This window comes from Lepidochelys kempii, chromosome 5 (genome assembly GCF_965140265.1).
Source record: "Lepidochelys kempii isolate rLepKem1 chromosome 5, rLepKem1.hap2, whole genome shotgun sequence".
NCBI lineage: Eukaryota > Metazoa > Chordata > Testudines > Cheloniidae > Lepidochelys > Lepidochelys kempii.
In genome coordinates this window covers 36,058,558-36,202,736 of record NC_133260.1, presented here as the reverse complement: position 1 = coordinate 36,202,736, position 144,179 = coordinate 36,058,558, and the positions used below count along the sequence as shown (strand labels likewise).

At 43.5% G+C, this 144,179-nt stretch overlaps 1 protein-coding gene across 1 annotated transcript; it reads left to right on the top strand.

The window, feature by feature from the left end:
* The first annotated feature begins 33,516 nt into the window (after positions 1-33,516).
* Positions 33,517-110,802, top strand: LOC140911927 (uncharacterized). The gene is made up of 6 exons (XM_073346087.1): positions 33,517-34,141; positions 62,655-62,853; positions 76,482-76,633; positions 79,074-79,191; positions 88,184-89,044; positions 110,575-110,802. Exons 4-6 carry the CDS (start codon positions 79,126-79,128, stop codon positions 110,800-110,802), a joined length of 1,155 nt encoding a protein of 384 aa, XP_073202188.1. The 5' UTR covers positions 33,517-34,141; positions 62,655-62,853; positions 76,482-76,633; positions 79,074-79,125.
* The last annotated feature ends 33,377 nt before the right edge of the window (positions 110,803-144,179 follow it).

Genomic DNA, 144,179 nt, shown 5'->3' with positions numbered 1-144,179 from the left:
TAAAGGGTTAAGAAGCTAAGATAACCTCGCTGGCACCTGACCAAAATGACCAATGAGGAAACAAGATACTTTCAAAGCTGGGGGTGGGTGGGAGGAACAAAGGGTCTGTCTGTCTGTGTGATGCTTTTGCCGGGACCAGGTCAGGCATGCTCTTCAGAACTTCTGTTAAATTAGTAAGTAATCTAGCTAGAAATGCATTAGATTTTCTTTTGTTTAATGGCTGGTAAAATAGCTGTGCTGAATGGAATTTATATTCCTGTTTTTGTGTCTTTTTGTAACTTAAGGTTTTGCCTAGAGGGATTCTCTATGTTTTGAATCTGATTAGCCTCTAAGGTAGTTACCATCCTGATTTTACAGAGGTGATTCTTGTACTTTTTCTTTAATTAAAATTCTTCTTTTAAGATCCTGATTGTTTTTTCATTGTTCTGAAGATCCAAGGGTTTGGGTCTGTGTTCACCTATGCAAATTGGTGAGGATTTTTATCAAGCCTTCTCCAGAAAAGGGGGTTTAGGGCTTGGAGGGATATTATGGGGGAAGACGTCTCCAAGTGGGCTCTTTCCCTGTTCTTTGTTTAACACGCTTGGTGGTGGCAGCATAGGGTTCAAAGACAAGGCAAAGTTTGTACCTTGATGAAGTTTTTAACCTAAGTTGGTAAGAATAAACTTAGGGGGTCTTTCATGCAGGTCCCCACATCTGTACCCTAAAGTTCAGAGTGGGGAAGGAACCTTGACAATATCATTGCCACCTCACTGAAAAAATTAATAGGGTGGTACCAGTGTAACTGAGAGACGCTTTTGGCTTATTAGATGTGTGAAGGAAATAGTTGTGTCCCCCTTTCAAACACCTAGGATGTGTCTGTACGTCTATATGTGTCTCTTTACCTACACTTCATTTTCACATTATTTCTAGAAACATAAAAGAACAAAATTTCCTTTGGACAACAATGTAATAAATGAAGCCACTGTAACATTGATGGAAATTATTCAAAAAGTTTCCATTTACAGCTACTATTTCAAGTTTTGGGTGGTTGTATGGGCTTTCTCTGCTCATGAAGACTACATAAAAACCAACTGGCACAGTAAGATATCTTTAAGATAGAAATACAAATTGTATTATACAGCTAAATAACGAATGCATACAGAACAAGAATGTTAAGTCATGTATTTAACTTGAATCAGTACAAAATAAATCTGTTAAAAAGGAAGTAATGAGACACCATTTTTGTGCTTATGACAAAATCTATGGAAATTAAGTAACTGAAATATTTTTTAATTTATTAAATTAAAAAGAAAATTAATTTGGCCACATTTCTAAGAAAAATTCCTATAGGGTGAATTAGATGATTAATTTCAGGGTTTGGGTGGGTTTGTTTGGTTTTTGGTTTTTTTTTAAAGGTAAACTGGGAAGCCCCTAGAGATACATATCCAGCATTGGAGCTAAGAGGACAACCTTACCAGGTAATTAGACTTCAGTTTGTATAGGAAAAGGAGCTGATTCTGTGGACTTTTCTTAGGCCATACGCAGACAAATCACCATGCAAGGACTTTTGGTCTGGCCCTTAAGCACCTATTTCTACAGCCATTGCTGTTAATAATTGGAAGTTTCTCATTAAGTCCCCATTTTTGCAAAACACTTAAGCATGTGCTTAAAACTGAGGGAGTTGGGAGAGGCTTTGCTGAAAAGGGATGGGATTACTCATGTTTAAAAGTAAATAGCTATGCTGAGTCAGCGCCTAACTGTGATAGACATAGGAGCAGGCTCTATGTGAGCAACAATATATTAAAATAATTTGCATTGCTGAAGGCATCAGTGGTTGCACCAAAGGCTCAGTCCAAAGTGCATTGATGGGAATGGAAAGACTCCCGTTGATGGCAGTGGAGTTTGGCTCAGGCTCTAAATGCCTGGTATCCAGCTTCTGAGTGATCCTTTTACAAGTAACCCACAACTTTACATTTTTACCTTACATTCTGTCATTCTTTACATTCTTCCTAATCTCAGACTTCCAAAGGGAAAGTCATCATGAGCCAGAATGAAAACAATTACTGTCATTAATTCCTGCTGGTCATGATGCATGTTTCATTAGGATTATTGGAGGGACTATTTCAAGACATGCTATTAGGCCTCATAATATCATAGGATTAGGAAAACTGGTAGGCGGGGTTCATAATGAACCAAGGACAGAACAATAGGGTAGGGACAAGAGCATGGTCATTTACACTTTCTTTCCTTTCCCTAGCAAATGGACCTGAACCATGAATCTGGATCCACTGCTTCAAAGTTTGTGGATGTCTGGATCCAAGTTTTTGGATCAGTCCATTATAGTGAGAAGGATCTAGAGCCAATCTTCACCGGCATTCAGATTGGGGATTTTGGTTCATGCTCCTCTCTAGCATGGATCTGTGATCACAAGACTTTTAGGAAATAATATGCCATTCTCCAGCAACTGCAAAACATACCTGGACATACTGTGGCTAATTGCGGAAATGACCACATGACGCTAGTTATGCAAGAGATGTACAGAATAAAATGGGTCAGATAATACCCAGATTCCTTCACACACATTGAGGTTTACCAGCTCATGATGTGTTGGGAATGCAAAATGAGCTGGAAAGAGATAACTGTTATTATTCAGATGAAGTACTATAATTTAGTGATGTTCACGGAGGAGTGGGTGGTTACTTAACTGGGTTTTTAGTAGGGTTTAGTGCTTTAGTGTTGGATTACTGCTGTGTGGGGCATGTCCAAATGAAGGATTATGGATCACACTTATGGTGGTCTGGATCTTATCAAGGGCGCAGATGCTACCCACGGTATCTGAACACAGCTGGAGCCTCTTAATTTGCAAGGTGGTGATCTGGCCAGTGGCAGTACGGGACCTGAAAGTGCAGATTCTGTGCTGTTACAACTGATGCAGCCCTGTTTGGCTTATGCCCCTTGGATATCAGGCTCCTGAGCGCTGAATGTGTGTAACAAAGTCACATTCTTTTCTTTATGCTTTAAAAAAGATTTCCACTTGCCTCTAGAATGAAAAGTTTCCTGACCAGCAGTATTTTATTTTTGTTTTTTGTTGGTACTGTGCATGCTGACTTGGGGAAGTGGTTATGAGTGATGTGGTTATTGTTACATCCTTCTGCATTGCATAAGTACAGCTATGTCCTTTTCTTTCCAGGGTGGGTGTGGTGCTTTATTAATTTAAATGGGAAGGAGGTCGGGAGCATGGGAAGGCTCAAGGAACTACCAGCTTGACTGGCCCACAGTTTTTCACAGGGCCCTGTGAAAAGTAAATTGGATTGTGCCTCAGGGAGACTTTGATAATCAATATAGTATATCTGGGTGTAGGAGGATGCTGTGGCTGTATGGGTCAGCGGCCCGTAGGAAGATGTGGGTGAATTTTAGGAACTAAGGGAGGGAGATCAGGTTTTTGAGGCATTCACAGGGATTTAATTAAGTAGAGCAACTGGAAGGGCAGTGCTTGACTTCTGCCTGGATGCAGGTCTTAGGTACTGTCTTTCAAGCCAGAGAATCACTGTGGGCCATTGGATTGGGCAAGTCAGGTGACTCAGCACCATCCTTAAATAAATAAATAAATAAAAATCAGTCCTGAACCTGTATTCGTGTATTTACCCAATCACAAGCAAGTATGCAGGCAACCAGATTATCACTTAGCTACTGAACTATGTTTGCAAGAACCCCATGAGCCTAGGGTCAGGATTCACATCATCTCCCCAGCTGCAGGAAGACCCTGTTCACGACAGCAGTCCAGCTAGAGGGAGCATCTAGTGTCAAGGAGAAGAAACCCAGGATTAGCAAAAATGTTCCAGCTCTCACCAGACAGAAGAAAAACACATTAAGGGCATACCCGTCACACACACTAACTGGCAATGCTGTGTTTCCTATCCCACCCAATCCATCAGACACAATATTTAAAATCCCACATGAAGAATAGCCAGCGAGAGAGACTTATGCATTACAACGTGCAATTAAGAGGGAGGTGGGATTGAATTCAGAAAGCATGCAATTAATTGTGGGGGTGAGCAGAAACAAAAATCAGATAAGGTTGCTATATGACAACAGTGAATTTACCTGTCACATCATTTACAACACTCAAGCATTGAAAAGAAAATAGTGAAGGGCATTGTAAATTTTACACTGACCACATGATAACCAAAGCACATTATTTTGATCATGAACATACTGGGTGTGTATAAAGAAATGCATAGTTCATCACAGTCATACCTTAACGCCAATCCTTGAACTGTTTGTGGGGGGTGGGCAAGTTATGTATTGTTTTCTGTTCTCTTGATTTTTGGTATCTAAATATTTTCTTTTAAGAGGCATTGTAAAATGAGAACCATCAATTAGTCTATTTACTGACAGTAGAATTTTTTTGCTAAAGGCCTTAGAATTGCGGTTTCTTGAGAACAATATGTAGTGCAATAGGAAAAGAGTGATATAATTTTGTGTTTTTTTGTTAAAGAATGGTGACTTTTAAGTCTGTAATTGAGTGTCCAGGAAGATTGAAGTGCTTTCCGACTGGTTTTTGAATGTTACAATTCTTGATGTCTGATTTGTGTCCATTTATTCTTTTGCGTAGAGACTGTCCGGTTTGGCCAATGTACATGGCAGAGGGGCAATGTTGGCACATGGGCACATGATGGCATATATCACATTGGTAGATGTGCAGGTGAACGAGCCCTTTATGGTGTGGCTGATGTGCTTGGGTCCTATGATGGTGTCCCTTGAATAGACATGCGGACAGAGTTGGCAACAGGGTTTGTTGCAGGGGTTGGTTCTCGGGTTAGTGTTTCTGCTGTGTGGTGTGTAGTTGCTAGTCTCCCTGGACACTCAATAACAGACTTAAAAATGGCAACTCTTCAACAAAAAAACTTCAAAAACAGACTTCAACAAGAAACTGCAGAACTGGAATTAATTTGCAAACTTGATACCATCAAATTAGGCCTGAATAAAGACTGGGAGTGGCTGGGTCACTACAAAAAATAATTTTCCCTTTGTTGATACTCACCCCTCCTTGTCAACAGTTGGGAATGGGCTACATCCACCCTGATTGAATTGGCCTTCTTAGCACTGACCCCCTACTTCGTAAGGCAACTCCCATCTTTTCATGTGCTGTATATTTATATCTGCTTACTGTATTTTCCACTCCATGCATCTGATGAAGTGGCTTATATCCCACGAAAGCTTGTGCCCAAATAAATTTGTTAGTCTCTAAGGTGCCACAAGGACTCCTCGTTGTTTTTACTGACACAGACTAACACAGCTACCCTTCTGAAACCTGTCACAAAAACCACAGGATCCTCTGCAGCCACACACTTGGCACATGTCTAGACCTGGACCTACATGCTAGAAGGCAGAAACCCTTCAAAGATTTATGTGGCAGTGTAATAGTAGCACTCAGTAAGGTGATCATTGAGAAGGGAATAGTAATCTGATGTGCATTCACATGAAGAGTCTGCTTTTTTGCCCATAGAAGGGCTCATCCCCAATATCATAGTTGACCCATATAAAGTACAATTGCAAACAGTAACAAAATCTGAATGGAAGAAAACTGTCTCCTGAACACCCCACAGCACTTCCCTTTGCATCTTATAACGCAAATATTTTGTAATCTTAGTCGTTTACTTTTTAAAAATCTTAATATGATCCTAAAGATAAAATCAACATATAAAGAAAAAAAGAAAGAAAGCCCAAGTCTGCCTGTGGCAGGAGAGAAGGTTAGTGTTCAGTCATTGAAAAGTCAATTCCCCCCTTCCCCCGCCTTAAAACCTTGTACAAATTAGACATTTACATGATAGATGAGCGTGACCCTTTCTTAGGGAAAGTACTCTGTTGGAACTCGGAGCTAGGATAAGTTCCATGTAATGTGGCAGTTGCCAAGGTAACTACTTGTTCTTAATTGAATAGTAGAGAAAATATTTGTGTAACTTATTGGCACATAAATTAAGATTGCCCTTGAGCAGCTTTGAACTCTCACAACCTTCTTTTTAACCAAATTGTCCCAGTTTCCTACATTTTCTATTAATGCCCAGACATCACTGGAATGTTACTGGCTGCCAGTGCCCCCTCCCTGACTCTGCCCGCTGATAGGGTGCTGCATGCTCACCTCCTGTATGTCACACAGAAATTCCTGGGTTATGATGATGGTTGGTTGTACTGCAATTACAACACAGACAGGAGAGTAGGACTCCTGGCTGTCGTAAAAAACATTGTTATGAATAAGACTCCAAGTTTTTTTAAAAAATCACAACTTTTGTGACTATGGACCAGATGCTCAGCCAGCATAGATTGGCATAGCTCTTTTGAAGTCAATGGAGCTGTGCTGATTCACATCAGCTGAGGGTTTGGCCTTTTATGCTTTTTCCCCTAAAACTGTTCCTATCTATTAACAGTGGTATTGATTTTCTGAAATACACATACACAGCTCAGTACAGTAGGGTGGACTGTAGTGCCCCACCAGCCCTGTGCAAAGGATTGGCTTTAAAAGACTGCAGGGAAGTATTCTACTCCACCCAAAAATACGTGTACACACGGTCTCATGCTAGTGTGCTGGGCAAACCACTCCACTGCCACCAGTAATCATGCTGGCTACGGACCTTGTGTAATCCCTTCTTATGGGATTTAGACCTGTGGGGTCCCACTGCTCCTATAACTGTCCACACCCACAACCACCATGCTGCTGGAGGCACCTTGGAACAGAGTTTCCTGGTACACAGAAGGTATCCCCCTTACTCCATCCTCCATACACTGAACCTGTATCGGTTCAGCTGCTTTTGGGGAAGGAGATGAGCAACATCTGACCCGCTAGCAAGAGCTTTCAATATTCAACTTTCTGGTCACTAAATAACAGGAATGTCATTGGCTGGTGTCATTGATTATGCTGTACCAGAAACAGATCCCCTATTATTTCCTTATCTTTTCTAAATCCGGGATGCTCATCAAATCGCATTTTAGTGTATTTGTAACATGTCAGCATTTTTAATGTGACATTAATTTTGAGCTCCTTGTTTTGAGTCACCTTTGTAAAGCATTTTCCAATTCAGGGGAAATAAGTCAGGTTGGTTAATCTGGGGTTTGAGAAGAAATAATTAGAATTGGAAAGGATGGAAACAAAATTGTTCATTCTTTTCAATAACTTCTTTGTAAGTGTGTTGTCCAGCTGGGCCATGATCCTGCAGTTTACAAGGCCTGGCAGACTGCTGCACCCACACAGAGACCAATGAAGTCCCGTTCTGCACAGACATGGCAGTCCACTTTTGTTTGCAGATGGCCAGATTGTGGTCTTGGATTGTAAGGCATTCAGGGCAAGTCCCAGTCTATAATATACCTTTAAATAATATCTGTGTCATTGTTTACATGTAATGCCTTGACACAAGGGACGTAATTAGCTGATTTTCCTAGTGAAATGTCATTTTTAAGGTTCAAACACATAACAGCTCTCTTTACCAAGTTAATTCTCCATTCACAGAGGACGTGGTGAAACTGGTGTGTGGTGTCTTTTAAGTCAGTGATGAATGAGAACAGAAACTATATACTCAGATGACTGAGGACCAAAGTCTGGATAACTGGTTTGTCAGATGAAACTTTCTGAAGAAAAATGTTACGAGATGCTATGAGACCAAGGCAAGTAGCCCAAACAGCAGCATATAGGTGACCCTGTCAGTTAAGCTGAACTTGTATTAATAATAGTCCTTAACAAGCTGTCAATCTCTAAGTAGAGCCTTTTGTGCTTTTTCCCTGACGCTTTTGTGTTCGCTTACTGGATGGCTACAAATCAGCCCTAGCTAAGCTGCGGTCAGTCCTGGGGCAGTTTAGGAAAAATGTAGCTTCTTTTCCCTTGTTTGTCTTGTGCTTTTGCTTTTTTCCCCTTTCTTTGCCTTTCACTGGCACACAAATCATAAAAATTGCAGGCTGGGGGTCAAGCTGCATAAAACAAGCAGACACCCGTTTCCTCTTTGTTTTGGTGCAGAGCACAGATGGGAGTGAGGAGGCTGCTGTCTCACTGAGAGAATTGCCATTGCAGTAGAAAATCCAAAAGCAGCCCAGTGACATTAGGACGATTATTGGCAGTGGATGTTTTTCCTTTGATGAAATTGGGGTGAGTTTCTTATCCATTTTTTTGAATATCAAAACCACTGAGTATTTCCGAGCTCCATGTTCCACTGCTCCCACCCCGAGCCTCGAGGTCAAAAACACACCAAGGTACAGAAAAGAATGCAGTGATGCTGCAGGTTTGAAAAGGCTACAGTTTAGTCTCATGGTCTCCTGCACCTCAGAACCAGCAGCACTGTGGGGAGGAAAACAGTGTAGCCTGATCTCCACTCATGTGCTCTCCCAGCGGTGGTCACCAAGTTAATCCAGGCGCTGAGCTGCCACAGGGTTGCGTACTGCTGCTGTATGCTGGTGAGCAGCACAGAGGATGGCCAAGTCAATGAAGTTGCTCAGAGCGGCCCTTTACTAAGCTGTGTTCACATGTCTGTCTTTAAGACAGTTTCTTGAGGGAACATAACATGCAAAGCACTGTATCCCCTGACCTTTTCCCTCAGGCCTAGCCACACACCCTGTTGCTGTACATTGCACTTCTATGCATAGAGCCTTTGTCTACAAAGGGGTTGTTTGCATCAGGAGAGCTACACTGAGCAAGCTGCACCAGTGCAAATCCCTAGTGGAGACTGGTTCAGCCTGTCATGGTTTGAAACAGAGAGAAACCACAACAGAGCTAATCACAGTTTATGCTGGTGCAGTGTGTCTACACTCAAGCTTTGGATTGATGAAACTGCATCAATACCCTGGTTTCACCAGTACAAAACCCCTAGGATGGAGAGAGCCTAAATACTTTGGCAGCTCCCTGGAGAAGGGGAGAGAGAGAGAGAGAAAATGGGGCCCCTTCAACCTTCCAGGAACACGGAAGCCTCTCATTTCCAAATTAGGATGATCAATTTTTCGGCTGGGAATTTAGATGAGTTTTTTGGTGAGTCATTTGCTTTGTTGTTTTATCCCTCGTTGTAAAGCTCTGTGAGAGACTGCGTGAAGGAAACGATATCCCTTTTTAAAATTGTATTTGCACCCCCTGTAAACTACTTCATGCCATACCCATGACTTTTTTTTCTATTATGTTATATTAGTACAGGTGGGGCAAATACATTACCACCCATGTCAACACTGGCGTTTAGATGAAAGCCTGAAGATGACCCAGGGCTGGTTTTGGGAACATTGTCTAGTAGTAGTTTTAGCACTGGACTAGGAGTCTGGATTCTTTTTCCATCTATGCCACTAGCTTGGGCAAGCCACTTTACTTCCCTATGTCTACATTTTAATTGCTTCTGACATGGAGATGATGATAATATGTTCTTACTCTTGAGTGTTGAGGAATCATTAATGGTGGTAAAATGATTTGACAGCCTCAGATAAAAGGCACGCTGGAAGTGAAAAGTACTGTATTATTGATGTAGCTATTTACTCATTTGAAAAACAAAACTCTAGATGACAAGATTTTGCAAAGCAAAAATGATTCCCAATTTTTAGATGTATTCAACTCCAAACCAATTACAGAAACCACCTATCCTCCACAATCTTAAGGATTTGGATAAAGCATAAAGGCCTAAAGCACCCTTTTAGGGTTTTGGAGTTTGTTTGTTTTTTGGAGGGGAGGGAATTGAGGGTGGTTGTGTGTTTTTTTGTGGTGGTTTTTTTCAAAACCAAAATCAACCCCTTTTGGCCTAGTATTTATTTGTATATTTATTTCTAATAATATGATTTTTGTAAAGAAAATTAACTTGGAAAGGTAATCAAGTTACTCTTTTCCCAGTAGCAACAGTGTCCAACAACAAAAAGGCCTGATCCCAAATCTTCGCATTGACTTCAATGGGCTTTGGATCCATCCTTTAAAAGGTCTAATTTAATATGCTCTTATCTTAGCAAAATTTGGCCCAAGAGTTGAAAAGAGGCAAAATATGTGTGCAAAAGTGCATACATAGCTGCATGGATAATGTGTGTAGAGCAAAGGCCTCTTCTATTTGAAATCTTGAGGCCTGGTCCATTGATCCTTTTGAAGTCAGTGGGAAATATGGTCTTTGATTTCAATGGGAGCAGAATATGGATCTTTGTGGCAACTTCTGCATGTGAGTAACAAAACACTATCACTAATTTTTAAATGCCACTAAAACCTATTCATTTTTGATATGATGACAAACCAGTATCTGGTAAAATGTTATGTTTTTTCTGTGTAAGTTTGCAATAGAGATGGAATTGTCTTCATTCTGGCATTAAAATAGGTTTTGCAGAGTTCCAATCTTTATGGCTCATTTTTCTTGTATTGCTATATGTCTGACATATTGGAGAGCTGGTGCTTGTTTTCATTATACTAGAGTAATAATTCATATTTTCAATATATATTGGAACTAGTAACATGGACCTTTACAAGCCATGATGGTGGAAGGCTTCTTAATATAGACCAGAACACAGGCAGTTAGTGTGCAAGTTTCCCCCTGCAGTCCAGCACAGCACTGCAGGCTTTATCTGTATCATCTCTATTACACTAGATCTGAGCCTCTCTTGAAACTGAGGCTTCCAGTTATGATGAACTGGGACATATCAAGCAGTAATTTTTGTAAAGTGGACCAATCTCAGGTAGGAACTAGGTTGAGACCAACAATCCCATTTCATTTATGATCTATACTACATCTGAATCCAGATGTTCAAGGTAAAAAGCCATTGTATTATTATTAACCAACACCATTATCTAATCAAATGAGAGCAATGGTTTGGTTTGGTTTTATCCTTTATTGGTGCATCCAGCAGAGATCAACTTCAATGGAGCAGAAAAATCCCAAGTAAGCTGAATTTAAGTCCTTTGCCAATGTCTGCCAGTCATGATACCATATATAATAAGATGGACGCTCTGGCTTGCTATCTGTGTTCTGCTTTGTTTCCTTATCTGTGTGGCCCATTAATTTGTGGTCTTTCAGGAGTAAATGTGAGCACAATTTGGCCTTTTATATCAGGTTGTCAAATGATTCTGTTCTTTACATCTTATTAACTCGCTCATGTCAATTTCACAGCCTCTACTTTTCTTGCTGAGAGAAATTCAGTTGGAAAATATTTGGAATGCAGAAAAGCAAGCACATCACAGATTGAATATTTGCGTGAAGGGAATATGTGATCATAAATAATCCACAGTTGGTATGTTTCATTGGGTAAACCACAATCCAGAATGAAAGCAGGGATTAGTGCTGTGCAATGAATAGATCTCCTGCTCCCTCTCTCAAAACAAAGTCAGCATCTATTGTGTGACTTATTTTGCTGACTTTAATAAGTAGAATGGGTTATATAAGGGATAAAGCAGAATTAAAAAACGTTTGCATAGGGGTTTATTACTGAATTCATAAGAATGTCCATACTGTGTCAGACCAATGGTCCATCTAGCCCAGTGTCCTGTCTCTGACAATGGCCAGTGTCAGAGGCTTCAGAGGGAATGTACAGAACAAGCCAGTTTTGAGTGATCCATCCCCTGTTGTCCAGTCCCAGCTTCTGGCGGTTAGAGGTTTAGAGACACCGGGAGGATAGGGTTACGTCCCTGACCATCTTGGCTGATGGCCATATGTGGGCCTATTCTCCATGAACTTACCAAATTCTTTTTTTAATCCAGTTATACTTTTCATTGGCAAATAATGCTTCTACTGTAATTTACAAAGAAAAAACTGATTTTTCTTTTTAAAAAATTAGTTAATGAAAATGGGTGATTTATTCATTGTTCTTGGGGACATTTGGGGAGTGATCACAAAATGACAATCAATCTTTCAGTAGCAGGTCTGTGCGGCTTGGCAGTGTTTTAAAGAAGGCTAAATGAAGATAGTTTGAAAGTGGAAGCTGTATCCGTACTGCAGCTAATATGAGGCTTAGCGAGCTGGAAGGGGAAATCTGCCAAGTCTGCAAGGTTGGTTGCTGGAGCTGTTTGAAGAAAGCATTTCTAATGGACCTCTTCGTTTATTAAAAAATCAAAGTAATCTTTTAACATATTACAATCAGTGCAGCGAAAGGCAGCCTTTGAGGGCACCATCAAAAGCGGATTGTTTGATAATGGATATGCACAGGTGGCCTCCAGCACAGAAAGGCATCTTAGAGATATTAAAGGTAAGGTGGGGGTTATTGGGTTGGGTTTGTTTTTTTTCGGTCTTTTTGTACATTCCTCAGGCAGTAATACTATTATATGTATCACAGTGCAGCAGCCTCCTACAGCAAGAGGCTGGCATAGGCTCTTTATCCAAAACACCTAACTGCATCCATCACAGTTCCGCAGACAGCCTGCCTTGATCTGTTTCAGGACACATGACAGTGTGCAGATTATTACACTTGCAGCCAGCAGCCCACCTGCAATACTGAACGAGTGGGTTTCACATGTGGTTTTAAAACCCAGTCTTGAAAAGCTAATGAAGAAGAGAAGGAACAGTTATGCCAACATAAGCTGTAGATTAGACATAGCCAAGGAGCTTGGGTTTGCAGGCTGTGGTATTAGAGGCAGAAAGTGAGAGAAGCAGTGGTGAGCGTGTCCCTGAATGGAAGCAGAGAGATGAAATTTCTTGGGCACAGAACTCACTGGAGAGGCAGGCGTGGGGGATTTTTTAAGCAAGGAAACTGCCTGATGCTGTTTATTCCTACTATATTCAGGGGAAGGACTTTATGTACATTCTTTGTAAATGAACAGGATTGCACCAATGGATATACCTGACTTTCATCTTCAATTTCTCCTCCTAATGAAAACAACCCTGAAAGGCCCCAAATACTGGCTAACCCCAGGGAGAGTTGTACTGTCAATGCATCTCAACCCCCACCGGGCCTCACACCCACAACTTTCAGGAATAGGAGTAGGAATCTGAGAATTAATTAGAGCTGGTTGAAAATTTTCTGTTGAAACTCTTTTTGATGAAAAATTGCATTTTTGACAAAATGAAATTTTTCACAAAAAGTGCAGGCTACATCTTCCATGATACACCACGGTTGGAGAAGCCCATAATGAACTACCTGCTGGCTCCAAGAGGGGAGACTAGGGTGCATCATGAAAATGTAGTCTGACCAGGGAGCACAGTGTATAGGTGAGAATGAGATCATAAGGCATCTAAACAACAACTCCCAGGACGTACTGTTGCAGGAATTTCTAAAGCAGAATATTTTGGGTTTTGGGATTCAATTTTCTGCCCCCACCCACTTACAGCACATGCTTGCTTTTTATTTTTTTATTTTTCTTTTTAACCAGCTCTAGAATTAATACTAACAATATCCGCTTTAATTGCAACTGGCACTTCCTATTAATTGAACAGGGTTGAAAGATGCCCCTTTCTACTCCTGTAATCCCCTCCAGGCTTTAAAATACAGGGAATGAAATGGCCCGTAGCAATTAGAGAGGAAATAGCTCAGTTAGGCCAACTAGCTTTTCCCTCTGCCAGTGCAGGACTATTATTATTAATGAGCACCCAGGATTCTGCTAGGCATTTGCATTGTCCCCTACAAGATAGTATGACATTAACCTTTGGAAAAGTGAATTGTGCTTTCCTGAGTGCTAACATCACAATACAAAGAGAAGAAAAGACAAAAGAGTTAGGCTAATTGTACTTCATCAAGCATCAGTGAATTTGATGAGAATATTATCAGCTGGCACAGTAAATAGACTCTCTCCCAGGGTTGTATGCAGTGTTTGTTGTAGCTGTGTCAGTCCCAGGATATTACCTCACCCACCTTGTGTCTGTAATATTTTGTATTGGACCAACTTCTATTGGTGAGGGAGACAAGCTTTTGAGATTACACCAACGCTACCAACCAATAAAAGATACTACCTCACCCACCTTGTCTCTCTCTCCCAGGAGGCAGTAGTTATGAAAAGAATCTATTTCTATTTCTTGGGCTCTCATTTTGTACCTCTTTGGGTATTTACTGGACATCTCAGCAGCCTCTGACTTTCACGCCATATTCAAGCACAAATATGCAGTACAATGTTCATGACACTTTATTTTCTCTTTTCACAAATATTTGAGCACTCAATTCATGGATAAAACAATAGTATGTGTCTTGGGTAACTAATCAACACTGCAAACTTCAGTTTATATTTGAAGTCTGCACTGTTGTTTCATTAAATAAATCATCCAACCAAGTTAAAGAAATAAAACTACATGATACATATAACTAATTGACAGCGCAAACTGGCTTTATGTTTGCAAACGATCTTCAAGCCAAGCATTGTTTCCTGAAGCAAAGTGTGATTTTTTTTTCTTTTGATCCACAAATGTATTTGAATATATTGTGTTTTGATGATAGTAGACAATTTTAAAGAAGAGGAAAAGCCAGAATCTGTAGAATAAATTATTTACTGTGATTTATTCACTCAGTTTTAATAGCAAGTGGTGGATATTTGTACTGTGCACGCATGTAGCTTCAATACTTCATTAAGTAGCAGAGCATAAAAACATTCGGGAGCATAAACTATTCTGTTCTGTATTAGTACTTTTATAGGGCTTTATAGTTTCAAAGAACTGTATAAACATAAATTGAATTAATCCTAACAAAATCTTTATGTTGTAGGTAAGTCAACATTATTATCCCTATTTAACAGATGAAGGAAGTGAGACATAGAGAGATTATGACCCCAATTCAACAAAGCACTCAAGTGTGCTTAATTTTAAGCACATGAGTAATCCCATTTCTAGCCAGCAAAGTATCAAAGCATACTTAACTTTTAGCATGTGCTTAAATTCCTACGGTTTAAGGGCCTCAGTAACATGCCACAGAGGAAGTGAGTTTCAGAACCGAGATTGAAACGGGAAATTCTTGACTTCCAACTCCAGGCTCAGTCTACTAGACTATGCTGCTTTGATTCTAATTTACAAAAGTAATATTAGCTATAACTGTTTACCATGATGAGCATGAAGTATGCTTTATTTAGCTGGGGCTATACTGAGGGGTGATAACCAATAGGTGACTGTAAGGTTAGTTAATAAAAAGCAACCTTCAATAACCTTGAGAAATACCTTGGGTCTTAGAAAACTCCACTGTAGGTGGCATTCTTCTCTTTGACTCAGTAATGAATCAATGACTTAACACAGTGCTAGAGGGCTCTGTGTTGCTAGAGAAGATGGCCCTGACCTCACAGTTCATTAAAGATCCCATGGTACTTTTTGCAGAATAGGGGTGGTTAGTCCTGGTATCCTAGCCAAATTCCAACTTACTACAAGGCGATTACATTAAATGTCCTCGTAGTTTCAACTGGGTAAAGTATTCTTTACCTCCTGTCCTGAAGTGTTCCTGTGTACTGTCAACAGCTGCTGCACTCTTTCCTGGAGGTGACTAGATTTCAGTGGTGTGTGAAGTGATCCCGTTAGAGAGAGTTAGTAAAGTGGGTGAAGCACTTTGGGATTCTTCTGGATGAATGGCAAATAAATAACAAAAGTGAAGTTATTAACTGGCTCATTCAGACTCCCAGCTCCGCTCAGTATCTCTATGACCTCACCTCGGCTTGGGAGACAAAGTGTTTACTTACTAGTTGGCAGAAACTAAAAAAAAACAAATGATTTTTTCTGACAATGACAGCAGTCTGGGTAGGGTGGTCAGCTCAGGAGGTGACTTCAGTTTGAATTAGTGGAGGGAACGCCGTCCAGAGACCAGGCCCAGCAAACAAGATCTCAGGGCAAGTTGATCCAAAAGAAGGTAGTCATTATTCCCTCTGAGCCTTGCAAGAGGAGCAGTGCACATACATTTGATACCAAGCCCATAGTAAATCTCCATAAACAGGAATAGTCAGTGTGATGCACTCTATATGATTTTATAAAAATATGCTAATGAGTGTGAATATACTGTAACTGGAATATGCTTCATGCAGAAGGTCTCTTGTAAGGTATCATTACAAAGTTTATAATCTACTGAGTGTGGTCATCCTATTTGTATAAATGTATCACTCTTGTATCTGAAACTAGAAATATGAAATATAACTCTGAGGGCCTATTGTAATTATGCAAAGTGTGGGCCATTAATGGTGGTTAGGAATCTTGATGACTCCCATCAGCCAGGACAACTGACTGTGGATGGCTCTGTTTGCAGGCTGTGAGGAATGAAGGCTTGGAATCTCACAGGACATGTGATCATGTCACCTGGTAGTGAAATCCATCTTAAACCTGGTGCTTTTCCATTTGTGTGGGGGGACCCAGAGAGACAACGGTTTCCCACGTTGTGCCAAAGCCATATAAGGGGGTGGAACAGAACAAAGAGGGCAGCCATCATGAGAAATCCCCTACTTACCACCTGAGCTGGAACCAGGGGAAAGGATTGTGCCCAGACTAGAAAGGTGTCTGGTCTGTGAAAGAAACTTATTGAAACATCTCTGAGGGAGAGATTTTATCTGTATTCAGTTATTACTGTACTAGACTTAGACTTGCGTGTTTTATTTTATTTTGCTTGGTAATTCACTTTGTTCTGTCCGTTACTACTTGGAACCACTTAAATCCTATTTTCTCTATTTAATAAAATCACTTCTTACTTTTTAATTAACCCAGAGGATGTATTAATACCGGGGGGGGGGGCAAACAGGTGTGCATACCTCTCTCTCAGTGTTATAGAAGGCAAACAATTTATGAGTTTACCCTGTATAAGCTTTATACAGGGTAAAATGGATTTATTCAGGGTTTGGACCCCATTGGGAGTTGGGCATCTGAGTGTCAAAGACAGGAACACTTCTGTAAGCTGCTTTCAGTTAAGCCTACAGCTGTTAGGGGACGTGGTTCAGACCCAGGTCTGGTTTGCAGCAGGCTAGCGGGTCTGGCTCAAACCAGGCAGGGCACTGAAGTTCTAAGCTGCCAGGGCAGGAAAGCAGGGGCAGAAGTAGTCTTGGCATATCAGGTGGCAGCTCCCAGGGGGGGGTTCTGTGATTCAACCTGTCACAGTCAGATAAACAAAAGGTATGTTTTTCCTTTAGGGGAAAAAATACCACACACAGTCTTTCAAGAGGCTTATTCAACATGATACAGTGATACAGTACTGTGCAACAGAGAACTGATCTCCCACTGATTATCCTAATTTACTGCTACAGCTGCAATATTGGGCCCTTCTGGAATTTCATATGACATGATGATAAACTATCAGACCTAGGAGATGGATCGAACAAAGTGCATACATGGCCCGAGCAGATAACTGGCTTGACCGCACCCTCTTAGTCATAGTGGGATATGATACTCATTATGTGTGAGTTTTTTAAATGCTATTCCATGAGGGAACAAGCAATAATCTCCTTATCAACCAGCCACTCTAAAGTAGGTAATTGCAGCAGTTTATTTGGTCCTAGGTACCAAACGGGAGACACTTGCTGGGAGGCATGTTGGAAGCACATGTTTAAATATGACAAACATGTCTAGATTCAACATAGTACTTCCTCCTGCTAAGCAGAGGCTGGTACTTCCAAACTGCTTGCCTGCCACTGCTGCTGTTCTGACAAAATATGGAAGACAGGGAGGACCCATTGGTCTTCTTACCCACCTATAAAGTCAGCCAGCTTCCCAAGTCCCACACTCATGATATTCAGGTTTTGAAGTCTAAGGTCCAGTTTATTTCTCAGAAAAGGGGGAGGATGTATCACAGCATAGATGTTGCCAGTGAAGCCAGAGAAGAGAGGCCTAAATCAGGAAAATAAATGGTAGAAATCTGGGATTCTGGCAAAATACACTATTTTTTTCTGTTGTATAGATATTGTTTTACACCATGTCCACTGAATTTGAGTAATAGCCTAGTCTGGTGTATTTGTGGGCTGTAAAGCTTTCGTCTGTTTTCAGTTGTTCAGTTTAGTGCGCAGGTGCTGGGTGGTGTTGGTGGCCTGTGATTTACAGACGGTCAGAGTGGATGATCTGGTGGTGCCTTCTGCCCTTAAACTCTATGATTTTATCATTTCAGTTATTACTGCATTTTGGTGACTGCTTTTCTCGCTGGTCAGCAACTAACCCCAGTTTAAAAATAGATTATTTCTGAGAAACAAGGGGAACAGGATGGGTTTTCTGCTTTACTTTTGTAACTGGCAGCAGCTATTTCCGTTGATCACAGTGCTTGTTGTCATTCCAGTCTCCTTACTATCTGTCTCCTGGTGCCGTAGAATCACAGACCAAGGCAAGATGCTGTGTTCACATCTGTTAGGTGCATAAATCTTAGCTTTCTTTTTATCAAATATATATTGTTCTCAAAGTGCTGATTATTTGAATCAACACTGGCTCAGACCTGCCTTTTTTTAAGGAGGTTGATTAAAGTCTGAATCATCAAAAAAAATTGATAGTGCTCCACTGTTGCCATATAAGTGTGATTATCGATATATGAACACTTAAACGGGTGTATCAGAGTGATCTGAATATACTTTTCCATTAAAAAAAACCCTGCTCTTCATATTGTATAACCCCTTGGTCAACTCTCTTACACTAGGAACTGGAGAACTATTCCTTTCTACTAATTTTTGGCTATCACATATATGGCGCCCAAGGGTTTGGGTTCGATGTAAGCTCTTTGGGGCAAGGATTATCCTTTTGTTCTTTGTTTGAGTAGCATATAGCACAGTGGGGTCCTTGTTAGGGGGCTTATTCCTTCACCCACTTACTTCCCTGGTCCTTCTCACATGAACAGAGAGCAACAATACCCGAAGTCCAAAGGTGCAAAAATTCTATGTTTATTGGGGTGAACTTCCAGCAAGCATGATTCCAGTTTCCTTCCTTAGTGTCCCCCTTCCCAGCTCTGACACCACAGAGCCTTACACCTGTGTCCCTGTTCCCATTCCTGCCCTTAGCCAAACATGATTCCAATTTCCCCACTCCCATTCCCTGTTCCCATTTCCCACCCAGCCACCCACCCACTCACTTACTCACTTCCTGATTGACTGCAGACTATATAGTAAAACTTGAGTTCTGCTTAGCTATACCTTAACCAATCATTTTCCTGAAATTTAACTAACCAATCCTAACATATTGTAACATGATTATGTAACCAATTATATCCCACCACCTTAATTAGTTTACACCCAGCAAAAATAATTATACAGCAGACAGGAACAATCACAGAACCAGACAGAGATTATGCAGACAAACAATAGCAAAATGGGAACTATAATGACAAAACAATACAGAAGTGAGGATTTCACATCCCAGCTATTGATAAGTGAGTTCTTGCCAGACAGGATGCTATCAAACTAAGTTTCCTTTTACATCTTCTAGGCACTTCCCTTTCTCTGGAGGTGATAGGCATTATCAGGACAGGAGTGTATTCCTAACAGCCCAATAGCACCTTCTTTCAATGTGACTAGTTTGGAATGTGAGGACGTGACCGGTCGCTTCCTAGCTTATGGCTGCCTCTGCTGCTTAGCCAAAGGCCTTAGCCTAAGAACAGGGCCTCAGACTGTCACAGTAAGAGAAGGACCTTACACCAGCAGACAGTGATTTTGATTCTTTCTTTTATACCTCTATAACTAGCCAAGTGATAAGAATATACCTAAATGCTTAGAGTATAGGCCTTTACAGACAGGCCTGAATATCTATATCCTAACAGTCCTGGTCTGTGACTGCGACTCATAGGCACTATGATAACACAAATAATAAGTCATATAAAGAGGATAGGTTGATTACTTCTAATATTTCTGTATACAAAGCAGTTGTTAGCAAGCCTATGCTGAGCCTACTCTTCTAAGTAAATGTTCTGCAGTTTAATTTTCCTCCAGTTTAGTTGCATGCCACCTTCTTACCAGTTAAGGAATTGCAACTTCTTCCATGTGAATGTAGCCCTTTTAGGGCATGTCTACACTGCAACATAAGCCCAAGGTTAGTGGGACAGGAGTCAGCTGACCTGTATTAGGGAACCCTGGACTTCAGCCTTTACATTGTATTTTAACCCAAGCTTAAACTGTGCTTGAACCGAGGGCTCAAGGTGTCCACTGCAGTGTGCAGACTCAAGTCAAAGTTCAGAGTAACAGCCGTGTTAGTCTGTATTCGCAAAAAGAAAAGGAGTACTTGTGGCACCTTAGAGACTAACCAATTTATTTGAGCATAAGCTTTCGTGAGCTACAGCTCACTTCATCGGATGCATACAGTATGCATCCGATGAAGTGAGCTGTAGCTCACGAAAGCTTATGCTCAAATACATTGGTTAGTCTCTAAGGTGCCACAAGTACTCAAGTCAAAGTAACCATATCCCAGAGTCTCTGCCGCCCCCTCTCCAGCACCACCCCAAAATGTGGCTGCTCAAGCCCTTGGACTGTGGTGCACTGTGAGAAAACTTTACTACCTGCCCTGCACTTTACCAGGAAGCACCTTGCTTTGCAAAAGACTTGATTGGTTTGCTCTCCAGTGCAAACCCAGGAGGCTCTCTGATAGTGTGCTTGCAGGTCGGTGATGGAAGAGAATGGGTTAACACTGACCTGCGCTGCTACCATTTGCAAAGTAGGGGTGGCTTCAGTTTTCAGTAGAGTCGACTGCAGATTGTTGGCCCATGGAATTGATAGAGAGGACTAAGGAAATTGTCCCATGGAATTGTGGGATACTCCCAGCTGACTCCCGAGACCTGACTCAAGCAGGGCTGCACCTACACTTCAAAGCAATAGGGCTCAGACCCTGGGTCCCAGCTTAAATTGAGTTTGGACCCTCCCGCTCTGCAGGGTCCTGGAGCCCTGGGGCTGAGTCTTGGATTCACGCAATTGCAGTGTAAACACAACGGGGGGCTGGACTTGAGCCCAGGCTCAAGCATGGGTTTATGTTTTAGTGTAGACATACCCTTAGAAACAAAAATGGACAAAACCCCTGGGCCATGTTAAACCTTGGTTTACCCACAGTGAAACCCCATTCTCTCCAGTTAAATTGTGCAGTGTGTCAGGGAAGAATTTGGTTCCTTTTCCTCTGCCATACTAATGCATGGGGCATGTAAGTAATTATGTTATGAATCCATATGATGATTAGAGGCAGTAGCAATTAAATGAGTATCTATCTTGTATACAACTTTGTACTACTGATGACTAGCCAACTTTAATCACCAACCCTTTAGAAAAAGCTGAAATACTTGTCCTGATTAATGACTTTCCTTTTAAACACAAGAGATTTTATGTTATACAAAACAATAGTAAATGTTTTTTTTTCAATTTTAGGCAAATTAGGCATAACATTTTATCAGGGAGATTTTGCCTTTCTTGGAATATTCCTTTGTGTAGTCGGGCTCAGATTCTGCCCTCAGATACATACACATGCAGAACTCGCAATAAAGTCAATGGGAGTTCCTTGAATGTCTCTAAGCGTAGATTGTAGTCCTGCACATTTGAAACCATTGTCTAACCAGATAGTATTTTAGTATTTTGCTATCCAGAGTTTGTTGTATGCCGGACAGTCTGAGAGTTTATGCCCTAAAGCTGACATATGGTATCTAAATATTGGTTCTAATCTAATACTGAATGTCCTCCAGGTTCCAACATTCTTCCTTTTTTTAAAAAAAATCCATCACTCTGTTGAGAAATTTAAAATACACCACTCATCCATGTATTTGTACCACATCAAAGAGCTGTAATGTGAACTTGATTTGCTTGTCCTTCCCTAAATAGCGTCTTGGATTTTTGCCTGAGATTAAGTGCTTTAGATGATGTTAGACAAACTGCATTGTGTGTTTCTATTATTTTGTTCTGAACAGAAGAAGGAGTAATTGTGATTGCATCCAACCATTAGTGGGCATATATTTAGCCACAAGCTAAAACCATCCATTTTTTAGCATCATTGTATAAGATCCTCATTCTTTCAGGGAAAGGCATATTGTCCATTGAAGGGTCACTGTTTGTTACATAACTCTTCAGCATTTACTTAGAAGCTGGAGATTTGTAAATGAATGCTTAAAACATTTTGACTGCTGAAAATCCTGGATTTCTTCTAGATGGAGTGCAATGTTATTCTATGGCCAAATTCTCTCCTCTTATAAATAGGATGGAGCAACTCTTGCACATTATATATATATGCAGCCTCAAGACACTAAACTAAACCTGGCATTTTGATTACTTCTGCCAGTACAAAATATTTTAATGTTTAATTCCCAATAGTTTAACTTTTTTCTTCCGGCGATTTATTTGCCCACAATAGCAAGCCACAAAGCAATGATCAATTCTTAAAGCGGATTAAAGATTTTGTAATAGTTTAGTAATCTCCAATACATACTTGAGATCTTCTCTCTCTCTGTATTTATACTGCACTCATCACAATTGAATCTGAACACTTTCACCATAGTACCTGAGCATAATTTATGGATGCAGCAAACATTTGCACCTAGATAACCTGGGAAACATTAACTAGAGTGATTTTAAAATATATATTTATTTTCATGCTCCCTTTAAGCAGTATAGTAAACTCTTTGGGGGCAGGAATCGTCTCTTTGTAATGTGTTTGTATAGGGCTTAGCACAATGGAGCCCCGGCCTGTTTCATTCTTTGACAGTGTTACTAGCTAGTGCACGGGGGAGGGGGTGAGGAAAAGCAATAGATGCGATATATCTAGATTTCTAGTAAAGGTTTTGACTCTGTCATATGACATCATAGCAAACTGGATGAAATTACTATAAAGTGGGTACACAGTTTGTTGAAAAAAACATACTCAAAGAGTAGTTATCAATGGTTCGCTGTCAAACTGTGAGAAAATAAATATTGGTGGTCCCACAGGGGTCTGTCACCAGTCAATATTTTCATTAATGACTTGGGGAATGGAGTGAGGAGTACTCCTATAAAATTTGCAGATGACCCCAAGCTGGGAGGAGTGTGAGAGCTCTCAGGTCTCAAACCTGGAACGGGGGATCCCTAGGCAGTGCTTAGATGATGGCCACCACACAGCAGCTCACCTGAATGACTGGAGAAGCGAGCCAGCAAAGCTCTAGCTCACAAAGGGCCCTACCCACAAAGCTCGTGACTGGGGGAGACAGCCAGCTCCACTGATTGGCTTGCTGGGAAGCTCTACTTAAACCAGAAAGAGGCACAGGAAGTTGTCTGAGAAACTAGAGGAATCCTTGGCTGGCTGCTATTATGGACCCTGTTTTCTTGCTCTATCTCCCAGCCTGATCCTGGTTCCTGCCTCCCAGCCTGTTCTTGTCCTTATCCGAGACCCCCATCTGTTCCCGATTACTGCCTTCCTGCCTCACGCCAGGTCCCTGCTCCTGTGCCCTGCCCTGATGCTGACTCCAGCTTGGACCCTTGGTTTGACTCCTGACTTTCTCTCTGGCTCTGACCTTCAGCGTGGAACCTGACTCTGATTCTGGCTCTAGCTCCATTTCCAGGCCCATGACTCTAATCATTAGGCCTGACCATCCACACTCAAGTCCCTACGGCTTATTTGGATGCTATTAACTTCTCTAAGTGGATCCAGCCAAGGATGGAACCGGTGGAGTTCCCTGAAGGGGTAACTGTATTGCATAAGCAGGCAGTCTGCCTCCAGGCAGACCACTAAGCACTGCAGGCACAGAACGCACAGCTGGCCACTGAGAATTAGGCATTGCAGAAGCAAGTTCATTAACTCCACACAGAAAACACTGTGCTCTGGGCCCATCCAGATGTGCAGTCACCTGAGCTGGGACCTGCTATCCCTCTGCTCAAGAGCTTCAATGGGACCTGCCCCAAATTCCAAGGCTTAATCATAGAATATCAGGGTTGGAAGGTACCTCAGGAAGTCATCTAGTCCAACCCCCTGCTTGAAGCAGGATCAATCCCCAATTTTTGCCCCAGATCCCTAAATGGCCCCCTCAAGGATTGAACTCACAACCCTGGGTTTAGCAGGCCAATGCTCAAACCACTGAGCTATCCCTCCCCCCAATGAGTCAGTGCTGCCTCTTGTTCTTACTTTGACTGCAGATGTAGTCAGCCTGCTGACTGGGGAGGCATTGGACTGGGCCTCTCCCTTGCTGGAAGCCAACAGTCCAGTTCTGTCCAATTGGGATGTCTTCCAGAAGGCGATATCAACCATCAGGGCCGTCCTTAGGATTTATGGGGCCCTACGCAGTATTATTCAACTGGTGCCCAACTGACCCCAGTGTGTCGAGGGAGCACAGTCACCACCCCCACCTGTGGACCACCAGAAGCCTCCCCCCCCGCACCAATTGCTGATGTCCCTGGAGCCGAGTGGCGATTCTTGCCCCCAGGGGAGGGGAGAGGCCAGCCAGAGAAGTTGGGGGAACTTTGCCTGACTCACCTTCGGAGCTGGCCGTGTCATAGGGGTCCATGGGGTGCCCCGCCCAGCTTGCTGTAGTCTACCTCTGCTTACCCCTTCCAGGCTGTGTCGTAGTCCCCCTGCTGCTTGTCCACCACCGCGGCTGGCACTATGGTGAAGTGCAGCATCTCAGGGGTGGGGGACCCATGGGGCTGTGGCAGCTCCTCCAGCCCCATGCAGCTCCTCCCGGATTGGATGGATTGCTACCAGGCTGCCACCAGGCAGGAAACGCGCTTCCCAGCCCAACCAGCTGTGCGCATTCGAGTCCATGAAGTCACTTGGAGCGGAGGTGCTCGGGCTGGCTGCCGAAGAAGTGACTCACTTCCTCAGCATGCAGCCAGCCAGCCCAAGCACCTGCATCCCACCTAGTCCCATTGGGGGCAGGGATGGCCACTTCACCGGAGGTGGGGGCTTCACTCAGCCCTGGGGGAATGGGACTCCAGGCATTGTTGGGGGCTGGGTTCCACTTTGCGGGGGTGGGGGAGGGGAGAAGAAAAACATGTTATGCCAGCAGCAAAAGGATACCGCTGGAGCCAGCACTACCTGGCCCACCTCACCTCACAGCGGCGGTGAGAGAGTCACACAGGTTAGTTCCCGTATCCCTTCCCAGAGACCCCAGTGGTACCCACCCTCAGAATGCGCCACGCCGGCGCATTCGGCTTTACGACCCAAGCCCGCTCTTACCTGCTTGCTGTCCCATCCCGGCGGTGGTGCCCCAAATTTAGTGGTGCCCTAAGCAGCCGTGTATGCTGCATATGCTGAAGGATGGCCCTGTCAACCATCTTTGACAACCACAATCATTCCCACTCCACTGAGGCCACCCTGCAGAAACTCCAGCAAGGGTTATCAATAACCGCGTCCTAAGTTGCTCACTTCTGCTGTCTCGTACTGGACACGGAATGGAATGAGTCAGCCCAGTTATGTCTGTTTCAGTGGGACTTACGGGACGAGATTAAGGATGAATTGGCCCAAGTTGAGACCCCAGCAGCTCTGGATGTCTTCACAGATCTTGTGTTTGTATTGACAATCATCTATGCAAGCAATGGGAAGAAAGTTCTCCAAGCAGTTTGCCCCCTCACGCCACAAAAACACCAGGTTCCTCCGGTCTCCTGAAGCATAGCAGGCTTTCGAGCAATTAAAACTTATTTACCACCAGTCCCATAGTGGTCCACCCTGACACCTTGTATGCTTTCATCATCAAAGCAGATGCTTCCAACTTGGCAGTTGGAGTGGTGTTATCCCAAAGGCACAATCCTCAACAACTGCTATGATCAGACTCAGCCCATGGAACGCATAAGGTAAGGGACCCCATGATGTCCGAGATGGCGTAACCTCTGTAAAAGGGTATGTGTGTGTGTGTTACGGGCCTTCAAGGACACAGACCTTCAAGTATGTCAGCTGAACTTCAGCTGTAAAGGCACTTTGGGGCCTTTATCCTTACTATCTCCCATCTGCTTAAACTTTGTCAGGGGAAGTTCAAGCCGCAAGACTCAGATCTCCAGGTCTACTTTGGATTAGCCCTGCAATTTCTCATGGAGGAATTTGAACAAACTCTGAACATGGACTGCCTATTGGACTATAAACTATTGAACTGATTCTGGAAGGACTTTTACAAATCAGCAGCCACACTATCTCTGCTATGAAACTGACCTAAGAACTTTATTCATATCAGTATGTATAATCTTTCAACCACTAACTTTCTTTTCCTTTTAAAAAAATCTTAGATTTAGTTAATAAGAATTGGCTGTAAGCATGTATTTGGGTAAGATCTGAAATATTCATTGACCTGGTGGATAATGTGTCCCATCTTGTGAGATTGGTAGAACTTTATATATGGTGAATAAGGTTTTAAATAACCCTCACTATATAGACTTGGCTGTCTGGGTGGGAGTCAAAGGCTGGATTGCTTAAAGGAAACTATATTTTAGCTTCTTGGTAACCAGTAAGGAGCTGTTTAGTTACTGGCTTGGTAAATCTATTTATAAAATAAACCACCAGTTTTGGGGATCATCTGCCCTATTCTTTGCAGTTTGCCCTGATTGACCAGTCTTAGTATAGCCCCTCCAGTGACTATGGTCATATACACCAGCTTATTATCGTAAATAGAGTTACCCAGAAACTTTAATTTAAACACACTGAATTAGGTAAAACATGTTTGTTTACAAAGAGAGAGATTTTAATTGAGTATAAGTAATGAGGCATAAAAGTCAGAAATGGCTAAAAAAATAAAGATAAAACTCTTACTGGTATCTATGTAAGAAACTATCTTAGTTGCAAAGCAAACTTTCTCACCATATGCTTCTGCAGATTACTGACCAAACTTTCAGGTTAGGAGCCCTCCCCCAGAGTCCAATGGCTGTTTCCTTTTGTCTTCTCAGGTGTGAAGAATTAAGTGGGAAGGGGGGGTAGTGGGGTGCCTTGCAGTGTTGGTCCCTTCCTTTTATAGTTTCAGTCTCCCTCTTAAAAAACATTTCCAGCTGAGACCAGGAGACACACAAACCTGCTGGGGTTTTTTTTTACCTGTTTGAATTTCTTTTGTTTTCCCTTCCTGCATGACAACTCTGTTTACTGCTTAAATGCAAATTAGGGCAAGCACACATTCCTCTGTTTAGGACAGACCTGTTTGTCAACTTCTGCTTGGGCAGGGCTGTGGGGTTTGGAACATGTGTTAATAACATCTGTGATAAAGTTCCTCCTCTGCCTTGGTGGGTTCTGCGCTTATTGACAAATTTGCTTGCCTCAGAGATTCATGGCCGCCCACAGTTTGGCCACTTTTGGTAGTGGCTCAAACCTGCTGTTCACTCAGCTAACCTCATCACTGGCCAGCATGGGGAAAGGGAGGAGAACAATCCCCACAGTCTCTGCTGACCCACCTTGTGGGTCGGAGGATAGGCCAGGGACCTTCCCTTCTGGTGGGACCCACAGTCCAGGTCACCTCCTCTTGTCTCAAATAGGGAGTTGAGGGGGGATGGGGGGAACCCAGGCCCGCCCTCTGCTCCGGGTTCCAGCCCAGGGCCCTGTAGATTACAACTGTCTACAGTTTCTCTTGTAACAGCTGCATGACAGCTACAACTCCCTGGGCTACTTCCCCCTGGCCTCCTCCCAACACCTTCTTTACCCTCACCACAGGATCTTCCTCCTGATCACACTTGTACTCCTCAGTCCTCCAACAGCACACCTTCTCACTCCTTGCACACGCACCCCTAATTAATGGGAGGTCCTTTTTAAGCCAGGTGTCCTGATTAGTCTGCCTGCCATAATTAATTCTAGTATGTGCTTAATTGGCTCCAGTGTCTTAATTAGCTTGCCTGTCTTAATTGGTTTTGGCAGATTCTTGATTGCTCTAGTGCAGCCCCTCCTCTGGTCACTCAGGGAACAGAAAACTGTTCATCCAGGGGCCAGTATATTTGCCTTCGACCAGACTCCTGTACCCCACTGATCTGGGTCTGTCACACATCATACAGGGGAATCATATAACTTCACATAGAATGTTCCTATATGTATTTTATCAGGACTATACTGACCAGCCAATTGAGTTTTCAAATAATACCTTACAAGGCGTACAAAGATTAATACAGTAGTGTGTAGGGTGTGAATACGGGGTGTATTCTGTCACAACGTTATCACCATCTTCATCACCTTAATAAATACTTTCTTTCACTACATTATTTAACATTTTTATCAATGACCTGGAAGAAAATATAAAATCACTGATAAAATTTGCAGATGTCTCAAAGATTGGGGGAGTGGCAAATACTGAAGAGGACAGGTCACTGAAACAGAGTGATCTGGATTCCCTGTTAAACTGGGCACAAGCAAACAGTATGTGTTTTAATACAGCCAAATGCAAAGTTATGCACTTAGGAATAAAGAAAGTAGGCCTTACTTACAGCATAGGTGACTCTATTCTGGAAGCAGAGACTCTGAAAAAAGATTTGGGGGTCATGGTGGATAATCAGCTGTACATGAGCTCCCAGAACAATCATATGGTCAAAAGAGCTGCAATCTTTAGATGCTTAAACAGGAGAATATTGAGAAAGAGAGGTTATGTTACCTCTGTATTTGACACTGGTGTGACCACTGCTGGAAACTGTGTCCAGTTTGGGTGTCTGCACTTCAAGAAGGATGTTGATAAATTGGAGCGGCTTCAGAGAAGAGTCACAAGAATGATTAAAGGACTGGAAAGCATTCCTTTCTAGTGATAAACTCAAGGAGCTCCATCTCTTTTGTTTAACAAAGAGAAGGTTAAGAGGTGACTTGATTACAATATACAGAAATTTGATAATGGGCTAGGAGACAAAGATATTACAAGATCCCATGTCTGGAAGTTGAAGCTAGACAAATTCAGAGTAGAAATAAGGTACAATTTTTTTAACAGTGAAGTTATTAACTACTGGAACAAATTCCCAAGGGCTGTGGTGGATTCTCCAATGTGGCAATTTTTAAAATCGAAATTGAATGCTTTTTCCAAAAGATATGCGCTAGTTCAAACAGGGAAGTCCTATGGCCTGTGCTATGCAGGAGGTCAGACTAAGTGATCACAGTGAACACTTCTGGCATTGTTATCTATGAGTGTATGAACTTTCTTAAGAATGGAATCATTATTGTATAGATATGATAGGTTCCTAAATTTGAGGAACATCAAAACAAAACATCCAAACAAATTCCAAGTTATTCCTCCTCTGGGCTTCCTACTTATCCTGTCCTTTCTGTGTCTCTCTTTTAGAGAAGGAAAGTGGTCACAGCCTTCCAAAAGTGGGCATGGTCAGCCTCAGAGCTTTCATACTCCTTGCTGCCCTCTAGACTAGCAACGTAAAAAGAGGTGAGTAAGGGGTTCACAATGTAAAGCTGGCCAAGGGGGCAATACAGTGTTCATTTTTCGCCTGTGTAAATCAGCACTAAGCTGTTAGTGTTTCCCTATGGGATCAGTTTTCTGTGAGGATCATTTTACATTTGCAGAGTTGGCCAGTGTCAGTTGCACTGACAATTGCATTTATTTTGAGGTTTGCTTGCTTTTGGATATGTGCTGGGTGGGATTTGGGGTTGAGTTAGTGAACACTGGCATATTGTGCCCGTGACTAATCCTTCCCATAACAGGAAACACCATGCGCCTGCTGCAAATATAGTTTCTGTTCCTCAGCTTTTGCTTGTGACAACTGATAGCAAACAACCACTTGCGGGCTGCACAATACAAGTGCAAGTCTATCTGTTACATTTCAGACTCAAGTCAAGATGCCCCGATCTCCTGACTTGTTCTGCCCTTGAGACACTGTAATATGTCACATGAGAAAAAAGAGCAACATCAGGGACTCGTACTATATTCAGAAGTGACATGAGTTCACCAGGTGGTAGTGGGAGCTGATTTGTATTGGCAATGCCTTCTAACACACAATGAGTACAGTAATATTCTGTAGGTGTGCCCAGTACTGATCACAGTACAGACATAATACTTTACTTTCCCTAATTTTCCCTCTACACCTGTTCTCACTTTATGCTTCTCGTATCTGCTGCCTTGTGCTATTGCTGTATGTACAGCATAAGAGCAATCGCTTGCACCAGAGCTGACTGCTGTGCTCGTGTGTAATCTGCTGCCTGTTTGGTCTCCAGGAGCTATAAAGGTAGATGCTCTTACTGCATTTAGGCAAACATTGCCTTTCTCATATTTTGACTTTCAATACACACTAAAACCACACCCATTAAGTGAAGGGCATGTGTTTAAGTCACCTACAGGTGATGACATGCTTGGGTGATTTTACATTGTGCTGCTATAGCACAGATTTTGTTACATCTTTGCATCTGAGGCACTTTATTTATACTAGCGGGGATTATCGCTTCTTTTTTTAAAAGAAAAGTTCTTCTAAAAAGAAAAGAACTTCTCACTGCAAATCAATTTCTAGGGAGCTGCACTGCTGTTAGTGAGAGGAGAGCTTGTTTGCATACACTAATGGCAGTCATCCCTTAGATGCTAACATGCTAACTAGTTTTTCAATGCACATAAAGCACATCTCTTTCACGAACTGTATTGATAAATAACTCATTGGGTCCGGTGTTTTCTTCTGTTTTCTCTAACATTTTCTTCACCATGTTTTTCAAAGCTCATTTGGCTCAGCCTGTGAAATTCCTGTTTTACACCATCTCTCTTAGTGAGCTCTTTCCTGTTTGTTTTCTCTTGTTTCTTATTTTTGACCTTCTTTACATAATTTTCCATTGCTTTTATTTTTGTGTTCCTCTTAGGACTTTCTGTACCTCTTTCTCCACACAGATACCTTATGTCCCTTTTCCCCACATGTGCTCCCTCAGCCTCCCTTTTCATAGACAGGGACTCCACCCCCACCTTCCAGACAGGCCCCACCATGGCTTCTGCCACCTTGTTCTCTCTCCGCCCCTCCCCTTCGCAGCTGCTTACACGGTGATGTGCTTGTGGAGATAGACACTAGCTCTGCAGAGAGAAGTACTGTGTAAAACAAGCCAGGGAAAGAGCACGAAAACTTAACTGATGCAACTGGGGCTTAGCTGTCTCTTTAAGCTTCAGGCAGGTAGATAAACACCAATTGCTAGATTGTCCTGCAGCAGCTAAGAAGAGACTCCAAAGCTAGAAATCTAGGAAATCCAGGCCAACAGTATTAAATAAAAGTTTTCTGAGAGGAACAGGAGTCCAACTGCATGAAACCTGCAGCCACACTGAGGGCAACAGCAACAGGATGGTAAAAAGACAAGGGAATGTGTCCCTCTCATTCTCCTTGTGGTGGTGCCAATGGAGAATTTCAGGATTGTTGAGCAGTCTGCGATGCAAATCTCTAGTTTTACACAATTTGGGGTTGTGTAAATGTTTTCTAGCCAGATGTAATTAGCTCTAATTTAGAGATGGGTCCAATCCAGCCATCAGTTTTCATGTAGGATTCCTCATTGGAATCAATAGGAAGTTGTGCAGAAATCATGATGCAGAAGATGGCCCATAGTTTTCTGGAGCTGAGTGAGGTCGGAGTACAAAATGCTTCCATTGGCAAAATCTTACGGAAAGTATTTTATTTGTGTGATATTTTACATAGCAACACTACAGATTTTTAAACCCGGTCTGATGTAATTAGCTCTAATTTAGAGATGGGTCCAATCCAAAACAAGGATCTGGAAACCTCTGAACTGAGGGAAGTTTGGATCCTGATGTGAACTTTGTGGTTTGGGGCCCTGTCTAACTAAGACCAAGAAGGAGGCTGTCTAGCTTGGCTTCTAGCTGCTATGCAATCTCCTTTGATTTGAAGAGAACACTGCTTTCCTTTCCCTTGCTATAGCATTATAAAGCAAAACACAAGAACCTTATTCCCCACTGACTGCTCGCCTTTTGCTTCAGTGAAATCTGAAAAATTCCTCATATTTCTTTACATGTGTTGATGCTGCAAAGTTCACAAAATCCAAACTCTAGTAATTTATGTTAAATTTTCATGAAGTTAATTAAATGATGTGAAAATTCTTGTTCTGGCTAAAATTTACAAAATTCACAAAAGACCTGCTGGGTCCATATTTGTTAGACAGCAAAACCCCAGAGGCTTCATTCAAGTTGTCTTACTCATACAACTTTCCAGATGGTTTTAGGATTTCAAAATAGCAGCTATATACTGTAAATGAAGAAGGGGAAAATTACAGTTGAATCTATGTGCAATATTTTCAGAGAAATGCATACACAAGGTCGGTCACTCAGTCCTGGTGAGGGAGAAATATCGGAAGCCTGTACAGGAAATGTTTGTGTGAAATATTATTCAACTTCTTCTTTGCTTCAACTCTTGTATATTTCTGCACATCATGGGCTCAGTCATGCAATGTGCCGAACGCCTTCAGATCCTGCTGACTGAGTTGAGCCCCCTTCAATGGGAGTTGAGAGTATAGCTGAGGTGTGCACGCATATTATGGGGTAACCAAGGCTCTATCAAGGAAAGTCAAGGGCATACTCCCATATAATCCTCAGAGGAAAAAAAAAAAAAGACTAGCCACATAGCCAGTGTTCTGTGGCCACATCCAATAGTTCAACAAGTTTCCCTCAGCAAAAGCAGAATAGTGGCATAAAAGTGAACTGCCTCATTACTACTGGTGAACTTTAAAAGGTTTGGAATCTCATTTCTATGCTTTTTAAGCCCAAGGAGTTTCACATAAGCTCTGGAAGTCTGGTGAGAGCAGCTTTCTTATGAGATTTCTAGTCCTTTGTGATTTGAGCTGTGTGAGCTACCAGCACCTTTGCACAGATGGTGTGGGAAGTCTGCTTGCTGTTCCCACAGAAAGGGCAGTAATTGTTGCACGCAGAGGCCATCCTTACACTTCAGGAGGCCTCGAAAATGCTGAATCTAGGAGGTTCCTCATGCAGGTCATTCAGCTTTTTTACAGCTGGTCTTGTAATAATAAATTGGTCCTGGCCAAGTTCACCTCTGCATGGCCAGGGATGGATTAGTTTAACAATACATGACATTTGTGTTGCAGTTTTCATCCAAAGTTCTCAAAAGAAAGGTAAGGATCATCATCCACATTTTACAGATGGGAAGATGGATGTACAGGCAGGTGAGGTGCTCTAGCCACGGCCACACACGGTAGGTCAGTAGTACAGCCAGGACCAAAATCCCATTTCTCCAGACTTCCAGTCCAGTGCCCAGTATGCTGGACCACAGTGGCCTCTTAATAGTAAATTGGGCCTGGAGCCATCACAAGTTCAGTGTCTCCCCCACTCCCCTCCCAAAATCGTGTTGAAATTTCCCATTATACTGATATGGGAGGATGAATTTGCAGTACAATGTATATCTGGTGTTACATACAAAAAAACTACATTAAAAGAACGTTAAAGTTGCAAAGTCAATCCCTCAAAAGTTAGGAAATGTCAGAATTAATTGTGCAACCTTAATTTGGCCCCTCATGTGTATGCCTTATGATACAGTCTTTAAATACACGCTCACGCTCTATTTTTTCCATAGTGCCTCATTCAGTGCACAGGATGGATGCTGCTCACTAAATGAGCAACTATTCAATATTGTATTTTCTCTTCATTGTTCAGCATGTGGCTGTGACCCAAGAAGCCCCTAATGCCAACTGATTCTGGTGTGTGTAATATATATTCTGGTTCTCCAAAGAATGTCATGTGAGGTCTTAAATGAAAGCCAGGCTCACACTGGTCATTAATATCACTGAGAAATATATGTACAGATACTATATAAAGAGTTGTGTGTGTGTATGTATATGTATATATATATATATACACACACACACACATACACATAAATAATGTTTTAAAGTCTGTATCAAGACAGAGTTGGCAACTGTTTTTTTGTCAGACAAAAGATGTTTCTTCATCTGTCTCTCTGAGGTGTAAATTAAGCATTGTACATTAACACAGAGTATTCCCATTTATATTTGAAGTCAACACAGAGATGTGAAATCAACAGAGAAGTAGCAAACAGGAAAAATAAGCCCTGAATGGTTATCCTAACTCTGATGTTACCCCAAAATCTCTATTATAGAATAATAAGGTGACATAAATAACAGGTTCAACTCCTACCAGCATCTATCAACTGGGAGAGTTAGAAATCTGTGTGCCTCCTACCTGTGTTGCATTGAAATAAAGGATAGAGAGAATATAACCTTAAACAGAAAGATTTATTAAGGGAATGTTACAACTGGGGGAAGATTCACTAAAGGGATCCCTTACATATACCCAAGAATAGATTCCAGTAAGGGGCATAAACTGTCCCTGGGTTAAATTATGAAGTGCTTGAAAAACAATTACTGTCTCTCTTCTACTGCAGATGGAGGTCACCGGCAACTGATAATCCATCTCAGAATCTCAGGAACATCGGAGGATCTGGCTCTCTACCGCCGAAGCAGGAGATCAACAGATCTGGACTTCACTGGATCCTTTGGTGGAACACAGGAATCAGGTAAGTATCAAAGTCCTTGGCAGGTGTTAGTAGCCAAAGTCTTGATCCAATGTTAGTAGCCGAAGTCTTGATCCAATGACCGTGCAAAGAAGCTGAACGTGGCTGCCTTATATGCTCTCTATGGTGTGAATTTCTGAGGCACACTCTGGCAGACACTTCCCCCAACCAGTTCCAACCAGCTCTCAGTCGCTCAAGTTCTGGCGGGAAACAGAGTTTTGGCAGGAAAATGTCATGAAAGGGTACCAAGATGGAGTTCAAACCCTTGCTACCACATGCGCCATTTTGAATTGCAGCAACATTAATTATAATACATAACAAAGATATAACCATACACGAATAACAGCTTACACTGACTACAGACAATGAACTTTGGGGATATGAGTAGTCAGCAAAGAACACGCCCTTTTATCCTACATCTAGAAAGTAAACAGACAGTACGTTTACTTTCATGAAAACGGGATTACAACCAGCCTTGGTTGAAACACTGCAGAGGGCACTGATGGATGAGAGAAACTTCTTTAGACAGGAGGTTAGCCTGTTAAGTTTAGTCTCCAAAAACCATGTGATGATTTTGTTTTATATGGAACCTTTTGTTTCCATTATCCTTATCATTTGAATCTTGAATCTTTGGTAATAAATGTATGCTTCTCTTCTCTATAAATATATCTAAGTGCTATGATCTGGTGCTGATCCTGAGTTGAACTATACGTGGATAATGGGCTGCAATCCATTGCCACGTTCACTACACACCTTCTCAACTTCTTCAACAAATGAGTCATGGCTCCTATAAGTCTCTTTTATTACCCAGCTCTGACTCAGTCCCTGAGCACTGTACATCCTGGGCACAGAATAAGGGAGGGGTGCTATGGAAGAATAGGATGTGATCATGTAATTAAATACTGTATCTTAATACATATACACAAGGTGGCTGAATTAAGGATGCACAGGCAATCTTAATTCTGGCATTTCCTAACTTTTGAGAGCCAGACTTTGCAACCTGAATAATTTTAATGTAGTTTTTTGGGGTGTAAAATATATGTGTAGGTTGAAATTTTCCAAACAATCTAACGGATTTAGATACATATCTTCAATTGAAACTAATGAGTGAAATCCTGGCCCCACTGAAGTCAATAACTAAACTCCTACTGATTTTGTGAGTGCCAGGATTTACGCAATGTCCCTGAACTGCTTTGAAAAACTCAGTCAGATTACATGGCTTTTTCCCTAGAGATCACTAGTAAGCCAGGATGAAAGTTGGGATCACTTAAAATCATGGAATCATAGAATCATAGAATATCAAGGTTGGAAGGGACCTCAGGAGGTCATCTAGTCCAACCCCCTGCTCAAAGCAGGATCAATCCCCAACTAAATCATCCCAGCCAGCGCTTTGTCAAGCCTGACCTTAAAAACCTCTAAGGAAGGAGATTCCACCACCTCCCTAGGTAACGCATTCCAGTGTTTCACCACCCTCCTAGTGAAAAGGTTTTTCCTAATATCCAACCTAAACTACCCCCACTGCAACTTTAGACCATTATTCCTTGTTCTGTCATCTGGTACCACTGAGAACAGTCTAGATCCATCCTCTTTGGAACCCCCTTTCAGGTAGTTGAAAGCAGCTATCAAATCCCCCCTCATTCTTCTCTTCTGCAGACTAAATAATCCCAGTTCCCTCAGCCTCTCCTCATAAATTGTGTGCTCCAGCCCCGAAATCATTTTTGTTGCCCTCTGCTGGACTCTTTCCAATTTTTCCACATCCTTCTTGTAGTGTGGGGCCCAAAACTGGACACAGTACTCCAGATGTGGCCTCACCAATGCTGAATAGAGGAGAATGATCACGTCCCTCGATCTGCTGGCAATGCTCCTACTTATACAGCCCAAAATATCGTTAGCCTTCTTGGCAACAAGGGCACACTGTTGACTCATATCCAGCTTCTCATCCACTGTAACCCCTAGGTCCTTTTCTGCAGAACTGCTGCCTAGCCACTCAGTCCCTAGTCTGTAGCACTGCATGGGATTCATCCATCCTAAGTGCAGGACTCTGCACTTGTCCTTGTTGAACCTCATCAGATTTCTTTTGGCCCAATCCTCCAATTTGTCTAGGTCCCTCTGTATCCTATCCCTACCCTCCAGTGTATCTACCACTCCTCCCAGTTTAGCGTCATCTGCAAACTTGCTGAGGGTGCAATCCACGCCATCCTCCAGATCATTAATGAAGATATTAAACAAAACTGGCCCCAGGACCGACCCTTGGGGCACTCCGCTTGATACTAGCTACCAACTAGACATGGAGCCATTGATCACTTTGCTGGGTGTTGACTAAAGTGGTCTTGCCTGTCCATATTTATTTTTGGTTTTGTTTTAAATATTTTATGTTTTTCTTATCATTGTGATTATTTTATTTCAATAGCACATATACGCTTCAACTGAGATCAGGGCCCCATTATGCCAGACACTGAACAAACACTTAGAGGGAGATGGTCTCTGTCTAGAATTTTTACAATCTAAATAGACACGATAGACAAAGGGTGAAAGAAAGGAAATATTATTACCCCTCTTGACAGGTGAGGAAACTGAGGCACGGAGAGATTAAGTGACTTGCCTACAGTCAGACAGGAAGTTTGTCATACAACCAAGAATTGCACGCAGTTCTCATCCATACCCATCTAGTCCTTTAACTGCAAGATTATCCTTTTATTGCTTTCGTTCTCTTCAGACATGGTACATTTTGGGATGGGTTGTTTTTTGTTTTTTTTTTGTTTCCAGAAATACAATTAGAAGCTCAGACTGATTTAATATTGACTTATAAAATCACATTGGAAATATGGTCCTATAAAAAAAATTCTCATGCACTATGTGTTTTACCTTTTTACATCAAATGTGCAGCGCCATTACACATGATGTGAAATGCTCAGCTGTAACCCTGATGCTCTGTAGAAAGCCAGCCAACCCTGAGACAGTGTTCTTATTAGCTTGATTGCTTAGAAGCTTAGGTAGAGATGACTCAACGTTTTCCCACCACCACCAACTAGTTGAACTTGACAGCACTAAAACAATTATGTTAGAAATAGCCATTAGCAAAGAAGTACCAGTTTAGTTTGAAAAAGTCAATTGTAAGAAGTCAAGCTTATAAAATAGCTTTTACCCCATATACCAGAAAAAATGCCAGCTAATATTTTCCCTTTATTATAAAAAAAAAAAAAAGGTCAACATTAACAGCTGTAATATACACTTCTAGGCCAGGATGTACATATTCTGATTTGTGTTTCTTACACGATGGCTGTAGCATAGGAGCCGTGGATTCTACTGACATTAAGGCACTAAGACCAGAGACCAGCCAATCGTATCTCAAATATAGTACAGCTTTATTTATAAAGGGGATTGAACTATCTTCAATAGGTTCAGGTTTTAATAAACTGCCTCCTTAGTTTCCTTTGCTCCCTGCGGGCCAAACCCCTGATTATTTATTTATTTATTTATTTATTTGTTTTAAAATCTCATGATTTTTAAGATACTCTAATGGCATATTTTGGAAACTGACTCATGATTTTTGAATGCTTAATAATGCTGCCATTTGACGCATATAAGTGAGAAACAAAAAATAGAAAACTAATTTTGCTTCTTCCCCCAATCAACACCTTGAGAAGCGACAATACTGAATTTGTGCCACCATGAGGTGATTCAAAAGGCTATACATTAGCAGCATGCTTGAGCCCACTTTCTTGATTCCAAGATGGCATTTGCTAACAGATACTCTGACCCATATCCTGTGAGTGGGACCTTGACATAAAGATTAACCTCTTACCAACAGTCCTATGAATCACACCCTTATTATAGGAGGAAACCAATTCTGTGATGTGCACCTTGCACTGGGTTTCTCCTCTCTTTCCCATGCAGTTTCATACTACAGCTTTCAGGAAATGATTAGGGTACTCTTCTAAGTTAACCCTTTAGTGAGGCTTACCTTTAGCTCTTTCACTGTTAGTGGCAGATTGCTATGTCACCATGTTTAGAACTGTCTTTGTTTCTCTACAAGGGCTAGATCCTCAGCTGGTATAAATTGTCATAGCTCTGTTGACTTCATTGGAGCTATAACATTAACAGCAGCTGAGGATCTGCCCTTAAGGACGTAGATTTAAATGAATATCGACATATGAATATCCTACAAAACATTCATACTTTTAATAGAACACTCGTGTGTATATATAATGTGTAGGTATCTATATGTGTATAATGCATTGTTTAAAAGTGCAATGTATGATGTGTAAATATGGGAATTAGGATTCGGATTTTGTGTGTGCTGTTTGTATATTGCTGTGCTTCTGAGATTTATAGCACAAAAGTTTAGGCAACCAAGAGTCTGTAATTTACAGATATAAACTAAATATTTCATAAGATTGGTGCATTAGCTAATTTTTATGACATGTCATTTCAGTAAGGACATTGCTTTATTTCATGGAAGGTTTTCCCATAGATAATAGTTGTTAGCTGGCTGAGTTGGAATCTGACAGGATTAAGGAAATCTAAACTGAAAGCTGGTTTTGTGCAAGGAAGCATAATGTGACTGTTGTTACAAGAGGCAATGTGGGATGTTTGTGCATAAATGCATGACAGGAGGGTTTGCTTGTAGCTGTATCCATAAGTGCAGCTTAGCAGAGCTCAGAGCTCATGTCTCACAGGGCAAGCATCATGTGATTTCTTTGTAATGTCCTGTTTGGCTAAATATGGTTATGCTTTTACTTTCCATAGTTTTCAGGTACTGATTGTTTTTAAGTCTGGATAGAATGAGAAGGGCCAATACTGCAGATCAACTCCTCAAAAAGAAATCAATGTAGATCATTATATATGAGTGAGTGACATCTAAAGAAATACAAATGCACGGTGCCCTGCAGTTAGCAGTGGCTGACCTAGATAGAGCGATGTGTCCTATCAAAACCACAGCGGCTCTGATATTCAAAATTTGACTCTAAAACCTGTTGGTTTTACTGAGCTGAGCTCTGCAATTTTTTCTAACTGAACAGGTGCATTAAAAAACAACAGTTTCAACTGAAATACTGTGAGGCCAGCTCTTCATTCTGAGACACTAGTGCAGCTCCTGCTGAAGTCAACAGATGCACTGTGTGACTCCTGGAGGGTAGAATGTATCCATTAATAACCATAACGTGTGCTCTTAGAGGTTTTGCAATAAGGGGAAATTCATCATAGAAACCAAATTTAAATTAGTTTCATGTTAGAAAAGGCTTCACCATCTGTACTAGTGTAAAAATATGGGCTGATTCTCCACTCACCCTGGTTTTACACTAACAACTCCACTGATATCAATTATTTCATATATGCCAGCATATGTTAGCACAGAGTCGGGCTCAGTATTTCACAGAATCATAGAACTGGAAGGGACCTCGAGAGGTCATCTAATGCAGTCCCCTGCACTCAAGGCAGGACTAAGTATTATCTAGACCATCCCTGACAGGTGTTTGTCCAACCTGCTCTTAAAAATCTCCAATGGTGGAGATTCCACCACCTCCCTTGGCAATATATTCCAGTGCTTAACCACTCTGACAGTTAGGAAGTTTTTCCTAATGTCCAACCTAAACCGCCCTTGCTGCAATTTAAGCCCATTGCTTCTTGTCCTATCCTCAGAGGTTAAGAAGAACAATTTTTCTCCCTCCTCCTTGTAACAACCTTTTATGTACTTGAAAACTGTTATCATGTCCCCTCTCAGTCTTCTCTTCTCCAGACTAAACAAACCCAATTTTTTTCAATCTTCCCTCATAGGTCATGTTTTCTAGACCTTTAGTCATTTTTGTTGCTCTTCTCTGGACTTTCTTCAATTTGTCCACATCTTTCCTGAAATGTGGCGCCCAGAACTGGACACAATATTCCAGCTGAGGCCTAATCAGTGCAGAGTAGAGCGGAAGAATTACTTCTCGTATCTTGCTTACAATACTCCTGCTAATACATCCCAGAATGATGTTTGCCTTTTTTGCAATAGCCTTACACTGTTGATTCATATTTAGCTTGTGATCCACTATGATCCCCAGATCCCTTTCTGCAGTACTCCTTCCTAGGCAGTCATTTTCCATTTTGTATGTGTGCAACTGATTGTTCCTTCCTAAGTAGAATACTTTGCATTTGTCCTTATTGAATTCCATCCTGTTTACTTCAGACCATTTCTCCAGGTTGTCCAGATCATTTTGAATATTAATCCTATCTTTCAAAGCACTTGCAACCCCTCCCAGCTTGGTATCGTCTGCAAATGTTATAAATGTACTCTCTATGCCATTATCTAAATCATTGATGAAGATAATGAACAGAACCGGACCCAGAACTGATCCCTGCGGGACCCCACTCGTTATGCCCTTCCAGCATGACTGTGAACCACTGATAACTACTCTCTGGGAACAATTTTCCAACCAGTTATGCACCCACCTTATAGTAGCTCCATCTAGGTTGTATTTCCCTAGTTTGTTTATGAGAAGGTTATGCAAGACCGTATCAAAAGCCTTACTAAAGTCAAGGTATACCACATCTACCACTTCTCCCTTATCCACAAGTCTTGTTACCCTGTCAAAGAAATCTATCAGGTTGGTCTGACACAGTTTTTCTTGACAAATCCATGCTGACGATTATTTATCACCTTATTATCTTCTAGGTGTTTGCAAATTGATTGCTTAATTATTTGCTTCATTATCTTTCCGGGTACAGAAGTTAAGCTGACTGATCTGTAATTCCCCGGGTTGTCCTTATTTCTCTTTTTATAGATGGGCCCTATATTTGCCCTTTTCCAGTCTTCTGGAATGTCTCCCATCTTCCATGACTTTTCAAAGATAATTGCTAATGGCTCAGATATCTCCTCAGTCAGCTCCTTGAGTATTCTAGGATGCACTTCATCAGGCGCTGGTGATTTAAAGACATCTAACTTGTATAAGTAATTTTTGACTTATTCTTTCCCTATTTTAGACTCCTGATCCTACCTCATTTTCACTGGCATTCACTATTTTAGATGTCCCATTGTCACCAACCTTCTTGGTGAAAACCGAAACAAAGAAGTCATTACGCACCTCTGCCATTTCCACATTTTCTGTTATTGTCTTTCCCCCCTCATTGAGTAACTGGCCTACTCTGTCCTTGGTCTTCCTCTTGCTTCTAGTGTATTTGTAGAATGTTTTCTTGTTGTGCCTTGGCTTTTCTAATTTTGTCCTTACATACTTGTGTTGTTTGTTTATATTCATCCTTTGTAGTTTGACCGAGTTTCCAGTTTTTGTAGGACTCTTTTTTTGAATTTTAGATCATTGAAGATCTCCTGGTTAAGCCAGGATGGTCTCTTGCCATACATCCTATCTTTCCTATGCAGTGGGATAGTTTGCTCTTGTGCCCTTAATAATGTCTCTTTGAAAAACTGCCAACTGTCTTCAGTTGTTTTTCCCCTTAGAAATCCTTCCCAGGGGATTTTACCTACAACTCCCTGAGTTTGCTAAAGTCTGCCTTCTTGAAATCTATTGTCTTTATTGTGCTGTTCTCCCTCCTACCATTCCTTAGAATTGTGAACTCTACCATTTCATGATCACTTTCACCCAAGTTGCCTTCCACTTTCAAATTCTCAACCAGTTCTTCCCTATTTGTCAAAATCAAATCTAGAACAGCCTCCCCTCTAGTAGCTTTCTCCACCTTCTGAAATAAAAAATTGTCTCCAGTACATTCCAAGAACTGGTTGGATAATCTGTGCCCTACTGTGTTATTTTCCCAACAGATGTCTGGGTAGTTGAAGTCCCCCATCACCACCAAGTCCTGTGCTTTGGATGATTTTGTTAGTTGTTTAAAAAAACCTCATCTACTTATTCTTCCTGGTTTGGTAGTCTTTAATAGACCCCTACCATGACATTATCCTTGTTTTTTACCCCTTTTATCCTTACCCAGAGACTTTCAACAAGTCTGTCTCTTATTTCTATCTCAACCTCAGTCCAAGTGTATACATTTTTAATATATAAGGCAACATCTCCTCCCTTTTTTCCCTGCCTGTCCTTCCTGAGCAAGCTGTACCCTTCTATACCAATATTCCAGTCATGCGTATTATCCCCCCAAGTCTCTGTGAAGCCAACTAGGTCATAGTTGTGTTTATTTACTAGCATTTCGAGTTCTTCCTGCTTATTCCCCATACTTCTCACATTAGTATACAGACATCTAAGACACTGATTTGATTTCCCCCCTCCCAGTTCTGTCTTGTCTCTCCCTTATTTCTGCTATAACAGTCAATGCCCCCCCCCCAAATTCCAACCCTTCTCCCAGGTCTCCATGTTTTTGACTTACCTGTGGGCTTTGGTCACCTACCCCCATTGAACCTAGTTTAAAGCCCTCCTCACTAGGTTAACCTGTCTGAAGACAAATATGCTTTTCCCCTTCCTCTGTAGCTGGACCCCATCTCTGTCTAGCAGTCCTTCTTCCTGGAACATCATCCTGTGGTCAAGGAAGCCGAAGCCCTCCTGGCGACACCATCCTTGCACCCAGCTCCATTCCATTCGTACTTGGACAGGAGTGATGATCCCCGTTATGACTGTAGATTGCAGTGGAACTAAAGAAGAATAGACTGAAAAAGTACTCAGAGTTGACAGATGAGTATATAGTATGCATACCACATAATATTTCAGTAGAAACACTTACACTTGCTTCTCAAAAGCAATCTGCAAAGCTGCCACTAAATCCATCCCACATGGCTACCAAAAGACTTGCCTGCTCAGATGAGGAATGTACAGAACTTCTGAAGCAGCATGAAGAATCTGATGACTCATAGGGACCTACCTATGTGTGCCATGGTAGTACCTATGTGTGCCAAGCAGATGATAACTGCAGTGTGTGGGCTGACGTATCAATGCAATAGCACCCCCTATGTCTAGGCAGACTATTGCACCAGAGTTCACTAGGTCAGGTGCGGCAGGCAGTCAGTCAGTTTCTCTTTCCTGAGTCCCTCTGGGTATGTAGGTTTTCTCTGCATACATGGTCAGCTTGTCCTGATGCCCAGGAGGTCTGGTCAGAGAGTTAGTATAATATAAGGTCCTGATCCCATTCTCATTGAAGACAATAGCAAAATTTCTGTTGACTTCTGCATCTTTAGAATTAGGCCCTGAAGGTAGAAAGTACACGGAACCCTTCTTAAAGCAAAGGGTATTACTGAAGAAGACCTGCAGGACTGGACAGCTTCACAATAAAACTATTCTGGGATTTTAATACTCTGCCTTTGACCCATGAAAACATATTTACAGTGAAAATTCTGTAAATATTGTTGGCTCCCTAGTAGAGTTCAGAAACTCTCTAGACTCCTAGCAAATAGAAACAGATGTCAATCTTGTATAGATCGACAGATTTAAGATAATAAGGGAGCATGATAATCATCCAGTCTGATCTCTTGCATAATACAGGATATGGAACTCCACCTAGTGATTCCTGCATCAAGCTTAATAACTTGTGGTTGAGCTAGACAATCTCTTTTAGACAGAAATCCAGTCTAGATTTAAAGACTGCAAGTGATGGGATTGTCTCTTATTGTGTGTTTGTACAGTGTCTAGAACAATGGGACCCAATCTCAGTTGAAGTCTCTAAGCACTATTGTAATGCAAGTAATAAAAATAATCCTGTCTCAGACAATAACCAGGTTCCCAAACATGATTTTGTGTGTGTTCCCTGCAGCCATACCCCCATGTGCTGTGATTTCCCAGAGTAAGTAGCATCAAGTAAGCATTTTGGCTCTGAGATCTCCTACTTTCATCTTGTTGCGGGAAGTTCCCTTATTGGTTTAGTAGGTGCCAGGCTTTCCTCCGAGTCTTTACAGAACCTGTTACCCCAATATGGTGCAAATGGGAAGCAAGCTACAACAAGTGCCAGTTTTCAGATGAGAGGTAAAACTGTGAGGCCCTGATTTTATGTGGGCAATAAAAATCCCATAGCATTTCTGAAAAAGAAAAGAAAAGGTGTTTTGAGCAAATTCCTGTTGCCTATCTAAATCCTCCCTGCTGTCTCAGCCAGATAAGTTTCGTTCACTTCTTGTCCTAAACTGTTGTGAAGTGTTGCTGTTAAAGAGTTGCTACAATTCATTCTAGAAGTGGCTGCATTTCCATGATGGATGAAGCGACCCAGAGATATATGTTGTATATCAGCTTAAGTCTGAAATACTTTAGAATCATAGTTCCTGTATAAATGTAAGCTTTTGTTATCGGTGGGGCTGGTAGCACTGCCTATTATTAAAGTTACCCAACACTTCCCATTTTAAGAGCCTGTTTTCACTTACTTATAACTCAAACATTTGGGCTGAAATTTTCCAAGTCAGGTGTCTGCCTCAGGATGAATTTTTTTGAAGATTTTGGGAAAACAGTCTTCTGTTTCTGAGAATGAGAATAGGAAAAAATACATTGTTTTGCCCATGTTAAAAAAAAAATCTGGAATCTCTGAAAAGCTCTAGTTCTCCCATGCTTTGGACTAAGAACTCAAAATTTGGCAGGGAGGTGTCCTCTGTGTCAGGGGTGTGTCTTTTACCATCCCCATGAAGATCAACCCAAGTCAGAAGCCTTTGAAAAATCACAATTGATGCATGCTCAAGAGGACATAGCAATGGAGAAAGGAACAACAGAGGGCAGGAGAATGGATAGGAAGAGGAAAGATAGTGCCAATACTACTTACAGGAAAAGTCATGTAGGTGATACTGGGAGTAAAATGACTGTACCTAATCAGGCGAGGAGTCTGGGTAAAGCCAGGCAGAAACAACTAAGATGTCTGTGCACCAGTGCAAGGTGCCTGGGTAACAAAAGGGAGGAACTAGAACTACTGGTGTGGGAAGTGAAAGCAGATATAACGTAGGCCTGGCTTGACATAAGGAACTTGCCTCATTTCTTAGTGGGCATAATTGGGAAGGTGAATGAAAGGTTGAGTTGTAAATAGGGGCCTGACAAACAGTATGTTGCAGTCAGGATATCTGTGCTAGCTAAGATAAGCAGCAACACCCTAATACTAGGGACTATGGACAAGATAAACCTGGAATGTAAAGATCAAGTTCCACGTGAACAGTACACGGACAGAGCATTCTGTATAGGGATTGGTTCCAGCAAAGTAACCAAGCCAATCCAAAAATATGTGATTTAACATATAGCAGTGGTTCTCAACCAGGCATCTGGGGCTCCCTGGGGGGGCCGCAAGCAGGTTTCAGGAGGTCCACCAAGCAGGGCTAGTGTTAGTCTTGCTGGGGCCCAAGGAAGAAAGCCGAAACTGCACTGTGCAGGGTTGAAGGCTAGGGCTCTGAGCCCTGCCACCTAGGGCTGAAGCCGAAGCCTGAGCAACTTAGCTTCACAGTGACCCCTGTGGTGTGGGGCCCCAGGCAATTGCCCTGCTTGCTAGCCCCTAAAACCGGGCCTGGCTTTTATATGCAGAAAAAGAGTTGTTGTTCCAAAAGTGGGCTATGGACTTTTTATAGCATGTTGCGGAGGGGAGGCGGGGGGCTCAGAAAGAAAAAGGTTGAAAACCCCTGATATATAGCAAATGCAATGTAATGTGTACATGTATATGAAGGAAGAGGTTGTCCATGTAACTTTGGATATGTGGTACACCTTATACCCACCCCTTACACTTGAGTTTGATCAACTCAGCGTAGCTTTTCTGTATGCCAAATAAAGGAATCTGAGTGAGGAAATCCAGAGTCGAACTGCGTGTTTTGGATCCCCGAGAACTGGATGAAGTGTTCTTCTAGAACTGGACTAGTTGTTCTGGATAAGCTGAGTGGAAAAGGTCTTGGAGGAAATCCCAACGTATAGGGATAACAGAAACAGGGTGGAATAGTAGTCATAACTGGAATAGTTATTGAAAGGTATGTGCTGTTCAGAAAAGACAGAAAGAAAGGTAAAGATGGTGGATAGTGTATATTAGTGATGAGGTAGAGTGTAAAAATTAGAAGTGATGGAATGGATAAAACCGTTTGGGTCAAAATCCTTTGGGGAAGAAAGGTAAGTGCTCCACTGAGGTAGTGCTTGGGGTCTGCTACAGACCCCACAGATCCAATTTGGATATGGATAGAGACCTCTTTAATATTTTTAATTAAATAAATAGGACTGGGAATTGTGTGATTATGGGAGACTTTAATTTCCCAGATATAGACTGGAGGACAAGATAATGGTAGGGTCCAAATATTCCTGGATGTGATAGCTGAACAGTCACCAAACCAACAAGAGGTGATGCCAGTTTAGATTTAGCATTGGTAAGTAGTGGGGATCTCAGAGAAGAACTGGTTGCAGAGGACAAACTTGGTTCGAGTGATCATGAGTTGAGTCAGTTTAAACTAAATGGAGAGAGAAACAAAAATAGGTCTACAAGTAAGTGTGATGGGATGTATAAACCCCATACCAGTGATGGAGGGGTTAAAGAGCTGCTGTGGGCAAGGCTGGCCCCTCCCCTCTGTCAAGAGTGGACTAAGGGCTTAAAAACAGGAAGTTGGGCAGCTCTGTGAGAGAAAATGGCAGCTCTAAAGCTCCCAAGGGAGACCCCTGGAAGCTTTCAGGAAGCCATTTACCAGCCCCCTCTCCCCTTTGTCTCCCCCCGCCTAAAAGGAGACAGTGGCTCTGGCAAACTGGATGGGCAGGACAGGTTCAGCAAGCTCCAAGGCATGCCATTAGGCAGTTGGTACCACTACTCTCTACCCCTTTCAGGGTTAGGGAGTTTGAGACCATACCAAAGGGACTAGGGGAGTAGGAACCAAGAGCCCCATCCCCTTCAAACACAAGAGAATTATTTAACTAAGTTTGTATCATAGGGACCCCTACTTAGACTGGTGAGGGTGTCTTAAGGACTTTTCTGTGTCTGTACAGTGGGAGTCATCCATCAGCAGCCCGAGAACTGTGACACTACGGTCCTTGATTTCAAAAGAGCAAACTTTGAAAATTAAGGGAATTAATTAGGGAAGGGGACTGGACTGAAGAACTCAAGGATTTGAATGTGGAGCAGGCTTGGAATTACGTTGTCAAAGTTGCAGAAACTATCTGAAGCCTACATCACAAGTGAGGAGGAAAAAAATTGTAGGGAAGGGTTGGTCTGCAGTTTGATGTTTGTTTAAAAGAAATCAGACAGCTTTCCTTGCTGATCCATCCCTTCTTCCACTCCTTGCAGGCTATCTCTTGGAGATCAGAAATTACAGGGAAATGTGAGAACCGTGAACAGCCAAGCAGAGCTTGACCTTGCAAAGGAAATGAAAACTAATAGTAACAAATTCTTTAGCCATATAAAAAGAAAAAAACAAGGAAAGAAGAAGTGGGACTGCTAAGCCCTGAGGATGGGGTGAAGTGTAAAGATAATCTAGTTATGGCCCAACACCTAAGTGAATACTTTGCCTCAGTTTTTAATAAGGGTAACAAGAAGCTTGGGGGAAGTAGCAGGGTATCTAGGATATGGAAGTAGAAATGACCTTATCCATGGTGGAAGCCAAACTCAAACAGCTTAATGGGACCAAACTGGGGGGTCCAGATAATCTCCATATAAGAATATTAAAGGAACTTTTACAAGCCCAATAGCAACGATTTTTAATGAATCCAAAAACTCAGCGCTCATACCCTATTACCAGAAAATTGTAAATATAGTATCTATATTTAAGAAAAGGGGGAAAAACTGATCCAGGAAACTAGTGGTTCATTAGTTTGACCTCAGTTATATGCAAGGTCTTAGAACAAATTTTGAAAGAGAGAATAATTAAAGACATGGAGGTAAATGGTAACTGAGAAAAAATACAATGTGTTTGTACAATAGGTATGTAACCCTTCTGCCCATCAGAGTTGGCTGCAACAAGGGCCGGGTTCAGTATCTAGGGGTTCTATTCATATAACACAATGCAAAACTGGCTCGAGCCCCCACCCAGTGACCTGGGACAAATATATGCCACCCCCGCTAGGCGCCTTCCCCTCTCGCAAGCACCGAGTCTGAGTGTAGCAAAAGCCTTTTAATAACAGAGAGAAACAATGTGGCATTATGTTGGGGAAACACCACCAACAGGATTCATAACACAACCCATGAGCAAAAACCCACCCCAAGCAAATTGGGGCGTGTCCTTTCCCTTTGGTTCTTGAGTCCAGCAACCCAAAGTCCCAAAAGTCCAACAACCCAAAAGTCTCTGTCCCTGGTCAGTGCAGTGCCAGAGTTCGAAAGTTTATCTGCAGTTTTACCTCCCAACCTGGGTGAAGATGGGGGGGGTTCAGGGGTTAAGCCGATTGCCCCACCTCTCCATGGGGCTCAGCTCCGCTCCGCCAACCATCCCACGAATTGCTCCGCTCTGCCAGCTGCCCTAATGAGCTGCTCTGCTCTGCTAGCCATCCCCACAAACTGCTCCGCAATATATCTTCAGGCCCCCCACTGCTTAACACAACACTCAGTGATTTCAGCTCTTAATAAGTTTAGCTCTTTTGTGATTTCAGCTTGTAGTAGGGGAGCCTCAGCACTGGTGCACCATTGGCCCAAAGTGAATTCAGCTCAACAGCCTGTAACTAGACTCCTAATAGAATCAAGATTAGCTCTGATATTCCACAGTGAAGAGAGGAGGCAGTGTAATTAGCATGTAAGGCCTGGGCCCACGCCCCAAATACTGCTACCTATTCCCAGCCTCTCTCAATTCACTGAGTTTTGGAACCCATGTCCCTTGCCTAGCGAGTGCTACTTCGTTGATGGCGAGTCCCTCCATCATAACAAAAGGCCAAGTACAGTTCCACTGTCCTTGATTCACAAAATCAGGATAATAAATTATTCCTCCTGCCCCAATAACAGGGAAACTGGGGTCTCACAGCAGCCAAAGTGACCATTTGGGCAGCTATGGGCTCATGCTAGGTGGGATGGGTGTGCCTATGCAAATAAGATCAGCCCCAGAAGTTCTTTTCCACAACTTGCCACACCTCACCACCAGATGTCAGGGTGGAGCTCATCCTGACTCTGCTTACAGGTAGATTGTTCTAACTTGATTTCTTTCGTCCACTCTGTATCCCTAATCCTTACATGGGATGCCCTACTCTTGTAAATTCTAAAGTTGCCTGGGGACCCGTACCCTTTGTAATCCTAACTATAGACCAAGGAAGCCCTACTCACTGTATTTCTAACCCTAGCCTGGGCAGCACTACACTATGTAACACTAACCTTAACCCTACTCTAAAGGTTGCCTGGGAAACCCTAACTTCTGTAACCAGAACCCTAGGCCAGGGAGCCCAACCCTCTGTATCCCTAGCCCTAGCATGGGAAACCCTACTATCCGTTTCCCTATCTGTAGCCCAGGGAGTCTTATACTCTGTATTCCCAACCCCAGACCAATGCCAATGTTGGCACAAGAACAAATAATACAAACTAGCCACCAAGTTTAGGCTTGAAATGAGAGAAAAGTTTCTAACCAACAGAGGAGTGAAGTTCTGGAACAGCCTTCCCAGGGGAGTAGTGGGAGCACAAAACTTAACTTGTTTTAAGATGCATCGTGATAAATTTATGGAGGAGATGGTATGATGAGATTGCCTACACTGGCATATGCCCCATCAACAAATATCTCCAATGACCGGAGAAGGGCCATTGGAGGGCTCTGAGTTACTTCACATAATTCTTTTCCAGGTGTCTGGCTGCTGGGTCTTGCCCATTGCCGTATTTGGGGTCAGGAAAGAATTTCCCCCAAGTCAGATTGGCAGAGATCCTGTGGATTTTTCGCCTTCTTTTGCAGCATGGGGCATGGTCTGGTCACTTGCTGGTCTGAATTAGAGTAAATGGTGGATTCTTTGTAACTTGAAAGCTTTAAATCAAGACAAAGGAAATGCAGGAGATCTAATTGAGCTGGAGGTTAGGCATACAGTGTGTAGGGCTATAGATTATGGACCTACTGCAGGAGTGGGTGGGTGAAGTTCTGTGACCTGCAGTGTACAAGAGGTCAGACTAGATGGTCCTGATGGTCCCTTCTGGCCTTAAACTCTATACGTCTATGCTCAGTAGAGACTTCTTAGATTTGAGCATATAATTTCCTCACATTCCTTCTCCACTGGACACGTTGAAGCAAATGTCCTTGAATTTTAGTTAAGGCTGCATAACAAGATACTTTCTTGTTTGTTTTTTAATTCTGGTAGATTATACTAGTGGATTTATCAGATTAATTATAAAAATGTGCATTAATTATAAAAATGAAGGTTATTTCCGTTTAGAAAAACAGAAGAAAGACAGCTTTGTCCCAACCTTTCTTACCATAGAAGACTCTTTTACACTTCAGGAACATGCAACAGACTGAGCAAACCGCCAAAAATACATGAGTCTTATGCACTGAATTAATATCTAATATAACTGAACTGTAATGAAAATGGCTCATATTCAGAGAGCAAAGATACTATATTGGACAAAAGACTAATGGAAATTATCCCTATCTTGTGCTCAGCCAAGTCAGTAGATTCAAGTGCATCATTGTGACAGGAGTGGTTGATTTGAAAGACTTCATTATTGAGCAGTTAATGCTCTACAGCAGGAGATACTGGAACAATGAAAGTGTATTAGCTTCCAAAGACTATATCTTACAAGGTTTCCGTAAATGACTTCTGTTCCCAAATTGTCCTTTCAGAAGCTAAAAAAAATAAATAGATTCAAAACCAGATCATAACCTGGATTCTGAAAAAGGAGTCCATTTTAGATTAAAACAAGCACCTTCCCTATTATTATTATTCTGTGTTTTTAATTTATACATTTACCTGGTTGGTCACACATGTAAGCCAAACCAAACATTACATCATGCTCTTTTTGATACAAGGGTGTGTGTGTGTGAGAGAGAGAGGGATGGATGGATGGATGATAACCCATATAGTTATATTAGCAACTAACTTTTTCCCCAAGGATCCTAAATCGCATGCAGGAGAAGTGCAGTCACATTTGGAGTAGAATACAGCAACTGTTTAACAGCACAAGAATAGGAAGTGAAGACTATCTTATCCAACTAAAAGTACAATTGGCATTTTCAAGTAAGCATAACAGTTTACCCAACTGAGAATTAGGCACATGCACTAGGGTAAACATTCCTAATTGTTTAGTGGCCTCAAGTAACAAGGATTTTACCTCCTGACTTATCAGTATTTGTTTATTTCTTGTCCAAATTGATCCCTAAGTGTTCCCTCCCCATACTGTATATTGCACATGCAGTTCTCCCAAGCTATTGGCTAGATCCTGAGCCTCATGAAGGCTTAAAGCCACTTTTTAACTAGTGAGAGGATCATTCACTTGCAGTGGGTCCTCCACCACTACCCCATCATACATGCAGAAGGGGGCTTGGCCAGAATGCTGTTTCATTCACCTAGTCCCAAGCTGTAGTAATGGCCCCTGGAGGATGTTGGCATCAGATGGAGCAACCATCAATCTGGTCTATCTCACACCACCACCAGATTCCCACTTTCTTCTACTTCTGAGCTTGGGTCAAGTACAGTTAAACCAATCCAGAGTATCTGCACTATTTTCCCTATAAAGACCAAAAGAAACCATGGTAAAAGGATACCATTATACACAGGCCATCTGATCTTCATGTGGGTTGTGGTTGTTAAATTCATGTTGAAAATACAACATAAATTTGGGGAGGGTGGGTGTCGAATTAAAAATCTTTATTTTTACAACTAAAACGGGGGTTATGTATTTTATGACACATCTCATTGTGTATAGAAGCTGATCATATCTTTAAGGAGCTAAACAAATTACAACAGGAACAAAACAGCGATTTAGAGGGTGAGGTGACTAATCGTAAAAATGGAACTTTATCCCGAAAGCTCCTACATGCCAACCAGTCTCGCCATGCACAATGCCCACAGAGCAAGGACCATCCCAGGGCTTCAGGGGATGAGCAGGAGTTTCCTTGCAATTGCTCGTCTCAGCTGCTGGGACAGCTGTGGTACCAGAATTGAAAGGAGGCAGGTCAGTCTCTCCTGCACTCTCAGTGCCTCCCAGCATTGTGCCTAGGAAGCATAGAAGAGAAAGAGGAAGCAGCTTTACTGGAATGCAGAGGGGGCAAGGGCCAGGTTAAGGTCACAGGAGACAGGAGACAGGGTCCCCAGGCTAGGGTTAAGGCTACAAAGATTAGATCTCCCAGGGATAGGAACGCACAGGGTCGAGCTGCTGGGGCTAGGGTTCGGTTTCTAGAGGGTAGGGCTCCCCAGACTAGGTTGAGGGATACAGAGGGATAGGGCTTCCTGGCCTAGGGTTAGGGTTACAGAGGGTTACAGAGGATCAGACTCTTCTAGTTTGGGTTACAGAGAGTAGGGCTCTCCAAGTTATTCTTAGGGTTACAGAGGGTGAAGCTCCCCAGGCTACAGTTATGGTTAGAAAAGATGGGGCCCACCGGGTTAGTGATAGGATAGTAGAAGTTAAGGCTCTCAAAGTTAGGGTTCTAGAGGACAGGGCTCCCTGGATAATGTTTGGGTTACAGAGGGTAGCGCTTGCTCATATAGGGTTAGGGTTACAGAAGGTAGGGCTCTCCAGTTTAGGGTTAGGGTTACAGCGGGTAAGGCTCCCTGGCCTAGAGTTAAGGATACAGAGGGTAAGCCTCTCCAGATTAGAGTTATGTTTAAAAAGAGTTGGGGTCTCCGAGCTATGGCTGGGGAGACAGAATGTCGGGGTTCCTGGTCTAGGATTAGTGTTACAGAGAGGGTAGGGCTGCCCAGCCCAGGGTTAGGGTTACAGAAAGCAGGGCTCCCCAGTGGAATGTTAGGGTTACAGAGGGTAGGGATCCTGGTTAAAGAGGATATGGTTCCCTGGAGTATAGTTAAGGTTACGAAGGATAGGGCTCACCCAAGTAGGATTAAGGTTACAGAGGGTAGGACTAGCCAGGCTATGGTTAGGGTTACAGAGTGTAGGCTCCCTGTGCAGGGCTATCTGGCCTTGGGTTAGAAATACAGAGGATAGGGCTCCCCAGCCTATTATACAGAGGGTGGGGCTCCCTGGGCTAGGGTTCGGGTTACAGAGGGTAGGGTAACCTGGGCTATGATTATGGATACAAAGAGTAGGGCTGCCTGGGCTAGGGTTAGAGTTACGGCACATAGGGCTCCCTGGGCTAGGGTTAAAGTTACACAGGATAAGGCCTCCCAGCCTAAGGATAGTGTTACAGTGGTAGGCTAGCTGGGCTTGTGTTAGGGATACCGAGGCTAGGACTCCCCGACCTAGAGTTAGGGTTAAACAAGGGTCGAGCACTCCAGTTTAGAGTTAGGTTTACAGAGAGTTGGGCTCAGCATGCTTGGGTTAGGATTACGGAGGATAGGCCTCCCTGGGCTAGGGTTAGAATTACAATGGTAGGACTGTCTAAGATAGTGTTAGGGTTACAGAGTGTAGTGATCCCAGGCCTAGGTTTAGAGTTAGTTAAAGCCCCAGAGGGTAGGGCTCCCTGGACTATAGTTAGTTATACAGGGGGTAGGGCTCCCCAGGCTGGGGTTAGGGTTATACAGACTGCGGCTCCCCGGGTTATGGATACAGAGAGTACGATTCCCTGGGCTAGGGTTAGGGTTAGAGAAGGTAGGGCTCTCTCTTCTACGGTTAGTTATACAGGGGGTAGGGCTCGTGGGCTACAGGTATAATTAAAGAGGGTAGGGCTGCCTGGGCTAGGGTTAGAGTTAAAAGAAGTAGAGTTCTGTGTGTTAGGGTTAAGATTACAGAGGCAGGGCGCCCCACATTAAGGTTAGGGTTCCAGTGACTAGGGCTCCCAGGGCTAGGGTTAGGGTTACAGAGGATAAGTTCTTGAGCTACGGTAGGGTTAGAAAGGGTAGGGCTTGCCCAGCTACGGTTAGACAGAGCTAAGGGGAGGGGGAATTGAGATCTGAAGAGGTGCCCAGGATGGGTTGGTAGAGATTGGGACTAGATGTGGAGAGCCCAGGACTGCCAAAGTGTGAAATCTGGTATGTCTTAACTTTTGAGTGCTTGAATTTGCAACTCTATCATTCTGTTAATTTTGTTTCTCATTATTGTTAAGGTTTAGTTTTGTTCACGACACTTGTATGTATTAATTGCCTCACTTATTCCAAGAAGTTCTTTAATTATTATTATTAAATCGAGGGAAGCAGTGCAAGGTAATCACCCAGTCATATTAAAGAAGGGGAGCTTGCAAGATATCAGCAGTTAAGTGGAAACTTTGTCTAAAGAGATACCTGAACTTACCTAACCAAATCTAACCCATATCTAAACCAAACACTGTATTTTTAATTGCACGATGATGCAAAGAGCAGCTGTACCGTAGCTATGTGCCAAATGTGTTTGTAAGGCACCAGGGTAAGGTTGTATGAATTACAGCACTTCCTTACACTTCCTTGGCACTTCCGTAGTGTTCCTTTCATTACTCCACCCACAGCCTCCCGAATTCTGACAACGACCCGGTCAGGAGGGAGGATTGCGATGATTACAGGCTGCCCGGTGAAATTAATGAATCAGAAAGAGAATTTGCTTTGCACAGTGAGAAACAGTGCTCGTTTCCGAAAGCCTGTGGAGAAGCTATTTACAATTGTGTCTTCTCAGTAAGCGTTAGTTGTATGGATCTGAAATTTGGTAAGGGTGGATCCAAGTTCCGTGTCACCTTCTCTGGCAATTTGTATTACAAAAGGCTTCTATAATTCAGTGAAAAGCAGAGAATGGATAGTGATGGGCACTAAAACACTATTATATAGGAATGGGCACAACGACAAAATGTTCTCCGTGCCAAATTGCAGAAAGACTGTCTGGGACAGCAGGATAGGAGTTCATTTTTAGCCATTCAATGCTGCTCTAACGTTCACAGATAATCTACACCATCTATTCTTTTTTCCAGCGCCCTCTTCACACTAAACTCTCTTACCTGGAGGGGTTGGAGAGAAGGATCACCTTAGATGTGATTAAATGCATGTATTCGTGGTCTTTTAGCTCTATCACTTACAAGGACAGAGAAGATAACCACGTTGTCATATTGTCAGTTGTATGTACATATGTCATATTGTATGTACAATGATGCAAGGCTAGAAACTACCAGATCCCCAGCAGGCATAAATTGATGTTGCTCCAATAAAGCCAATGGAGCTTCACCAATTTACAGCAGTTGAGTGTCTACCCCTAATTTATTTTTCTCTAGATCTCTCCAAACAATGAAGTTAAATCAAATATAAAACAGTTATGAGGATATTTGTGTTATCAGTCAAAATGGACAACATTTTTTTTTTGCAATCTTTTTAAACTGTAGCGTTATTGTGACATTTTAGTTTACCGCCAAGTTTGGAGTTATTCACAATATCAGCTAAGAAATTGAATCTATTTTTAAATGGTTTTGTTTCAAACTCTGTGCTGTTTTTAAATCAATGAGAGGATCTAGTCTATTTCTAGACATTTCTCTCATTAGTTTCTCAGCAACAACATCTAACTGTATTAATACAGCTGTCAGAAGGAGACTGCTCTGTAAAATGTAGCCTTTGTCAAGAGGGAAGAAAAGAAAATTTTATTAGTGTGCTGACCAGGACATTCCCACAAGTCGTGTGCTTCTCTGGTTTATATCATTGCTCAGATCTGAGTCCTGTTGCTATTAATATGTATTTCTTTTTGTTTAGTAGTTTTTAATTTCTCTAATATAACAATCTGAAATAATTATGGAAACATATGAAACTAGAAGAGCATACTAAAGATCTTATTAAATTGTGTTCCTTCATTATCCAAAACAGATGTAGTATTGCGGGGGTCGGAGGAGCACTGATTAAGAATCCAAAGCTCCTTTCATCCATCTGCACAAATTGGCACGTTGTATGAAGAACTTTTTTGTTAGTTATACATGGAGATGGGCTCAAAATAAAACTCCAAATCCAAACATCCTCTAATTTTGGAAAGGTTAAAATCTGGATCCAGTTACAAATTTTGCAGCTAAAGCCTATAACTGTTATCCCTGTTTTAATGTTTGCTTGCTCTGTTTTTATACTAGTCAGTCTGCAGCTAACCATGTCTCTGGTGTTCATCTAATCTGCATATAGCATTTACTACATGAGAAACAGGATACATATGCTTATATGTCCTAGAAGACATCATTGTTAGCCAGTTGAACATTGGGCCAACCTCATCAGGGGAAGATTGCTCCTTTGCACAAAGTGGGAAACAAAACTCACTCACTGTTCAGTGAGAATAGTAGAGATGTTCTGGGATGGACATACCCATAGGATACAGCTAACCATTGCCCTACAATCATCTGTCATGATAAGGGGGTTCACTGGATGGAAGGTGGGCTCAGATTCATTTGGCTAAGCTAGTGGTAAGCATACTTGGATACTCTGGATGCTTATCTGAATTGACTGTATTAATAATATACTTCACATTTTATGGCAATAACTTTAAAAAGTGGGGGTGCAAAGTTAGATTCTTATGTTAATATTTAGGCCCCTTGTGCTGCCCCCGCGCACCTCACCGAGTGTCCCCGGCAGCTCCGCGCTGCGCTCCCTCACCAGTTACTGCCGCAGCTGGCTACAAGGGACCAGTTACTGCCGCAGCTGGCTACAAGGGAGCGGCACCAGGGGCAGGCTGAGGCAGCTGCTGCACCTGTGGAGGGAGGAGGGGAGGAGGCACATGGCAGCCCTCCCTGGCAGGCAACTCCGTGGGGGAGCTTATCCTGGCTGGACCTCGGGGGGGGGTGCTTCGGTGAGGTCATGCCAGGGGGGCTGGGGAGAGTCCTCCTCTCTCATCCCCTGCCCCAGCCCTGGGGAAGCCTGCCTGCTGCACCCCAAACTGCTCATCCCTGCACCCAACCCACCCCCCCGAGCCAGCATCCAAACCCCCTCCCACACCCAACACCCCAACCCCCCCTCCCCACCCCTCCTGCATCCCAATCTCCGTCCCAGTCCAGAGCCTGCACCCAGCACCCAAACTCCCTCCCAGAGCCCGCACCCCTCCTGCACCCAAACTCTTTCCCAGACCCTGCACCCCAAACCTCCTCCTGCACACAAACTCCGTCCCAGAGCCCACATTCCTCCTGCACCCAAACTTCCTCCCAGAGCCTGCACCCCAAACCTCCTCCCACACCCGCACACCCTCCCGGAGCCTTAGGCAGGTGTGTGTGGGGGGGGGGCAGGACTTGGACCCATTCTGGGCACCACCAAAAATTATACAAACCTGCCGCCCCTCATCTTCACATTACCCTTTTGCAAATAAGAGTAAATATTAAATTTTCCCATTATACAAGGCCTGGTGAACACATAATTTTTGTACCAATATAATTGTGACAGTTAGGGGTATGGTTTTTTTTACCAACACAGTTATATTGGTACAACCCCAAGTGTGATCCCCCTAAAATGGTATAAAGTTGTCTTAAACTGCTATAGCTTGTTCCTCTTCCCCTACAGAAATAAGGTATGCTGAGGCTAGTCTACGCTACGGAGCATATGTCAGCATAGCTATGGCAGCATAGCACCCTAGTGTAGACACAGTGTACACTGAGAAAAGGAGTCTTTCTGTCTGTGTAGGAACACCACCTCCTCAAACAATGTAGACACACAACTACTAAACAGTGGCATGTAACCTATCACATAAATCAGCCTCGGTACCAGATGACTGCGTGATAGCTAATGTAATACCAATTTTAAAAAGGGTTCCAGAGACATCCTGGCAACTGCAGTCTGTTAAGCCTAACTTCAGTACCAGGCAAATTGGTTCCAAATATAGTGAAGAACAAAATTATCAGACACATAGATAAGCACAATATGTTGGGGAAGAGTCAACAAAACTTTTGGAAAAGAAAAATCATGCCTCACCAATCTATTAGAATTTTTTGAAGGAATCAACAAGCATTCACTCAGGGTGAGCCAATCAATTTAGTGTATTTGGACTTTCAGGAACCCTTTGACAAGGCCCCTCAGCAAAGGCTCTTATCCCAGGGTGACTTACTTTGTTTAAAAGGGAAGGGCCTCTCGTGGATTAGTAACTGGTTAAAAGATAGGAAACAAAGAAAAGGAATAAATGGTCAGTTTTAACAATGGAGACAGGTAAATAGTGGGGTCCCCCAAGGATCTGTACTTGGACGTGTGTTGTTCAACATACTCATAAATTATCTGGAAATGGGAGTGAACCAAGTGGTGGCAAAATTAGCAGATGATAAAAAATTACTCAAGATAGTTAAGTGCAAAGTAGATTTTGAGGAGTTACAAAGGTATCTCACAAAACTGAGTGACTCGGCAACAAAATAGCAGATGAAATTCAATGCTGATAAGTGGAAAGCAATGCACATTGGAAAAACATAATCCCAACTAAATTTACAAAATGATGGGGATCTAAATTAGCTGTTACCGTTCAAGAAAAAGATTATGGAGTCATCGTGGACAGTTCTCTGAAATTATCCGCTCAGTGTGCAGCAACAGTAGTCAAAAAATCTAACAGAATTTTAGGAACCATTAGGAAAGGGATAGATAATAAAACAGAAAATATCATAATGCCACTGTATAAATCCATGGTATGTCCACACCTTGAATACTGTGCGCAGGTCTGGTTGCCCCTTCTAAAAAAAAAATAAAATTATAATATTAGAATTGGAAAACAGAGCAGAGAAGAGCAACAAACATGTTTAGAGATATGGAGAGGTTAAAAAGACTGGGACTATTCTGCTTAATAAAGAGACGCCTAAGGGGGGATATGATAGAGGTCTATAAAATCATGACTGGTGTGGAGAAAGTGAATAGGAAGTGTTATTTATTTCTTCACATAACACAAGAACTAGCGGTCACTCAATGAAATTAATAGTCAGCAAGTTTAAAACAAATGAAAGGAAGTACTTCTTCACACAGTGCACAGTTAACCTGTATAATTCATTGCCGTGGGATGCTGTGAAGGCCAAAAATATAATTGGGTTCAAAAAAGAATTAGAAAAGTTCACGGAAGATAGGTCCATCAATGGCTATTAGCGAAGGCGGTCAGGGACACAACCCCATGCTCTGGGTGTCCCTGAAGCTCCAACTGCCAGAAGCTGGGAATGGGCAATGGGATGGATCACTTGGTGATTACCTGTTCTGTTCATTTCCTCTGAAGCACCTGGCATTGGCCGCTGTCGGAAGACAGGATATTGGGCTAGATGGACCATTGATCTGACCCAGTTGGCCGTTCTTATGTTCTTATGATGTTAGCTATGTTGACAGAAGCACTCTTCCATCGGCATGGGAGTTGCATCTACACTGGGGTGGGGTGAGGGGAGGGGTTGTTGTCATAGCTGTGTCGGTCAGGGTTGTAGTTTTTCACACCCCTGACCAAAGGAGCTATGCTGATATAACTTTTAAGTGTACACCAGGAATTTTTATACTTTTATAACTGTGTCCACACTAGGGAGGTATACAACTTTTTTGTGAAGAAGACCTAAGACTAAGTTGCAAAGAGGTTAAGCCACTTGGTCAAAGCCACACAGCAAGGCCAGGGCAGAGAGGGTTTAGAACTCAAATTCATGGTTCCTATCCCAGAGCTTAGGCTGTAAGGGTGAGATTTTCAGTAGTACTCAATGTTGGCTTAACTGCTCTCATTGAATTTAATGAACATTTTACCATGGACTTCAGTGGGAACAGAGTTAGGGCAATGCTGAGCATTTTTGAAAATTTCACTGTAAATCTATAAAGGTGAGAAGGGTGTGATTTAGTTCATACAAAATGTCACAAAATTATTGCACAGTGATTTTTTGTTGTGTGTATTGTTTCATCAATAAATACTAGCAAAACACTTCCTACATTTTGGTTATAAATTTCTGTGTAAGTAGGGGAGTTACTAAGATTATATTTTTATTTGTGGTATTATAAGTAAATAAGGCTGTACAAAAACACAGACAGAAACAAAGTTCCAATGCTTATTATTCTCAAGACAATAGCCCAGATTCTCCATCAAGTTTGGTCCTTTAAAGATAGTAAATAGCCATGCTCTGATTCTGTCTTGGTTTAAGGCACTAGCGTGACTCTCAGTGCTATCAACTGTGTTCATCGATATTTTAATTACTTGGGCATCTTTAGTTATAGTGCAGTGGCTTCTGCGTGTGGGGGTATTGTCACTATGTATTCAGCAACAGGAGCTAAGGAGATTTGTGGTTGTGATTACAATGACAACAACTGAATATGGCACTCAAGATGGATGAAACTGAGGCTCAATTTGATTTAGAATGACTCAATTTGATTTAGAACAGCGGTTCTCAAACTGTGGGTCGGGGAACCCCAAAGTGCATTGTGACCATATTTTAATGGGGTCACCAGGGCTGGCTTAGACTTGCTGGGGCCTGGCGCCGAAGCCCGAGGTCTTCAACCCTGGGCAGCAGGGCTCAGGTTACACCCTGCCAGCCTGGGACTGAGGCCCTTGGCCTTCTGCTTTGGCCCCCTCACCCAGGGTGGTGGGGCTCAGATGGGTTTGGGCTGTGGTCCACCCTCCTGGGTTATGTAGTAATTTTTGTTGTCAGAAGGGGGTCGCAGTGCAATGAAGTTTGAGAACCCCTGATTTAGAAAGTACACCAGTCCTTATGTGACAGACCAATAAGGAGAAGAGTAGTTAATGTTTTATGGAAGGGTTTTTTCATTAATGTTTGATTCACGTTATTTCTTTTTTGATGTGTGTGTGTTTACAAACATTAAGCACAGACTTTTCCTTTTTTCTTACTCTTTTGTAAAAAATATTAGGAAATGAAATGCAAAAATCTATGCAAATGCACTATTAAGGCCACACAGTTAAAAATAGTGTGAAGAATTGTGAACATCAGGGTTCACATGGCAAGGTCTCTAGTGACCTCTTCCTAACCAAATGTCCCAGGTGTCTACTCCATCCCCCTCTTCCTTCACCTCTTTGCCATTTTTGCCACTGTCAATCATACTCTACAAAATCTCATCCTGTCTTGTCTTTCGGAAAGCTGTCCTCTTCAGGTTCCTTCCCTCTCCATCTGTTCCTACAGCATCTACTCTCTGTGAGGAACCCATAGGGCTAGTCCTTGGTCCCCTCATCTTCTACTTCTACACCCTTTCTTTGAATGATTTTATCCACTCCTGGCTGCAACTGCTATCTAAGCTAACGATTCACAAACCTGCCTTTCTGCTTGTGATTTGTCTCTCTCCATCCACCACTGTATTTCATTTAACTGCTCTCGCTGACATCTCCTGTTGCATACCTCCCTGGTCACTTCCATTTAATATGCCCAAAATGGAGTTCCTTCTCTTTACTCCCAAACCATAGTCTCGTACCACATTTTTTCCTCCCGTTGACAGTGCTACCATCCTCCTGATCACTTAGGCCCAAGGCCTTTACTGAATAATCGAGCCCTTCAGGATTACATGAGAGAGACTCTTACACCTTGACTAGAAAAATTCAAAAAATAAAGGCGAATATGTTTGTAGAGCAGACCTTTCTCATGAACAGAGAGTTAGGTTTTCCCAAGGTTACCTCAAGGCTACCATTATGTTTGTAGCCCATAAAACTGATTAAAAATTCATTGTCCATTTTGATCCTCATTATTATAAGTGCAAAACAAAACAAACCCAACTGACCATGATTCCCCCACCCCCTACCCCCCTCCGCACCACACATTATTCATAAGTGAGACTGCCTAAGGGGAAGTATTAGTCACTGTCTGTTACAGATTCCTTTCCTATCTGACTAGTACTTCCGAACTCTGCTGCTGCTCCTAGAATGTTACCTTTCTTTTATTTTCATTTAAACAATTGTCAGTTCTAATGATTGTACTTGTAGACAAGGATTTAATTAACCTAATCAGCCTGCCACAGAGCTGACAGGTAGGCTTTTTTGTCACAGTTCATTCATAACATGTAATCTGCCATGAATAGGAGCTCTCAGCTGCTCTGGCAGCTACGTCTCTCCTCAGGCCACTGAATCAGGGTGACCTTGCAATTCAAAATGAAGAGTGATGATGCGAGAGTGAGTGTCAAAAAGTCAGTCTTCTCTGACCTAGTTTTCAGATACAACATGATGGATGAATGCCAAAGAAGAAGCAGCTTGTTTTTTCAAATATTCTTGGTTAACAGGGTCACTGCAGAGAGTAGCACTATTTTAGTACCTTTTAAGAGCTGGTTTTGTTAGTGCAAAATAATGTGCAGTGCCTTGCATCTAAATGCTTTCTAGCGTATCCACTCTGGGATTGGGAGAAAGCAGTGCAAAGTCTTCCCCAGAGCCATGGTTGTTGCCCACTCTCAGGAGCAAGTTTTCTACCATTTACCTGGTAGCCCCAGTTTCCATGCAATCATTATGATATCAATGAGGAAGAGAGGCCCTAAAGAAAACTGTGACCCTGAACTTTTGTCCCTTGCACTCCTCAGGCTTCTCAGCACTTGGGGTTGCTGCATTGTAGATTGGGAAGTGCTGAGCAATTCCTGGTAACTAACTGGCTCAGTCTGAACTCCATAGAATATAGACTAAAAACAATTTAGCTGATTATCAACTACGTGTTCTGATGAATCCTTATGAATAATACAACAGATCTAAAATTACCTATAAACCAAAATAATAAATGCAGATGCTATAAAAGAGTTCTTTTAATGCTTACTATTTTTGTATTTATTGGTTTTATTTGTAGAGCCCTGCGTGGATACAAAAATGTGGATCCACATCTGATCTGCATCCACTAGGATCAACCCACAATCCGACCCGCGATCTGCTAGCCATCTTTTACCAGTATCTGCACCCGCAGCAGCAAGCTGTCTCATAAGGGCTAGCGACAGTGTGTGTGTGTGTCTTGAAGGGAAGAGGCAGAGCGCAAGGGCAGGGACATGGGGGTAAGGGGCCGTGTGGGGACGGGGATGGGGGCTGGGGAGAAGGAGTGTCGCATTGCGTGCTGCTCCCGGGGGCTCACGAGCAATGGCACACGGCAGCAGCAGTGCGTGTTGCATCACAGTGGGGCGGAGGGATGGGGTGCCAGGGTCCCCCCTGCTCTAAGCCCCATGGCCAGGGGGCAGGCCTATTGCCCAGGAGCTGGAGGGCTGGGCCCAGGACTAGGAGCATGGCCAGTGCTGCTGGGCCAGGCCATGGTGGAGACACTGGCGCTGCCCAAAAGGCCCAAGCTGCTGGACAGGAAGCAGCGCTGCAAGTGGCTGCAGGACCGCCCCAACTCTGACCTGCCGCCCAGCCCCAACTACTGGCTGCTGCTGCCGGCCTCAACCATGCTGCGTCTCCCGGGCTGCCTGAGCTGGACGCCATTGACCAGGCAACACCACCAGTGAGTAGAGTTCTGCGCAGTTGTATTCGCATCCAATCCACAAAAATGGTCCGTGGATATCTGCAGATATAAAGCAGATATCCGCAGATTTGCAGGACTCTATTTATTTGAGGTTATCTCTGCAGTAATTTTTTTTAAAAGAATATCAATGAAGTGAGCATGTTCAGTTGGCAGATTTTCCCCAGCACTTGCTCGTCTTTAACAAAAGTTGAATTTATTCCTGAAATGGTTATAAGCAACAAAATCCTTTGTCATCTAATTGATACTTTTCTCTAAAGATCAGTTGAAATGCTACAGATCTGTGTTACTGAGTTATATGTAAGAACTAGATTAGTATATATGCGCGGTGTTGTAATAGACTGGTCGTGTGTGCCCCACTTTGTTCTAATGGTTGCAATGTCAGATATTCACAGTGTATGTTAACATGCCACCCTCTAGTGGCTGCAATCCCCAGAGGATATAACCTACTAATGCTGCAGCTATTGGAGATGCTTCTTTACCTCATGTGAGAAGGGGCATGCTTTTTACAGCTGAAGGCCCTAGATTCTGTTCCTGCAGAAGACCTTTTTGTCCAAACAACCACAGAGTCTATGTGGTCTAGGAAGTGATGCTGGGGGCTCACCCTCCAAGCTGTCTGCCTCTTCTTTTTTCAAGCATCAATTTTTATAGTTTGTTTAAATTTTGTAACCTTTGCAAACTGCAGTTCAGGTTACGGTATGGTAGGTTTTGTATGCTGTTAGTGAAAAGCACCAGAGACGAAGAACGAGGGTCAGCCTGGCTGTGTACTATAACTCTTTAAATCTGGAACTCTCCCTCTTCATCCCTGAGCAAACATGCCAAGTTGAGGCTATCAAAAGAGCTCAAAGTTCATATTCGTATAAAATTTGCATAAATGCAGATAAAAATTCCATACATTTATGAACAGCCTTCAGAAAATGAAGCCTTTTTAACTCTCACAAACCTTCAGTAGGTGGTGCTCTCAGTGAACAGACAGCAAGCTCATTCCCAACCACAGTGATCTCAAGGGCAGCACCTCTCTTCTCCCAGGGGGCTGGAGACCTTTTTTCCTCAGAAGTGCCCCACCCCACCTCTCTTCTCCCCATAGTGTTCTAACCTTCTTGCTCTATCTCCCTCACTAAGTCTCCCTATTCCCTCTTTACCAAGGTCATTCCTCCCCAGTTTTCCCTCAGTTTCTCTCGCCCATACAGGATTTTGCCCCTCCAGGTCTTGCTCCACTGCTTAAGGTTTTTCCCTCAGCCGTTCTTCTCATCCCTATCCCTCTCCCTATCCCTCCTCCCCAAGATCTTAACTCTGCAAGGGATGGAGAAGACTTGGCAGGAGTGCTGGAACTAGGGGTATTGGGGGTGTTGCAGCACCCCCTGGCTTGAAATGGTTTCCATCGTATACAAGGTTTATAGTTTTGTTCAATGGCTCTTGGCACCCCCACTATGAAAACTATTCCAACACCACTGAGACCTGGTGCTGCTGGTGGACTAGCAGGAATTCCCTCTCCTCCTTTCCTAGCTGATCCCTCAACATGCTCACTTCCCTCAGCAATTCTCTGCCTCAGCACACTACTTTCCCACTGAGAAGTCAACAGGGCAGAGAAAAACAGCATCTCTCAACTGGTGGCTTCCAGCCTGCAAGCAGAGAAGGCAGCTGCTGCCAGGGATGGGTCAAAGGCAGGTTTACAACAAACGCCCTATGATGGCCAGCCAAGAAAAACCCCAGGCTCAGCAGAGAGGTGAAGGAGCTGGAGAATGGGACAGAAAGCAGAGTCTACCGCCAAAGAATGGAAGTTAGGCAGGTCTGTTCCTGGACCACAGAGAGGAGAGTGTGAGTGGGACTGGGAGTGCGAGGAAGCAGGGCATGCAGTTACTGGAAATAGGGAATGATCTGTATCCTGCCACCCCTTCACTGTCCCATTGCAGGATTTACTCAGTCTGCTATTACACCCTTGCTGTCTGTCCCCAGAGCTCTGGGGGTGGATTGTCAGTCATCTACTTTTAAGTGTTGGGCTTTCCTATACCAGTTTCATGATAAAAATGAATGAAAGCAGATTGAGACAGAGGGCCAGGTCAGAAGATTATTATCCTTTCTTATTTTAAGGACTGTACCTCAGCATTTCAACTGTTTATGTCTTTTCCACTCTACTCATGTAGAACTTTCAAACTTAAACAGCTCAAAGGTGGAGGGAAATCCTGGATTTTATACCCGCCTGTGTGTTATCACTTAAGTGTTTCCAACTGCGTGGAGCACCAGGTCAAAGGAAAACACATTCTTGAAAACTGTCTGCTGAAGTTAAGCACCTGGGTCACATACAAAAAAGTACAAATGATTGACAATAACAGCATTTAAGGGTCAAAGAGAAAACATGCTGAATAGAGATAGCAATGCTTAACACAACTGGGGAAGTTCCCAGGGTACATACAAGACATTGATCTTCAGAATAATGAATCAGAAATCTTAATGTGGCTCCTCAGGAAAGGAAAAATACCCCGTGGGCTAAACCAGATTTAATATAAAGTCATAGCTACGAGAATAGCTTGCAAAGTTTTATAGGGGAACCAATAAAATGTGAAATACAGGAAGCCATCATGCTAGGATACACCTATGGTTCTTTAAATGGTGCCTCGTTTATCTTGTGACTGAAAACACAACAAAGAAGACATCCGTCAGTGATGCTACCATTTATGATGATGATCTCTGAAGTCAGTACTTCAGTAAAGTTAGGCAGGTCCAGGAACAGACCTGCCTAACTTCTATTCTTTGGCTGTAGACTCCGCTTTCTGTCCCATTCTCCAGCTCCTTCACCTCTCTGCTGAGCCTGGGGTTTTTCTTGGCTGGCCATCAGAGGGGGTTTGTTGTAAACCTATCTTTGACCCAACCCTGGCAACAGCTGCCTTCCCTACTTGCAGGCTGGAAGCCACCAGTTGAGAGATGCTGTTTTTTTCTGCCCTGTTGACTTCTAAGTGGGAAAGTCGTGTTTCCAAAATCTGTACTGCTGGAGAAAAAATTATTTACACATCTCCTCCTATTTACAAGAGGAGGTGGAAAGTTGACCAAAAGGAAACCAGCCATCACCTTCTGGATTCACCTAAACGCTCAGTGTGAGTACCTCTTCTTCCAAAGGCCGGCCATTGAATTGCAGAGGAACTTGAGAGGTGATTTTTGAATCCATTCACATGTTCGCTATAATGTCAATCACAGTGATGTTAAAAGAAAAGGAGTACTTGTGGCACCTTAGAGACTAACAAAATAAATTTCCTTTTCTTTTTGCGGATACAGACTAACACGGCTGCTACTCTGAAACGAGTGATGTTAAAAAGTGACTTTCACATGGGCACCACTGAGTTGGCATTATGTGGCAACAGAAGACATGGCAGAAGAGAAACCAAAATATCAGAGCTATTAAACTTGGATTTTTACAGCAGCTATAAGTAAATTCAATTAAGACCTCAGCTTTTTTAGCAACCTTATTCTAAGGAAATATAGCACAGCTCCATTTGGGAACAAAGCTTATAAGATATATTCTCATTTTTAAAAAAATCTAAGTTCTTGCTTAGAAAAGACTTGCTAGGTAACCAGACATCTGCAAAGGATGTCTGCCATGAGGAGTAATCCATTAACAAAGCCAGAACACTACTCTACATATTTTGTGTAGGTTTCTCCCCCTGTTTTTAACTTGTCTCAAAAGGCAAAGATTTACTATCTGGAACAGTGGCTGATGGTCATTCATCCAACAAAAATTCATCTCTGGTACAGGTTTAAGGCAACTGCCAACACATGCCTTAACTCACTGAACCTGGAAAGGCCTACACCTCCCACACCACTGGCTTTCAAATTGGAAATTCCTCGGCACAAAAGGCTCAGCCCACGGGACTTCTCCAGACAAACAATCAGCCTGCAGTGCTTCACTGGGCATAAGAGCCTTGGCAAGGAGCCATTCACTATCATTAAAAGTGTTTATAAAAAAATGTTCATTTTTGGCCAGCTTTTTCCCAAGGCCTGCCCTCCACCCCCACATCTTCAATGGAATGTGTTAATAATTTGCTTTGTGGAGATGAAAGGCTCTTTGATAGGAGCAGCATAAACACATCTCACTCTGCTCAAAGGTCTTTGTCCCACAATAGAGGCACAGTTTCTGTACAGTGGCTTGAATGGAAAGAACAGACACATTTCTGAATCACTCTTCACTTTCTACTACCCTTTTTCTCTCTCTCCTTCTCTCTTCCTGATAGTCACAAACCCTAGTGAGGAATACAAACAAGCAAATGGATCCAGACACATATCCTTTGCAGCAGTAAGCAGAGTGCTTTAATAAAAAAATCTTATCTACAAAAGTTTCCACAAGTCAAGGTGACAAAGGTCAGAAGTCACATGGAAGCATGCCCCTCTACCACAATGGAAAGACTGAGTGGTAAATGGACCAGTATTTATTCTGGAACAAACAATAGAAATGGGCTGTTGCTGTTGCTAGAACTTTTTTTCAGCAGCAGAATACTATGACATACAGTACAGTACATCACTAATGCTTTGGGTGAGCATAACTGTCTATTGTAACAGGAGAAACTGCACATTATAACTGCCTTTAAAATACAATAACAGCAAGTGCTGGGTAACTACTGACTCTTAGTGCAAGTCTTTTGTTGACCATTCTGATTTGCTCTATACCTTTCTTTTATATCTGCAATGTTTCTTTAAATTGCCACCCCAATAGTGTTTTACATTATGCTATCCTCGGTCATCATCTAGATTTCATTCAAGATAAAGACCTACCCATGACACTGCCAGTTGTCTCTTCTTTGGGCTAAATGTGACGAAATAAGTTATGCAAAAGCAACTGGTTTCTTGTGACATTAGCACTTTAGCTTTGTCCTCATCTTCAAAATGTGCTTCGGCTGGGTTTGCTCACTTTCCTTGTTGTCTGATTCCTTGTATCTGCATGTGATGAAAATGCTACATCTTCCCACACTATGCTGTCCAGTCTTTAGAACTTTATCCATATTCTGGAAAGTGTTCATGTTCTTGCTGAGCATTTTAGTGCACGGTTGTCAAAAATAAACCATTTTTCCCAGCCACTATAGCCCTGTCTAGACTATAGCCAGGTGAACTCTAGAAAAGCTTTGCCAGTATAGCTATAGCAGCAAACCCTCTTAGTGTGAGTTTATACCTGCAAAAAAGTATTTTTTTGCCAGTATAAGTGCATCTACACTAGATGTTTCTAGTGTAGATCTGGCCTAGGAAAATGAAGTGTGTTTAGCAAACATGATGCCTAATGTGTTAATTAACACTTATCACTTAGGGAAACTTTTTCAGAAATGCCTAAGGGTATGTCTACTCTGTGATAAAAGACCTGAGGCACAGCCATGGCGGGCTTGAGTCAGCTGACTCAGGCTTGTGAGGCTCAGGCTGCAGGGATATAAAATTGCACTGTAGACATTTGGGCTTGGGCTGGAGCGTGGGTCTTAGACCTTCTCCCATCATAGCTACACCCCAAACCCAATTGTCTACACTGCAATTTTGCAAGTACATAAAATTTTGTTACAAGGAGGAGGTGAAATATTGTTCTTGTTAACCTCTGAGGTAGGACAAGAAGCAATGGGCTTAAATTGCAGCAAGGGAGGTTAGGTTGGACATTAGGAAAAAAAATCCTGTCAGGGTTGTTAAGCACTGGAATAAATTGCCTAGGGAGGTTGTGGAATCTCCATCATTGGAGGTTTTTAAGAGCAGGTTAGACAAACACCTGTCAGAGATGATCTAGTTATTACATAGTCCTGCCTTGAGTGCAGGGGACTGGAGTAGATGACCTCTCAAGGACCCTTCCAGTCCCATACTTCTATGATTCTATGGCCCCCACAGCCTGGGCCCCTAGACCACAAGTCAACTGACCTGGGCCAGCCACAGGGTTTTTTTATTGTAGTGTAGACATACCTTAAGTGACATAGGAGTCTAAAGTGACCTAAAGCATCACTGAGCTTTGCAGCAGCTAACTTTTAGGTGCCCTGCCCACCAGTGGAATTCACAGCCCTGAGTTAGGTGCCCAGGCTCCTTTTACAATGTGTGGGGAGAGTTAGGCACCTAAGAATGGGATCCAAAAAAGCCAGCATGCTGAGCAGGGAGCTGCCTAAGTTAGCCAGTAGGAAATGCCCAGGAGAGGGATGCGGGAGTTGGGCATCTAAGCCATTTCTTGCAGGGCTCTCTCAGTCACTCCTGTTGAAGCTATTCCACTGTGCGTGAATAATTAAATATCTATTGGGCCAGAAAGAGAGTGCGAATGACTCTCTAGCCCAGTGGTTAGGTCACTCAGCTGGGAGGTGGGAGACAGAGGTGCCAGTTCCCCGGCTCCAATGCATATTTAAGTATTTTATACATAGTGGAATAGCTTTGACAGCAGAGACTGAGAGACACCTGCTCCAGATAACCCTATAGCTTAGTGGTAGGGCCCTTCCTGTGAGTGGGGACACCCAAGTTCAACTCCCTTCTCGACATCAGGCAGAGGAGGTAGTTGAACCTGGGTTTCCTGAGGGAGTGCTCTAACCACTGGGTTAAAAGTTATCAAATGTGGCCTCATTGCCTGCTCCAGCTGTTCTGTGTGGATTCTGCAGTGCTCAGAGCATGCCTACCGGTTTGGGCCCTGCAGGCGCAATAGGTGGGAAATAGCTTGTTTGAGAATTCCACCAGTGTTTAGCTAGAAGCATGGGGGTCAGGACTAAGCAACTGTGCACATGCTCAGTAACAGATTTTTAGCTGCCTACACGATTTTATCAGTGGGAATTTAGGCACCTAGGGATTTTATGCACCTGCAGGGTTAGGCAGCAGCTGAGCAGGGGTTCTGTGAATGCCAGTGGTGCCTAAATGTTGGACTTAAGTGCCTAAAGCAGCAGCCTAAGTCCATTTGTGAATCTAGCCCTTAGGAGCATAAGTCCCATTGACTTTCACTAACACGTAGGCTTCTAAGTGCCTAAGGCCTGGTGTACACTACAGGGTTAGATCAACCTAAGATGCCTTGTGCCGACCTAGCTGTGAAAATGTTTTCACTTAAATTTGGCTCCCACTCAAAAACCAGTCTGAGAACTGGTCACTCGATTACAGACCTAAAAGTTGCAATTCTTCAACAAAAAAACTTCAAAAACAGACTCCAACGAGAGACTGCTGAATTGGAATTAATTTGCAAACTGGATACAATTAACTTAGGCTTGAATAGAGACTGGGAGTGGATGGATCATTACACAAAGTAAAACTATTTACCCATGTTTATTCCCCTCCCTCCCTGCCACTGTTCCTCAGATGTTCTTGTCAACTGCTGGAAATGGCCCACCTTGATTATCACTACAAAAGATTCCCGCCCCCTCCCCCCCACTCTCCTGCTGGTAATAGCTCACCTTATCTGATCACTCTCATTACAGTGTGTATGGTAACACCCGTTGTTTCATGTTCTCTATGTATATAAATCTCCCCACTGTATTTTCCACTGAATGCAACCAATGAAGTGAGCTGTAGCTCACGAAAGCTTATGCTCAAATAAATTTGTTTGTCGCTAAGGTGCCACAAGTCCTCCTTTTCTTTTTGCGAATACAGACTAACACAGCTGCTACTCTGAAACTGATATAAGTCCCTCTTTGTGTCAATTAGTAACACCACCTCCCCAAGCGGTGTAGAGTCACAGTCAATGTAATTAGGTTGACAGTGTCAGTGTAGACACTGCATTGCTTACGTCAACTGTTACTGGCCTTCAGGAGCCAGCCCACAATTCCCCATACTGACAATACAATCAGTACAAGTGCTCCTGTTGAGGACATGCACCACCAACACAAGAAGCCAAGCGTCCACATACACAAGCGATTTAATGACTGCAGTGGCTGCATACTGACGTAAGTTAGGGTGACGTAAGTTTGTAGTGTAGACATGGCCCAAATCGCTTTTCGCAAATGGAGACTTATGTTCCTAAGGCATTTTTGAAAATATTATCCCTAGCACAGACAAAAACAGTGGTATTCAAAATCTTGTCAGCTGATTGTGGTCAACTTAGGGAGTATCCTGTGTTCCAAGTGGTGTTTAAAAATTTGTTACTTAATATGTTAGAGAGATCTTGTCTCTCTATTTTTCTGGGACCGACATGGCTACACCTACACTGCATACTTATTTAACACCTGTCAGATAACATGTTTACTAGTCTAGACAAGGCCCTGATCTTTTCTTCTTTCATATGTGCATGTTCAGCCTGAGCTCACATTCCTTCCTCAGGTATTCCTTTCTATTATCATTGCTTCAGGTCTTAGAGTTTCAGCAAAAACTGCAGAAGCTCTTCCCATTTAATATTTATTTGTTAAATATTAATATCAAGCTTAGCGCTTCAACTGTGGTCTGTTTGACTCCCCTCCTGGTCTTAGCACCACTGCACCTTGTTACCCCAAAATCTTTGTTGTAGAATAATGAGGTGACGTATAATAACAGGTTCAATGCCCACCAGCATCTATCAACTGGGAGAGTTAGAAATCTGTGTGCCTCCCACCCGTGTTGCATTGAAATAAAGGATAGAGAGAATATAACCTTACACAGAAAGTTATAACGGGGGAGGCGGTGTGTGTGAAGGATCCACTAAGGGGATCACTTACAAATACCCAAGAATAGATTCCAGCAAGGGGCATAGAGTCCAGACCCTTAAACTGTCCCTTGGTTAAACTGTTAAGTGCCTAAAAAGCAATTACTGTCTACTGGTGTCCTGCTGAAGTTGCTTTCAATCCTGATGTTGCAAGGTTTTGGTGGGATGGACAGCATTCACAACATCCGTTGGTACGTTCCATTCAGCGTCCATGCTCAATAAGGCAGCCTGTTTTGCCAGTTTATCCACAGCACTATTCAAGGTGGATATCTCTGACTGCTTTTTCCTATGGGTTTTGACCTTGAATAGGAAAGTTTTTCCTTGTCTTTCTTTTGCCAGCTTCCAAGTGTACAGTAAATACGAAGCATGAGCTATTGGCATTGATCCACCGAACACATGTTCCTCTCCAACCAAACTGCCATCTAATCGATGAATGCCCCCAGGACCTAGTCCGAATCTGTACACACCATGATATTCTTCTGTGGATCTGCTGATCTTAAAGCAGCTATCACTGCTGCGATTTCAGCTGCTTGCACTGAGTGATGACAGATGGTGTCTTGCACTGCCTTCCCTGAAAAAGGCTGCATACTGCAAAACCAGTGAAAGGGGATCCATTATGGTGATAACTGGATCCATCCACCACCCAGATTTCCCAAGAGTGTTCTTTAGCATCCTCATCTTTAACTTCAAGGAAAAAGGGAGTCTTAAATGCTGGTGCATGCATTTCAGGTAATAGGCATTTATGAGCTTCTCCCGCAGTCATCAAAGCATAAGGTACAGCAGCCAAGTGTGGAACCTTTTGCAGTTCTATATCCATATTTAAAAGGGTTAAAGTCCACATTACCAGCCTTGGATTGCTGACCTTCCCTGAATTCGCTTTTCCTGACTAGATGCACTGTACAGGAGTGTGTGCTGTTTTTAGTATTATATGAGACATACCTATAATATAAGCCCAGTGTTGTAAGGCCCATACCGATGTTAAGACTTCTTTTTCACAACTAGAAAACCTGGACTCTATTTCTGATAAAGTTCTTGAGCCATAAGCCACTAGTTGTAGAGTGGTGCTTTAATGTTGGAGTAACACTGCACTAATGGCTCTCTGAGTAAGTAAAAAGATTTGTCGGGCTGTGGGTATGCCAAGGCAGATGCTTCAGTTAATGCCTGCTTCAATTGGTATATAGCTTCTGCCTCCTTGCCACCCCACTTCCAGTGCTTTGGTGTTACCTTATTCAATGCTCGATAATCTATTGTGAGATGCCATGTTTTGCTGTCGGCTTTAAAACCAGCCACACTGGTGCATTGCATGGGCTTTCGCATTCAACTAGCACAGCCTGATCTAGTAATTCTACTATAGTTTCTTTTTTTATACCCTCTTTGGCCTCAGCTGAATAGGCTTAGGGTCAGGTCCTATGACTTTAACCACTGCTACCACCTTTCCACAGCTGAGTTTGTTTTTAGCAAAAACCAGTAGATAACTCTTTATAGCCATCTGTATGTCACTCTCCCATGTGGGAAGAACAAAATCTGCAGGTGCCTTTAAAGCACATAGTCTGTGAACAGATATTACTGTACCGTGGTTTTGTTCCAAGGATTCGCTAAGGGATTGGTTAGGAATGTCCACAATAGTTCTCAGCTGTTTCAGTAAATCAATTCCTAATATTCCACAGCCCCCTAAGGATTGTAATCCCCAAGAAACTAATACTGATAAATGTCCTAAAGCACTTTTTATGTCCTAAGAAAAGGGTACAATACTGTTCTTACAATTGTAACTTTCAAGAGTCTTTACACACTTAATAGGCAGCAATTTAGCATGTGGTGAACCATCAGTGCACAAGATGCTGGCTGACACCCCCGTATCCATCAACACCTTTTGATGACAGAATGATCCAAACTTTCCTTCCAACATGATGTTAACCGTTGGTCTCCCCCACTCATCATTTATGATGGGAGCCAGAAAATCTGGGGGAGTGAAATCTGGGCCTCTTCACTGGGGCTCCAGGCAGGGAGAACACCATTGTGTATTTCCCTCTGCCTGCTGCTTCTCTCCCTCATATTTAAGCAGTCTTTTAAAGAGTTCAGTGGTAGGAACTCGATCTAATTACTTTCTGGTTTCATATTTTAAAAGTCTTTTCCACAATACATTCCTGAAAGCCTTTAGCTCTTCAGTGGTACCTTGCAACCAAGTTGCTGTTTCTTCCTTAAACCCGTTGCTCTGCTTATTATTATTGTTACCAGGCTTATGGCCAAATTTCCATTTTGTGAACTCAGAGACCCTTTTACCGCTGATACCTTCTTTTTACAGATTGTACCAGTTAATTTGGTTGCATCCTTAGTTAGCTCGTAGGCCTCTCTCACTCTTGATTCCAATTGCTGGAGCCCTATGGTTGCTGGATTTACTGGTCCTATAGCTAACCTCAGGGCAGATGTAAGCCGTTGTAGTACGAATTCACAAAATGCTGGCACATTATACTGCACATTACCATTACGGTCTATTGGTGCTATACCAGCTAACCAATACAAGAACATTTACCTTGCTATATAGGTCTCTGGACACTTTGTAGCTTCCTGTTTCTCTGAATACACTTTCCCAATAAGGTTATCGTATGGAAAAAACATTTTATTCACACGCATATATATATATATATATCTACAAATTCAGTGACATGTCCCATAGACAATCCATCTGGTAAGGCATTGAAATCCTCTATACTCAGACATTCCCTGACTAGCATAAGGGAATCTTCTTTGCTAAAGTTAGGTAAGCAGCTTAAGCATGCTAGACAATTCAAAGCATTGTTCCGATCAAGCTGGCCCAGCTGCTTTCCTAAAGCTTTTGCTTGTTCTGCCGATAACACCTTTGTTTCATAGCGCATCTCAGTAGGCCGTTCAGCCCCATACTGTGTGACTATAGTAGTGATCGGGGCAATCGGTGGATTACTTTGTCCTGTCATCTTTGGGCCTTCATCCAAATTAAATGGCGCTGATGAAATAAGGCCTTTCTCTGCGGTAGAGTAACATGGTGGATCATTCCTGTGTTCCTCAGACTCTACGTCTGAACCTTCCCCAAAAGTGAACTCGCCTAGCAGGTTAGTTTCCATCATGCTAATCATACCCCTAGACATCTTTAGCTGCTGCTGCAGCCTCTGAATCTTGTTCAACCAGTCTGAATGATTTATTACTTCTGATCCTTGAGCCTACTTGGCCTCCCTCAGGAGCTGCCTGATAGTAGCTGGGGCCTCTTCTAATTTTGTGGACAGGATTTGATTTTCCCTTTCTGCCTCTGCCCTGCATGAATTGGCCTCCTGCAGCTGTTCTTCTAGCTGCATGGTTTGCCTAGCTTTTTTCATTTGGGCAGTATTCATCTGATGTTGTGCCACTGCCTTCTCCATTTCCAACCCATTTGTTTTTTCCTGATCTTTTGCCTGGTTGGCTAGGGCTTTTAGGTGTCTGACCCTACCATCCAGTTCCCTGCACACCAGGGCGAGACCATAAATCAATGCTCGCTTCTGTAATTTTTTTCTTGGGAACCGGCTTGCTTGCCAAATATCGTCCCCACAATATTTGTAATTTTAGTAGTGCCTCATCTCCCTGGAAAGCCCCTTCCTTCCAAGGGTTTTGAGATTTCCCCAAAACAGACACTGCATAGGCCAAACTATTTTTATTAGACTGCCGGGACCATCCTTCTAGGCTGAAGACCTTCTCTATCTTACCACAGGTAAAATAGACTGTAGTTATGTCAAAGCTGAATAGCCCACCTCCTAGACTTGTGGTGGCTATTCGCTTATGGTCAGTAACTCACGAGACCCCACAGCTGCCTCCTTCCCAACCCAGCAGTGCTCAGTCATGATCACAGACAATTGTCCTCGAGATGGACGGTTAAGGCCTTACCCTCCACCTCTGCCTTAGATTAAGAGACTGGCCAGGTCTACTTAACGCAGGACTTAACAGTCTGCCTTGCTGCAGGCTGCTTGGGTCCGCTTCCCAGGCTACTGGTGTAAGCAGAATCCTACACTGCAGTGAGCCTCGGCCTGTGGGCCTCTAGCTCACTCTACATAAACTACAACCAAGTGGGGAGACAACATATGTCTGAACAGGCAGTGACCTGGGGAACCTGTCCAACCAACCGGTCGACGCCGTCACCAACACTGTTTCAAACCCTTCCCTCCCCGAGTCTATGGACTGTAAACTGGAATCTATTCAACCTAAGGACCACAATCAGAGAGCTAAATCTCTGAGGAGTCCTTCTGCAGTTGCCAGTAAATGTTACCCCAAAATCTCTGTTGTAGAATAATAAAGAGGTCCAACTCCTATCAGCATCTATCAACTGGGAGAGTTAGAAATTTGTGTGCCTCCCACCCGTGTTGCATTGAAATAAAGGATAGAGAGAATATAACCTTAAATAGAAAGAAGATTTATTAGGGATAGTTACAACTGGGTGGGGGAGAGGAGGCTCCACTAAGGGGATCACTACAAATACCCAAGAATAGATTCCAGCAAGGGGCATAGAGCCCAGACCCTTAAACCGTCCCTTGGTTAAACTGTTAAGTACCCGAAAAACAATTACTGTCTCTCATTCACTGCAGATGGAGGTCACCAGCAACTGATGGACCATCTCAGAGTCTCAGAAACATCAGAGGATCTGGCTCTCTACCACCAAAGCAGGAGATCAACAGATCTAGGCTGATAGCAAAGTCTTCACTGGATCCTTTGATGGAATACAGGAATCAGATATCAGGTAAGTATCAACGGCTTTGTCAGGTATTAGTGGCCAAAGTCTTGATCCAATGGCCGTGCAAAGAAACTGGACGAGGCTGCCTCGATGGTGGATAGCCTCTGCGTCATTGCTGACAGTTCCTTATATACTTGCTGTGGCATGAATTCCTGAGGCACACTCTGGCAGTCACTGCCCCCAGCCGGTTCCAGCCAGCTCTCAAGTTCTGGCAGGAAACAGAGTTTTGGCGGGAAAATGCCATGAAGAAAGGATACCAAGATGGAGTTCAAACCTCTCCTACTACATAAGCCATCTTGAACTTTTAGACTCCATGTTGAATTGCAGGAACATTTATTATAATACATAACAAGAGTATAACCATACACCAATAACACCTTACATCTTATACAGCTGAGTTGTTAACAGGCATCTGGAATAACAGGGACCACAATCAGTCCTGATTTCATCTGTCATGATGGTTTATGGCCATACACATTTGAATGTGACTGGGCAAGTTGGAAGGGAATATATCTTTATTAACAATATTATTAATGATGACATGGTCTTGACAACTTGTTGCTCCGTTAGGGTATAGTGTGTATTTTCTCCCAACCTACCACCTAAAAGTTCTAGATCTGTTGTAACAGTGTGCAATGAGCCTTAATACTACAGCTTATCAAAATGTAAGCACTCTTTTTTAAAATAACTTGTTTCATAGCCTTCCATGAAGGATTGTCTGGAATAAAAACCAAAAGAAAAAACTAAATACAAAATAGTTTTGCAGCGTTTCACTGCAATACCAGGTGAAAGCTGACAATTCCAACTGAGTTTTACTTTGGGTGTTTTGGGTTCATTCATAACCTGAAACTCAATGAATGCCATGTGACTATAAACTGAAGAAAATATTTGCACAAACCCTTGAGAACTAGAACCATGGAGTTCTATTGTGTGGTCTATAGCAAGCATTTGTGTATTTGCTATTGCTGTGGCAGGTGTCATCACGGAGCCCTGTTACACAAAGTCTTCCACATTCTTTTTCTTAGTGTGTGAACAAACGTTCAGTCCTAAGAAGACATATCCTGTGTTGTTGTTGATTTACATCATGCAACATTCTGGGAAGAGGCAATGGTCCATGAAGAAGAAGCTGTGTGAGCAACAGGAGAGTTTGCTCTCTGTCTTGGTCATTGGTTGTAGTCAATTCTTGAGACAGAATTGCTCCCTGGGAAAAGTGTGTTCAGCTGAGATTCCTGAAAGAAGGGATTACCCGGCTGTTTGAACTCACCTGTGCCAGGGCTGGTATATATGTGTGAATATGACAAGCTACACTTACAATATACCCAGAATGTTTCACATCACTGATTTCTTCTCTACTAAGAAGCCGATCTGCAGGGCTCTGTATATCTTCTACTATTCAGCAGCAGGGCAACTCTGGTGTAAGAACGGGATACTGGGAGATGGGAGATTGTATATCTGATAGATTATTATTATCATTACTGTATTCCTAAAATGGCACAGGTAATGTGCAAGATATGCCCTGGAATGTGTGGGTCACCACGTGTGTATAGGTAGTGGATTTTGGTTTGGTTAACAAAATTCAGGTTCAGCAAAGAAGGGGGAAAGGATACCAGGAACTGTATCCCAAGAAACAGAGATCCTGTTTTGCTTTAGGTTTCCCACCTTACAATTCTGGGTCTTGTGTAGAATGAGTTATAGGAGCTGAGCTTTTAGAGAAGCCTGACTGGACTAGCAGTAGTGATAGTGCAGAACTGACTTTGCAGTACACTGGCTTACTAGGCCAGCAGAAGCAGAGCTTACATTACAGACCTGAACAAAGTAGCTGTATGTCAGAGCAAAAACTGGTAGAGTAGTTCTTCATGGAGTAGAGCAGACTAGCAGAAGAGAGGTACCTCCTGACTACCACTGAGTCTTACTGGACCTGTAAGTGTGGTTCAGTTCTGTGGGGTTTCTGGTAGGACTAAAGATTCTCAAAAAGTTGGATGCTTATTGTTGGAAACTGCGGAGGTGAGCACACTCCTGATGTACTGGTTTGAGTGACTTGTTTTCCTATATGTAAATACAGAAAGAGTTGTCATATTTCTTTTAATTGTTTCCCTTTCCCCCAAATACAAAGATACTTGTCGTTCCATTTTCCAAAGGACCCTGTATGCTTGTGAGTGGGAACGAACCATCTGCGAAGGTGACCAGACAGGTTATAATTTAATTTCACAGAGCTAGTAGCAGGAAGGGGGATTAAGAAAAAGGACCCCTAGCCGGATTGAATCCAGATGTTGTTGCTGCCATTGCACGCAATGGAAGGCGTAGTTGCATTGACTTATGAACAAGCACTCCTTTTTCATGTGTGCCCTTTCATGTTTGTGTTCTTCTAACTAGCACGATTCCAGGAATGGCCAATAATGATCCATCACAGAAAACAAATATAGAACAAATTCTGCCTCCCTTCCAGGTGAAAGATATTAATTTGAAGCCCAGTCCTGCATCCCTAACACCGATGAGAAATGTTCACTCACATAAGCAGTCCCATTGAAGTAAGAGGAATAAAGATTAAATGCGTGAGAGTTCTGGTAAGTTATTAATTTACTTGAATAAAAACCATTGAGATCTTTGATATTTTAAAAGTTTGGACTTAATAAAAAAGCATTTTTGAAAAACTTTTAAAAAATGTAAGGAAACTAATATTTTCTGCAGAGGAGAACAATTGAGGGCCCTTCCTGTCTTGTTCTGGGTGTTACCTTTTGAGTTTGGAAATTTGCTTATGTTCCAAAATTCCTGCTGTGCTCTGAGAATAGTAACACTCAACAGTTATTTCTAGTGTGGACTATAATAGAGAATAATTCAAGGCACCCACAAACTATTTCATGATGCGAGCATTTCTCTTTCAAACTTATTTAGTTCCCAGGCTGTGGTGCCATTCTGTTCACCATTCTTAAATACCTTGGAGATTTCCTAAATAGTTCTAAGTTGTGTCTGGGGAAACATTAGAAACACATACTGAAATCATGAATATGCTGTAGATGAAACTACTTTGAATGTCCATTTTTGTCCAAATACTGGCCTGGAAGCTCATGTAAAGCAAAAGCGTTTAAGATAAACTTGTCAGTAATGATACTGTAATAGCAAAGCTTCCTAAATATTTATTCCTGATAAGCTTTTCACAAGCCCTCCTTGTCATGTGAGTTCATTAATTTTTAACATAAGAATAATTTGAGAAGGAATAATTAATTACCATGAATTTTGCAATCTGCTTAGTAGACCTGATTGAATGGAATATAATTTACTATTTATTTTTCACCATTCATGTTTATTGTACTGCTTATTTTATTTGTTATAAGGGGTATATATAGGTCCCATAGATTTCAGAGCCTAATGTAAAATGATCACCATTTAAAAAGTCAACATTTTGAGAACAGATGCCAAAGAGTTATTCCTTATTCTAAGTACAGGAAGAAAGTATGGAAACCCAGATGGGATCGTGTGGCAGTCATTGGCAAATGCAGATTTGTTAATGGCAATTGCAGTCTTCAGAGCATTGTAAATCAGTTATTATGGATGCCCTGGAACATGTGGATAATACTTTGCCAGAGAGTTTGAATTTTTCCTTTAGTTTTCAAGATTTGCAGGAAAAGCAGCAAAAATAATGAAGTGAGAAGTTTCCTTGGCAGGTGATGCTTCTTGATTTTATCTGATTTTTATTCTTCTCTGGGGAAAGATTTGGGAAACTTATTGTGTGTGAATGTGTTATTTTTCCCTTAACCACCCATTTCTAGTTCAGGGGGAGGTCAGAGCTCACAATAAAATAGTCTCCTCCTTCTCAGTGCATTCCAACTGTGGGTTAAATCTTGCCTCGTTTATGTGGAAGAAAGTACAGGGAGCCTCTAAACCACCCTGCCCCTGAACATTCACCTCAGACAGGGCAGGATTCTCACCCTGAAGGGGGAGTAACTAAGGCAGCCACTGGCCCCTGGCTATGAAGTGTTATGATCTCTTGGGTAGTCCCCATGCAGCAAAGAGGGGATGAAGTTTTCTCCTTGTCAAAGTAATAGTAAAGTGCACTGCAAAACATGTTCCCTCTTCACACACCCCTGTCCACTAGCAGGGTACCTGTAGGAGGCTGGCACCTTCTGCCCCTCCTCACAATGCAGCCCATGTGGGTGAGGGCATGGCAGAATTTTGTTCTATACCAGGGATCGGCAACCTTTGGCACGCAGCCCGTCAGTGAAATCTGCTGGCAGGCCGGGACGGTTTGTTTACCTGCACCGTCTGCGGGTTCGGCTGATCACAGCTGCCACTGGCCGCGATTCACCATTGCAGGCCAATGGGGGCTGTGGGAAGGTTGCCGATCCCTGTTCTATACACACAGAGGATTTCAGGGAGTTCAAGCTTACTTTCTGAAATAGCAACTCAAAGGCATGTTAGCCTGAAAATGATTCTGGTGTGTTCTGAGTGACCCCTGGCTTTGAACCACAGAAACATTTACTCGAACAGAAAAATTAGACAATCCAGAGGAGTGCCCAGGCAGTAAAGCATTTATAGAGGCATATGTTATCATTACACAGTGAGTGTGACTAAGGTAGACAGGAGCACTTACACCTGCTGGTAGCTCGATGAGCTGATGAGGTAATTAGCTCACCAGCTGGAGAAGCCAGAAAGGAAAGCAGGTAGTATAAATTGCAAACCCAGGGACCAGGTGATGGTCCCTCATAACTGCTGCTATAAAGTTATATTGTGTCTGGAGTTTTAGGAGACAAACTATAAACACAAGTGGTCAGTGTACCTTGGTGGACCTGTGTGCTGCTTAATTCACCAAGAGGGCTAACTAGCCAAGAGTTTCCAGGAACTGAATGGGGGCTTCTCTGGGTTTCACTTGGCAGCCAGGAAGGTTGAGAGGTAGCCTGTGTGAGGACAGGCTGAACTGGAAAAACATAGGGAGCTGATGTGGTGTCCAGAATAACAACGGAAGGAGATAAAGAGGACATGGCAGGCGTTCTAGCTGATCCAGCAGATAGAGTGACAATCCCTGCTGGGCGGAGCAACAGTGAGTGTTTCAGGAATTCATGATGGAACAGACCCAGGTACAGCAGCATATAATACAAAATGTGAGAAGTCCTGCCATGGGGGAGGGGAGGCTGGGACTCTGTGAAATGGGCCCTGGGGATCATCCTGATGCATTCTTCCTGACTTTTGAAAGAATTGCTACTAATGCAGGCTGGGATAAAGGGTTATGGGCTGTACAGTTAGTTCCTTATCTGGTGGGAGAAGCCCAAGGGGCTTACAGAGCATTGTATGAGGAACACGCTAAGAACTTTGATATGTTAAAGGCTGCTATGTTAGACCATCTAGGTTTGTCAGCCAAAAGATACTGGCAGAAATGTAGGCAGCCACGTGGTAAGGCACAGAGCATTTGAGCAGAAGTTGACTGATTGGACCAAACAACAGCTGAGACAAAGGGGGCAAGATGTTGAAGTACTGTCATCTTAAATAGTTTATGCCGAGCCTCCCAGATACCACTAAGGTCTGCGTGAGGAGACACCAACCAGAGACACTGGATGCAGCAGTAAAATTGGCCAAAAAGTGTATAGAAGCTCTTTTTTTTTTTTTCTAAAGAAAGTGGCTTGTCCTATGCTAGTGGGTGAAGGGGAGGAAAAAAGGCAAGATTCCTTAAGCAGTAAGGCCCGTGAGTGTGAGACGGTGTGAAAGCCACTTCAGCCAGCCAGAATAAAACCATTTGTCCCTCTCACAGGTAGCAGGTCCCTTTAAGTGGGACTGCCCATATGTGGAATGCAGACTGCAGCTGCATAGTGCTCATTATTGCAGAGCATGCTAGCTGGTTTCAGGAGTGGAATGCTCTAGGCAGAGAATGCATACATGAGGGGTGGGGGAGAACCTATCCAGTGGCACCAGTCCCATTGGAAGTACATGGGAGGTGTTGGTGGGAAAGGGCTGGGGTAATAAGAACCTTGCTACATCCTGTGGTCATGGGGACTGATTGGAACCCATTCCTTTTAAGGAGAAGAATGGACCTTGAGGGAAGGAACCTCAATGGAGGAAAAGAGGGCTTGGGGTTAAGCATGGGACTCCGAGCCTCCTGGGGGAGATATGAGAGAACCCTAAATGGAAGTCAACAAGCCAAGAAAGTGGGGACCAGGGAGGAAAGGTGCAGGCAAAGGAGAAGTGGGAAAATGAGAACTCTAGACAAATACCAAGAAATTGAGGCCCAGATAGAGAGTACCAGAGCAGAAGAGAAGCTGGAAAAGGGGGCAAAGGAGCAGGGGTGACCCACACAAGGACAGCCTGAAGAAAGGATGGCAGGCCATGCCGTAGCTGAGGGGCCTGGAGGACGGAGTGACCTCCAAAAGCCTAACTCCTAAACGGGATCAGAGACCCTTGGACTGTGAGAGGTTAGCTGAGGAAGAAACCACAGTGTGCTTACACAGGATGGGGGTAGATCCCAAGAAACAGTCTGTAGGTTGTCCCTGGTGTGATGACCTGTGGGACTAAACTACATTGTGGGGTAAACCCCTGCCTAAAAATTCCTTGTTCTGTGGATGGAGGATGAGAAACCCACACAGGTGGCCCACGGAAAGGCAGACTAAGGAAACTTCAGGGGCAGTGAGGGATTGCTGCCTCCACAAGGAAGGTAGAGCTTGCTCAGAGAGAAAACTGAGCTATAGCAGAAAGGGTGGGGCCTACCTGAGCAGGGAACATAAAGAAGGCAGGTATGTGACAGGATGTTGTTAATGGCTTTAAATTGGGTTCTGCTAGCCTGCTCACTTAACTGGGTGTTCTAAGGTAGAAAGAGAGCACTTACACCAGGAAAGAAAGTATGCAATACAAAAGCCTAACCAAAGGAGCAGGAGAGGGTTCCTCATAACTGCTGCGATATGGCTGTATTGTACCTGCTGCTTAAGAAGGAGATGAACAATAAACACATGTGGTGTAGGTACTTTGGTGGATCTGTGTGCTGCTTAATTCACCAAGAAGGCTTACCAGCCAAGGGCTTCCAGGAGCTGAAGGGGAAACCCATTCACCACGTGGTAAAACTTCCATTAACTTCCAGGAGACCAGGATTTGAACCTAAAAGTATTTTGCATGTCAGAGAACATTTTGCAAGGGGTTGCCCCCTAATAGTCCCATTAAAGATGTACTCCTTGCCAGGGTGATGCAGGTGTATATTTTGGAAGATGGAATGTAAACAGAAAACTGTTCAAGTAGAAATGCTTTAACCTTATAATATAAAAACAACTAACATTCAACAATCTGATACAAGGAAATGACCAGAATCCTTCAATATCATAAGCACTTCATTATATACTATCCTCCCCTTTCATAATTGGTTTGCATGATATAAATTTGTTTAAGAGATATGCACTGAAGATTGTTTCTGATTGTTTCAGACATTTATGATGTCACATTAGCAACTGTATTTGCTATACTCCCAATCTGATGGTTTTTATTTGCTGTTGTACATAATGCATGTACTAATTAATAGTATGTAAGTAAAATAGATTGAAATAACACTTTCTGCCCAGTTACAAGAGTCTCATGTCAGGTAGAAAATTCTAAACTATGCTAATAAGGTATTATAGCAAAGTAAGTGTAGAGAGGAAGGTGGCCCAGAAGCTAGGGTATTAACCTGAGACTTGTGTAGTCCTGGGTTTGATTCCCTGCTCTATCAGACTTGCTGTGTGACTGGACATTCCCCATCTCTAAAATTAGGATAATGGCACTCCCCTATCTCTCAGGATGTTGTGAGAGTAAATACATTATGAGTTTCTGAGATACTATGGTACTGGATGGCAAAAGTATCTATTTCATACAAGTATATGCAGTGTTGTTATAACTGTATTGGTCCCAGGATCTTAGAGACAAGGTGGGTGAGGTAATATTTTTTTTTATTGGACCAACTTCTGTTGGTGAGTGTCTCATCTACCTTGTCCCTCTATTCTATATAGGCTCTTTTTTAGCATACTCATCATTGTCATGTCTGAGCATTTTTCAGTAGTGCATTAAGCAACATGGCTAACATCTATCCCACATTCTTTATTCTCTCATCCTCTCCCCTCTTTCCTCCCTCTCCCCCACCCCCAGTGGGAGAGTGTGTTTAGTGGAGTCTCTTGTTTTGGTAGGGATCTTTGTTTTTTGTTTTGGGGGAAGATGGTTAATATGCGTGTTGCAATGTATGCATGTTGGAGAAGGCAAGGTCCAAGAAATATGCCTTACACTTAGAGCAGAAGTTGGTGAACTTTGTGATGCTCCTCAGTTCTTGTGGGAGTTCATTTCTCCATCTCAGATCACCTCTGAGATAGTTCTGTCTCTCGCACAGAAGAGCTTTGTCCTTACAATAGAGAGTTGTCACCCTCCATCTTCATCCTGCAACTTTAGGAGATCTCTTACAGAGCCTTGGAGTGCCTTGAACATAATTACCAAGATACCTTAGAGATCTCACCATGCTTGAGCCAGACAAGTGGAATTGGCCATTCATAACAGACCAGAAAGCTCCTAGGGCCTCATTTTCCTCTGTGTTCTACCTGTAAAAAGGCCCATAGTCTCCCCTGGCATATTTTTATTAAGAAGCTTTATGGACTTCTTTGTCACTAAAACCTACAAGAAATAGGGCGGGACAAAAGGGTTGAGAAATAAGGAATACAAGGGAACTTTCATCCAAAAATCTAATGAAACAGAACTCTTGAGGTTACAGCAAGTTCAAGTTTCCCAGCTTTCTACCTTCTTGCAAGAATGAAAAGTGGCTTCAGCAATATATTGTGAGAGGGGGGCCTACTGTTACTGCTAACACCAGACAGTCGTGGAAACCTCACAGGAAGGCATGCTGTGACATTTATAAACCAAGGAGCTGCAGAGAGGATAGAATAAAGTCTGGTTATCTTGGAAACTCAGCACCTGAATCTTTAGAAGTGATCCTGCTGAGTTTTGCACTGCTCAGCGGCAATGTACATATACAGTGCAGTATGCTCCTGTGCAAACTGTATATGAAAGCTTGGGGCAAGGACTGTCTCTGTGTGGAAAGCATCTAGCACAATCTGGGCCATGCTGCAGTCTAATAACTAACTCTATTAATGCTATATAGAGGCACTGAATTCTATGCCTTTTGTGAGTAGGATGGGAGTGAGCCAGGGATCCCCAACTACCTGGGTCCATCCGCTGACCTTCCACCAGGTCTGCCAGCTGTGGGCGCACCATTTAATGGAAGGAAGAGGATCCTTGGTCAAGCAGAAGTTGAGTTAGGGAGCATGAGGGGGTTTTTCCCCCCAGAAGGGAAGAAGGGAGTAGAGCAGGTGGAATCTTTCATGGGGGGCCGGGGGGAGAGGGGAGAAAAAGCAGCAAGGCAGGATTCCACCACATAGGTTGGGCAACAGTCCTCACTGCAGCTTCCCTAGAACATCTCCAGTACCACTACATGGCTAGGGGAAAGGGCTGGGGTCAGGGTCGAAGTCCATCATAGAACACCCTCGTCCCCCACCCACGCCACACGTTGGCCCTTAATGTCTCCAAGTGGCACTGTGCTAAGAGAAAGCAACAGGGACTGCAGCATTGTGTAGTGCATTGTAGATGTGGCAGTGAACTGAAAGAAATAGGATGCATCCTGTATGTGTTGAGGCTGGACCTCTTCTCAGATATTGAATAAACAATGACAATGATGTAAAGATCCCTAAAAAAACCTGACCGGATATGGCCCACTTTTCTCATCACTGCTGTCTGGAAATTCAGAATGTGATGCCAATTGAACATACACATGTGTTTCTAAGTTCATTCATGCCAAGCGGGGCTTCTAATCTTTTGAAACTTCAGCCGGTCTGAACAAAAGGAATACGGTTTCCCTTTAAAGTCCAGTGGCTCTTTGTATTGCTTTTGTCTTCTCACTGGTTGCCCCTATGCCTTAAAGATCAAATAGCATTATTACTCATTATAACATCCTGTGTTGGCTAATTTTTCCCCATGAAAAATTTCAGTGAAAATGAACTTTTCATTTCAATCTAATATTTTTGCAAAAAACTTCAGCTTTGCATCAAAAAGCCAAGAACCCAAAAGACCAAACATTTTTCGGAGTGCCAACAAAAACCGTAATTTTTTTTATAAAAATTTTTTGTGAAAACTCCACCTTTCAACAAAACAATTTTTTGAATGGTTCTGCTAATAACTATAACTATCCCTGCCCTTCCCCAGAAAAATTGCTCGGGGCTGTGCATAAACACGTCAAAAATCAGAAAGTTCCGAACAATACAAAAGAGCACTCACAAATATCAAAGACAAGCAATGTATGATGAGTCTTTAGTGAATATCTAAGCTTCCACTAAAAGGTGCCACTAGGGCAATTCAGTGCAACACTTTCTTTCCTAAACAACCAAAAAATCATTCATAGCTCTGCTTTTGAGATGGCGTTGTGATCTAAATGAATGCAGAAAGGAATACTCAGTGGAAGTTATTGTCTCTCTAGCGTATAATGCAAACGCCATTGTGATACTAAGGGTATGTCTACACTATGGAATAAGGTTGAATTTATAGAAGTCGGTTTTTTAGAAATCAGTTTTATATATTTGAGTGTGTCTGTCCCCACAGAAAATGCTCTAAGTGCATTAAGTGCATTAACTCAGCGGAGCGCTTCCACAGTACCGAGGCTAGAGTCGACTTCCGGAGCGTTGCACTGTGGGTAGCTATCCCACAGTTCCCACAGTCTCCGCTGCCCATTGGAATTCTGGGTTGAGATCCCAATGCCTGATGGGGCTAAAACGTTGTCGTGGGTGGTTCTGGGTACATATCGTCAGGCCCTCCTTCCCTCCCTCCCTCCCTCCGTGAAAGCAAGGGCAGACAATCATTTCACACCTTTTTTCCTGAGTTACCTGTGCAGACGCCATACCACTGCAAGCATGGAGCCCGCTCAGGTAACCGTCACCGTATGTCTCCTGGGTGCTGGCAGACGCGGTACAGCATTGCTACACAGTAGCAGCAACCCATTGCCTTCTGGCAGCAGACGGTGCAATACGACTGGTAGCCGTCATCGTTGTGTCCGAGGTGCTCCTGGCCACGTCGGCTAGGAGCGCCTGGGCAGACATGGGCTCAGGGACTAAATTTGGAGTGACTCGACCAGGTCATTCTCTTTAGTCCTGCAGTCAGTCCTATTGAACCATCTTATGGTGAGCAGGCAGGCGATACGGATGGCTAGCAGTCATACTGTAACATCTTCTGCCGAGCAGCCATGAGATGTGGATGGCATGAAGTCCTTCTGCACCCTCTGCTGCCAGCCAAAGATGTAAAAGATAGATGGAGTGGATCAAAACAAGAAATAGACCAGATTTGTTTTGTACTCATTTGCTTCCCCCCCTCCCCTGTCTAGGGGACTCATTCCTCTAGGTCACACTGTAGTCACTCACAGAGAAGGTGCAGCGAGGTAAATCTAGCCATGTATCAATCAGAGGCCAGACTAACCTCCTTGTTCCAATAAGAACAATAACTTAGGTGCACCATTTCTTATTGGAACCCTCCGTGAAGTCCTGCCTGAAATACTCCTTGATGTAAAGCCACCCCCTTTGTTGATTTTAGCTCCCTGAAGCCAACCCTGTAAGCAGTGTCGTCAGTCGCTCCTCCCTCCGTCAGAGCAACGGCAGACAATCGTTCCGCGCCTTTTTTCTGTGCGGACGCCATACCAAGGCAAGCATGGAGGCCGCTCAGCTCATTTTGGCAATTAGGAGCACGTTAAACACCACATGCATTATCCAGCAGTATATGCAGCACCAGAACCTGGCAAAGCGATACCGGGCGAGGAGGCGACGTCAGCGCGGTCACGTGAGTGATCAGGACATGGACACAGATTTCTCTGAAAGCATGGGGCCTGCCAATGCATGCATCATGGTGCTAATGGGGCAGGTTCATGCTGTGGAACGCCGATTCTGGGCTCGGGAAACAAGCACAGACTGGTGGGACCGCATAGTGTTGCAGGTCTGGGACGATTCCCAGTGGCTGCGAAACTTTCGCATGTGTAAGGGCACTTTCATGGAACTTTGTGACTTGCTTTCCCCTGCCCTGAAGCGCATGAATACCAAGATGAGAGCAGCCCTCACAGTTGAGAAGCGAGTGGCGATAGCCCTGTGGAAGCTTGCAACGCCAGACAGCTACTGGTCAGTTGGGAATCAATTTGGAGTGGGCAAATCTACTGTGGAGGCTGCTGTGATGCAAGTAGCCCACGCAATCAAAGATCTGCTGATATCAAGGGTGGATGGCTTTGCTGCAAAGGCATTTTCTAACTGTGGTGGGGCCATAGACGGAACCCATATCCCTATCTTGGCACCGGAGCACCAAGCCGCCAAGTACATAAACCGCAAGGGGTACTTTTCAATAGTGCTGCAAGCTCTGGTGGATCACAAGGGACATTTCACCAACATCAACGTGGGATGGCCGGGAAAGGTACATGACGCTCGCATCTTCAGGAACTCTGGTCTGTTTCAAAAGCTGCAGGAAGGGACTTTATTCCCAGACCAGAAAATAACTGTTGGGGATGTTGAAATGCCTATATGTATCCTTGGGGACCCAGCCTACCCCTTAATGCCATGGCTCATGAAGCCATACACAGGCAGCCTGGACAGTAGTCAGGAGCTGTTCAACTACAGGCTGAGCAAGTGCAGAATGGTGGTAGAATGTGTATTTGGACGTTTAAAGGTGCGCTGGCGCAGTTTACTGACTCGCTTAGACCTCAGCGAAACCAATATCCCCACTGTTATTACGGCTTGCTGTGTGCTCCACAATATCTGTGAGAGTAAGGGGGAGACGTTTATGGCGGGGTGGGAGGTTGAGGCAAATCGCCTGGCTGCTGGTTACGCGCAGCCAGACACCAGGGCGGTTAGAAGAGCACAGGAGGGTGCGGTACACATCAGAGAAGCTTTGAAAACCAGTTTCATGACTGGCCAGGCTATGGTGTGAAAGTTCTGTTTGTTTCTTCTTGATGAAACCCCCCGCCCTTTGGTTCACTCTACTTCCCTGTAAGCTAACCACCCTCCCCTCCTCCCTTCGATCACCGCTTGCAGAGGCAATAAAGTCATTGTTGCTTCACATTCATGCATTCTTTATTCATTCATCACACAAATAGGGGGATGACTACCAAGGTAGCCCAGGAGGGGTGGTGGAGGAGGGAAGGAAAATGCCATACAGCACTTTAAAAGTTTACAACTTTAAAATTTATTGAATGCCAGCCTTCTTTTTTTTGGGCAATCCTCTGTGGCGGAGTGGCTGGTTGGCCGGTGGCACCCCCACCGCGTTCTTGGGCGTCTGGGTGTGGAGCCTATGGAACTTGGGGAGGAGGGCGGTTGGTTACACAGGGGCTGTAGTGGCAGTCTGTGCTCCAGCTGCCTTTGCTGAAGCTCAACCATACACTGGAGCATACTGGTTTGGTCCTCCAGCAGCCTCAGCATTGAATCCTGCCTCCTCTCATCACGCTGCCACCACATTTGAGCTTCAGCCCTCTCTTCAGCCCGCCACTTACTCTCTTCAGCCCGCCACTTACTCTCTTCAGCCCGCCACTTACTCTCTTCAGCCCGCCACCTCTCCTCCCGGTCATTTTGTGCTTTCCTGCACTCTGGCATTATTTGCCTCCACGCATTCGTCTGTGCTCTGTCAGTGTGGGAGGACAGCATGAGCTTGGAGAACATTTCATCTCGAGTGTGTTTTTTTTTTTCTTTCTAATCTTCACTAGCCTCTGGGAAGGAGAAGATCCTGTGATCATTGAAGCACATGCAGCTGGTGGAGGAAAAAAAAAAAGGGACAACGGTATTTAAAAAGACACATTTTATAAAACAGTGGCTACACTCTTTCAGGGTAAACCTTGCTGTTAACATTACATACATAGCACATGTGCTTTCGTTACAAGGTCACATTTTGCCTCCCCCCACCGCATGGCAAACCCCTCAACCCCCCCACCCCTCCCTGTGGCTAACAGCGGGGAACATTTCTGTTTAGCCACAGGCAAACAGCCCAGCAGGAACGGGCTCCTCTGAGTATCCCCTGAAGAAAAGCACTCTATTTCAACCAGGTGACCATGAATTATATCTCACTCTCCTGAGGATAACACAGAGAGATAAAGAACGGATGTTGTTTGAACGCCAGTAAACATACACTGCAATGCTTTGTTGTACAATGATTCCTGAGTACGTGTTACTGACCTGGAGTGGTAAAGTGTCCTACCATGAAGGACGCAATAAGGCTGCCCTCCCCAGAAACCTTTTGCAAAGGCTTTGGGAGTACATCCAGGAGAGCCGCAAATGCCAGGGCAAAGTAATCCTTTCACATGCTTGCTTTTAAACCATGTATAGTATTTTAAAAGGTACACTCACCGGAGGTCCCTTCTCCGCCTGCCGGGTCCAGGAGGCAGCCTTGGGTGGGTTCGGGGGGTACTGGCTCCAGGTCCAGGGTGAGAAACAGTTCCTGGCTGTCGGGAAAACCGGTTTCTCTGCTTGCTTGCTGTGAGCTATCTACAACCTCATCATCATCATTTTCTTCGTCCCCAAAACCTGCTTCCGTGTTGCCTCCATCTCCATTGAAGGAGTCAAACAACACGGCTGGGGTAGTGGTGGCTGAACCCCCTAAAATGGCATGCAGCTCATCATAGAAGCGGCATGTTTGGGGCTCTGACCCGGAGCGGCCGTTCACCTCTCTGGTTTTCTGGTAGGCTTGCCTCAGCTCCTTAAATTTCACGCGGCACTGGTTCGGGTCCCTGTTATGGCCTCTGTCCTTCATGCCCTGGGAGATTTTGACAAAGGTTTTGGTATTTCGAAAACTGGAACCGAGTTCTGATAGCACGGATTCCTTTCCCCATACAGCGATCAGATCCCGTACCTCCCGTTCGGTCCATGCTAAAGCTCTTTTGCGATTCTGGGACTCCATCATGGTCACCTCTGCTGATGAGCTCTGTATGGTCACCTGCAGCTTGCCACGCTGGCCAAACAGGAAATGAGATTCAAAAGTTTGTGGTTCTTTTCCTGTCTACCTGGCCAGTGCATCTGAGTTGAGAGTGCTGTCCAGAGTGGTCACAATGGAGCACTCTGGGATAGCTCCCGGAGGCCAATACCGTCGAATTGTGTCCACAGAACCCCAAATTCGAGCCGGCAAGGCCGATTTAAGCACTAATCCACTTGTCAGGGGTGGAGTAAGGAAATCGATTTTAAGAGCCCTTTAAGTCGAAATAAAGGGCTTCATCATGTGGACGGGTGCAGGTTTACATCGATTTTATGCTGCTAAATTCGACCTAAAGTCCTAGTGTAGACCAGGGCTAAGAGTGCTAATTTCTCTGTTTTGTAAATACTTTGAAAATTGATAAAGGAGTAAAAGCATTTTTAGACCCACTTACCACAAGCAATTAAGCTTTAGATCATAAAACAAATTATGACCAGCCTAAAAAATTAAACATTCCTTTCTTGTGTGATGATGTTGGAATCCTTCATTGCAAAGCAACTGCATAATCATCAGTAAACACCATGTATGTGCCTAGGCATTTGCCAAGTGCAATAAATAACCCTTGTTCTTTGAGAATCTTTTGTAGGCTTCCTCAATAATGGTTAAAGATTATAAATAAAAACACAGCATTTTAAATGGCTATTATTTTCTTCTTTGGAAGCTCACAGGGTTTTTTCCAGTGGGGGGAGGGGGAGCATCTTCAACCCTAGAAGATGGCAGTTGACGAAGTGCTTCTATAAAACTCAGGGTTTTACTGCCAGGACAAGTGCTCTTTCTGGGCTGTCTGCACAAAGCAGAAGTAATTCTCGATGATGGGTTAAGTTAATTAGATGTCTGCATTCCATAGGTCTATTCCTAGGATTTATACTGTATCAGGTTATTTCTCATAGTTACAGTTGCTCTAGAATCTTGCCACAAAAGGCAAATTGTTTTCTGATTAGTGTCCAGCAAATTCTGGTGGCACCAGTTGCACCTATTTAGGTGAATTGCGTCTAATCGATCACTTGCACACAGACACTCACCCCTCCATATTTTCAATGAACTTTGAACACCACCATGCAAATAGACTTGTGTGTAAGTTCTTTGACACAAGCAATTTATTTGCCATTTATGCTTAAAATCAGTTCAACCAATATTTAGTGCAACAGTTCCTTTCTGAAGCAAGAATCTATCATACATTTTATCCTTTAGTGGGGCCAAATCTTGCTATCTACTCATTAGAGCCACAACACTTGAACATATCCAGGCTATGTCAAAGTACAATGGTGTACAGATCCAGGGTTTGTCTTTGGGGTCTATCCCTAGTTTTATCATTCTGCAACCCTTAAGTGTGTGTTTGCAGAACATTTTTGGAGCATACTGATGAAGACACAAATTTTCAAGAACACCTGCAATCTTTCACCTGTGTTTCATTGTGAGTGCTAACTAGTGCATGCAATATATAGGTAGGGTTGAGGGTAGCTAAAGATCAGGAGCCAATATATACTGCTTTGAATATATAGATTCTTCAACTGCCAGTGTGTGGAAAGAATCGAGCACTCTCTGGGTTGCATTACAGTCTCAGTAATAACTAACTTAGTGGTGGAGAAATGTGAGACACCTAATGCGAGTCAGAAGGAAAGCTTTCTTCTCTACTATCGGCTGTTGGAAAGCCTGATGTTCAGGCTGCAAGGATCGCATCATGGACATAATTCTTAAAAATGATGAAACCTCTTCAAAATCCTAAGGTGTACGTGAAACTCCTTACTTTCAGCATATTTCATCTGAGTAGCAAATAGCACAACTGTTGCTGTTCTAGAACAAGTGTTGTCTTCTCTGGGTTGGTGCAAAGGCTGGGGAAGCTGCAAGGAGCTTTCCACAGATGTTTATGCACCACCACATACACCCTGTGCAGGGGTGAAGCATAATCCTCATGAAGAATGCAGGCACCATGGATATAACATGTAGTTCTCCTATATCACTTTTCATTAGTACATCTTGGAGCAGTTTAGAAAGGAGATCAGAATCACTATTGCCATTTCACAGATGGGGAAACTGAGGGACAGAGCGTGAAGTGACTTGTCTGAGGTCACTGGCAAAGCTAGGAATAGAACCCATGTCCCTTGAGACTTACTCTGGTGCTCTATCCACTAAGCCACACTACTATGAAGAGAAACCAGAATATTAGCTACTCTGTGATGGGTTTTTAACCCACACAAACATGCTGTGAGAGGGTTAATATGGGCCTGAGAAGCCAAGTAACCTGCCTACTCACACCTCGAGGGTGGGCCAGGCCTAATTAGAAACAAAGCCCAGTTGCGGGAGAGCCAGCCTTCTTTCCATAAAGAGTTGCGTGAGTGCTGTTGGAGGTAGGAGACCTAGAAGAGAGGAGATAGGAAGCAGGCTGAGAAGGTACAAGGGAAGAGGATTAGATGGAGTTTGGCAGGGGATGAGCTGGAAGCCTGACTGAGATGGGGGGACTTGATGAACTGGAGCCTACCTGAACCCTGAGTAAGGGAAGGAGGGTCCCAGACCCTTGATCACGGGGTGGATTGAGGCACAGTTTATAGCAGCAGAGGTCAGCCTATGATGAGGAGGCTGAAGGTCTGGTTTTGTGTATGTTTTTGTTGTCCTTTTGGTAAAGGACTCTGTGGCCCCAGAATGGGCAGGACTCTGTAAATTGGTCTGACTGGAGAGCCAGGACAACCTATGGTGAAGTAGGCCAGAGGAAAGCTGGGGGTTGAGGGGAAAACTGAGGCACCGCTGCTGCCATGCCACATCTGGCCACAAAGGAGGGTAGCAACTTGTCACATATCCAAAAAGTAGTGCACAGAGGGCACAGCCCTGGTCCCATATCAATAAGTCCAGCTCATGGGGCACTCTGTACTCATTGAAAGTGTGGCAGAACTTCCATTGCAATGTGTGCTTCTGGGGGACTCCAGGAGGAATCCTGAGTAAATCGCACTGCATCAGAGAAGTTCTTCTGCATCACGGCCCCTCTACATTGCCTCCAGCAGAGAGAGTGGTTTAGAGCCTTAGTTTCATAATTTCTCCCCCTTGTCCTGTGCAAATCTGGTGCCCTTAAAAGATGCCAGTGTTTGATTTTTAAACATAAAGAACAAGGGAAGGTCTAACTGGTTATGAAGGGCAGTTGCCCTGTTCCTTGGCCAGTGGCCTAGAGGGACAGCAACTAGACTATTTGAAAGGATTAGCTGTATTAGTAGGAGAATGACACAAAATTCATTTTTCTTTTAAATTATTTATAGTAAAGTCACGCCACATCATTTTCTGTATCACATTGTGGTAAGTTTATAACCAAACTTCTCTAGCATAGCTGATACCTGGTACAGCTTTAATATCCAATTGAAATAATCGCAAATGTGGAGCTCCCAAGAAAATCTAAATTCAGAAGTGAAGGGGTTAAAACCAAGTTGATGTTTTTTGAACTTACAGGCCCCACCAAGCAGTGAACAAGACTTCATTTTATAGCTTAATGTAGGTCCCTTTCCTTTTGAAAAATGATCTGACAAGAAATATAAACAGCCCTTTGTAGAACCCTTTAAAATCACTCCTTTATCTTTCTTCTTCATCATCATCATCATCGTTTATCGCAGCTATGTTTTATAACAAACAGTATAGGCAGAGTTGGGGAAGCAATATAGAAGGAAGAGCACAGACTCTCATGAGAAGTTGAAACAAAGTGCATTTAGAAATTCTTATGGGGGCTTTTGACCATTTTTCTTTACATTTACTTGTTTTCCTTTGAGAGATGTGCATTTCCCTCTAACTCTGCAGGGATAAATAAAGATCACATTCCACAAAAATTTCTCCACTTGGAAAAACACTTGGCCTCCATATTTTCTGTGCAAGTCTCTAGTGGTATTTTTACAGGCTAAGAATAATACCTCACACACAGACAAAGATGTTAAGAGAACACAATTAAATTAGAAAGTCAAGCATGCAAAAGTTAAGAAATGCCAGAATTAAGGTTGCCTGTGCAACGTGAATTCAACTCCCTTGTGTGTATGGATTAGGATAGTCTTTAATTACATGACAACGGGCTATTATTTCCACAGGACCCTCCCTCATTTTTTGTGCACAGGATGGATGGGGCTCAGTTAAGGAGAAGCTATTCAATATTCTGCTTTCTCCTCATTGTTCAATGTGTGGCCCTATGCCTTAATTACTGCCTGCTATTCAGACCCTGCTCTGAGGATGGAATTATTAATTTCTTCACAGGCTTTTCTATGAAACTCATTATAGTACCTGAGTACTTCCCACATACTAATGAATTGATTTTTTTCACAACAGCCCTGTAAGGTGAGGGGCTTCTGTTATCCCTAGTTTGCATATGGGGAACTGAGGCACCGAAATTAAGGTCAAATGTATCCACTAATTTTGGATGCTCTATTTGAGACACCTAGGACCGGATTTTTTTTTCAGAGCACTTCATATTTTATAACACTTTATACGTTCAAAGCACAGCTCCCATTGACTTCAGTTGCAGCTGTGGGTAGCCAGCACTTCTGCAAATCACATCCCACGGTCTCAAGACCGGCACCAAGAAAATGGCAGAAACACACTATATCCACACTATAAGGTAAGGATGTGATTTTGTTTTTCCCCTTGCTTGTGTGCACCCAGCCACGCTAGCTCTCATCAAGCTAGTGCAAGTATAAATAACAGTACAGCATGGCCATCGGCAGCAGAGGCACGGCTGAGCCATGTCGAGGACAAACCCACCTACGCCAGTGGGTGTGTACTCGGCATAGCTCAACCCCATGACTCTGCTACCCATGCTACTGGAACCACACTGCTATTTACACTCCCACTAGCTTGATGAGAGCTAATGCAAGTATGTGTGCATGAGCAGGGAATCGCATCCCTCGCGCATAGCGTAGACATAGCCTTAGTGACCACCTGTGAACACTTGAATGCAGAATCGTTCTAGCACAGGGGTGGACAAACTTTTTGGCCCAAGGGCCACATCAAGGTTGCAAAACAGTATAGAGGGCCAGGTAGGGAAGGCTGTGCCTCCCCAAACAGCCTGGCCCCCACCCCCTGACTGCCCCCCTCAGAACCCCTGACCCATCCAACCCCCCCGTTCCTTGTCCCCTAACTGCCCCCCAGGGACCCCACCCCCTATCCAACCCCCCTGCTCTCTGTCCCCTGACTGCCCCGACCCCTATCCATGCTCTCTGTCCCCTGACTGCCCTGACCCCTATCCACACCCCCGCCCCCTGACAGGCCCCCCGGAACCTCCGACCCATCCAACCCCCCACCCATTCCTTGTCCCCTGACTGCCCCCTCCCAAGACCCCCATCCCTAACTGCCCCCCCAGGACCCCACCCCCTATCCAATCCCCCCTGCTCCCTGTCTCCTGACTGCCCCCGGGACCTCCTGCCCCTTATCCAACCCCCTTACCAGGCCACTCAGAACGGCAGGACAGGCTTATTAGAAAGCCTGGGAGATGGGCGGGCGCAAGCTGCTCTCCTGCGCGGCAGTGTGACTGCAGGGGAGGAGGAACAGCGGGGGAGGGGCCGGGGGCTAACCTCCCCGGGCAGGACGGTCCTGTGGGCCATAGTTTGCCCGCCTCTGTTCTAGCAGATAAACACTGGCTTCAGGCCCTCTTCTGGCTATCCATCCAACACTTGTCACCCATGCTAGTATCTCTTGAACTTTTAAAGGTGTGAGTTTAACTGCATGTTTACAGTCAACTTTTCTTCATCCCAATGATCTACATTCAGCTGGGAGTTTCCTTCCTATTTTTTTTTTCCATGTCCACTGCCCTGTAAACTGAAGATTTCTAAGGTAAATGCGTTTTCTTTCACTTTTACCAGTGCCCTTCTTGGACTCAGGCCTTGTCTATGCTACCCAGGTAAGTTGACCTAAATTATGCTACTCCAGCTCCGTGAATAATGTAGCTGGAGTCGATTTAGCTCAGGTTGACTTACCACGGTGTCTTCACTGCACTGCATCAATGGGAGACACTCTGCGGTCAACTTGTCTTACTCTTCTCAGGGAGCTGGAGTACCAGGGTCGACCAGAGAGCGCTCTGCCATCAATTTAGCGCAGGGTTAGTCAATAGGCGGACCACTGGCCAAATCCAGACTGCCAGACACTTTTTTTGAATGGACCGTGAAATCTTTTTATTTACTTATCATCACTGTTATTGCGGTGTGAAAAGATGTTACTCTGGAGTCTGGACCTTAACTATACCTTGACCAAGAAATTTGGATCTTGACAAAAAATAATTGACTACCCCTGATTTAGCGGGTCTTCACTAGACCCGCTAAATCGACACCCGTTGCATCTACTGCAGCAACTTTGATCTCCCCGGTAGTGAAGACAAGCCCTCAGATAGGAGAGATGTAATTCATCTTACTGTAAATCATGGTCGTTTTCACTGATGTTGTTTTAGGTGTCTGTATTTTCCACTGAAGCATGTGGATATTTTTGAAGTGTTGTGCTGATCTACTCTTCTGCATACATTCAAGTACAGGCATCTTGAGAGCCCTGTTGGGCATCCTGGAGAAAGGAGGAGGATACGTTATTTAATGTAGACTGAGATAAGGGCACTGTGGGAAGATTTAATTCATGTTTTTAGGACTCAACCCCATCCTTTTTAATTAAAAAAAAATTGGAGGGGGGAAGCATATACTGTTTGCAAATTGGAATTTCTCTTCCACTGACATCAAACTATTCTCACAGTGTAGCAGCTATCATCAAAGTATTATGTGATTCAGCCAGTGAAAATGTACAGACACACAATACAGATACAACAGTGTATGTGTTAAGAAAGAGCAAAAACACCACACAGACAGCAAATGAAAGATACAGGGTCTGATCCAAAGTTCACTTAAGCCAATGGATATGAGGAAAGTGGAGGTGTTCCTAATCTATTTTTTATTTTATACCGCAAAGTTCATATGTATTCCACACTGTGATCTTAACCACCTCTGAAGCAATTTTTCTGGTAAGGCTTAATCACCAAACCAATGTTGGCACAATCAGGGCAATCTGACACGGAGACAAAAAGGCCTTATTCAAGAGCTGGCAACCTCTTTCTGTGGATGTCCCACAGAGTAAGGATTTCCCAGTACTACTTTGTTTCAGGTAGATTGGGTGTGCTATGAAAGACGAGACCAGAGCTACCCTGTATGGATAGAGACCTTTTTAATATTTTGAATGAAACAGATACTACTGGGAATTGTGAGATTATGGGAAACTTTAATTTCCCAGCTATAGATTGGAGGACATGTGTTACTAAGAATGGTAGGACCTAGACCTTCCTTGGATTTGATAGCTGAGAGATTTCTTCACCAAATAGTTACCAACCCAACAAGAGGTGATGCCATTTTCGATTTAGTATTGATGACCTCAGAAGAATTGGTTGTAGGGGACAACCTTGGTTCAGGTTATCATGAGCTAATTCAGTTTAAACTAAATGGAAGGATAAACAAAAATAGATCTGCAGCTAGGGCCCTTGATTTCAAAAGGGCAAACCTTAAAAAATTAAGGGAATTAGTGAGGGAAGTGGGCTGGACTGAGGAATCAAGGATTTGAAGGTGGAGGAGGCTTTAAATTAATTAAAGTCAAAGTTGCAGAAGCTATCTGAAGCTTCCACCCAAAAAGGGGCAGAACATGTGTAGGGTTGTAAACCAAACTGGATGAGCAAGCATCTCAAACAGGTTATTAAGAGAAAGAAAGCCTACAAGGAATGGAAGATGGGAAGGATCAGAAAGTGTAGGGGGGAAAAATGACAGCCTCCCAAAGCAAAGTGGAGTTGGACCTTACAAAGGAAATTAAAACCAGGAGTAAAAGGTTCTATAGCCATATAAATAAAAACAAAACCAAGGAAAGAAAAAAAAATGGGACTGCTAAACACTGAGGATGGAGAGGAGATTCAAGATAATCTAGGTCTGGCCCTACACCTACATGAATGTTTTGCCTCAGTTTTTAATAAGAGTAGTGAAGAACTTAGGTGTAGTGGCAGAATGGTTATTGGAAAATTAAAGTACCACATCTGAGGTGGAAGTCAAACTCAAACAGCTTAATGGGACTAAATCAGGGGCCTAGATAATCTCTATCCAAGCATATTAAAAGAACTGGCACATGAAATTGCAAGCCGCATAGCAAGGATTTTTAATGAATACATAAACCCTGGGGTCATACCCTATGACTGGAGAATTGCTAATATAGTACCTATTTTTAAGAAAAGGAGGAGGAAAGGTGATCTGGGAAACTACTGGCCTGTTAGTTTGAACTCAATTTTATGCAAGGTCTTGGAACAAATTTTGAAAAAGAAAGTAGTTAAGGAGTGAAGTTCTGGAATGACCTTTCAAGGAGAGCAGTGGGGGCAAAAAAAACCTAACTGGCTTCAAGACTGAGCTTGATAAGTTTATAGAGGGAATGGTCTGTTGAAGCTGCCTGGGGCTCATCTGCAACTGCTAGTAGCAAATATCCCCAATGGCTAGAGGCTGGACACTAGATAGGGAGGGCTCTGAATTACTACAGAGAATTCTTTCCCAGGTGTCTGGCTAGTGGGTCTTGCCAACATGCTTAGGGTCCAACTGATTGCCATATTTGGTGTTGGAAAGAAATTCTCCATCTGGTCAGATTGACTGAGACAATGAGGAGGGTTTGCTTTCATCTACAGCCTGCGGCACAGGTCACTTGCAGGTTTAAACTAGAGTGAATGGTGGATTCTCTGTGACTTGAAGACTTTAAATCATGATTTGAGGAATTCAGTAATTCAGCCAGAGGTTCAGGGGCCTATAATAGGGGTGAGTAGGTGAGGTTCTGTGGCCACAGTCTGGGGCGATATGCAGGAGATCAGGCTAGGTGATCATGATGGTCCCGTCTGGCCTTGAAGTCTATGAACTAATAACTGTATCTCTAAGAAAATTATGAACAACACAGTCTTTGATCCATAGCAGAGCTCTTGTCAGTGTCAAGAAATTATGTTCACACAGACTGAAGGCAGTTGGCCTTTTTAAAAAGTTGTATTTAACAGGGACAAACTTGCAAGGAGGTTTCACCCCTGGCCCTGCTTATATTCTAAATAGTCGTAAATTACTGAATCTGAAATATATTGCATAGTTTCAAATGTTTTAAAAATAAGCAAAGCATTTTATGAGACCATAAATATATGGAGCATTCATTATTTTGCCACATGGGACAGTTGTGGAAGAGCTACAAAACATCATATGTAAGGAATCTGTCAAAAACTGCTTAAATCAGGCCTGAATCCAAATTGAAGAGATCCAAACAAAAGATAGAGAGCAAAAAGGAGTTGGCCAGTAGCAAGTGGAGGAGAATTGGTGAGTCTCTCTGACATCCTTGTTGTGAAGACCTTGGATTATCTTACTTGTAGATTAGTCTTTGTGTGCAAATCATCATAGCCCATGGGAGTGTGCCTGCCAGGAAGCCTCACTTCAGGGGTTTACATATGCCTGACACACTGTGGATGAGGTTGATGAGGTTGAGAAGAGGTTTCAGAGTAACAGCCGTAAAATTCTAACAACTTGCAGGTAAGAGACATTCTTCTGTGGCACCAAAACAGCACATTAAAATCAGACATATGGGAATCCCAAGAAAGTGAATGAAGATCAGTATATCTTCTTTACTGTATTTCTTCCAGTTTCCCTGTCAAGATCCAATTTTATTAATTGATACTGCCCTATAAAGGCCAATATGTAACTTTTTAATAGGATCTGTAGGTGCTTGGTCTCCTTCTGTATCATGCCTTTTGCTGAAATAATTTATTTTCAACCCCATCATACTATAGCAGTATGGTTCATGCTGTTAATGTGCAGAACCTGATATGTTTGCAATGGAAATCATAATGGTTTTAAATCATAGAGGGCAGATTGTGATTCTAGGCAAAGCACTGAGCAAGGGTGGCACATAAAGTGCATCTCCTCATAAACATCATTGTGAAGCACTGTGTCTGACAAAACACATCCTGGGTCTCATTTCCTCCCCTACTTCCTCCGTGCTCACAGAAAGTATTCATTTACTGCAATGGTAGTCAATTATTTTTTTGTCAAGGTCCAAATTTCTTGGTCAAGGTATAGTCAAGGTCCAGACTCCAAAGATAACGATGATAAGTAAAAAGATTTCAGGGTCTGTTCAAAAGAGTCTGGTGGTCTGGATTTGGCCCGCAGTCCACCTATTGACAACCCTGATTACAGCTTGCCGATACTAACAGTAACTTACAACCCACCTCCTTTGTGCTGCCTTAACTACTCTGGCGAGTGAATATGAGGGAAATGGAGCCAGGCTCTACCCATTCCCCATCTACTTGCTCCTGGCAGAGTTATCAGTCAAGTAGCCCCATTTACTCCTGTGCACCTGGATGCAAGATCTGGTAGCTCATAAAGTATACAAGAGGGTGTCTGCATGTGGGAGGAATTCTTACTCCCTCTTGTTCCTTTGCACAGGCATGTAATCAAGTGTCTGGCTAGCCCAAAGTTAGACTTGGTGAAATTCCATTTTTATTTTATAATTTCAACAGATATCAGTTTATTTTCAACCTTTAAAAATTTTTCTGTTTTTTTTTTTTTTAACTTTCACAGTTGAGGGAAATTATGGGTGTCAGACAATAATTGTTTAATGACAGTAGATGTTGAGGTTCAGAAATTTAAAGGTCTATAACTGTTAAAACACAAATTTATCAACATCACCAGACAAAATATACAAAGTAAATATCCTTAAATCAAAGTTCTCAAGCAAAATTTTTGTACTCTCCCTATCTGGAAATATTTTTTTCATAGGTTTGTGTATGTGTGCAGTGAAGTCACCATATGCACACATTGTGTACTGACACTTGCCAATAAAGATCGAATCTGTCCAAGCCTGCCCATAGTGATGCAGAACAAAAGCGACCTTTCAGCGTGGTTTTTACCATAACTCTAATCCTCACAGCAGAATGAGTTTTGGCTTCTAGGAGGTACATTATGTACAGTACTACATGAGGGCCTGAACTAATACCCCAGAGTCAAACACTGGTTCTGGATTTAGGATATCTCTTAAGACTAACAGTGTTAAGAGCAGGGGTGTCTGTTTGCCTTATCGCAGAATTCAGAGGCAGCTGCAATATTTGGATACAGATGCCAACCCATTCCCCTCCCCCTTCCCCATTAATGCTTGGCTCCTCTTTAGGGTCTGTCCCGTCTCAAATTAAATATATATTCTTTCTGAAATGCATATTTAGAATATATTTCATATATATGAAGGGTCTCATCTGTTGCATTTTCTTCAGGCAGATGGAACAGGATAAAATAACATAACCCCTGTGGTGCACAGGGTGGCCACCTGAACACAAACTCAGACTAATATAGTATATACCTCAGGGCCTGCGGGTGCTGCTTGTCTACATTGTTGGCTAAACTCTACCCTTGACCTTTGCATAAGGTCAAAGGGAGTTAGACATGGATCTAGGGCAATGTATGACCCACAGGCACATGGAGAACATTGAAAGAGTTAATCTTTAGGTTCCGTTCCTACCCCTGTAGTTTAGGCATGCCAAAAGCAGGTTCAGTAGTGTAGATTTAAAAAAAAAAAAAAAAAAAAAGTCAGATGAATAAAGAAATGCTGATAGTAGACATGCTGGTAAACTGGTTTTTTTTTTTGAATTTTTAAAAGCATGGGTGTTGATGAAAGGGGTTGGAGGGACAGCCTGAAGCCTTCGTTTATCCATGGAATGGATACACTATTCAAACAGAGATGCAAGCTTTCTCACACAGCCCAACGCAAGCTTTCTCACACAGCCCAACCAACAGGCCTCAACCATAAAATATCAGGGTTGGAAGGGACTTCAGGAAGTCATCTAGTCCAAACCCCCTAATCCTGTCCTGTAAGCCCCCATTTCCCTAGGGGTCCTGACCCAAAAGGGAGTCACAAGACTATTGTGGGGGGACAGTATTTTTACCCTTACTTCTGCACTGCCCTCAGAGCTGGGTGGCTGGAGAGCAGTGGCTGCTGGCCAGGCACCCAGCTCTGAAGACAGCATCGCCTCCAGCAGCAGTGCAGAAGTAAGGGTGACATGATATGGGAGGGGCATCACTTTTTAGGGGGTAAGGAGTGATCGCAGCCTGAAATATTTTCAAAGGGAGGCCCAGCCAAAAAAGTTTGAGAACCCCTGCCCCAGGCCTCATTCACACCCACCATGAAGGGGCAGCTTTAGCCCAACATGCACACACCCCCTAGCACTTTCTCTGTACTACCAGCTAGTGCAAAGCAGACAAATGGCACACTGAAATGAGCCCATTGTTGAGCTTCCTGAATGAAATGTGTTTTTAAGTAGGTATTTGAAGGGGAGGGGAAGGAGAATGTTTGGCACACAGAGGTGGGAGGCTGTCTCCATGTGTAGTGGTGGCAGAAAGGAAGTTACAAACCACTGTCATAAGTGATATGCTTATATTTAATCCACTGTAATTGACAGAAGATGAAGAGCAGTCTAATAGCCAGCTGGGAACCACAGTGTTTCTTCCTGTGTCTCTACTGCTGTTTTCTTGTTGTAACAAACCAGAGCAGAGTACTGCTTGAACAAAAATCACAGCCTTTTGATTTTTCTCTTATCTGCTGCATTCTGTATTTTTATCAGTATAGCTATGTCGACTGAAAATAAAAAACTATATCAAATGGACCTTTGGCTAAAATGTGGCAGCTGGTTTATGTCAAACGTGAATAATTTTACATCTTTGATCTTGCAGCTAGGGCAACTAGGCCAGCACTTTTAATGACTCACACTAGACAGAATGAAGTGTGTCTGTGAGAAAACAGGAGGGGTACCATTACTCTATTTTTTTAAATAAACAGAGTTGTAATAGCTTTTTAAGCTGAAGAGGATAGATCCAGAGCTGGAAAGAAGCACCTAAGTATCAGCCAAGTTCTGTGAATAGTGTGCATATAATAATGTAACCCTTCTGCCAGGTCAAGTTGATAGCAGCAAGTGCTGGGTTCAGTACACAGAGGTTCCCTCTCATCAAAGCAAATGCAAAACTGGCTCAAGCCCCCACCCAGTGACCTGGGAAAATCTTACACACACCCCTGGGCGCCTAAAAGAGGCAATACTTCCCCTCTCGCAAGCACAGAGTCTCTTTAAAAACATGAGGTAAACGACATCAGCATTAAATTGGGGAAACACCACAACTAGGGTTCATCAACCAAACCATGAGCAAAGACCCACCCCAGCAAATTGGGCCATGTCCTTTCCCTTGGGTTCTTGAGTCCAACAACCCAAACGTCTCTTGAGTCCAGCAACCCAAAAATCGCCCAAAGTCCAACAACCCAAAAGTCCAGCCCCAGACTTCAAAAGTTAATTTGCAGAGTGTTACTCCCCAGTCTGGGTGAAAATGTGTGTGTGTGTGTGTGTGGCGGGGGGAAGAGGTAAGGGGCACCTTACATAATCTGAAGCTGACTGCCCTGCAGCTCCATAGGGCTTCACTCCGATCCACCCCACGAGCTACTCTTCTCCTCCAGCCGTCCCACAAACCGCTCCACAAGCAGCTCCCGCCGTCCCACGAACTGCTCTGTCAGCCGGTCCACAAGCCAGTCCAGCCATCCTGCGAACTGCTCCGCTTTGCAATAGATCTTCAGCTCCCCACTACTTAACATTGTGTTCAGTGATTTCAGCTTGTAGTAGTAGGAGCCTTAGTGCTTATGGCCTTGTGGTAGTGCTTTTTTGTGATCTACAAGAACACATTCATGGTGTTACCAATTTAGCAACTGCATGAGAGAGAGAAATATTTGTAATCACTATGCGCACTGGCTACACATTTCCCTCGCCGCCCACCCCCCCGCAAAAAACATTTTAGTGGCTTTTTTTCTTTATCTATTCAGCTACCAGACTATGTATGTTGTATTGTCCTTTCACCTAAAGGACCTCAACTTAAACTAATTAAAACCAGACATTTCTGATGCATGTTAGTACTATAGTGAGTGACGAGAACACATCAGGCTACATCAAGAATCCGCTGTTAACTAACTCTGCCCCTCTTTGTATGTACTGCATACAAGTTCCACGAAGCAGAAGCCCAAGATAATGACTATGGCAAACTGTTTCTTTCTCTCTTTCTAATCTAATCTGGGGTGCCGAGCCCAATGGCAGCTAAATGTCATTTTCTTCTGAACCTTAAGAAACGGTTGGCTTTCAGGGTGGGTCAGGCACAAGTCAGGGTACAGGGTCTGTCCGGAGGTTTCACCGCAAACAGAAAACCACCCCCACAAGAGGCGTACAGTGCTAACTGGTGATAGTTTTGTGGTGAGTGAAGACACGTTCTTCCTGTTTACACAGCTTTTAGCATCCGGACGATATCCCACAGTGCCTAGGTGACCACTCTGGCCAGCAGCTCTGCTACTCTGACGCCAGGTAGACAGACATCCGCCTCCCCCTGTAAAGCCCTGGGAACTTTGAAACTCCCCTTCCTGTTTTCTTGGCAAGTGCAAAAACTCTGCAAGTGTAGACAAGTTTGTGTGTTGGTGGTTAGAAAAAACAATCCTCCATACGGTCTGGGCTGGCTTAGTTTTGACCATGTGGTCGGGACCTTGCTAAATGCGAAGTAACTCTTTACAAGCTGTTCTGGAAAGTCACCAGTACCCTTCCAGTGGACTGTCACCACCCTATACCGGAAACCTACTGACCGCTATGCCTACCTACATACCTCCAGCTTTCATCCAGACCACACCACGCGATCCATTGTCTACAGCCAAGCTCTTCAGTACAACCGCATTTGCTCCAACCCCTCACACAGAGACAAACACCTACAAGATCTCTATCAAGCATTCTTACAACTACAATACCCACCTGCTGAAGTGAAGAAACAGATTAACAGAGCCAGAAGAGTACCCAGAAGTTACCTACTACAGGACAGGCCCAACAAAGAAAATAACAGAAGGCCACTAGCGATCATCTTCAGCCCCCAACTAAAACCTCTCCAACGTATCGTCAAAGATCTACAGCCTATCCTGAAGGATGACCCACCACTCTCACAGATCTTGGGAGACAGGCCAGTCCTTGCTTACAGACAGCCCCCCCAACCTGAAGCAAATACTCACCAGCAACCACACAACAAAAACACTAACCCAGGAACCTCTCCTTGCAACAAAGCCCGTTGCCAACTGTGTCCACATATCTATTCAGGGGACACCATCATAGGGCCTAATCACAACAGCCACACTATCAGAGGCTCGTTCACCTGCACATCTACCAATGTGATATATGCCATCATGTGCCAGCAATGCCCCTTTGCCATGTATATTGGTCAAACTGGACAGTCTCTACGTAAAAGAATAAATGGACACAAATCAGACGTCAAGAAGTATAACATTCAAAAACCAGTCAGAGAACACTTCAATCTCTTTGGTCACTCGATTACAGACCTAAAAGTGGCAATTCTTCCACAAAAAAACTTCAAAAACAGACTCCAATGAGAGACTGCTGAATTGGAATTAATTTGCAAACTGGATACAATTAATTTAGTCTTGAATAGAGACTGGGAGTGGATGGGTCATTACACAAAGTAAAACTATTCCCCTCCCTCCCCGCCACTGTTCCTCAGATGTTCTTGTCAACCGCTGGAACTGACCCATCTTGATTATCACTACAAAAGTCCCCACCCCCCTATCCCCCCAGCTCTCCTGTTGGTAATAGCTCACCTTACCTGATCGCTCTCGTTACAGTGTGTATGGTAACACCCATTGTTTCATGTTCTCTATGTATATAAATCTCCCCACTGTATTTTCCACTGAATGCATCCAATGAAGTGAGCTGTAGCTCATGAAAGCTTATGCTCAAATAAATTTGTTAGTCTCTAAGGTGCCACAAGTACTCCTTTTCTTTTTGCAGATACAGACTAACACAGCTGCTACTCTGAAACCTGTCTTAATATGGTGCACTAACAAGCTTCAAAGCTGTCAGCCTGCAACAGTTCACTGGGTTTTCAGTTGTTAAGCCATAAATTCATTCAGCTAACATGATTTAGCCCATCAAGACAAGTCCTCATGGAGCCTTTCGTCAGACTGAAACAATAGCACCAATAGATTAAAATGCATGTAAGCAGAAGTGCCTGAAAATGGCAACCGGTCACGAGAGGAAAGTCACTAGCATGATGCAATGTGGAGAGAATTCCCTAGTGTCACTACAGCATTTAACAATCACTAGAATGAGCTTAGGCTTCAGTTCCAAGGTTGTTGCTTTTTCAATTTTTTTATTGATCACTTTGATTTAATGAGTTGGATCTGTGTATGGGGGTCTTTCCATTGACTTCACTGGAGCTGGATCATGCCTTTAGAGCTGGACTGCACCTTTAGAGTGGTAAAAATTTAATATCCACAATGAGTATGTATTCAGTCTTTACTAGGTCCTGGCTCAAGCAAACTCCCATTGAAGTCCACAGTAACTTTGGCTCACTCCCACAGTAAGTAAGCATTCTCCGACATCATAACTGGCATTAGTAATGAATGGACCCTTTCTGGAATCCTTGTAATGAGGCAGAGTGGCCTCCGTGCAGACCTGAGAGGGAGGGACCATTACACCTCCCCAGTCGACAGAGCCGAACATGCCCTGCCCCACTTACCGGACATATCAAGGTGGGACAGCAGGTAAAGGGAGGGCTCTGTAATTCAGTTGGGGCTGGACCAGGGAAGGAGGTGGACATTTCCTTTAGGGAGCCAACCCCTCTGGCTGATCCCAAACCAGCGCCTTACTGACTGGGAAGCCGCAAGGCTCCAAGGAGTTGCTGGAGAGGATGCTGCCCAACTGCAAAGTGGCGAGACAGAGCCTGGGGCCAAAAGAGCAGTGCAGGTACATTTGAGTAGGAAGTAGACCCTAGGAGCCAGACTTTGGTCCAGTTGCGCTGCCAGGAAGCAAGGCAGTGCCTTTGTATTTACCCGCTGACCCAGTGGTGGGACCACCCACCACTAACAGGACCCTGGTCTGGGACCCAGTGCAGTAGAGTGGGCACCGGGTCCCCCTACCCTCTGCTGCCACCCCCACACCTGGGATTTGCTGCACACTCACCCTAGGCCAGAAGGGCAGGACTTGCTTGATTGTTGTCTGCCCCAGCCAGCAGGCTGTGGGCTATAGACTGTTGCTCTGCCCTGCCCAGAGGAGCCCAAGCCCAGGTTATTGGTACCAGCCATAGTGCGGCAGGGTGGCCTCCCTCCTAGTGTTGCCACCTTTCTAATTGCTGGTAATGACCACTGAGGCCCTTCCCCTGAGGCCCTGCCACTGCTCTGTCTCTTCCTTACCCCCCAAAGCTCAGCCCCTGTCACTCCCCCTCTCTCCCTTTTCCTCCTGTTGCTTGCTGGATTGTCTCAAGAAGCCTGCCTGCAGGTAGGAGGTGGCCCTGGATGAGCAGGGGCTGGTGCTGGTCAATGACCCAGCGCTTCCCCCACACTGCAGTAACCAGACTTTTGGTTAGGGTGCCATTTAAGGTTGGTAGGTCCCTAAAAATCAGACACCACTGGAAACCCTAAATGGCACCTGGACACAGAAGCCAAAAACCAGACTGTCTGGCTAAAAAGTGGACAGGTGGCAATCCTACTCCCTCCAGACCCGAGAGGGAGGGACCATTACAGTCCTGTATGTATTTTAATGGTAAAATTGCAGTAGGATCTGGTTTGATTTCACATAGGACTCATGTAAAATAAATGCGTGCCTGTTTGTCACGCTATATTTCTATCTAAAGTATTGCTCCAGCACCCTTAACTAAACTAACTTAAAATATAGCACACTGTATCACATCAAAATATCAGCAAAATGGGCAGTGTTGTAGCATGGTTCCCCACTTGCTTATACCAGTGTCACTCATCTAATAAGCACTAGCAGATGTTTGAGGCTTTGCTGGTTGGCTTCTAAATGGAGGAGAAATCAGGGATGTACATTCTGAGTATAACATGTTTTATTTACACACACACACAAACACACACACCCATCCTGGAGCAGAGAGCACGCAGGGCAATTGGGAATTTCAGCCTAACTGGTGTCCAGTTCCCAGAAAGCAGAACTGCTTTAAGAACGTTCTCCAGTCACAGACCACCACAGGCAGCATACTGTCCTGCTGCTTGCACAGCTCCCTCTTCAAGGGCAACACCACTGTCTCAACACAGACATTTCCATAACGAAAAAGAACAACACAGCATGTCTGAACATTTGCTTGCACACTGAGAACTGGGAAGACTATATTTAATAGCGCCACCTACATGGCACCTGCGATAGCATTGCACTATTTATAAACATACACTCAGGTTAATATTCTGTTATATGTAATAGATGTTATCAAAAGTACAATAGAGAGAGAGAATACATTTTTCCCAGAAAAGATTTGTAACCTTATCAAAAATAATAAATTCATGGTCAATAACTTACCTCCAGCTTATTTTGGTGTTTCTTAGTCAATGTATCATCATCACTCCAAATGTACAAGGTTTTCCACCATTTCACGCAGTATTTTATGTGATGGGAAGCACAATCTAGACAATAACTATCTTCTGATGGAATTGGAGTTCTGTCTGTGCCAAAGGTCATGTGAATGCTTTCCTGTATTTATTGATTAAAAACTTGTTCGTGCTGTCTCCAGCAATTAGACATTTGGATCAGCTAGCCAGGGATCAGATAGTGTGTACTGAAAATGTAACAGATGCCCTGAAAGCACGTCCTGCTCTCCTAACCTTGTGCCCCTTTCTTTTGCTAGTTAGTAAGGTGAATTTGTTTCTAAATTAGCAGAAGGCCAGCAATCTGCAAATGTGTAGAGAATGAAGTTGAAATGGATGGGAGACAGCCTGTTCCTTTTGGGCTAGTTATTCAGTCCAGATGTGTCTTGCACAATTATTTTGCATAAAACTTTAGGTGTCTAGATGTGCTGGGCCAGATTTTCGTTTGGTGTAAATTGTTTTACTGCACAATTGACTTCAGTGGAGCTATGCTGATTTACACCAGCTGAGGATCTGACCTGCTCAATATATATTTTTGGTAAGAAGGAATCTTATTTATGTCCTTTAAACAGAATCATTCCAGCAAACTCCAAGTGCCACCAAACCCGCTGTGTCTGGGGACCTTGGGCAAAGCAGACATTTTGAGTTCTATTTGTTTTGACGATAAGTCTGTATCAGCCCTGGAGGAGCTGGCATACTTAGCTGATCTGTGTCTGACATCCCAGCATGGCCGCCTGGCAGACATTTCAGTTCACCTCTGTCTGAGACATAGCAGAATCGATTGTGTTCATGGCAGCTAGTGGAAAAGAACAGTTCAGGCCAAACTGAGCCCTAAGAACCAAAGGAAGGATGTCAGGGAAGTATTTTTTATTATTTAAGCTAATTTACCTGGGTGGTGGTATTTTATTTTAGAAAACTGAGGGATAACTATTCACATGAGCTCTACTAGTCTTAGCAATGGAGGAAGAAAGGAAAAATAACTCATCTAAATACATTTTAGACTTTGGAAGATAAGGAGCTGAGTGTAATATTTCTGGTGGGACCAGGGGCACGACTCTGATCTTGCTTACACGAGTATATAAAAGTAGTAACTCAGTGGGAGTCAATGGAGGTACAACAGGCCTATGGTTTCCAGTCAGGTCTGATTTACTGAGCTGAATATAGTGTCTGTGAAGCACAGGAAAAATAGCCCAACCTTGTATTCACTTGGAGCTGGGCAGGGAATCTTCCTCTCTTTCCATCCTCCACTGAATAAACTGCTAAAAGACATACATAAAGCTGTTGCAGAGATAATAAGAACTAAAGGATTTGCAGCAGGTGTTGAGCATTATAGTACCATCTGGGCCTGTCTAATTCCAGCCAAAACAATCTCCTCTGCAATTGCACAGAAGGGTAGAGATCTGATAGTAACTAGTAGTAAATCAAAGTCAGGACAGGAGGAAAGGAGAGCAGAAGCCCTGGCTCAAGCATGGAGACTGTTACAGAGGCTAGTAAGGTGGTGGTGGTTCCATTAATTATAAGGAAATGTTAATGCTAGTGGCCAGCTTGCATTCTTTGTGCAATAACTTTTATTTATGTATCATGAAATTTTAAATTTGCCCTCACTCAGAACTGTTAGGGCATGTGCCAGGTTACAAAAACAATGCAAAACACACCAACAAATAAATGAACAAAGGGTCCCCTGCCTGAGTTCAGTTAACATATTTTCCCTTCACTTAAGTCAGACATAAGGCTGAGAAAATAGATGAGCCATACACCATGCCCTGAAACTCAACCATCACTCAAAATTCACTATCACAATCAGTGTCCTGAATTGCAGCCAGAAAATGACTAGAACCAGTAGAGACTTCAGATCGAAAAACTTCAACAATAGGGAACTCATGACAACTGGTCCAGGACTGATGGGGTGGGGACAGCTCGGGAGGAGAAACAATTGTAATAAGACCCTGAGCTCAGGGGGCTCCCCAAAACATACACCATCTATGTAAATAAAGATGGGTACTGTCCCAGCAAACATGATGAAGTATGTAAAACCCCATACTTCTCTTGACAAGCCTGTGGGAGTGGCATCACTAAATAACCTTCATTCTGCAGCTTTTGCGTGAACGTAAGGACTCTCCCTCTAACTCTAAAATGTGTCAGCTGCTGGATGTCTGTGTAGCAATTACACAAGCGCACACACATACACCTCAACTTTGAGCCCCTCCTGCACCCCAAATCACTCATCCCCAGCCCAGAGCGCCCTCCCACACCTGAACTCCTCATTCCTGGCCCCACCTTGCAGCCCTCACCCCAATCCTCTGCCCCAACCCTGAACCCCTCCCAAATCCCTTATCCCCAGCTCCGTTGGGTTGTGGGCATCAACAATTTTCTTCAATTGGGTCCCTAGGGAAAAAGAAGTTTTAAAACCACTGCTGTAGGCCACATCGCAATAGCAAAGTTGGGAAAAATACTCAAATCTCATTACTACAGGAATGCACTTGATTCTGCAACTGTTCTTACTTGAAAAATAAGAACTAGACAATGGATAGTCATTAAGAAACCTAAAATTCACTGTTATTGAAATATAAATGTAGAGGTAGGATCATACTTCAAACACTTATCAGAAGCCAGGGCCCTCTGTACTCCTTCATGGATTATTTGTAGTAATGTATGTTAGGTAAATGGATATGAGCAGGAAGTGAAATACTCTTGTGGTTCACAAAATGTGTAATAGGGCACAATGACCCAAATTAAATACCCAGAAAGGGTTAAGAACTGAACGCCTGTTTCAATAACTAACTTGTGACTCCTGATGCTGAATCTTGAAGCAGAAGATCTAACAAGGAGACAGGTACAATGACACCCAATGAACGTCATGCCAGTTGAGACTCTTAGGCCTGGTCTACACTACGGGGTTAGGTCGAATTTAGTCGCGTTAGGATGATTTAAAAATGACTGCACCCACACAACCAATCCCATTCCGTCGACTTAAAGGGTTCTTAAAATCGACTTCTGTACTCCTCCCTGATGAGTGGAGTAGCACTAAAAGCAACCTTGTTGGGTTGAATTTGGGGTAGTGTGGACACAAATCAACGGTATTGGCCTCCAGGAGCTATCCCAGAGTGATCCATTGTGCACTAACCAGGTACACAGGAAAAGCCCCGGGAACTTTTGAATTTCATTTCCTGTTTGGTCAGCATGGCGAACTCAGCATCACAGGTGACTATGCAGTCCCCCCAGAATCTTAGAGCGTAGAATGTTTCTACGCTCCCCCTATCATCTCCTTCCCTGAGGTTATTGCAGATTAGAAGGTGAAAAAAAACACACTCGCGATGACATGTTTTCCGAGTTCATGCAGTCCTCCCACACTGATAGGGCACAGCTTAATACAAGGAGGCATTCAGTGGCAGAGGCCAGGAAAGAATTAAGTGAGCATGAAGAATGGAGGCAGGATGCAATGCTGAGGCTAACTGGGGAGAAAACGGACATGTTGAAACGTCCGTTGGGGGAGCAAATGGACATGAAGCGTCTGTTGGGGCAGCAGAAAAGCCAATAAGAGCACAGACCCCCTGCTGCATCCACTGTATAACCACCTACCCTTCTCCCCATGTTCCATAGCCTCCTCACCCAGATGCCCAAGAATGAGGGGGGAGCGCTCTGGGCACCCAGCCATTCCACTCCAGAGGATGGCCCAAGCAACAGACAGCTGTCATTCAAACAGTTTGATTTTTAGTGTGGCTACAATAAGCAATGTGGCTTGTCCTTCCCTCCTCCCCCACTCCACCTGGGCTACCTTGTCCATTATCTCATTTTTTTTTAATTAAGAAAGAAAGAATGCATGGTTTCAAAACAATAGTTACATTATTTCGAAGGGAGGAGGGTGGTTGGCAAGTGACAAGTGGATTAGTGCTTAAATCGGCCTTGCCAGGTCGAATATGGGGTACTGTGGACGCAATTAGATGGTATTGGCCTCCGGGAGCTATCCCAGAGTGCTCTATTGTGGCCACTCTGGACAGCACTCTCAACTTAGATGCACTGGCCAGGTAGACGGGAAAAGGCCCACGAACTTTTGAATTTCAATTTCCTGTTTGCGTGGTCACCTGCAGCTTGCCACACTGGCCAGAGCTCATCAGCAGAGGTGACCATGATGGAGCCCCAGAATCGCAAAAGAGCTCCAGCATGGACTGAACGGGAGGTACGGGATCTTATCGCTGTATGGGGAGAGGAATCCGTGCTATCAGAACTCCGTTCCAGTTCTCGAAATGCCAAAACATTTGTCAAAATCTCCCAGGGCATGAAGGACAGAGGCCATAACAGGGACCCGAAGCAATGCCGCATGAAACTTAAGGAGCTGAGGCAAGCCTACCAGAAAACCAGAGAGGCAAACGGCCGCGCCGGGTCAGAGCCCAAAACATGCTGCTTCTATGATGAGCTGCATGCCATTTTAGGGGTTCAGCCACCTCTCCCCAGCCATGTTGTTTGACTCCTTCAATGGAGATGGAGGCAACACGGAAGCAAGTTTTGGGGGATGAGAAAGATGATGATGATGAAGTTGTAGATAGCGCACAGCAAGCAAGCGGAGAAACCGGTTTTCCTGACAGCCAGGAACTGTTTCTCACCCTGGACCTGGAGGCAGTACCCCCCGAACCCACCCAAGGCTGCCTTCCGGACCCGCCAGGCAGAGAAGGGACCTCTGGCGAGTGTACCTTTTAAAATACTATACATGGTTTAAAACCAAGCATGTTTAATGATTAATTTGCCCTGGCATTTGCGGCTCTCCTGGATGTACTCCCAAAGCCTTTGCAAAAGGTTTCTGGGGAGGGCAGCCTTATTCCGTCCACCATGGTAGGACACTTTACCACACCAGGTCAGTAGCACGTACTCGGGAATCATTGTAGAACAAAGCATTGCAGTGTATGTTTGCTGGCATTCAAACAACATCCGTTCTTTATCTCTCTGGTCACTTGGTTGAAATAGGGTGCTTTTCTTAAGGGGACATTCAGAGGTGCCCGTTCCTGCTGGGCTGTTTGCCTGTGTCTGAACAGAAATGTTCCCCACTGTTAGCTATGGGGAGGGGAGAGGGGCTAGCCAGGTGCTGGGGAGAGGCAAAATGCAACCTTGGAATGAAAGCACATTTGCTGTGTATGTAATGTTAACAGCAAGGTTAACCGTGAAAGAGTATACCCATTGTTGTATAAAATGTGTCTTTTTAAATACCACTACCTCTTTTTTTTTTCTCCACCAGCTGCATTTGTTTCAAGGATCTTCTCCTTCTCAGAGGCTAGTGAAGATTAGAAGGCGAAAAAAATGCACTCATGATGAAATGTTCTCTGAGCTCATGCTGTCCTCCCACACTGACACAGCACAGACGAATATGTGGAGGCAGACAATGTCAGAGTGCAGGAAAGCACAAAATGACCAGGAGGAGAGGTGGTGGGCTGAAGAGAGTAAGTGGCGGACTGAAGAGAGCGCTGAAGCTGAAAGGTGGCGGCAGCGTGATGAGAGGAGGCAGGATTCAATGCTGAGGCAGCTGGAGGATCAAACCAATATGCTCCAGCGTATGGTTGAGCTGCAGGAAACGCAGCAAGAGCACAGATCGCCACTACAGCCCCTGTGTAACCAACCGCCCTCCTCCCCAAGTTCCATATCCTCCTCACCAGATGCCCAAGAACGCGGTGGGGGGCCTCCGGCCACCCGGCCACTCCACCCCAGAGGATTGCCCAAGCAACAGAAGGCTGGCATTCAATAAGTTTTAAAGTTTTAAACTTTTAAAGTGCTGTGTGGCCTTGTCCTTCCCTCCTCCACCACCCCTCCCAGGCTACCTTGGCAGTTATCCCCCATTTGTGTGATGAATTAATAAAGAATGCATGAATGTGAAGCAACAATGACTTTATTGCCTCTGCAAGCGGTGATCGAAGGGAGGAGAGGAGGGTAGTTAGCTTACAGGGAAGTAGAGTGAACTAAGGGGCGGGGGGTTTCATCAAGGAGAAACAAACAGAACTTTCACACCGTAGCCTGGCCAGTCATGAAATTCGTTTTCAAAGCTTCTCTGATGCGTACCGTGCTCTCCTGTGCTCTTCTAACAGCCCTGGTGTCTGGCTGTGTGAAACCAGTAGCCAGGCAATTTGCCTCAACCTCCCACCCCGCCATAAACGTCTCCCCCTTACTCTCACAGGTATTGTGGAGCACACAGCAAGCAATAATAACAGTGGGAATATTGGTTTCGCTGAAGTCTAACTGAGTCAGTAAACTGCACCAGCGTGCTTTTAAATGTCTAAATGCACATTCTACCATCATTCTGCACTTGCTCAGCCTTTAGTTGAACAGCTCCTGACTACTGTCCAGGCTGCCTGTGTATGGTTCATGAGCCATGGCATTAAGGGGTAGGGTGGGTCCCCAAGGATAACTATAGGCATTTCAACATGCCCAACGGTTATTTTCTGGTCTGGGAATAAAGTCCCTTCTTGTAGCTTTTGAAACAGACCAGAGTTCCTGAAGATGCGAGTGTAATGTACCTTTCCCAGCCATCCCACGTTGATGTTGGTGAAACGTCCCTTGTGATCCACCAGTGCTTACAGCACTATTGAAAAGTACCCTTTGCGGTTTATGTATTCGGCGGCTTGGTGCTCCGGTGCCAAGATAGGGATATGGGTTCCGTCTATGGCCCCACCACAGTTAGGGAATCCCATTGCAGCAAAGACTTCCACTATGACCTGCACATTTCCCAGGGTCACTACCCTTGATATCAGCAGATCTTTGATTGCATCACAGCAGCCCCCACAGTAGATTTGCCCAGTCCAAATTGATTCCCGACTGACCGGTAGCTGTCTGGCGTTGCAAGTTTCCGCAGGGCTATTGCCACTTGCTTCTCAACTGTGAGGGCTGCTCTCATCTTTGTATTCTTGCGCTTCAGGGCAGGGGAAAGCAAGCCACAAAGTTCCATGAAAGTGCCCTTACGCATGCGAAAGTTTCGCAACCACTGGGAATCGTCCCAGATCTGCAACACTATGCGGTCCCACCAGTCTGTGCTTGTTTCCCGAGCCCAGAATCGGTGTTCCACCTCATGAACCTACCCCATTAGCACTATGATGCTCACGTTGCCAGGGCCCATGCTTTGAGAGAAGTCTGTGTCCATGTCCTCATCACTCACGTCACCACGCTGACCTCGCCTACTCTCCCGGTATCACTTTGCCAGGTTCTGGTGCTGCATATACTGCTGGATAATGCACGTGGTGTTTAATGTTCTCCTAATTGCCAAAGTGATCTGAGCAGGCTCCATGCTTGCCGTGGTATGGCGTCTGCGCAATAAAAAGGCGCAGAACGATTGACTGCCATTGCCCTGACAGAGGGAAGGGTGACTGACGACATGGCTTACAGGATTGGCTTACAGGGAATTAAAATCAATAAAGGGGGTGGCTTTGTGAGAAACTGAATGGCCCCCTCAAGGATAGAACTCAAAACCTCAAGGACAGAACTCAAAACTGGGTTTAGCAAGCCGTTGATTTCACAGAGGGAAGGAGGAAGGGAGGAGAAAATGAATACAAAACAAATCTGGTCTATTTCTTGTTCTGAGCCACTTCATCTATCTTTATACAGCTTGTTGGCAGCAGACTGTGCAGTACGACTGCTAGCCATCATCATCTCCTGGGTGCTCGGCAGAAGACGGTGCAGTATGACAACTAGCCATCATCTTCTGCTGGCTGGAGATTAAAAGACAGTGCACTGCCGGTAGGACTGAATCGCAACGAGACAAAACAAGGGAAATGACCTGGCTGAGTCACTCCCATGTTTGCCCAGGAACCCAGTTAAAAGAGCACCCAGTACTACGTTGATGACTGCTACCAGTCATACTGCACTGTCTGCTGCCAAAAGGCAATTAACTGCTGCTGTGTAGCAATGCAGTACCACATCTGCCAGCACCCAGGAAACATACGGTGATGGTTAGCTGAGCGGGCTCCATGCTTGCCGTGGTATGGCGTCTGCACAGGTAACTCAAGAAAAAAGGCGCGAAACAATTGTCTGCCCTTGCTTTCACGGAGGGAGGGAGGGATATGTACCCAGAACCACCCGCGACAATGTTTTAGCCCCATCAGGCACTGGGATTTCTACCCAGAATTCAAATGGGTGGCAGAGACTGCGGGAACTGTGGGATAGCCACCCACAGTGCAATGCTCTGGAAGTCGACGGTTGCCTCGGTACTGTGGACACACTCCGCCGACTACATGCACTTAGAGCATTTGTGTGGGGACACACACAATCAACTGTATAAAAACGCTTTCTACAAAACCGACTTCTATAAATTCAACTTAATTTCGTAGTGTAGACATACCCTAAGAGGAGGATAGCCACATCTGTCCAGGAGCCCCGGATCGACCTCACCGAGGTCTGCCAGGAGCACTCAGGAGATGTACAACAGCTATCAGTCCTACTTCATCGTCTGCTGCAAAGGCAAGGAGCTACTGCTGTGTAGCAATGCAGTACCGCATCTGCCAGCAGCACCCAGGAGACGTATGGTGACAGTGAGCTGAGCGGGCTCCATGCTCGCCATTGTATGGCGTCTGCATGGGTAACCCAGGATAAAAGGCGCAAAATGATTGTCTGCTGTTGCTTTCAAGGAGGGAGGGAGGGGAGCCTGAGGACACGTACCCAAAACCACCTGCGACAATGTTTTTGCCCCATCAGGCACTGGGAGTTTAACCCAGAATTCCAATGGGCAGCAGAGACTACAGGAACTGTGAGATAGCTACCCTCAGTGAACTGCTCTGTAAATCAATGCTAGCCACAGTAGTGAGGACGCACTCCGCCAACTTAATGTGCTTAGTGTGGACATATGCAACTGACTGTATAAAATTCGTTTCTAAAAATCAACTTCTATAAAATCGACCTAATTTCGTAGTGTAGACAGGGCCTTAGTCCTTAATACTTCCTGCTATGGACAAAACTTGATGTTTCAGAGAAAGTAAGGTTATGTAATGGGTTTCCCAACCTTACTGCCATAGACTATGGGTGGGATATTCAAAAGTCCTCCGTATTGGTCTCTCTGATGTCAGTTGTGGTCTCTCTGATGTCAATGGGAGCAGAGTTAGGCTGCTTTTAAAAATGTTATCCTATAAATGCAGAATCTCCTTCCAGTGTAAATATATAGCCTGGAAGCCTGTATTAATTTAGATACTATGCTGTGGCTAATCACCGATTCATCAGTATTTCTTGATAGCTTTCATATAGGTGAGTGTATTGTAATGATATTTTCTCCTAGATTGTGTTTTCCTCTTATGTATGTTAACATTTTTATAGAGGAAAAGAATTCATAAAAATATCTTACAAAAAATTTAGGCTACCGAATGTTGTGATACAAATTAGCCTGGGTATTTGTAATTGCAGCATTCATAGTGCCTAGGAGAAAATACTGTTCCAGTAGGGCTTGAGCTAGCATGCTAACAATAGCAGGGAGAACGTTGTGGCTCAGGCTGTCAGGTCCCCCAGCTTTAGATCTGGAGCCACACCGCTATTTTTTAGCGTACTAGCTCAAGTCTGTCTATCCAGGCTGAGTGGGTGGCACAGTTCTCCCACTATGGTTATTTCTGCACTGCAGCTGGAAGCAAAAGTATAATGATAGTATGTATTAACTTCCAGCCCAGCACATCATAGCCTGCGATTTTGCAGGTCATGGAATGCCAGCATTCAGTATCAAGAAGCCATATTTTTTCTTGGCAGCTGAAAGCATTAATTCCCATGACGTGATAACACAATCATGTTATCTTGTGATGCTAAGGAGATAATGCATGTCTCCATTGTGACTTTTATATCTTGCCCAATTTTTGTTTTCAAAGATTCTGATTTTAAATGAAGTGTGACAAACATGATTATTAATAAATAATGGAGTACTATTACACACCTATTGATAGGAGAGTCCAAAACTGTACTGATTATGACCAAAACCTGCATTTGGATCACAGAAAGCTCTGTGTAGACACCCTGCGATTTTGCAGGTCATGGAATGCCAGCATTCAGTATCAAGAAGCCATATTTTTCCTTGGCAGCTGAAAGCGTTAATTCCCATGACGTGATAACACAATCATGTTATCTTGTGATGCTGAGGAGATAATGCATGTCTCCATTGTGACTTTTATATCTTGCCCAATTTTTGTTTTCAAAGATTCTGATTTTAAATGAAGTGTCTACACAGAGCTTTCTATGATCCAAATGCAGGTTTTGGTCATAATCAGTACAGTTTTGGACTCTCCTATCAATAGGTGGGTAATAGTACTCCATTATTTATTAATAATCATGTTTGTCACAGTTTCAGGATTAACTGCACCTTTGACACACACATTCCCAGTCTTCCTTGAGGGCACCCACTTAAGATTTTAGGCTTTCCACCTGTCGTTTCTCTAGGAGTGGAGATTCATGTGTCCGTCCCTTCAGTTGGGGGTTTTAGGCTTGGAGTCCTTCTACACCTCACTACAATTTATATATGCCAATTACCAGCCAACCTTCACAAAGCAAACCATTTATTCTTAGGGCAAAAGCATTTACAGAGAAAACACATGAGAGAACCTCCATGTATGCTAAAAGTGTACCAGAGGTCATCCCCAAATCCAACATAGGGCTCTCGTAGGTGTCAGTCTTTTAAACTGGGTTGCAGCTACCAATGCAGAGTACTAAAATATTCCGTCTAGAAGTGGGGTACTAGAACATCAGAGTAGGGGTACACAAGTATTCCAGGGTTTGTTCTTGAAAGGGGTTTAGCAAGGTTGTGTCATATCTCTGCCAGGCCAGAGACAGTGGGGAGTGAGAAGCTCTTGATGATCTAGTCAAAGTCACATCCCTTGGGACAATGGGTTTGTTCTAGCGGGGAGAAGACCCTTCCTCCTCTTGTCTGAAGGGATGGGGGTTGGGAGTAATGTGAAGTTACCAGAAGCTTCACAGCTTTGGATGGAGTCCTGGGGTGAGTTTAAGTCCTGGGCAGTCTGAAGGGTCAGCAGTGTGCCCAAGGGGCTTGGTGGCTGGACAGTGGGTTCCAACACTGAGGTGGGAGTACCAGGGCTGCCCAGCGGATTCAGGGGGCCTGGGGTCTTTGGTGGTGGGGGTCCTTCCACTTCGGGGCACTTCACGAAAGACATGGAGTGGAAGGACCCCCGCCGCCGAAAACTCTCGTGGGGGCTCCTGAAAACTCTCGTGCGGGCCTCTGCGGGGCCCGGGGCCTGGGGCAAATTGCTCCACTTGCCCCCCCCCGGGGCATCTCTGGGGAGTACCAGACATTAGGTCTGCAAGCTGAGGGTGTTCCTAGTGATCCTGAGAGTGGGGCACTGGCTGGACTCCATTCAGGCTCCAGGAGCTTGAAACACCCCAGGGATCCAGAGTGGCAGAGGCTTGGACTCCCCTCGCCTAGTGGGTAGCCAGGAAGGGGCAGGAACTCACTAGGATCAGTCATGGTTTATTACAATAATGTCTAGGGACCAACTAAGATTGGACCCTATTATGTTAGGCTCTGCACAAACACTGAATCCGTGCCCCTAACCCATGACTTGTCTATTCAACAAAATAATTTCCTGAACTCTTTTGCATCATCTCTCAGAGCTCTGGAACAGCTCCCGACGATTGATTATGTATACTGCTTTAAACTTGATCCAAACTGTCAGTGCCTATGCTTAGAAATACTGGCCTAGCTCCATACACATGTTTTCCTATGTCTTATCACAGATTATAGAAACTAGAAAATATAAGATGGAAAAAGATCTATTATCTTGTCCCTCCCCTTGTCAGTTCAGGAATGTTCCCTACAATATATTTTGGAGTATCTTTTCCTGTTTAGTTTTAAGTGACCTTCAGGCTTCCGTCAGACTATTTTGTAGTCGATTGCTGGGAAAAAATTTCAGATCGCCTACATTTTTACTTTGTTCAGTTTCATCCCACTATTTCAAATTGTTGTCCTTGCTTTTACTGCTACATAAAGGACCTGGATCCCTTTAGGTTTTGGCTTCTTGGGAAGTGTGAAATAACTCTGGAGTTAGGTGCTGTGGAAAATCCTAAAATAGATAGGAAGTATAAGTGGGACACAGTAGGTAGAACATTAGTGAATATTTTGGAGCTATGCCGCGTGGATCTGCCTCCAACTTAAAATAAATTTTATGTTGTTTCTTCAAGGAATAAGCTTTCTTCCTATTATTCCACTTACTGCCCATACAACCCACCTCTGCTTCAAAATTCAGTGGATAGAATTTTTCCTGTAAATATTAGTCTTTTTTCCATCCTTCCATCTATTTTTAATCCATTGCTTTAAAAAAAACATTGCCATGTATGTTCCATGTTTGCATTCAGGCCCATACCCTTTGTCATAAATATAAAGGGAAGGGTAAACCCCTTTGAAATCCCTCCTGGCCAGGGGAAAGCTCCTCTCACCTGTAAAGGGTTAAGAAGCTAAAGGTAACCTCGCTGGCACCTGACCAAAATGACCAATGAGGAGACAAGATACTTTCAAAAGCTGGGAGGAGGGAGAGAAACAAAGGGTCTGTGTCTGTCTGTAGTTGTCTTGGCCGGGGATAGACCAGGAATGGAGTCTTAGAACTTTTAGTAAGTAATCTAGCTAGGTATGTGTTAGATTATGATTTCTTTAAATGGCTGAGAAAAGAATTGTGCTGAATAGAATAACTATTTCTGTCTGTGTATCTTTTTTGTAACTTAAGGTTTTGCCTAGAGGGGTTCTCTATGTTTTTGAATCTAATTACCCTGTAAGATATCTACCATCCTGATTTTACAGGGGGGATTTCTTTATTTCTATTTACTTCTATTTTTTTATTAAAAGTCTTCTTGTAAAAAACTGAATGCTTTTTCATTGTTCTCAGATCCAAGGGTTTGGGTCTGTGGTCACCTATGCAAATTGGTGAGGCTTTTTATCCAACATTTCCCAGGAAAGGGGGGGTGCAAGTGTTGGGAGGATTGTTCATTGTTCTTAAGATCCAAGGGTCTGGGTCTGTAGTCACCTAGGCAAATTGGTGAGGCTTTTTACCAAACCTTGTCCAGGAAGTGGGGTGCAAGGTTTTGGGAAGTATTTTGGGGGGAAGGACGCATCCAAACAGCTCTTCCCCAGTAACCAGTATTAGTTTGGTGGTGGTAGCGGCCAGTCCAAGGACAACGGGTGGAATATTTTGTACCTTGGGGAAGTTTTGACCTAAGCTGGTAAAGATAAGCTTAGGAGGTTTTTTCATGCAGGTCCCCACATCTGTACCCTAGAGTTCAGAGTGGGGGAGGAACCTTGACACCCTTTGACCCTGTTCTGATAGAGCCTCTTGTCTTCCAAATCATTCTGCTCCACCACCATCCCCCTCAGAAAGAGTCCAGTGGAAAGGCCACCCTAATTAACAAGCAGTGTTATCTAGATAATCTCATTAGACTTCATAATCCTGATTAAAATGTGCAGCCAACAACAAATGACAGTGTGTGGCTAAAAGAGTTTCATAGGACTGCAATTTTTAATTGTAATTCTCAGACAGTAAAATAGTGCCTTTTACATTCAAGGGATCTTAAAAGTTAGCACTGTAAAAATAATAATAATTTAGAGACCAGTTATGCAGTGGCTATTCAGGCAACTACAGTGTCTATGATCTTCCGTAGTATTTTATACACAGCCTTCGACAGTAGGTACATTACTGTATCTAATCTAGCTATCATATTTATATGATGCCTATCACCTTGGTTATCAGACCCGCTTATTTTGTGGAGAGAATATTGGCTGGGACACTGGGTATATTACACATTTCCTACTGCTGTAGAACAACTAAAATGACAACTTTAACAGTGCAGTATCCCTTAATGCACTCATGCTACATCCCCTTCTACGCTTTGCAGCTGAGGCTACAATCGCTTTGCTCTGCAATGTGTCCTGAAGAGGTGCTTTCGAGCTCAGCATTTGGCACAGTGACATCCGGTCACCACTTGCTCTGCTGCTGGCTGTGCTCTCTTGGAGGTTGGAGCTTTCCCTTTACTATTCTGATAGTTGCTGGCTCAGGGGAAGAAAAGTTAATGTTCTTTGAATCTTCACCCCCATGTTGGGGAGGACTTGTTTATAGTCCCAAGTCAGAGCAGGAGAAGAACGGTGCCTTGCATAGCTGACATCTCAACAACAAATGCAGAGCAAGAACCATTCTGTCTAGGGAGGGCAGTTCTGGGCTGGACTTTTTTTGGTGAAGAAAAAGCAAGCAGGCTATATAGGGGAGAAACTCTGAGTGGAACTTCAGGCAGACCCCTTTGGAATATTGAAACTTTGGTCCTCATCCTCATTTCCTGTGCTTCTGATAGAATTTCCACTGGTCTTTGGCCCCCACCCCTAGCAAACATCCAGCCATTCCTTCTCCTGAACACCAAGACAATGAAATGCTAATCATCCTTACACCAAACCATGGCTTTCCTATAAGCTGCTGTTTGCTGATCTTTGCCAAGAAGTCTTATGTATGCTAAGCTTTCTATCTGCTTTCCAAGTCTGAGAACTTTATCTTCTCCCTTCACTACTGCAGGAAGAGTAAACCTGCTGAGACATCTGATCATAACACTGACAGCTATTGTGTGCAATATTTTGTTACTGCCTTTTCAGATGATTTGTTAGTTGTTGGACTAAATTCACCCCCAGTGAACTCCACTGATATCCATGAATATCCATGAATACTGATATCTGCCAGGATGGATTTGTCCACTGTATTTAAGCAGCTCTTGTACCAGCTCCGGCTGACAGCTATACTGACCTTTCAGTCACCTATCAAAGCACTGATGAAACATCTGCTTGCTATTCCCTAATCAGAGAATTATTCCTTTTGGGGGTCTCTTTGTAGTTTTCCTCACTTCTATGATTCTGATTTGTAAAAGTTTGGCACAAAATAATGCAACTGCACCAGACCTGCTATAGAACTTCATTTCTCAGCGTGTTCCATTAAATCTAAACTTCAAAGTAGTATACCTTAGACTATGTGCATCTTAAGATGCATGTCAGTTTCATGACGTAACGGAGTTCCTGATGAATATGGAACAGCCTTTATTTCTCATTCTTTGAATTCTTTAAAAAAGCACTGACAACAGATGGTTTAAAAAGCATGTGGGGAACTGGAATGCATTGGGGGATTGGTAATGGCATACAGAACCTTTCACCTCTAGGTCACCAGATCAAATCCAAACAAGATCAGTAGTGACTGCAAGTCATTGCTATCTGATTACTGTTTGGTGGCCTATGAGAAATGAGTTGGTGGTGTCCGTGTTGTTCCTACTGGACAAATGTCCACATCACTAATTGATATTAATTTGTATCCTGACAGCCAATATCCTCAAAGAAGACAAGGACTTATTGGGGAAGAGATTGACCACTGTCTCTGTAAGGAGGTTAGGTAAACCGATGAGTAGCTTATATTGCTATTATATGCACGGTACTAGTTTTGTATATTGCTACTACCTGCACTGTACCTGCTCTGTAGAGACAGCTGAGCACTTCAGTACTGAAAACAATTAGTCCAGCCTCTTTCCAAGAACCAAATTCACACCAACGAATAGTATCTGGCTACATAATGGTGCAGTGGTCACTGCAGTGCTTGTGCATGTTCCAGTGCCCCTATTGTGATCCTCCGCTCTTTAAGGAAAGCGTATTGCGGGGGATTCATGTGACTGTGTCAAGACTGTATAAACTAGTCTGACCTCTAGTATAACACAGGCCATAGAACTTCCCCAGAATAATTTTGAGAGCGAGTCTTTTAGCAAAACATCCAATTTTGATTTTAAAATCACCCATGATAAAGAATCCACCGTGACCCTTTTTAAACTGTTCCAGTAGTTAATCAGCCTCACTGTTAAAAATTTACGGTTCTGAAGAAAGAGTCCTTGGTGTTGGAAGGGAAAGAGGGCCATTGAGAGACCAGAGGTCAGATCTAAACTCTTGCTTTCCACCACAGGAGCTGGGAGGCACTTGTCCAAGGCAGGACATCATCCTTTCTACAACTTGTCTCAGTGAGTGTAGAATTCTGCTAGAATGAAAGCTGTTCCATCCTGATTATAAATTATAAATCTGCTATAGTGTAAGAAAGTTCAGTATAAGGCTCTCTATTATCTTTGTTTAATATAAGGCATTTTTTCTGAGTTTCTATGTTCATTGCAATCTTTCTTTTCATCAACTTTCCTATAATCAAACTTAACATCCAGTTAAAGATACTGTGCATGTGTGTAAGTAATATGAGTTAGAGTTGATTCAACACTAGATTACAAATAATATTCAAAATTAGCCCTCTTCTAGTTAATGAAAATATTTTTGGCTGATGCTAATTTTACTATCCTCTCCTTTACTAGGCTGATAGGTGTTCTTTCAAACAACTTGAAAACCTACAAATAACTATTCATGAAAAGTTATCTTTAAATTGTTTGATTGCTCATCTAAGGGATTGTCAACATGGGGAATTTACTCGCAGAAGTATACGAGTATATTATACCACTCTAGCCATGCTGATATAACTTCCCATGTGGACATTCTTATTTCAGAATAAGAGTGCATTTTTTCCTGGTATAGTTTCACTCTGAAAGCAGTAAAGCATGACAGGAAAAGGCAGCGGACAACAAATAATACATTGCCAGTTCAAAATTAAGATAACTAAGTATTAATTTATATTAAGATTAGTTTGTGAATCATAAAAGTTTCATGATTCACAAACAAGATTATCTGGTCACATGGCTGCCAGAATACTTGTGAACAACTAATGACTTCATGAGCTCATCAAACCAAAGTCAAGGCTTTAAACAGCGAAAGTGTACACAAATCAGTTTCTTTACTACTTCTGCACAGAGCCCCTAATGTTGATACACCTCACATCCAAGCATCTTTTTCTTAGAGTTAAAAAAAAAAAAAAAAAAACACCAGATCTAATCCATAAAAATCAGCCTTGAGTTTATAACTTGAACCATTCTGAAGAAGTGGGGTTTTTATCCACGAAAGCTTTTGCTTAAATAAATTTGTTAGTCTTTAAGGTGCCACTGGACTCCTTGTTGTATTAGTAATAAAGTCAATGTCTCATGTTTTCTTCCATACACACAGCCTCATTCGTCCCTGTTAGCCGACGGCCAAGGATGTTTGGTGAGGTGCCAGCTATGCCCGTTTATACCATCCGTGACTTTAACCGCTAGGACGCACTGTCCCTTCGCGGCGGGCAGCCCGGGCTAGGCTGACGGATGCCCCAAGGTCCTAACCACCCGTGACTTTAACTGCTAGAGCTCAGAGCTCCTTCGCAGCGGGCAGTCAATACTGACTGACAGGTGCCCCAATGGCAGCACTAAGAGCCTCTCCACACCCGTGACTTTAACTGCTAGAGCTCAGAGCTCCTTCGCAGCGGGCAGCCAGGATTGACTGACAGGTGCCCCAAGAGTTTGCCCCGTGGAGGCGGCACAACTCAACGCTAGGCTCTTAGTACTCTCACCTAATGGCCAGGCTTTAGAGCCAAAACGGCTGAGGTTCTTTAATTGTGTTGGCTGCTTTACAGTAAACCAGAGAAAACAAGTCAGGCTTATGCATAAATGGTTACCAAAAATTTATTAAGCTAGATTCTAATCATGTGGTTACAAAATTGCTAGTGCCTACTTATTTAAATGTAGAGATGTTACACACACAAACAAGTTACAAAACTGAAGCCACAATCCCAAAGAAAGAAAACAAAGTATAGAGCTCTATTTCAAAATATGTGTACACTAAAGATAGGAGATCAGGTGTGGGTGCTTCTTACCCTCCTTGCATCTCTCGATTCCAGCGGTGCCAAGCCAGGATCGGTCACTCAATTCCGCGGAAAGATGAATAAGGGACAAGGCGTAGGGACCCTCTTAGCTGCAGAAGCCTTGGGAGGCTGTCACTTATCTGACCAGCAGATAGATAGTGAAAAGCACTCAAAAATCATGGTGCTGTAGGTCCCCTACTTATACCTCTGTACTCCTTTATTCTCTTTCTCCTTTCTTATGCCAAATTGAGGCTGGTCTGTCGGGGTGACGCCAGCTTTCGCAAGAGTAGTTTACACTTGCAAAGGAGAGAAACAATAAGTGTCGACGACTGGACATTTCTTTTATCAGGGTAAATATTTTCCCAACTAGGATGTTGGTGTGTGTGCATCACGCTATTTAGTAGGGGCTAACAGCCATGTCTGTCACAGGGCCTCTGCCTGCTGTGAGCTTAATCGTTGTATCTGTTCCCAGAGGCACATTGTAGCAGCACACCTGTGCTTTCACAGCTTCAAAGGCTGTGCTGGAATATATGTTAAGTGCCCTGTTCCTGCTTCCTCCTGTGTTTCCAGCAATGCTGGTCTGAGGGGGGGGGGGGCTGGCTGTCTGGCTACAGTCCCCCAGATAATGCGATAATTAATAATTTGGGATTTATAATCTGCATAATTGCCACCCAGTTAAAGAAAAGAATGAGCTATTATTCTGTAAGAATGTGATTGTTCCACAAAGTGAAGATTAAAAACCTGAGTAAGGAACTTTAAATACTACTAGGATTAGTCAGTGCACTACCATTTAAATAGACATTCACTCTATCTTGTATGTTTCTTTCAGTGCTGTCCAAAGGCTTGTCTTGCAAAGTCATCTCTTTTTGTGGTGGTTTGAGAGTCAATGAACTAGTGAGATGACAGCCATGCCTTCCCTCCTACCAGGCTACACTCAGATTCTTCTCTTTCTGCTTTCACTGCCTTTCTGTTCATTCCTGTTATACCTAACACTACATCAGTACTCTGAAAGATTGAGACGCAAGTTACATAGCTTGACATACATGGAGAGGGGGAGAGGGGGGGCCAAATCACTCCTTGCTTTGTTCCATTAAAAACAAAGATGAAGCAAAAATGCCTGCATAACTAGCAGTAGCATAGTACAATCGAAAAGCAGGTGTGGCATGCCTGACACTTCAGTAATATATGTTTAACATGTGACCAGAAGCTTTCCTTTGGCACCTACTCTTCATGGTCTTCTCTCCTAAAGAGTTAAATGATCAGTGTTATTTGAGAGTCTTGTTTTGCGCTGCTCAGGAAGTCATGTGACTTACACACAGCAGGTGCTTCAAATAGTGTGTATGAAGAAGGGTGAGCTGGGCAGCTGAGCCACAAGCAGACATGCTTGGGATGTGCTCTGATGCTATCTGTATCACAGCTACCATCTAGTGAGAAACTCAACAGGTGATCAAAAATGTGACTAGACTGAGTATCCAGAACAGGGAATATTAACACAGAATTGTCTGAGATAATCAATTGGGGAAGGGTGGGGGGGGGGGCATGGAGGAACCAGCACTGAGTATCTCTTATCACTCTGATAATATGTGTCTCCTAGGTAGGAAGATATTTTGTGTGGTTCTAGGATGGAATGTAGCTCAAGAGCCTGGTCTGTATTTGGCAGCCAGAACAAGCCAACATATGCTTTAAATCTAACCCAAAAATATGGGGCCAGCTTTTGACAGAATATTAGCCATGTGTTCTCAAAGCAAATGAGAACCCCCCTCTGACAGTCTGATCTGTTTACTGAGATTCATGTTCCCATTGCCCCGCTCACACACAGATCAGCAGCCAATTGGGAGAGCAGCCTGGGTGTCTTGTCAGCAGAATTTAGCTCTTAGGATGGATCTACACTTAGTTCAATGAGCAAGTCACAGTGACTTTTCTTAGTCAGACAAGGAGCATCTCTGACACCAGCTGGCCGCTAGAGTGTCCTGCATCTGAGGATCTCAGGCACACAGTTCTATTGAGCACTGAATATTATGTTTTGGTTACCAGGCCTTTCTGTCCTTAGTGCTGCTTTAATTGAATAAACATTGCAAGAGTATTTCCCCCTGAACTAGATGCTTGCAGAAAAGTACATGTTTGTTTTGCATTGTTCCTAAGGGAGTAAAATCTCACCCCCTTATCTTTCCTAACACTTGTTTTCTCTCTCATCCTGTCCAGTACATGCTTTACTTTAATTTTTATTGATCAAAGTGAGAAATGTTTCTCTTTCCATTGAAAACAGAAGAATGGCAGTTTTGCCAAAAAGGGGTGTGTGTGATATCTTGAGCATCACATGTAATGCAGACTCAGGATTTGGGAGGAAGATTTGCAGTTTCATGTATCACCTTGTGTGTCGCATAAAATTTATCCCAATGCAAAGTACTTTGCACTCAAATATTACACTGGGCCATGCAGTGCTATTCTTCTGATCATGTACTCTGGCTCCATAAAATGCCAAGCTAATTATTGCCTCAGGTCAAACTGCAGACCTGCAAAGCCCTAGTTTAGGGCTTGGTTATGTCACATGGACATAGTCCTATATGTGAGGCTGTGCAGAGCCACAGTACTCTAGAAGGAACAATGCCTCCAAGAGCTCCCCATTACACAGAGGCAGCATTCTTATGCTATGCTCACGAGGTTTAGATTCCTTACGCCCTCTGTGGCCAAATGCTGAGGTGAGAGGAGTCATGGCCACATACTCTCCCATCCTTTCTAAAGTGCCTATGGGAATAAAGAGGGAGCTGTCCCTGCTTTTTTTTCTTAACATGGGTACTCCAGTTCTTCCTGCCCTTATACACGTTGCACAAGGGGTTGAGGCTGCTCTCACGCTCCCCAACTATTGGATACCCAGGTAAGAGTCATGCAGAATCTGGCTTTAGTAAGTACAAGATGACCTAAATATTCCAAGTATCTCACACACACAGTTTACATGAAAAGAAAAGGAGTACTTGTGGCACCTTAGAGACTAACCAATTTATTTGAGCATAAGCTTTCGTGAGCTACAGCTCAGTTTACACAGTATTTCATCATGATTAAGGCTACAATTTAGACATGGGTATTTTTAGTAAAAGTCATGGACAGGTCATGGGCAATAAACAAAAATTCATGGCCTGTGACCTGTCCATGACTTGTACTTAGGGCCCTACCAAATTAACGGTTCATTTTGGTCAATTTCACAGTCATAGGAATTTAAAAATAATAAATTTCATGATTTCAGCTAATTAAATCTGAAATTTCATGGTGTTGTAATTGTAGGGGGTCCTGATCCAGAAAGGAGGTGTGGGGGGTGGAGGGGGTCACCAGGTAACTGTAGGGGGGTGCGGTAATACTACCTTACTTCTATGCTGCTTCTGGCAGCTGGAGAGTGGCAGCCGCTGGCTGGGAGCCCAGCTGTGAAGGCAGCAAAGCAGAAGTGAGGGTGGCATGGTATGGTGCTGCCACCCTTACTTCTGCACTGGCAGGGTACTGCCTTCAGATCTGGGCGCCTGGCGAACAGCTGCCACTCTCTGGCCACCCAACTCTGAAGGCAGCGCAGAAGTAAGCGTGGCAATACTGTGACACACACTTCTTAAAATAACCTTGGAACCCCCGCTGAAACTCCCTTTTGGGTCAGGACCCCCAGTTTGAGAAATGCTGGTCTTTCCCCATGAAATCTGTATGGTGTAGGGTAAAAGCACACAAAACACCAAATTTCACAGCGAGGGGAGGGGGGGAGACCAGATTTCACGGTACATAATGCATTTTTCATGGCTGTGAATTTGATAGGGCCCTGCTTATACTATAAATACCCCCGACTAAATCTTGGGTGGAGGGGGCCACTGCGGGGGGCTAAGGCCAGCAGAACCAGGTGCTGGGGATCACCAGGCAGCAGCTGACCCAGCCACCCCGGGACCGCTGCTCCAGCAGTCCCTGGGGCCAGCTGCCCGGGGCTGCCTGAGCAGCAGCCGGTGTAGCTGACCCTGGGGCACTCCAGCAGCGGCCAGTGTGAATGGATGCAGAGCCGGTCCAGCAGCGGCCAGTGTGGCTGTCGCTGGGGCCACCTGAGCAGCTGGCCCCAGAGCCAGCTGGTTGGGCAGCCCTGGGGTCAGCCACACTGGCCACTGCAGAAGTCACAGAGGTCACAGGAAGTCACGGAATCTGTGACTTCTGTGATCTCCATGACAGACACGGAGCCCTAATCATGATACTACTCTTGACTTTCAGCAGTATAAATAATGACCGATTATGGGAATGTTTACATACTGTGACGGGGCAAGACCAGATGGCTATGGGAAAGTAGTGTTTAGCTCCAGGCTAAACAAATCCCTGTTACCGTGGTAATCAAATGGCAGTTGCTCCAGGTTAATCAAGACACCTGGGGCCAATTAAGATCCTTCTAGAAAGCAGTGGAAACAGCTAGGTTTGTTGGGACACCTGAAGCCAATCAAAGGCTGGCTGGAACTAGTTAAAAGCCTCCCAGTTAGTCAGTCAGAGGTGTGTGCATCAGGAGCTGTAGGTGGAAGCCACATTGCTGGGGAAACTGGGCAGGACAAACCCTATCAGGCACAAGGAAGGAGGTCCTGAGGTAAGGGTGAAGTAGATGTGGTGGAGAAGGAGAAGGGGGGGACTGCTGTGGGGAATTTGCCCAGGGAATTGTACTCGTCCTGTTTCAAGAAGTCAGCTACCAATAGCTACTACTATTAGGGTCCCTGGCCTGGAGCCCAGAGTAGAGGGTGGGCCTGGGCTTCCCTCCCCGACACTCTCCCCGATTAATCATAGAGACTTTGAGGCAACAGAGACTGTGCAAGGGAGAGTTGTTTCCTCCCACTTCTCTTGCTGGCTTATGATGAAAATGGCTCCGTAGGCTGTGACCCTTGCCTCTAGAGAGAGAAGGGCTACGTGGAGGGTCACAGTGAGCCTCTGAGGATAGCATAATCTGCCTGGAAGCGCGGGACCCACTGAGACAGGGTTGGAGCTTTGTCAATACTTAATCTATAAATTGTCTTTCTGAACAGTATATTTGCATCTGGTTGAGTTTTCAGTCTCATTTGCGAGGAAAGACTTTCCTCTTTAACTGTAGGTTTATTTTTGCCCCATAGTTTTCACACGTTCACAATGAGGTCCCAGTTATTTCTGAACATTAAAGGGAGATTGCTCAAGTAGTTTAGGGCCACAATTAGGCCGACTTTTCCTTCTCTCAGCAAAAGTCCTTTGTAGTTTATATAAAGTGACTTTTTCAAACCCTCCTGTAAGCCATCAACAAAAAATGGCCTCTGCTTTGGTGCTGCATATCCAGTCGTGGGTGTCACAATTTAGAGATGGGCAAGAACTGCAACAAATCTTCTGAAAATGCTCATTTAGACTTTTAAAATAAACTCACATCCATTTTGTGTGCAGGTCTTTGTTTGCTTTCTATGACTGTCTGCTGACCTTTGTTACTATAACTTGTATTATAGTACCACCTATGTGCTGCAACTGAACTATGCACTGGACTAGGCACTGTACATGAGCCTAGTATTCATGCAACTCTGCTCCAACACATTTACAATCAAGCTAGGCTAGGAGAAAGGAAGTATTATCCCAATTTTACAGAGGGGAAGTGAAGTTCACAGAGATTAAGAACTTGATCCTGATATCAACAAGCTGCATACACACACAGTGGTCTGCCTGCTCCTGGTAAACTGCAGGATCAGGACCTATGTGACTTTACAAGGTCACACACAAGGCTAGTGGCAGAATCTAGATCTCCAAGTTCCCAGTCTAGCACCTCAACCAAAGACCATCATTCTTCTCTCTACCATCAGCCCTAGTGTAGATTCTCTCGAGAAGCACACTTTAAGCTTGTATGCTTGCATTTTCACTGAGAGCACACTCTGAATTGTGCAACTAACCAACAAGTGTGCAACTTTCACACTGGGAATCTTACACGACCTCTGTTGGTTAATTATTTAAGTTCTCCAGTGAAGGGAGAAACAATTCCATATGACGTGTAACTAATCCACGCAGAGAAGAACAGACTGAGTCTCCATTTGAGAAGCTACAGATGAATATTTACCCATTGAAGCAGTCTTGGACAGCTAACATAAAGACACATTCACCAAATAAATTGTTCACTGTGAATCGTGTCTGCCTGTATTCTCAGTAAACAAAGTTGGATGAGTAAAGGTGTTAACCCCTTGCAAGAGAAGTAGAGCAGTCCAATGGATAGCACTGGCCTGGCACTCAGGCAGATGTAGATTCTAGTCCCGGCTTTCCCACTGGCCTGCTGTGTGACTGTAAGCAAGTCACTTCACCTCAGTGTTTGTACAGCGAAGCCCTGGTCTTAGCGTGGGCCTCTAGGTGCTATAGTAATATAAATAATAATTCCAGTGATACAGCTGGACAGGTGAGTTCATACATAGATAACAAAGCCCTAGCTAATTTGTGCTATATCAAAGTAATACCTAAAATCACCATAATTCATTGCCTCTTTCAGAGCCATATTAAGTGTGGACTTCATGTGCACTCAGCATCTGGAACTGCATCAGCTCTTGATAACTGCATCACAAAGCACTGCTCCAGATATAATAGCGATTTGGGATACTCAGTGGCTGATCAGTCACTTTTCTTCCATTTTTTTTGTTCTGAAACTTTCAAATTCTTCATCCTTCAGTTCTGCCTGTGCATGCCCGTGTTGATTATGGTCAGTCAGCAGAGTTAAATATTCTCCTTGTGGTTTGAGTGTTGTGGATACATGCACAGGGTTAAATCGAACACTACAATACAAATGCAGTAATAAAAATGTGCAGATCTACTGTGCCCAGTTACTGGTAGTGCACATAACGCCTTTTGGACTGTGGTGAGTGCTGAGAATCAGCAGCTGAAGCAGCACTCTGGTCACTGTAAATCCAGTAAGTTCCCTGGAGAGGATCTGATTGAGGGAAAGGAGTGGCTAATTACTAGACTGGGAAGAGCTAAGAAGCTAATTAGCCTGTTAATTGCAAGAGTGGAAAAGAAGTACAGGAAGGAAGCACACAGTGAGAGGGAAAAAGGTCAGCAGGGCCAGGGCAAAGGGAGATCTCTGCCCCCTCTTATGGTTATATGACACTGTAAATAGAATTGCTGCATGGAGCTATAAGAGGATGATGGTCAATAAAACACAAAGTGCGCTGTGGTTGTGACAAACCAGAGGTGTCAGAACCATTTATGAGAAGACTGGAACAGAAGGCCACAGATCAAAAGACAAATTAATGATCTAAGGTCTGCGCTCAGTGAGAGTTCTGAGTGTGCAAGCAATGCAGCGCTAGGCCCTTTGTGATGCAGTCAGGCCGCAGTTTCTAATGAGCTTACTTGTGCTCATGTTTAGGGCTTAGGGAAGCACTTGCTTTGAAATGTAAAATATATTTGATCGCAAATTTAACATGGATTAAGAAACATCCATGTATGGGGGAGTGTTATTTTTATATATATGTAAGCCTTATACATCTGATATTTAGCTAGTTAAACATGGACTAGCTATGTAAAAAGCAAAGTTAAACAAGAAAGTATTAGGCTTATATCATTTACTTTCACCTGCTTCCACACAGGTTTTTATGTTTGAGTTTATGAACTATGGGATAGGGATCAAAGACTGAAAAGTCAAACTAATTTCTTATGGTTTATAATAACAAATAGATGCTGCAGCCTGGTCACGGTATACAGTCTCTGTATAATGTACAAAACCCTTATGGTTTTGTTTTAGAACTGTGTGAAGGTCCATTCTTAATTTTTAATTATATTTGAAGCTGCAAACGTGTCCCAATCCAAACAGGTTTTTTCTTTTTAATTTTGCAAAAAATGTTTTACTTTTTATGTGAATAAACCTAAATTCTCACTGGTTTTAGCACCGTCCCAATATCTTCCACTCCATTCAAACTGGCTTCATAAGATAGAGCTGAAGACATTGGCACAGTTTCTAGCACATTCCCAATCACTCCTAGACAAGGGTAGAAGGCACTCTCTAGATCTCCATGTGTCAGGCAGAGGGGAAAAATTCATTCCAAAGGCATGGAACTACTGGAGTGCTAACATAACCACAGCAGCATGAAATGGAAATCTTTAATATGAATGTTATTTAAAAACATGAGCCTTCATAACTGGTATTCTAGGAAAACTTATTTATACCCAATATAGTGTAGTAGTTGATGGCTAGAGCTAATATTTGCATTTGTGTACAATTACATTTCTACTACTGCCGAGGCCAGTATCTGAATGGATTTGATGTTCACTATTTGCGAGTCATATAAGCAAAGCTGTCCAGGAGCAGACTTAGATGAACACCTAGGCCGGGTCTACGCTTAAAAATTACATTGTGATTTGTGAAAGAGAGCGTAGAATCAAATGAAGTAAAAATCTTAAATGAACCAAACTGTACCATAGAATCTCTCTGGATAGTAATTCCATGCTCTAATAATAAGAATATAGCAGTAGAGATATATTACTGACCAGGATGGGGATAGTGACAGTGAAATGCTCAGGGAGATTAGAGAGGCTATTAAAATAAAAAAACTCAGTATAATGGGGAATTTCAACTATCCACATATTGACTGGGTACATGTCACTTCAGGATGGGATGCAGAGATAAAGTTTCTTGACACCTTAAATAACTGCTTCTTGGAGCAGCTAGTCCTGGAACGCACCAGAGGAGAGGCAATTTTTGATTTAGTCCTTGGTGGAGCTCAGGATCTGGTCCAAGAGGTGAATATAGCTGGACCGCTCGGTAATAGTGACCATAATATAATTAACATCCCTATGGCAGGGAAAACACCACAGCAGTGCAACACTGTAGCATTTAATTTTAGAAAGGGGGACGACACAAATATGAGGAAGTTAGTGAAAGAAAGTAAAAGGTACAGCGCCAAAACTGAAATCCCTGCAAGCTGCATGGAAACTTTTTAAAGACACCATAATAGAGGCTCAACTTAAATGTATACCCCAAATTAAAAAAAATAGTAAGCGAACCAAAAAAGTTACACTGTGTCTAAACAACAAAGTAAAAGAAGCAGTGAGAGGCAAAAAGGCATCCTTTAAAAAGTGGAAGGTAAATCCTAGTGAGGAAAACAGAAAGGAGCACATAAACTCTGGCAATTGAAGCCTAAAAATATAATTTGGAAGGCCGAGAAAGAGTTTGAAGAACAGCTAGCCAAAGACTCAAAGTAATAGCAACAAAAAAAAAGCACCTCAGAAACAGGAAGCCTGCTAAACAACCAGTGGGGCTACTGGACGATCGAGATGCTGAAGGAGCACTCAAGGACGATAAGGCCATTGCGGAGAAACTAAATGAATTCTTTGCATCGGTCTTCACAGCTGAGGACATGAGGGAGATTCCCAAACCTGATCCATTCTTTTTATGTGACAAATCTGAGGAACTGTCCCAGATTGAGGTGTCATTAGAGGACGTTTTGGAACAAATTGATAAACTAAACAGTAATAAGTCACCAGGACAAGATGGTATTTACTCAAGAGTTCTGAAGGAACTCAAATGTGAAATTGCAGAACTACTAAGTGTAGTCTGTAACCTATCATTTAAATCAGCTTCTGTACCAAATTAATGGAGGATAGCTAATGTGATGCCAATTTTTTAAAAGGGCTCCAGAAGTGATCCTGGCAACTGCAGGCTGGACTTCAGTACCAGGCAAACTGATTGAAACTATAGTGAAGAACAAAATTGTCACACACATAGATGAACATAATTTGTTGGTGGAAGAGTCAACATGGGTTTGGTAGAGGGAAATCTTGCCTCACCAATCTACTAGAATTCTTTGAGGGGGTCAACAAGCATGTGGACAAGAGGGATCCAGTGGATACAGTGGATATAGTGTGCTTAGATTTTCAGAAAGCCTTTGACAAGGTCCCTTACCAAAGGCTCTTAAACGAAGTAAGCTGTCATGGGAGAAGAGGGAAGGTCCTCTCATGGACTGGTAACTGGTTAAAAGATAGGAAACAAAGGGTAGGAATAATTGTTCGGTTTTCAGAATTGAGTGAGGTAAATAGTGCTGTTCCCCAGGGGTCTGTACTGAGACCAGTCCTATTCAACATATTCATAAATGATCTGGAAAAAGAGATAAACAGTGAGGTGGCAAAATTTGCAGATCTTACAAAACTACTCAAGATAGGTAAGTCCCAGGCAGACTGCAAAGAGCTACAAAAGGATCTCTCAAAACTGGGTGACTGGGCAACAAAATGGCAGATGAAATTCAATGTTGCTAAATGCAAAGTAATGCACATTGGAAAACATAATGCCAACTATACATATAAAACGATGGGGTCTAAATTAGCTGTTACCACTCAAGAAAGAGATCTTGGAGCCGTTGTGGATAGTTCTCTGAAAACATCCACTCAGTGTGCAGTGGCAGTCAAAAAAGCAAACAGAATGTTGAGCATCATTAAGAAAGGGATACACAATGAGGCAGAAAATATCATATTGCCTCTATATAAATCCATGGTACACCCACATCTTGAATACTGTGTGCAGATGTGGTCGTCCCATCTCAAAAAAGATATATTGGAACTGGAAAAGGGTCAGAAAAGGGCAACAAAAATGATTAGGGGTATGGAACAGCTTCCGTATGAGGAGAGATTAATAACACTGGGACTTTTCAGCTTGGAAAAGAGATGACTAAGGGGGGATATGATTGAGGTCTATAAAATCATGACTGGTGTGAAGAAAATAAATAAGGAAGTGTTATTTACTTCTCATGACACAAGAACTGGGGGTCACCATATGAAATTAATAGGCAGCAGATTTAAAACAAACAAAAGGAAGTATTTCTTCACACAATGCATAGTCAGTCTGAGGAACTCTTTGCCAGAGGATGTTGTGAAGGTCAGGACTACAACAGGATTCAAAAAAGAACTAGATAAATTTGTGGAGGATAGGTCCATCAATGGCTATGAGCCAGGAGGGGCAGGGATGGTATCCCTAGCTCCTGTTAGCCAGAAGCTGGGAATGAGTGACAAGGAATGGATCACTTGATTACTTGTTCTGTTCATTCCCTCCGGGGCATCTGGCATTGGCCACTGTTGAAAGACAGGATACTGGGCTAGAGGGACCTTTGGTTTGACCCAGTATGGCCATTCTTATGTTCTTATTGAACTGGCTATATCACTCACGGCAGTGAAAAATTTCCTGCCCCGAGCACTGTAGTTTAAATAGACCTAACCTCCAGTGTAGATGAAGCTAGGTCGACAGAGTTGTTCCATCCTCTTGGCTAACACCTCTCAGAGAGATGAATTAACTACCGTGATGGTAAAACCCATTCCTAGGTTTCTTCTGACAATTTCTTTCAACCTAGAGCTCCCTGTTCTCTGTTTAGTTTTGCCTATTTGGATTTGCACACTTCCCAGGTTAAACCATCCAAGTGTCCCATTCCACAATGAGAAGAGGCAAAGTGTAACTATACCTTATGCTGCAGATTGAGTGAGAAAAGGTCTGTGATTTAGAGGTAATCTGGGAATTATAAGAAGTCTGAGAACACACAGGGTCAATAAGAAGAATAAGAAACACGATGACAAGTGAGTGACCAGGGATCGGGAGCAGGGGAGAGAAAAAAAGAATCGCATTCTAGAAGCAGGTAAGTGTCAGTTGATGTGTAAAGTAGACTATTTGCTTACATATCAATGAAAATGTTGGTATCAAAGGTTTATACAGAGATTCAAGATTTGGTATTGCTGTATAATCTAGTTTGTATTTGTCTTCATTGTAATCTAGCTTCTGGAATGAGAATGAATGAATTTTCTAACCACTCTTTATTCTTAATGCACTGCATAATGTTGGAGATTCCCTGTTCCCAACAGCTAATCTTCTTCTTTTCCTCTTCTCATTAAAATGATTTGGAAAAGCAACATCAGTGTCTATACATGGAGTCAATTCTGCTACAAATTGGATCAAAGAAAAAAGTGGTGATCAAAGTTCACCATCTAGTGGAATTTGGCAGCATTACGCTAATACTAGAAACAGTTGAGAGGAATTGCAGGGATGACTGTGACATGTTACTGTCTAATCGAATCTTGGCAATATAACAAAGATATTGTGCCAAATCCTAGTCCCACTGAAGTCAATGGCACAATTCAGACTGATTCAGTAGGACCAGGATGTGGCCATGTATATCGGTGGCCAAATGAAAAATCTGGAAAAAAAAATTTTTTTTCAGTTCAAACCAAAACTGAACTTTTTTGTTTTTCATGACAAAATGTGAACCCTCCCCTCAAAAGAATCATTTGAGGCCAACAAAATTCCATTTGATTCAAATTTGATTTGATTTTTCATTGCGGGCTCTGGGGTGGAGCAAGGGGTTGGTGGTATGTGGGGGGGGTGCAGGGTCCAGGTGGTGCTTACTGTAGCTCCCAGGAAGTGGCTGCCAGGTCCCTACGGCCCCTAGGTGTGTGGGCAGCCAGGGAGCCTCAGCACACTGCCCTCACACCCACAAGCACTGTCCCTGCAGCTCCAGTTGGTCGCAGTTCCCAGCCAATGGGAGCTGGAGAACTAGCACTCAGGGCAGGGGACTGGCTGCCCATGTCTTTAGGGACATGGCGGCCACTTCTGGGAGCCACACAGAGCCAGGTCAGGCAGGGATCCTGCCTTAGCTCCGGGCTTTTAATGGCCTGGTCCCTTTTCGACCAGGCGTTCCGGACAAAAAATGGACGCCTAGCAGATCTACTGCTGACCCATGTAGTGCAGCACTTCCACACTGGTTACACTTCTCTCCAATGAATTCCCAAGATTTTTCTTAAACAATGCTAGTGGAATGCATTCAGCTTCTTGTTGGCTACTTCTACATTTCTAGTCATACAGTAGTGTTGGAAGGACAATAGCATTGTACAATCTAATTTTAGTGTGTAGATCTATCTTCTTACTCTTCCAGATATTTGACAAATGGGAAAACATCAAGGGACTTTACCAGTTCTTGCCTTCACTTTAGTGAGCTGGCTACTACCTGCTATTGTACTTCCCAGATCGACAAAGTCATCAACTTTTTCCTACTCTTCTCCATTAATCACACATCCGCCAGTGTTGACAACATTCTCTGTCTCCATGGTCTTCGGTCTTCTGCATATTCATATGAAGTCCCACTTTAGCAGCTTCTGTTTTTATGGTCATAAAGAGCCTTTCATTCTATCCAAGTTAATATCCAATATGTCTGTGTCATCTCAAAATCAAGTCTCTCAGCTTCTCTCTCGCCCAAACAATGCCAGTGCCCTTGGCAGCTGCAGTCTATGGCAATGCAGAAGAGAAGTGGGGATAGTATACAACCTTGCCTTATGCCACAATTTAAACGTTGTGTGTCTCCACTCTGTCCAGCTTCGACCTACAGATTTGTCATAGAAATTTTATACTAAATTTAAAATCTTTGCTGGAATTCCATAGTGTCTCAGGGGATCTTCCAGAGGGCTTCTCTGTGGACACTAGTAAATAGTTTTTAACTTCCTTGCTTTTAGAAAAGCATCTTCTGCTGGTATTCTAATCCTTTCTCAGTAAGTCTTCTCAAGGTTAAAATCTGGTCTGAATATAACCTACCAGATCAAAATCCAGCTGCTGCTTCTCTGAGTACTTTGTCAACAGCAGTTTTCATCCTATTCAAAATGATAATGCAAAACACTTTTTATTGCCAGGTATAAATAGGTGTGTCACCTCTCTCCAGGTATCACAAATAAACTGCTCCCCCTTTTTAGGGAATTGATAGAGGACACCTCTCCTCCAATCTTTAAGATAATCTCCTTTTCCCAAACCATCCAGCACATGTAACTCACTATCACTTGCTTTCCAGCTTTTAACATTTCAGCTTCTGTCTCATCAAAGCTTGGTGCTTTACCACTCTGGAAGGGTCCTCCTGGGTCATCGAGTCCAGGCACTTGCTAGTGCAGGCAGCCTCATTCTATAATCCCGTTCATAAATGTATCAAGATCCATCTGAAAAGTAACTGATTGCCCCCACTGCTCCTGTTGATTACAGAATTTCACTCCTCTGATGGTTAGAAACCCTCTTCTAATTTCCAGCCTAAATTTATTCACGGTCAGTTTATATCTATTTGTTCTTGTGCCAAGATTGTCCTTTATCTTAAATAGCTCTTCTCCCTACCTAGTATTTAACCTTCTGATGTATTTATACAGAGCAATCATATCCCCTCTCAGCCTTTGCTTTGCTAGACTAAAGAAGACAAGTTCTTCAGATATGTCTATGCGGCAACTAGGAGCCAGCCTCCCAGCTTGGATAGACAGACTAGGGTTGCCAATTTTGGTTGGACATATTCCTGGAGGTTACCTCACATGACAATCTTTAATTAAAAGGATTAATCTTGGAGACTCCAGGACAACCCTAAAACAGACTGGCACTAGCTCAGCTCAAGCTAGTGTGCTAAAAATAGCCAGGTGGATGTTGTGACTCAGGTGGCAGTGTGGGCTCTCAAGCCCACTTGATCCCCTTCGGTCCAAGTTTTGGTCCCTAGCCCAAGCCTCCACAAGTGCCACAAAGTCCACACTGCTATTTTTAGCATACTAGCTCGAGTCAACCTAGCACAAGTCTGTCTTCCCAGGCTGCGAGGCGCATTCACAGATGCAGTGTAGACATACCCTTTGAGACTTTCTTCTGAGCGTCAGCTTAGTGTCCAGATCAGGGAGCCACAACTGGCTCCTGGGAGCCACAAGGCCCTCTTGGATTGAGTCAGTTATCAAGCCCTATCGTAATACTTATCCACAGGTGGGAGCTTACTGTTACCTTTGTCACTCCCTGACTTGCGTGCTTAACCATGGAACCCTCGTGTTCTCTGATTGCCAGCTGTCTTGCAACAATTGCTACTCTTTCACTCCTTGTTCTGTATCGATGATCAACTCCTCTGCCTCTACAGCTTTAATAGGCAACATAGTGGCTAAACCTGCACAAAAAATCTTGTATTTCAAGCCGTTTTCATGAAAAATTACAAAGCGTTGAGACTTTTTAACAAAAAAAAAAATACACTGAACGTTGTGGTGGTTTCCCCCCCTTTTCTAGTGGCACAGTGGAAGAAATGCAGGGAGAAAGAAAAGGGAAATAAAAAAATGGAGGTAGAAATACTGAAAGAGAGAAATTTCCTCAAAAAGCCCCTTTGTCAATAGTTTAGAACACACAATATTGTCCAGCTCTAATAATGACTGATTTGTCCTGCCAGAAGCACAAAGTGATTGTCTCCTGGCTCTATACCCAAACAGAAACTAATGTAGGTTTCAGAAGCATGTGGTTGAATGTTCATACGTAGAATTTGTATGTGAAGTTAATGGTCTTACTTTGAGACAGCATCTTTAAAACTTGGATTCAAACTACAAAGCTATGAAAAATGTACAGAAACATCTCCCTATTAGTTACCATCTGTTGCAGTGGTCCTTAAACTGTGGAGGACACAGGAACGTTCTGGAGGGGTAGGGTATGGCAAGACCCAGGCCAATCCCTACAGGGGGCGGGGAGGGAGCGCCACCCACCCTCATCCCCAGCCACAGCCCTGGCTACCGCTCCCAACCGCAGCCCCACTCCTGGCTGCGGCTCCACTCCTGACCCTGGCTCCCAGCTCCCAGCTGCGGCTCCGGCCCTGACAGTGGCCCCAACCCAGCCATGGCTCCGCTCCTGGCCCTGGCTCTCGATCACGGCCCTGGCCCCGCTCCCATCTCCCAATCCCGGCTCCTGGGGTGATGTGGACTGGGTAACGGGGAGGGCACAACTGAAAATGTTTGGGGACCACTGATCTGTTGACTAAATGGAGGTCGTTCTAGTGACTGTATCAGTCCTGAACTTTCAGTGCAGTGGTGCAATGCCATCTGGTACAATGAAACAATAGAAATTTCAGAACACAGGATTATTAAATCCTTCAAAACCTCCTTGAAGAAATAAGAATTGAAAGAATGATCTCAATCCTTTTCCTATTGAAGTCAATGGGAGTCTTGCTTTGGACTTCAGTGGAGGCACTACTGTGTATAATAATACTCTGTATTCTGCAAAAATATTGCATCTACTGAGGGCTAGATTATGACATGGACTACAGGCCAGCCCAGATGTGCAGGCATAAATAGGTGCTTAGATATGTACCAGGAGATATGACATTTAGAATCCCACTTTTGTGAGAACTCAGACTGTGGGTCAACTTTACCCTGGACAAGTGGGCACAACTTTGTACACTTTGGTGGAGTGTTGCCAGCAGTGAAGTTAGCCCTGCATCCAAGCCCACTGACATGCTTACTCACATACCAAGTGAAACTGTTTCATGGCAAACCTGCTATGCCAGATCTTTAGAGAGATGACGGACACTTCTGGGAGCAGGTAGAAGCAGGTTACCAAAACTCCTTGGGGGTTATTTTTATCCTATTTTTATATATCAGTAATCAGATTAGTACAATGGCAATTCAATAAGACCAAAGAGTCAATGTTATGTACTTGGGGTATATTTTATCCCCTGTGCTCAGAGTTTGACTTTGGCTCACCA

Excerpts from the sequence above, each read along its gene's own strand:
- LOC140911927 (XM_073346087.1), top strand. The coding sequence starts at position 79,126 with ATGTTCACTCACATAAGCAGTCCCATTGAAGTAAGAGGAATAAAGATT. Across the intron at positions 79,192-88,183 it reads TTAAATGCGTGAGAGTTCTG|CTCCCTGAAGCCAACCCTGT; the intron begins GTAAGTTATTAA and ends TGTTGATTTTAG. Across the intron at positions 89,045-110,574 it reads ACGTGGGATGGCCGGGAAAG|AATCATTCCAGCAAACTCCA; the intron begins GTACATGACGCT and ends TCCTTTAAACAG.